This window comes from Microtus pennsylvanicus, chromosome 7, assembly GCF_037038515.1.
Source record: "Microtus pennsylvanicus isolate mMicPen1 chromosome 7, mMicPen1.hap1, whole genome shotgun sequence".
NCBI classification, from domain to species: domain Eukaryota; kingdom Metazoa; phylum Chordata; class Mammalia; order Rodentia; family Cricetidae; genus Microtus; species Microtus pennsylvanicus.
In genome coordinates, this window is record NC_134585.1 from 113,661,048 (window position 1) to 113,804,364 (window position 143,317).

General features: G+C 46.0%; 3 protein-coding genes and 1 long non-coding RNA gene across 6 annotated transcripts in view; 2 read left to right on the forward strand and 2 right to left on the reverse strand.

Annotated features, from left to right (window-relative positions):
• The first annotated feature begins 22,763 nt into the window (after nt 1-22,763).
• Nucleotides 22,764-55,811, forward strand: Ttf2 (transcription termination factor 2). The gene is made up of 23 exons (XM_075981789.1): nt 22,764-22,854; nt 22,939-23,041; nt 25,051-25,137; nt 28,103-28,169; nt 28,825-29,706; nt 30,414-30,528; nt 30,778-30,960; nt 32,856-32,983; nt 33,954-34,035; nt 35,773-35,892; nt 37,116-37,266; nt 39,740-39,845; nt 41,359-41,540; nt 42,154-42,307; nt 42,560-42,651; nt 43,344-43,426; nt 43,984-44,117; nt 44,954-45,124; nt 47,646-47,704; nt 48,828-48,978; nt 50,013-50,095; nt 51,818-51,892; nt 54,495-55,811. The coding sequence occupies exons 1-23, from the start codon at nt 22,827-22,829 to the stop codon at nt 54,637-54,639; spliced, it is 3,381 nt and encodes a 1,126-aa protein (XP_075837904.1). The 5' UTR covers nt 22,764-22,826; the 3' UTR covers nt 54,640-55,811.
• A 7,031-nt stretch (nt 55,812-62,842) lies between these two features.
• Trim45 (tripartite motif containing 45) lies at nt 62,843-72,290 on the reverse strand. 2 transcript variants are annotated; one of them, XM_075981790.1, is made up of 6 exons: nt 71,037-72,290; nt 68,613-69,346; nt 66,930-67,059; nt 66,053-66,167; nt 64,255-64,381; nt 62,843-63,117 (listed from the first exon to the last, which is right to left on the reverse strand). In XM_075981790.1, the coding sequence occupies exons 1-6, from the start codon at nt 71,522-71,524 to the stop codon at nt 62,969-62,971; spliced, it is 1,743 nt and encodes a 580-aa protein (XP_075837905.1). In that variant the 5' UTR covers nt 71,525-72,290; the 3' UTR covers nt 62,843-62,968. The 2 variants fall into 2 exon arrangements, with proteins under 2 accessions (XP_075837905.1, XP_075837906.1); XM_075981791.1 differs by having other exon boundaries at nt 66,053-66,210; nt 71,037-71,662.
• Nucleotides 72,291-72,608: 318 nt separating this feature from the next.
• LOC142853894 (uncharacterized) lies at nt 72,609-85,196 on the forward strand. Of its 2 annotated transcripts, XR_012911280.1 has the most exons (5): nt 72,609-73,058; nt 75,665-75,772; nt 76,570-76,690; nt 84,808-84,908; nt 85,020-85,196. It is a non-coding gene; the product is annotated as an uncharacterized LOC142853894 (long non-coding RNA). The 2 variants fall into 2 exon arrangements; XR_012911279.1 differs by having other exon boundaries at nt 84,808-85,196.
• Nucleotides 85,197-97,249: 12,053 nt separating this feature from the next.
• The window catches only part of Vtcn1 (V-set domain containing T cell activation inhibitor 1), a 66,637-nt gene continuing 20,569 nt past the window's right edge, over nt 97,250-143,317 (reverse strand). Inside the window, exons 2-6 of the mRNA XM_075979047.1 lie at nt 119,649-119,713; nt 111,341-111,688; nt 106,106-106,384; nt 101,161-101,329; nt 97,250-98,879 (exon numbers count right to left, since the gene is read on the reverse strand). Of these exons, the coding sequence (XP_075835162.1) occupies nt 101,211-101,329; nt 106,106-106,384; nt 111,341-111,688; nt 119,649-119,713 (811 nt within the window). The 3' untranslated portion in view covers nt 97,250-98,879; nt 101,161-101,210. The remainder of the gene's footprint in view (nt 98,880-101,160; nt 101,330-106,105; nt 106,385-111,340; nt 111,689-119,648; nt 119,714-143,317) is intronic.

A 143,317-nucleotide genomic window follows, 5' to 3' on the forward strand; every position in this document is an offset into this window, starting at 1 on the left:
CAGAGAGGTTAATTTAGGTTTAGTGAGGTATCCTACTCCAGTGGTTCTCAACCTTCTTAACACTACAGCTCTGTAATACAGTTCCTCACGTTGTGGTGACCCCCCCAGCCATAAAATTATTTTCTTCTTTTTTTCATAAAATTATTTTCATTGCTACTTCATAATTATAATTTTGCTGCTGTTAGGAATCCTAATGTAAATATCTGATGCACAGTATATCTGATACATGACCCCTGTGAAGGGATTGTTTGGCCACTCCCAAGGAGCCGCGACCCATAGGTTGAGAACCACTGTTCTAGACTCTCTTACCGCAAACACTGTACACTATTTTAGGAGGTGAAATTTTGATGATGATAATAATACCCACTTCAGTGATTCAAAGTGGGTGCTTATATAGACACAGGGGGCTTGTTTATTTTCTTTTCCATGAGCAGGTCCTCAGTGGTAGGAACAGCTCCTGTCCAAAATAGTTGAGCTAAGGAAGCAGCTTGTTCACGTCTCAGTGGCCAACTTATAAATAGGTTTTAAACCCCTTCAAATCATAAATGAATGTCACTGTATCTCGATTTTTTTCAGGCCATACCTGTGCTCGTATGAAATGAAATCAATAGTAGTAATTCAGATTTTACAGGCCTTTGTCATGGCTTGCTTACAACAGGGTCTTAGCCATCAATAATGTCCTTCAAATATATCTGAGGCTGCTGCAGGATGCTGAGGATTTACGCACACTCACAAGCGAAGTCTCTCCCCTATGATTTCCTGTTATTCAGTTGGGTACCATGGACTCCCTGAAGCTTGGGATGCTGATGGAGCATGAGAGATGGCCAGGTAGCAGTGACCATCTTTCTGTCTGCATCACATTCAGCTCTAAGGGGACAAATAAAGGTCCTTGTGACTTTATGCTCTCTAGTTATTCTCTTGTGAAAACAGCTCTATTACCGTTTGCCCGATATCTCCTTTGTAACACCTAAACACTGATGAGTCTGGACCATCCTGTTCATCCCTCCACTTCCCGTCCTATGACCTCAAGTACTCTATACTTGACCTCTTGACCATCTCTTTCTCTTTGCTTCCTGCAGGGAGGTCATGCAAGCCTGCTTGAGGGGATACTACACCATCACCAGACAGGCTCCAAGGTGTCTGTCTGTGTTCCCTTTGATGGCAGTCCTGGTATTCATTTTATCCTCAATGCACTAAAGTGCTGTGACCACTTAGAAATGAGAGAAGTACCATAAGGGAAATGCTATCTGACTGAGCATTCAAAGTAACAGCGTATCTTTAAATAAAAAGTTGAACTGAGGAGAGCACTCCAGGCAGAGGAGACTCCCAAGAGGAACACCATGTATATAGTAGCTCTGGGCTGCTTCAAGCATCACACCCACGGAGATGGCTGGGGAGGGGGTCGCAAGTGTGCAGAGATGCTCAGGTGAGCACAGAGGCTTTTATGGTGACCACTGGCCAGCCAGTGAGCACTGCTTAGCAGGGAAGGGACAGTAAGTGCTCAAGGGAGTGAAAATGACCAGGGAAGAGTTTGGCTGAAGTTGAGCTGGGAATGCGGTGGCACCAAAATGAAACAGGGCAGCTGACTGGAAAGCAATCTTCATTTTTCCTACCATGAATAATGGAGATGGCATCTGTTGGACCCTGGAGTCCAATTACCGAGGAGGAGTGGCCCCGAGAAAACACTCTCACACAGCAGTTGATGTAAAAGCATGAGGATTTAATTAATTCTGTCGCGACAGGGTCTTTCAGCATTTGAGAAGCCAGAAAGACCCTGAATACAGCGTACAGGCTACTTTTAAAGTAAAAAGCCACAGAAACAAGAGAGGGGTCTGGGAGTTGTTCTTCAACTTTTAGGATTGGCTGATTCAAAGGGCTACTAGCAATGATTGGTTTGAGCCAGGGCAGGAGAGCGGTTGCCAGATCAGGCAGGGTAAGGGGAAACATCTGTGGGTTACTTTGACCCCTTCCCAGGGACTGAGTCAACACCTAAGGGTTATCTTGTCCCTGTTCCAATAACTGAGTTCTATTTGGAGACCATTCATAAGGACTCAGGGAGATGGAAAGTTCCCAACATTTCAGTACGTGTGTGGGTAATTGTTAGATTCCTGGTTCCCAGGGGAGGGGGGAAAACACTAAGGCCTCAGAGTTATCTTAGAGTTCTACAGCATCAAGTTTGTGAATGTCTTGAGTGTAGAACAAAATAATCAGAAAATTTCAAGTTTTAGGCAAACCTGGGCCACATAGCAAGACTCAGATACTAAAAATAAATAAATAGATATAGATAGGTAGATAGATAGATAGATGATAGATAGATAGATAAAATTAAATAAATAAAGAGGAGGGAAAGAAAAGAAATTTTAAGTGAAGGTCATAAAGTAGCTAATTAATATTTATTTGTTGAATATAATGGCACATCCAGAGATTCTTCTTAGTTTCATGCATATATGTTAACCTAATTTTCTCTTAGTATGTACAGAAATAGCAGACAATTACGTTTGCTATCTCAACTGGTTTTTCCTTCATCTTTTCATTTGAGATAGGATCTTTCTATGTAGGTCAGGCTAGCCCAGCACTATAATCCTCTTGCCGGAGCCTCCTGAATGCTGAGATTATGGGTATCTGCCATCACGCCTGTCTCCATTTATCTTTTTATATTCACGTCTATGAAGTGACATTTCATTTGTGTTTTCATAAATAAAGCTTGCCTGAAGATCAGAAAAGCCCGTGATTCCTAAGCTTATGTGTTGTTATCACCAGTGTGCGGAAGCCCAAGGCCGTTCTTTCTGAGCGCAGAAGATGGAGAGTTTCCACTCGGCTCTTACATCCAGAAACAGGATCCTTAGATAACTCATCTCATTCTGGTCCGTTCTCCGTAACCTGTGTTCCATCAACAACAAATTACTCACCGAGGCCCATCTGTGTTTCTGGTTGCATGCCTTTCACTGTGAAAATCCTTTCCTTTCTTGTCATCCCGACCAATTGACCTTGATATTTTTAAGGCCCACACAACATCTAAGGAGAAAGCTGTGCTCTTTATTCTTTTGTTTGTGTCTTTGTTAGGGTTTCTGTTGCTGAGAAGAGAAACCATGACCACAGCAGTTCTTATAAAGGAAAACATTGAATTGGGATGGCCTGCATTTTCAGAGGTTCAATCTATTATCATCACCGTGCGGCATGGTGGCATGCAGGCAGACGGGTGCTGGAGAAGTAGCTCAGAGTCCTACATCTTTCAGGCAACAGGAAGTGATCAGAGACACTGGGCAGTATCCTGAGCATATATGAGACCTCACAGCCTGCCTCCACAAAGGCACACTTCCTCCAACAAGGCCACACCTCCTAATAGTGCCACTTCCTTTGGGGGGCGTTTTCTTTCAAACTGCCAGTTTGTATGTTCTAGACTGGATGAGAGAGAGAGAGAGAGAGAGAGAGAGAGAGAGAGAGAGAGAGAGAGAGAGAGAGAGAGTTGTATGTGATACAAGACAGAATCTCAAAGAGCTCCCTACTCCCCCTGCAAACTCTTTGGAAGCTGAGACTGTGAATGCCCCAGCTCTTCTTCTGAGTCATCTCTCCACCTGGAACCGTGACCAGGAAACATTTTTATATGTTCTGATATCATGCATAGCACTACATGGAAAGACCCTATAACATGGAACCTGCCCCTTATCACTGGTATGAGTCTGCAGCTGACAACCTTCCCTTTGACCATGAACAGAGTAAGCCATTCTTCAATATGAGGGACTTTCAACACTTTAGTTATTAGTTATAACACTAATCACCGTGAACACGGGGCATTGAGACTCCACTAGTCCCAGCACATGGGAGGTAGAGGCAGGAGGATCAGGGTCTCACGCTGTAGTCCCAGCTATGGAAGGTAGAGGCAGGAGGCACAGTAGTTCCTCAGCTGCAGGAAGAGGTCAAGGACAGTTGGTTTGTACTTCATGAAATTCTACAAACAGAAAATAATCATTGAAAGTCCTGGGCATGCCAGGTGGTAGTGGTGCACAACTTTATTCCCAGCACTTGGGAGGCAGAGGCCTCATTTCTATGAGTTCGAGGCCAGTCCAGTCTACAAAAGAGAATTCCAGGACAGCTAGGACTATTCACAGAGAAACCTTGCCTTGAAAAACAAAACAAGACAAAACAAAAGTCCTGGGCACATAGAACAGATAGATATACTATGACAAGAGCAGTGTGTGTCCTTTGATAGCACGTACACTTGTGTGTGCAATGAGTCCCTAATTGAAACACATACCATTAATAGCTCTTGGTACGATAGTACTATAGACCAAGGATCATCAACTTAGATTTAAGCAGGTAAATTAAAAGAAAAACAATTTGTCTGAGGAGAGTCCTTAGGGAGTAATGCAGACAGAGGAATTTGGAACATGCATTTCTATTTAAAGGCATTCAGAGCCAAGGTAATATATGAGATAATTGTGCAAAGAATTAAAAGGCTTCAGAGGACGGATTCAGCCTTTTGCAGTCTTGCATCGCATCCCGAGGCCATCAGCAGATAGCAAAACTCCACCATCAAAGCAGCGTCTCAAGGTTATGACTATGCTCACTGATCACAGCTACATGCCCAGCTCCTTTGCTTTCTTATCATTCAAAAGTAGGTCTATCACACATCACAGATGAAATTTTGTATAACATGAGGTGGAAAGCTTGGGAGCCATTGTTGGGAATGTAAAACAGCATAGGGCACTGCCTTTCCTTTCCTTACCCTATTTACATTATCCTACTGCAGAAGTTGGCATGGATTTACTATATAATCCAGTAACTTTGCTTCTGAGTGTATACCCAACTTACTGAAAGCAGGGACATGAAGAGATTTTGTGCACCCATGTTCATAGCAGCAGCATCCATGATAGCCTAAAGTCTAAGGCAATCCAATGTCCATGGATATATGAATAAATTAACAGAATGCTATATACATATATAACAGTATATATACACACAGACTGATAGATAGATATATATATCTCAGTTCTATCAGTCTGTGTATTGCCACACGGTTGTGGCCTACTGGTAAAGTTCTGTCCAGCTACATTGCTTCTCTCTGACTCCACCTACTCTCTCCTCCTCTATCTGCTTGGAACTCCCGCCTTGCCCTATTCTGCACTTCAATAGGTCCAAAGCAGATTCTTTATTAACTAATGGTATTCACAGCATACAGCTGTGATACTCCCACCCCATATCAGCCATCCTTTAAAGGAAAGGACATTAGGACATATACTACAACATGAATGAACCTTAGAGATATTGTAAGTGAAGCACCCCAATCATAAATGGATAAATGGTATATGATTCATTCAGTCACAAGAAGCCTGGAATAATCAGATTTATAGACACATAAAGCAGAATAGTGCTTTCCAGGGCTAAGTAATATGGGATGTTTGTTTAATTGATTAGAGGGCTTTGATTTAGGAAGATGAAAGACTCACTGGAGCTGCATGGTGGTGATTGCACTACAATATGCTTGAACTTAAGATCACTAGGATGTGCGCTTACACAGGAAGAATAGCAATCTTTTTTATATATATATATTTTAGTACATTAAAAAGCGTGGTGGGGAGGTTGAAAGATAGCTGAGATGGTAAAGGTTTCACCTTGAAGACATGAGTTCCAGCCTCATAACCCACATAAAGAAACAAAAAAGGCCTGGTCTGGTTTGGTGGCATGTGCTTGTAATCCCAGAACTGGGGAGCAGAAACAGGTGGATCCCTGGCACGCACTGGTCATCCAGGCTAGCTGAATCAGTGAGCCCCAGGCCAATGTGAGATTCAGTCTCAAAAACTAAGGTGGACCACTCCTGATGAAAGACATCTGAGCTTGACCTCCGGCTTCCACCTGTACGTGAACACACGCACGCACGCACACGCACACACACACACACACACACACACACACACACACACACACACACAGACAAGCATGCACGCACACACACACGCTGGAAAGGATAAAACACCAAAGTTGACTCTTTTCCTCGATTATCCTGTTACTCTGGTGTCGTACTCCTGAAGGGTATCTCTTTGCTTGGGCAGTAGCTTCGAGAACAAAAATGACAGGAATGCTATATTTTATGTGCTACCCAGGACCTCATTGCTTAGGCCAGGCGTCAAGGTACATGCTTGCCATTTCAGTCCTTGGGAGACAAAGGAAGGAGGACCATGAGTTCGAGGCCAGTCTCAGCTACATAGGGAGACCCTGTTTCAAGGAAAGAAAGCAAAAAAGGCAAGCATGGTAGCACATGTCTCTAATTCCAGGCTCGGGAGGTGGAGGCGGAAAGATTACAGGTTTGAGGCCAGCTTAGACTCTAAGGAGATCATACTAAGGCCTTGCCTCAAAGACAAAGCAAAGCAGAGCATAAAAAGCACTTTGTCTATGCTCTGTAGACGTCAATGACACATCACATCACAATCAACCACGATCTAATCGCGATTTACCACTGGGCCTGTTTTATTAAGAAATGCAAAACCGGCTTACCATGAAAAATTCAATTTATGTAAATCATTGTGTTAACAGAATTTAGAGAAAATTCTTCATCATCTCAGTAGGTGCAAGGAAAGATTTAGTGGTTTCTAGGGCTCATGTCCAACACATTTCTCAGAACACAGACAATGAGGGGAACATCCTCAAATTAACAAAGGGTGTCACATTCACTTACGGAATCCTGAGTACTTCTTGCCTGTGAGGAGTGAGTTGGGATGCCAACTAGCACTATGTCTCTTGAATACCAGACTGAGAGCTCTTAGAATTCAATACTGTGACGGGCCCCCAGACATTAACACTACTGATGCCCCACAGATAAAACCCGTCATGTAGACCCCAACCCCTGGCAAAATCAGACCTAGTCCATAGTTCCAAGAAAGTCCCCCAGCAAAAAGTCCCTTAATGTACTAGTCTTGCTTTTTGGTTTCCCAAGTTCTGCTTTGTGCTACCTGAAGTGTGCCAACCAGGATGTAGGTTTTGTGCTCAAAAGACAAAGAGCTGTAAGGCCTGGGGCTGCACGATTTGGGCAAGTTACTCACGCAGTTGCGACAGGCAGTAAAGACTTACCTTTCCTCTCAAAGATTTCCATATGGGGGTCTCTGGCGGGCTTACCTCACAACACACCTGGACAGAGAAATCAAAAGCAAACCGATGGAAACAGAAATAAAGCTGCCTTTATGTTCAGGTGACTTGATTACATTTGCAGGAAACTCCAATCAGGGGTCTAGATCGGTACAAAAAAAAATGAACTGTATTTTGATGTCAAGTCATTTGGGAAATCACATTTATAATAGAATAAAGTATCAAATGCCTTGGAACAAATTTAGGGACATATGTAGAAGAATTCTACATTTAAAACTCGAAGTACAACGTTGCTGAGCAGAAAAAGACCTACTAGAGAGTCTATTTTCATGGTTAAAAGGCTCAGCATCATTAACACATCAATTATCTCTGAGTTGATCTGCTCATGTAAAGCAGCTGCTAGCAGTGTAGCAAGGGGGCAGATTTGCTCCCTGGTGAAGATTTGGTGGTACATGGAGACATTTTTGGTGTCACGGCTTGGGGAAGTGCTAGCGAGTAAGAGCCCAGGTATTCTCTGAACACCCTGCAAGGCACAGAGCAGCCCCCCCCCTAATAAATATGTGTCAAGCCCTAAACTGCATTTGTGTCACACTTAATGGAGTCCTGACTCAAATCCCAGGTTATTTTTAGGCATCAAAACGCTCATTCTAGTACTAAATAAAAAAATACACATTATTCGGGGTCAAGAAGATCTTGTTTAAAAACAAGAAGTTGAAGGAACTGCAAAATCAGATTCCAGGAAATTCTGTAAAATACAATAATTAAGACCATCTGAAATGTGTCCATATAAAGAAAGAACCCAAGAGAGCAGAACTGGAGACCAGAAATAAATCTACACATATGCATTTACCTAATTTCTGCTATTGTTGCTGCTGTACTGAGGAGAGGATGCTTCTTCTAGTAAATTACGCTTAGGGAATTAGAAATAATATGTTAAAATAATCATCTCACATTTAATACAATAAAATGACAAAATATCATTAAAATTGAAAATTGAGAATCAAATAGATGGCCAACATTGTAGAATTTTAGTATAAATGAGAAATGATGAGATACGCATATTTACTAAGCATCCTGTGGCCCTGACTGCGTGACAAAGCTTGCACTATGAGCCAAGCATGCAGAAATTGCTAGCAAAGTTCCTTCTCTCAGCAAAGAAGGAAGTGGAGGAAGCATTTACTTCCTAGAAGCTATCATGGCTTAGAAGGATTGACTCTGTGAAACACTGGGAAGAACATGGCATCAGTCAGGGTTCTCCAGAGAAACAGACACAACAGGAGCCAGACAGAGATGGAAGAAGAATTTTATTCCGGGAATTGTTCTACACAGTCATGGGACCAGAGCTCCAGTGAGGCAAATGGTGTGATTTAATCAGAATCCAGGGGCCTGAGAAAAGAGGGGAGCTGATAGCTGATTCCCAACTGAGGCCTCAGGTCTGAGAACTGAAGGGCAAAGACATGTAGTCCTTGCAGCCCCATGGACCAAAAGCCCCATGTTCAAGGACAGAGGATTGATATTCCACATCAAGAAGAGAGGTTTTGCTCTTTCTCAGGCTTCTTGCTCTATCTGTGCTGGTAATAGTTTGTAGCTACCAACCAGAAGACTGATCTTTTTATTTTTTAAAAAAATTTAGGTTATTTTATTTTATTATATGTATATTGAATGTTTTGCCTTCGTGTATTTATGTGCACTTGGGGTGTGCATGGTGATCATGGAGGCCCAAAGAAGGTGTCAGAACTCCTGGAACTGGAGTTACAGATGGTTGTGAGCCACCCTGTGAGTACTGGGAATTGAACCTGGGTCCTCTGCAAGAGCAACAGGTGCTAATCACTGACCCAACTCTCCAGCCCACAGGGCCGATCTTTCTGCGGCTTACCTGCTTTCTTCTTGCGTCACCCTCCCAAGCATGCCCAGGAACGAGAGGAACACTGGCAGAACAGCAATGATCCGTCTCGGGACCCTCTAAGTGCCAGCTAGCTCGGACGAGAGAGATGAATTTCGTCTCGGGGAGCAGGGGAGCCCTTTGTACTCGGGCCTGATTTCCACATTGTTCCCTTCAGTCCATGTTGAGTACATGGCCACTCAGCGGTGCCTTATGAAGCAATTGAAACAGACACCGGAGAGCGAGTTTTGGGATGGTCGCCTGTCACTGAAGGAAGGCACTACAAGTTCTCAAGCCTGTCTTTAGGGAGTCTTCGCGTTGTTTAACGGCCTGTCTGCCGGCAGCCATTCGTCCCACCCCGCTGGCTGCAGAAAATTGAGGATCATTGCTCAAGATACCACCTACTCAATACAAGGAGGCTGATATCGGAACGGCCAGCGTTCCCTTAAGCCTGGTTCAAATGCCTTCTAAGCCCTAAAACTGACAAACAGCAGTTCTGCAAGCAGAGAACAGCTCTGCTGAGGGAAGACGAGTGGAGCTGCAAGCAGCCGAAGCGACGGGGCTCAGCTTCCGATGAGAGCGAGGGTTTCCGGCTCGCCCAGCGTAGGGTCCTGGCGCATAGGTGCTTATACATTTACCTGTGGTGCGTGAGTGAGGAAAGGCATTCAGCAAAGCATGAAATGAGCGCCACTTATTATCATGCTTCCTATGTGTCAACACAGGTCTAGGTGGCATCTGCCCCATTTAGTAGTTTGTCCTTCCTCGCAAAAGACTTGATAAACACAGGAGCCCTCACCAAGAGGCAAGCTTCAGTGAGGCAGGTTGAAGCCACTAACTACTTCTTCTCAGCAACCACTTTGATCTTTTGCCCCTTTAGGATCCAGGGAATGAAGCGAATGTCCCTGACTTGACAGGGCTCGGTGTGAGGCTGAAATGAGCCGGAAGTGAGGGAGTCGCAGTCACGTCTTTAGGCATTGTTGCCATCCCTGAGCAGCTCCTGTTTGAATGCTTTCTGTGCCTGAAGAGGAAACGCTAGCTACCTGTGTTTTAGTTCTCAGCGCACAACGTACTTCCGCAGAGAGCAAGATGTGGGATCTGAACGCACGCGTAGACTCAGGCACAGAACAGGACTGAGCAGGATTGCTGTTCTCAGTCATGGAGGAGAATGGAAGGAAGGATTCATGAAAGAATCTGCCTACCAGGCAAAGGGATGGAGGGACATCGAGATAGTGTGGTTTGGGCACTTTGAGAAGCCAGTGTGATTTAGCCCAGGAGTTCAAAGCAAAGATGTATAAATGTATGGAAAATAATAAGAAATGGAGTCATGGGAGACTCCTATCTTGGGATACTTTATACCTGCCTAATTCAATTTACATGTAGATTTGAGTGCAAACGGCACATTTGGAAAACATCGTACATGGAAATATATGCTGTGGAAGACAGTAAACAATTAGTCTGGAGATTTGTATTGGTGTGCTTGGGCCCAGAGCAAAACACCGGAGGCGTTTTGACTGACACAACAGAATGTATTTCCTCCCAGATCTCAAGCCTGAATCCTAGATCAGGAGCTGAGCCATTGTCAGCTGAGGGCTCTTCCTGACCTGCAGACGAGCTGAGCTACCTTCCTCTTCGGTATGCTCTCTAGACAAACATAACATTCTTTTCTCTCTCTCTCTCTCTCTCTCTCTCTCTCTCTCTCTCTCTCTCTCACACACACACACACACACACACACACACACACACACACACACACAAACACAGGCACACGTGCTCACAGGCACATGTATGCCACATCAGAGAACAGCATCGGGTGTTGGATTCTGCATCATGCTTGAGCAGGGTGTTTTATTTGCTGCATGGGTGCTGGATTCTGCATCTTGCTTGAGCAGGGTGTTCTATTTGCAGCATTGGGTGTTGGATTCCACATCATGCTTGAGCAGGTCACATATGCCAGACCAGCTGGTCCACAAGCTTCCAGGAATTCTCCTGCCTCAGTTTCCCCTTTCACTGGAGGAGTGCTGGTGTTACAGATGCAGTAATACAGTGTGCTACTGCATCTAGTTTTTACCTAGGTTCTGGGCGTTCACCCTTGTGTGATAAATGCTCTACCCACTGGGCCCTCTCCCCAGCCCTATTGCGAGTTCTGGGGAGGGCATCAATAATTACCACAGAGCCTCACCTTTAGAAGCTCATCGAAATCTAACTGCCTCCCTAAAGCCCCATCTCCAAATACCGATATATTGGCTTCAGTGTGTGAACTGCGGGGAACACAATGCCATAGCAGAATTGTCAGGATAATCAATGAGCTGCTTGCCCTGTATTTACCCTAGGTGAATGTTCTTTAAGTCTGGTAACATTTTTCAGTGCAAGTAAATTACTTCAGCGCTATAGGTTTGGTATGTTTTATTGTATAAGTATATACATGCACACACGCACACACACGCATGCACGCATGCACGCACACATGCATAGCATGTACAACCTAAAAGCAAAATCAGTCAAGTGAAGTGAGAAAAATGTCCCCACCTGCCACTTAGCCATGCTCCAGCTCTTCCCTGAGAAATAAGCAATTACTGGAGTGTCAGGAATGGTGCCATCACGAAAAAGTTTAGGGACGCAGAGGGATTGCTTAAGGATGCACGCAAAGCTCTGGGCAGGGACACAGAGAACCAGGACGCCACGGCTCCCACCGCAGCCCTCAGCAAAGCTGCTTTCATCTGCCCTGCACTGAAGGAGAAGTGTTGTGGGTGAGGGAGGGAGGAGAGAAGAAGCAGGAATGGAAGAGGGAACGGAAGAGAAGACGCAAAGGCAGTAGCTCATCGGGGCGAGAAAGCAGAAACAACAGCCAGCAGCCCACAGGGGAAGAACCACACTTCCCGCCCAGCAGCACGGGGAGCTCTGGATGGGCCCAGTGGTGAGAAGCCGACCGCAAGCTTTTATGAAGAAGTCCTGGGGCTGGAGAGATGGCTCAGCGGTTAAGAGCATTGCCTCTCTTCCAAAGGTCCTGAGTTCAATTCCCAGCAACCACATGGTGGCTCACAACCATCTGAAATGAGGTCTGGTGCCCTCTTCTGGCCTTCAGGTATACATGCAGAAAGAATATTGTATACATAATAAACAAATAAGTTAAAAAACAAACAAATAAGTTAAAAAAAAAGAAGTCCTTCAGATCTCCAGAGAGGCAGAGGCAGCAAGTGTTCACAGAGCTCAGGTGGCTTTACTGCCCCCCTCGCGGGGGACAGGAGACGGTGTCTGTTGTGTATGGACGCAAGACTGTTGGCTTCCAGTTAAGATGACATAAGGTCAGTCCAGGAAACAGAGCGAGGAAGTGTTAAAGAGGAACTGACGAGTGAGGCGAGCTGGGCCGTGGGGTTCAGCAGGACTTCTGCACTGTGGTCCATAAGGAGCTCACCTCAGGTCTCACCACAATCAGCTCTTCTCACTGAGAGCCATGTAGCAAACCCCTTACTTAGTTCTCCCTAGCCTTCATCCAATGCCCATGAACCCTGAGAAAAGACCAGAAGGGAGAGGAAGGAGGAGGTCGACGGGTCAGGAGCAGGAACCGAGAGATGTTGTGAGGCAAAGCAACAAAACAGGAGATAATGTGGCCGGACAAACCACCAGCCTAGAAAAAGGCGAGAGCTGTGTCCTGAAGAGCCATATCCTGCCGTGGCCTCGGACCTTTCCCTGTGCTACGCACCACAAAGAAAAGAAAAGAAAAGAAAAGAAAAGAAAAGAAAAGAAAGAGCCAGGCCAGATTTGCCTCACTTCCTTTTCTTCCATGCTATAATTCTGATCAATAAGGGGATAAGAGAGCAGCATCCATGACCAACAGCAATAAAGTGTCCATTCTACACTGGACAACTATAGCGCCATGTTTACCAGGAGGAATGTTCTGCCAGGCTCGGCATTTTTACAGACAACAAGGCTGAAGGCAAAGAGGCTAGGCCTGTCAAGTGCTCAGTCAGGAGGTAGCTCTAATAAGTCAGCCCTGAGAAACAAGATTCAGAGAGATCTGGACAAGCTGGGAAGGACAGATCAAACTAACAAGATAAAATATAGGACCCATGGTTAAGTTCAAGCAAATTAGATGCACTGGGTATCTTGAGTCCGTGTGTGAAAGATGAAAGCCGTGGTCTGGGTTGATTGCATACTTGATATAAATTACTAGCGTGACATATTTGCTATAAAGAAACGGGGGAGGAGGAGCCATCTAATAAACTGGTCAGAGCCAAAATAAAGGCTATAACTATCCCACAGTCGTCTCATCTGAGATGCCTGAAATGAAGCAAATATCACTTGGAAAAGATTGCTGAGGGGGCTTGCAGGGGATAGAATTGTGGCAGCCGGAACGGTCTCTCTGGAGGAAAAAGGTGCGGAAGCTATGGGAAGAGGATAAAAACAGTCACACGAGACTATTTCCAAGTGACACAAGAGAAGACTTGACGGAGTTACCTCGCGTAACTGCAAACGACAAAGACTGCAGACAGGATGTGTCCTTCTCAGCAGGCATTAGAGGTCACCGACACGTGATAATAATGGAGAACTGGTTGTGACCAGTTTCTGTTCCACATCCCTGAGGGATACTGTGGAAGCGACCAGAGGGCACACTAAGTGAGCTTAAGGGTTCTTCCACTCTGCTTTCACCCATGGAACAGTATTGAATTTCTATGACCTGTATTTAGAGTCCTGAACACGACTAGTTTCTGATCTTGGCACTTATGTATAGTCAATGGAAGAGACAGACAGCGAACAGACAGACAGACACCTATGTGCGTAGTGCTATGTGGGAAACAAGTGTACTCTCCCGGATATAACAGCAGCCCAAGGGGTTCTGTGGAGATGTCCACAGGGCGAGTGTGGTGGAGGTCTTGCTTAAGTCAAGGCCTCAGGGGTGAGAGATGGGGGCCTTTAAGGAACTGGGAAAAGCAGTGGGGGCTGATGGTAATGGATGAGCAGAGGCCTAAGGGCAAAGGGAAGCTTGGCGGTAGAGGAAGTGAAGGCGGATGGGGTAAGCATGTGGCAAGCAGATGGCAGGATTGCAATGGGTAGGAGGGAAAAGTGGGCTGGGCCAGAGCCTATGAACCCAGGGGAAGATTTAAATCTTTCTCCAATTTAATAGTGAGCCACTGGGGAGTTTTACTCAGAGAAATAGCAGGATCAACCATGCATTTTAAAAGTTACAGTGTATTGAGGAATACTTTAGTTTTGGAATAGTTTCTTTGCGTTCTTTGAAAGTTTCATACATTTCTATAATGTGTATCGATCACACCCATTCACCACCACCTCCCTCCAATGCCTCCCAGTCCTTCCACATCGCATCATCTGTGAGAAATTGTGATCAATCCCCCACGGGCAACTTGTCCTGCTCATACGCACACAGGTGTGAGGTTATAAACGGGGGCAATGAGCAACCTACCAGTGGCCGAGTCCTCAAAGAACAGTGACTTTCCCTCCAGCAGCTATCAACTGCCTGTCGCTCATCCGACAGCAGTGGAACCTCAGCCTCCTCCCCCAGTCTATGTGAGACTTTTGACTGGCTCAATCTTGTGCAGGAAGCACAGCTGCTGTGCATGAACGCATATACCAGCCAGTCTGCATGTCTCAGTTCTTCTCCCCTTTGTTGCCTCTTCCTTGAAGTTCCCTGAACCTGGGCATATACCCAAAGGACTTACATCTTACTACAGAGAAGACTAGATATTCATGGTCCTTAGAGTTAGCTCCTTAGTCAAGACTGAGGCACTTGAATCGATCAAGACGTCCATCAATTGACAAGTAGGCAAGAAAAATGTGGTACGTATAGACAGTGGAGTATTATTCAGTTGTAAAGAAAAATGAAATCATGATATTTGCAGGTAAATGTACGGAACTGGAAAAATTTTTTGAGGCTTGCCAGGCCCAGAAAGACAAACATTGCATGTCATCTCTCATGTATGGAGTCTAGCTTTAATCTTTTTATTCTTAACCTGGGGTACATGTGGAAGCCAGGAAACTAGAAACAGGCCACTGGAGGGTGGACACTTTAAGAGAGGGGGAATAGCAAGTAAGGGGGGGGCAGGAAAAACGAAAGTAGAGAGAGGGAACAAACAGTTCAGCACGGAGGAGGGTGGGGTGGGGAAATGAGGTGTTGGCAAAAGGACTAACCAACATGAACAGTGCGTGAAAAACTATATGGAAACCTATGATCTTCCAACCCAAGAAAAAAAAATCCATTGCTCTTGGTTGCTCATCATACCTGAGTGGTAAGATCCCATTGCTGAAGATAATACTCGCTTTGGACATAGAGAAATGTCAAAATGTCAGACTAACCAGGAAAGGTTTTCCCTGCTGACTAGCTTACAACAGTGCCAGCAGGTGCTGTGCAGGCTGCTGGGGAAGATATACTTCAATGATCTTGCCCAGCACTGGATCCTACGTGCTACAATACCAACCACCCTGGAACAATGTGCCCACTGGTACAAGTGTAGCATGCTTTCTGGTCGGCTATGAGGCCTGATCCACAGGAAAGACTTCATGTCTGGTACTGTAAACCTGGGCCAAAGTCCACGACTGGGGGGAATCATATGCCCTAGGGGAGAACCTACTGCTGTTGTCTTGCCAAATGGTCATGTTGTCACACCGTACTGCAAATGCTTGTGTCTACCCATAGATCCATGCTGCTCTCAACTTTGGTCCGAGAAGCTTCTCTCTGCAGTGGGCAGCCGTTAATGCAGAGACTCATAACTGGTCCAAGAGCTGAGTATCCATAACGCTAAGTGCTCAGCTGTGGGTGGACCACTTAAGAACATTCTGCTCTGAAATATAGTAGCGCAATGCAGAGGCTGCTCTTTCCAGCGCCTACGTGAACCCAGGAAGGAGGTGCGGGGAGTCATCAACAGATCTGTGGAGGTTGTCTCGGCCACTGAGATCCCAGCGTGCGGAGAGACTTAGAGGTGGTGAATCTTAGAGGTGGGGTAGCATGTTCCTTCCCGACAGGAGAGCCTGTGTCTAAGTGCAGCGTGTCACCACCCAGAGGAAAGGTAACGCAGGGCAACTGAACACAGCCACAGCAGCCTTCTCGTCCTGGTCGTCTCTGTGTAGCATGGTTGGGGCTTTAGGGAAGCAGTGAGGAGTGTTCCTGCTTCTCAGGAATGCTGGAAATTAGGGTTGAGAATATAGTGAATTAAGCAAAATAACCAGTCTGGAGATGAGCAAAAAGGGAGAAAGGACTCGGTTCAAAGGATGAAATTAGATACCGAGAAGAGGGTAGGAGGAAATGAAGAGAATCTGGAAAGAAGGGGTTGATTACAGGATGGGGTTCAATAGCCAGGCTGAGAAGTAAGCAGGCATAAAGGATTATGGGGGAGACACAGAGATCTTATCCCAGGGCCACTCCATGGCAGTGTAATGATGTTACATGGGCATGAAAAACAGGGAGGGCATCTCAAATTCTGCCATCGTACACAATCATAATTGTTATTATTCTGGTACATTCTCTTTGCCATATCTCCCTGTGTGCTTGCTTTTAATGGTGTTATTGGATTTTTTTTAAATCATAAGAGCAATGCATGCTAGTTATAGAGAGTAAAACAGCACAGATTTGCCAAGCCAACTTCCCAGAGGGAGAGAAACAGAGCCATGTAATACGGAGCTTTAAAAGTTTATAGTTTGATGTCTCCAAATATTGGCATGATTTAAGTCAGAGTACACAAACAATTTTGATGTGTAACATTATACAAATCATTATTGTTTCTCTGATGTCCTTGGATTAATACCACTTTTGCTTTGGTTTTGGTTTAACTTCCATATAAACCTTTAATGGAAAAAGCCTTCTCAAGACCATTTGAAACGGGAGATGTGGCCCCCAAAGAACATGATAAAGAATTTAACATCAATTAGTCATTAGGGAAATACAAATAAAAAGGAAAGTGAGATACCATTTTATGCCTGTTAGAATGACAATAATTAAAAAGGACAGCTAATACCAAGGGCCAGTGAGGATGTGGTGAGGGGGGAACCTCAGGAACGGTTGATAGGAAAACAATATGGCGCAGCCAGCTTGGGAAGTGATCTGGCAATTTGTTAAGAAATTAATTCACCATTTGACCAAGCTTCACTCCTAATAATCTACCCAGGAAGAATAAGAACAAAGCCCATGTGGAGACTTGTATGTCAACGTTCATGGCCACATTATTCCCATGACCCCAAAGGGACAGGCATGCACAAGTCTGTCCACTGGCAAATGAGTACAAAGGAATAATATTCATCCATAAAGAGGAGCAGGACGCTGCTACACCAAATGCATGGATGAACCTCCAAGGCATCGTGGAAGAAGAGGGGCGGTTGACAAGCTCCCTGGCTCCATTTCTATAAGATGTTCAGAAGGCAAAAATTTAGAGACAGAGACCACTAGGTTAATGGAATTTTCAGGATGATAAAAAAATGGTCTAAAACTGTGGGGGAGGGACTGTGGAGAGGGCACAGTTGGGTAAAATCCCTGTCCTGTAAGCTTGAGGACCCGAGTTTGGATCCCCAGCACCCTTAGAAGACAGGTGGATCCCTGGAGCTTGTTGTTCAGCCAGTGAGATGCAGGTTCAGTGAGACCCTACCTCAATAAGCCACGTGGAGAACAACTAGATGATATCTGATGTCAATCTCTGGCCTCTGCAGGCACACACGCACACGTACACGCGCGCGCACACACACACACACACACACACACACACACACACGTATATCTGCACATACACATTATAATATACACAAAAAAAATGTTCCAAACCCAGTTGGCAATGCAACTCTATACATAAAAAAAAAAACACACTACAAGGAATTGACTACAAGGAGAAGAAAAATGGCTTTGAGCAACTCTTGGTATCATATTTTAACAACAGTGAAATTTGGAATCTAATACTGCACAATTTCGGTACAACCAAAGCATTTGTCAAACTGATTGACAGTTCCTCTTGACTGTGCCTTTGTCAGAGGACAAGTTAAAAACGCTCATGTATTGGGAAGGCACCAAACAAAATGAAACTGGGTGAGCAGTACACATTTTTAAGCAGAAAAAAAGAAAGAAACACAGGAGGGTTGGCCTTTTGCATGGCTTTCACGTTAATATGTTGCCACCTAGTGATGATTTATAAAATGGCAGGACCTTTGTTTTGTTCTTAGGTTTGTATGCCATAGCAAACACCCAAATGTTTGATGAAATGCGGGTGAAAATATCTGAGTCACCGAATGCCTTTAAAATTTTAAATGTTTAAACTTTAGTTTAGCACACTAATCATGTGAGGGAGACAGACAGACAGACAGACAGACAGACAGACGAGACAAGACCTGTACCATAAAAGGGACAACCAAAGAAAACTACCCTGGCCTTGAAACCAGAACCAAAGAAACACACTTTAGCCCTAGAACCTGAGACAGTGAAAGAAATATGCCTTAGCCCTGAAAATAGAGCCAAAAGGTAAAAAGAAAAGAAACACAGTTTGGCCCTGAAACTAGAGCCAACTTGCTCCTAAACAACTAAACCAACCAATCCCTGAGCAGGAAAATTGACCAATCCCTGAGCAGAAAATTTCCCTGGGAAAACTCCACCCCTAAGAAGCCCCATTTTCTGGCTGTACTTTCCCATGCTGGCAGGGACACCACTCTCCAGGACTCCTCCTTTCCAAACAAATCTCTATCTTTCTTTCTCTCTCTCTCTCTCTCTCTCTCTCTCTCTTTCTTTCTTTCTTTTTTTGGATTTTCGAGACAGGGTTTCTCTGTAGCTTTTGGTTCCTGTCCTGAAACTAGCTCTTGTAGACAAGGCTGGCCTCGAACTCCCAGAGATCCGCCTGCCTCTGCCTCCTGAGTGCTGGGATTAAAGGTGATAAATCTCTTTCTTAAACAAGTTTTGGGTGAAGACCTCCTTTTGCCAGCTGCATGGAGCAGAAGAAAACTTTGCTGAGATGTTCCCTTAGGGGGGGCTGAACAGAAAAACCAGAAAAAAAAGTTATATCTGGTGGAAAACTCCCTTAGGGGTGGAGCAGAAGTAACTTGTTGACAGAGCCTGAGATTGCTACATTTCTGCAGGGATTTCCCCGTTAGTAGCCGGAAGCAGAAGTAAGATCTTAGGCCACAGCTGAGCAGAGCAGCAGCAGAAACAGCTCTGCCAGGACATTCTCTTAGTGGAAGTGGAGTGTCACAGGAGAGAGGCAGGATTGCCACATCCTGTAGGGAGACTATCCCCCTCCACCCCAACTTCAGGTATTGCCTGACTCCCCGGTAAGACAGGATACCTTTCCCTCCAGAGCTGTAGCAAGACCCTAACCACTCATTTTGAGACAAGGTCTTGCTGTATAATTTAGGCTAGCCTGGTATTCTCCTGTCTAGTCCAGGATTGCAAGGCAACCAGCCCTCTTTGTTTATGCTGGGATTAGAGGCGAGCCACCAGATCTGGCTGTCATAGGTCTTTAAATAGGGCAGTAAAGAACACGTGTTGCTAAGGTAGTAGTGAGTACTAAATGTAGTGATTCGGTAAAAGCCCTTCCTTATCTTAGGAAACATTCCTCAGAGAGAGCTGAGATTTGACAACTTCCCTCCTCAGAATGTGCTGCAGGGCAAAGATCTGTTCCCTGGCAGTTAGAATGAGGTACTCAGCTTGTTGCCTACAACAATCCAAATGCCTGAGAGATTCATAAAATCAGGTGTTGGGCAGGGTGGTACTTAGTGATTCAGTACTTATCATGCTCAAGGCCCCCCAGCACTGCTTCCTCAACTCCCACCCCACAAAATAGGAACTGACAGCTGCCTGGAGAATCACATTTGAACACATATGTAATAAACAAGACTCGCAGAACTACGAGAATCTGACAAATGACTTGAATTTTTAAATTGCTGGATATTTTTAAACGATGCTGGCAGGGATGTCAAGGGGTTACTGTTTTGGCTGGTCCTCTAACCTCCAGAATCTAGTGAGGGCCCAATATGTTTCACATACATTAGGCAGCATAGTGCTAGGCAGATTTGTTTTCATCTCCTCCGGAATGAAAATGCATGTACTGCCCTGGATTTTACTTCACAGGTTAGAGAAACAGATCAACACCATCTGAAAGGAAAGGGTTTCCACCACCCAGTTCTTCAACCCCTAGGCTCGTTCCTAAGGATGTGAACATATCTACCATTCGCTTTCCACATGGAAGGTTCTGGCACCACTTACACATGTTTAAAAACATCTTTCTTGGGGCTGGAGAGATGGCTCAGAGGTTAAGAGCACTGGCTGCTCTTCCAGAGGTCCTGAGTTCAATTCTCAGCAACCACATGGTGGCTCACAACCATCTGTGCCCTCTTCTAGTGTGCAGGCATACGTGTAGGCAATATACTATATACATAATAAATAAATAAATATTAAAAAAAATAAATAAAGATTTATTTATTTATTATGTATACAATATTTTGTCTGCGTGTATGCCTGCTGGCCAGTAAAGGGCACCAGACCTCATTACAGATGGTTGTGAGCCACCATGTGGTTGCTGGGAATTGAACTCAGGACCTTTGGAAGAGCAGGCAATGCTCTTAGCCTCTGAGCCATCTCTCCAGCCCTAAATAAATCTTTAAAAGAAAAAAATCTTTCTTGAGGCCTCATTTAGATCTCTTAGAATTCACTTATTTGACGGTTACAATTCTAAGACTCTTATCTCAAAATAAATAAAAAATAGCTTTTTTTTTTTTAGTTTTAGTGTAGTTTTGGCACGGTCCAGTTACAGAATAATTTCAACATAAGCTTGTGAGTTTGAGTCAGCCCCACATTCAAATAATGTATTAGCTTGTTCACCTGTGCATTTAAAACATCTAGATTTAGGGTCTACTCTAAGCATTCATTCTGAGTATGACAAGCTATCAGGAGAACCAAAACTTATACTCTCAACTCAGAAGAGCGATTTCTAAGGCTCATTCTCCAAGGTCTCTCCAGAGGCTTTCAGGCTAAGAATATATATATATCAAACCCGTATCCGCTTAGATGTCTCACTGCCCCACCCCCACCCTTATTAATATGACCTGGGGTCTAAACATTTTGATTTCGCAGATCCTAAATTTACAGAAGACACAGTTTTCCTTTCTGGGAGTTTTCTGTGTCCGTGTCTGCTGAGTTGGACCTTTGTGGAGGGGCAGCGGCAGAGGAAAAGATTTCTCTGGAATGCCATGTCTGAGGCCTCCACTTTGTCTTGTTTCAAAATCAGATTATGCAGAAGAGACTCACCAGGGTCCTCTTCCCGCAAGCCCAGCATTTGCGGCCCCCATCTCCTCAAGCAGTATCTATTTCATATGCACAGACAGATCTTTGAACTGCAGTCTGGGAATAAAGAGAACGCTCACCTACTCGCAAAATTTCACCGGAGAACTATGGGCAGACTGAATGTACTTGGAAATTCATGTCTTCCTCCAGCTCTCCAGAGTTTGCTGTTGACTCCATTCATCTTGACATTTAAATATTATTTTATATTTATTTAAGCACTGGGAATAGGCTGGTTCAGTCTTCTCCATTCAGTAAGCCCCTTGTGGTTAGAACAGTTGTTTTAAATATGTGCATTAAATGAACTTAGTATTTCTCAAACACCTACTCCTCTTGGGGCACCAAAAAAGCTATTTAGTAAGAACTCAGGTCTGTCTCCCCTCCTCTGGACTCCTAAAATTTTACATTCTTCATATAGCCCAGATAATCTTAGACACCGCAGAGTTTCTGTCCTCATTGTGTGTGGCACTCTGCAGGGCTGAGACATAAATATGAAGCCATCTCTATTGAAACCAAACTCCGATAGTCACTCCTGTCATTCTGTTCACCAATAAAATTACTACAATTCCTAAAGATTTATTTTATTTTTAATTCTGTGTCTGTGTCTCTGTGTGTGAACAAGTGTCGGAATCCGTGGAGGCCTGGTTGTGAGCAGCCAGAAGCAGTGCTAGGAACCAAACTCTGGAAGAATGATCGGCAATCTTTCCCAAACCCCACCCCACCCGTCACCCCGGTTTTTCAAGATAGGTTTTTTCTGTAGCTTTGGAGCCTATCCTGGAACTCATTCTGTAAACCAGGCTGGCCAGCAAGCACTCAGCTTCTGAGCCATGTCCCTAGCTTCTTGATTACAATTTCAAATGCAATATTCTTTTAACGTCACTCCCTAGTTTTAAACTACAAATGCAAAGTAAGTTCAAAAGAGTTGACAATACAAAACACACAAAATAAAATTAGCCTGCACGAGAGGCTCGTTTTTCCTCCGGTTCTTCTCTCAGACACCGGGCTTGCACACCAGGTGGCCCTAAGAACCTCACCAACAATCAGAGGCAGCTCTTGAGGTCCAAAGGGCGAAGAGCCTGGAACTGAGATCCCGGCAGCTGTTCTGAGGTCGAGCCCTTAGGCCTCTTCGATCTTGGGGGACTTCGAGGGGACGATGCTACACTTACTTAAACGTTGTCCGGGGCCCCACTGCTCTATTACAGACAATACATTTCCGCAGTTTTAAGGGACTCTCCCGTCTCTAAATCGCCTCAAACTTAAGTGTCTCCGCCCACAGCCGCTGCTTCCCGAGCAAGAGAGCGGCTCAGGCTCCCTAGGCTGCGTCAAGGGCTCACGGGTTACTCGGGAGTCGCCCCGTTTCAGCCTCTCTAGAGCTTGCTTTTTTCCAGGCCCGGGAGCCATCTGGCGTCCTCCATCGACCTCGGCCACGCCCCCTCACTCCAAGTTTGATTTCGGCGTGCGCCAAGCCTGAGGGCGGCTGTAATTGGTGGAAGGTGAGCGGATCTCTCATTTGATTGGTTCTCCGGATTCGGGGCTCGAACGCTGGGCGGAGCGTTCTGAGGGAGTAGTCAAGGGCGGAAACCCGGCGAGTCCGGGGCTGTTGGCGTCATGGAAGTGGTAAAGTGTCCGGAGCACGGTAAGGCTCCGAGTCTTAGGATTTCCCTCACGGGCTTGTGGCACTGCCTTGGAGTGGCCGTTGCTGACCTTCTTATCTCCTCAGGGACCGTCTGCTTCTTAAAGACCGGCGTCCGCGATGGCCCGAATAAGGGAAAGAGCTTCTATGTGTGCCGGACGAACACGTGCGGCTTCGTGCGGGCCACCGAGTAAGTCTGGAGCCCGATTGCACCTGCCTGGTCAGCTTACGTCTTTGGGTCGCGGATTCCTCCTATATTCGGATCCTTCCAGACTCAGCTTCAAGTTTCTAGTCCCCTGTCGGACCTTACTTAGCCTTGCTTAGCTTTACTTAGCCGGTCCCCTCTGTCCCAGCATCCTTTGCGCTCTCTAGAAAGCGCAGACAAACAGTGGACGTGGAAATTAATTCGCTAATTTTGCACCCGTTTTAGGGCTCCCTTTTTAATGTTTGAGGTTAAAAACGATAGGAGTTAGATACCTGCTTTTTTTTTTCCTGCATCGAAGTGGTGTGAGGTTAATAATCCAGTGTCTTTAGGGAGTAGTTCTCCAGAGATATCCCGTTTCTTTAGGGAGCAGCGCTGAAAGAACCATCAAAGATCGGTGCGCAGCTCGGGTTCTATGGATGCGGAGGCTGAGACCTGGAAATGTCAGGCTTCTCCAAAGCGAGGAAAGTTAATACTGCCCTCAAGCGTGACAATCGCATATGCCAGGTGTCTGCGTTCTCTAAGGAATTAAATGCGGCATCTTTTGACATGTCTTCCCGCTCTCTTGTCTGCTGAAGTTGGTAGATCAAAGTGATTTTCTTCAGTATCATAACTTTATAATGGGTATGGGTGCTAGAATGAGTTGTATGATGTCTCCGTTTTGCATGAGAGTTTACTATTTCTAGTTTCTAAATATATTGAGGTTTGTGAGACACAAGCATGCTCTTGTTTATAGAGATTAAGCATCAAGGGTATTTAACATGGTTGGCTCAAAATTAAGGGAAATATTCTTGGGGAGTGGAGAGATGGGTCAGCATTTAAGAGCACTGTCTGCTCTACCAGAGACCCCAAGGTTGGATTTCCAGCACCCACACAGGGACTAACAAATGTCTGTAACTCCAGTTCCAGGGGATCTGATGCCTTCTGGCTTCTGCAGGCACAACGTGTACTTGGTGTATAGACATGCAGACAAAATACTCCTAAACAGAAAGTAAAGAATAAGGCCTCTAAAAACAAAGCTAACATTTTTTTGTTTTGTTTTGTTTTGTTGGAGACAGGGTTTCTCTCTGTAGCCTTGACTATCCTGGAACTTGCTTTGTAGATCAGACTGACCTCAAACTCACAGAAATTCTCCTGTCTCTGCCTCCCAAGTGCTGGGATCAAAGGCATTCCCTGTCGCCCTGTGGGAATTAATATTCATACATGGAGGGGTGCCACTCATGGGTGCATGCAATACAAGCTAGGACAGTACTTTCGCTTGAGCCTTGAGGTGTGTCTGACAGCAGACTGCAGGCTGAAAACAGATTCACAGGTCACAGGAGAATGCTTTAGACCTTCACTAAAACCTGCTTCCTCTGAGTGTGGTTCATGCGTTCTGCTGGAAGCTAGGAGGACACTTAAAAAATTATGCCAGGCAAGAAGCAAATTAGTAGATTATTGTTAGAAGTAGGTAAGTGAGTAGCAATCAGGGACAGTTAATAGGGTATTGATGGGTAAAGGGCAGTGGTAGAACCTAAGGAGAATTCCCAGTGAGTCTACCTTATGGCCAGCCTTAGACTACAAGTCATTCCTGGGAGTATTGCCGTTTAGACGTCATGTAACAGGCAGTTTTAAACTCCTGAGCCATGAAGGAAAACAATTACTGTCATGCTTTGCTTTAGGAAGTAGGGAAAGAGAGACTCTGGATCCTTTCCTTAGGACCTGCAAGGATAATGATGTGTGAGATTTACAAGCCACATGTAAATCCTTAGTGTAAAAATCTGTAGCTGGGTGGCTGTGGTGATACATGTTTGTGAGCCAGGACTCGAGAGGCAGAGGAAGGATTGCTGAAAGTTTGAGGCCAGACTGGTCTCGGTTGTGAGTTCCAGGCCAGCCAGGGCTACACAGTGTGACCTTGTCTCCAAATAAATCAATAAAAATAAGAATTCAAGTTTGGATCTGACTTCAGACGGCTGGCTTCTATTCCTTGTCTCCTAACAATGTTTTTGCCCTTCTAGTATTCCTGTTTCTCATTGTTTATTGCATGAGGACTTCACAGTAGAGCTTCAGGGCTTGTTTCTGTCACAGAACAAGAAAGAATGGAGGTGAGTGTCCATAAGGAGCATCTAGAAGCATTTCCTTTATTCTTTTTAATCTGAAAGAGTTGCAGCTAGATATGTTTTTGATTGTTCTTTAAAATCATTACTGAAAGACAAGCTATTTTTGCACATATTGAGCGTCATTTACCTTGTCACTCCCTAAGACCCTGGCATGGAGGGGGGGGTCAAACGACCCTCTCACAGGGGTCACATATCAGATATTGACATTAGGATTCATAACAGTAGCAAACTTACAGTTATGAAGTAGCAATGAAACTAATTTTCTGGTTGGAGGTCACCACAGCTTGAGGAACTGTATTCAAGGGTCACCGTGTTAGGAAGGTTGAAAACCACTGTGCTAAATGCTGAGCAACTAGTTATTCCGAGAAGTCGATGGTTGATTTCTGGATTACTGGCTGTGTTGTTATTCTTCTTCCATAACTGTCCCCTCTCTAATAACATCAACCCACTAGCCTGTCAACCTTCAATTCTGCTAATAGAAAGAGGGCAGAGATCTACTATGCTGAGTACTCAATAAAGTGCAGTTTCCCTTGGGAAGGGTAGGAAAGTCCATATTAATGAGAGATGCTATTTGCCGTGAGATTTAAAAAGTAAGTAAAAAGTTCCCAGGCATTCCATGTCTTGCACTGGGGTACCAAGGCATGAAGTCACATGACCACTGCAGAGAACTGCAGATGTTCATTTTGGTGGTTCTTTATTCAGCTGGTCGGAATCAAACCTAAGGCATACTCTGCCCCTGCACTATACCCCTGGCCCTCGCTTCAGTGGAGACTTGAAGACAGAAGGTTGGCCGAGAAGGCAAGGGTCATACATAGATGGTAGTTTTTGTGTAATAGCCTGTGTAATTTAGAATTTATGTATTCTAAGTCTCTGTCTCCAACCCAAGTACACTGAAATACTTGGCATCCTTGTTTAAAAAAAAAAATCAATTGACCCTAAGTTTGGGTCAATGTCTAAGGTGGCTAATTTTTGTCCATTGGTTCATTTACATATTCTTGCATGGTTAATTATGTAAACTAGTAGGTCTTCCAACTTCTTCAAGATTGTGCTGGCTTTGTGGGATCCTTGTATTTGCATATCAAATATAGATTCAAATTCTTAAGTTTCTACAGACAACACTGTTGAGGTTGCATAATTTACAGAGATCAGTTTTGAGAGAACAGACATCAATATTGACTTTTCTAGCCTGTGAGCGTGGTGTAGTATGACTTTAAATTTTCCTCTCAGTGTCTTTAGATAATTTCCGTTATAAAGTTCTCATACTTATTTTACTGAATGTGTTCCTCTGGTTATGTTTTTAATCCTGTTGTAAATGGAATGTTGTTGTTTATATGTATGTGGGGGATATGTGTATATGTATGTCTGTATGTATGTGGGTGTGTGTACGTAAACGTGTGTAGAGGCCAGAGGTTGATGTTGAGTGACTCTCTTGGTCACTCTCCACTTTACTTACTGAGGCAGGGTCCTCACTGATCCTGGAGCTCACCGGTTCTGCAAGCCTAGCTAGACAGTTTGTCTTGGGGACCCTCTGTCTCCACCTCCCGAGTGCGGGGTCTATAAGTAAGGTTGCCATACTCACTTGGATCTTATGTGGGTGCTGGGGCTCAGAACTTTAGTTTTCACATTTGCAAGGAAGCATTTCATTCACTGAGCCATCTCCCTAGTTTTCTGTTAGTAGAGTGGGGCTGGTAGATCTTTATTTGGTGCAGTCTTGTCCTCCTGACACTTAAGATCTCCTACCCCTTGGTACAGAAACACCCACCCCTCCAGGTTGTAGAAGGCAATCCATGGATTTCTAATTTGCATTAAAAGAACCTTGGAGATTCTAAACTGAACACAGTGGAGGAAAGAGGCAGCTGAGATAATAGCTACCGCAGAATGGCAGCTGTGTGGCACCTTGTTACCCCTCGTCTTCCGTGCCCACCTGCTGTGATTGATTATAAGTAACAGTTTTACAAGGTAGACGCAAGGCTGCTATGAGAGAGCTTAGGAAGGGAATCTGAGTTCCCACAGTTGTGAAGTGGGATTGCAGCCAGCTCCAGCTACTTCCAAACACCACATTCACTGATGGGAAGCGTGAGCTGAGATGGTGAGGTTGAGTGCAGTTACACTGAGAAAAACTGCCTGAAGAGAGCTGGAGCGGCCAGGCTCTGCTGGTCATGCATCTCAGTGTGTCCCTCCCCGCCTTCTGTCCGGAAGGGTGATGATGATGGTCTTGAGCCCCAGGTTGTGAAGAATCAGCTGTGTGATGCAGTGTCTAGCTTGCTGGTATCTTCTTGTTTGGCAACTTCCTTTTTTAGACAGCTTTGTGACCTCCCTTCTGGCACACACAATATCTGGTTAGTTGCTTGTCTGTCTGTTTGTTTCTAATTATAGCAGCCATTGCTGATTATTTTCTCCATTTCATTTATTCTTCATACAGAATAAAAATAACAAACCTGTTCATACTCTCTGGTTATTGTCTCATTTTTGTTCTTGACCTTCCAGCCCTTAAAAAATGTCTTCTGCAAAGACTGGGGAGGTAGCTCAGTAGGTAAACCGCTGGCTGTGCAAGCATGAAGACCTGAATCCAGATTTCTGGATGTGGTCAACCCGGACTGTGGTGAGACCTTGTCTCTCTCTCTCTCTCTCTCTCTTTTTAAATTATGGGGGTTGGAGAGATGCTCAGTGGTTAAGAGCACTTACCGCTCTTGCAGAAGACATGGATTCCATTCCCGATACTCATAATAGGCAACCCACAACACTTATAGGCCTGTAACTACTTCCAGAGAATTCAGTGCCATCTTCTGGCCTCTACGGGCACTGCATGAATGTGGTACACATATATACACATGCAGGCAAAACACTCATACACATAAAAAGAAAATTAAAACCCCTTTTTAAAAATTAAAAAAAAAAACTCTTAAAGACTTTTTGTAGCCTTAACCATTTGTGTTTTATGCTCCGCTAGGTTGTTCTTCCGGTGCACTAGAAGCAAGGCGGAGGGGCAGCGCTGGTGTGGGGACGTCCCGTGGCAGGTAGGATCACCCCTCTGCTTTGACACAGAGCACCCCCAAGCCCTGAGGAACTGCTGGTGTCTGTCTTACTGCCTCTGAGAAAGCCCTGAAGAGCTGTGTGACTGCTCATTCCGAGAGCCACTGCAGTGGGCAAAGTTTCATCATTCCCCCCCCGCCCCCCGCCCCATTTCACACAAGGGTTTTCCAGTGTCCTAAAAGCAGTCAGAATATTCCTACTTAGGAAAAAGAGGTTAAAGTCCCCATCTTTTTACAGATCAGTATTTACTTGATTTTGACATAACCTAAATGTAACTCTAAGGTTCCTAGACTATGAGAGGAGGGGCAGGAGAGGCCCTGCTCATGTGCAGAGCTGGGGGACTAGACCTGGGAGGTGTGATGTCTGTGAGGGAGGGAGAAGTACACCTGTGGCTGTAAAGGTGCTTGGCTTGGGCCTCGCTTTCCTTTGGGTCCTGGAAAGAAGTGACCCTGTACAGAGAAGGAACAAGGTACCGAGAGAAACAGATTTGTTGTGAATTTGACATCTTTCTTTCTTACCTGCAGAAGTTATACTAGGCATGGATTGTGTTTGCTGTGTCTCCATTTCCTCCAAAAAGGCATTTTAGACAGAAGGGTGGCCTTGTTTTCCTTTACAGTGTACTGTTTTCATTGTCCGTAGGATCCTAATCCTAGAGAACATCATGGAGCCAGCCAGCCTCCGCAGGCATCTGAGTTATTTTCTCGTTCTCCCAGCCAGCCAAGAAACCCATTCAAGGTGCTTAATAATCAAAAAGCAGCTCCCGGGAAACAGCTGGTCACAGGAGAAGGTGAGGGAAAGACAGGTGACAAGAAGCTGACAGAAAACGAAGACCAGCCCCGGGATCAAAAGAAAGAACAGAAACCCAAGTCTAACTGCAGCGTGGGGAAAGTCCCCTCCCCTGACCTGGTGACAGAAAGACAGTCTGGCTGTGTCAGGAAAGAACAAGAGGAGAAAGCAAAGTTTCAGTCCCAAACTAAGAAGACTGAAGGAATGGCTTCCAAGCAAGGCCATGGAGATGCGCTTCAACAAACATGCGTGGTTCCTCAGATGTCAGCGAGTGAGAGTCAAGATGTCCCAGACATGCCAGAACCTCTGAGAGGAAAGGAAACCCAGCCTTTGCCTCAGAAGGTTCCTGGTCAGAACCCAAAAAGCAAGGCCCAGAAAGAAGGATGCTTCAGCAGGGAGCAGCTCAGGAATGGGGAGGCCCAAAGCAGAACAGGGACAGATGCCCCCAGAGCACAGGCCTCCCGGGATGGAGCTCCTGGGCTTTGCTCGGGGAAGGTCCGCTATGCTGTCTCCAGCAGCGATGACAGTGAGGAAGAAGATGGTGTGTCCAGTAGGCCCGAGTCCCCACTTCTCTTTGACTTGCCTGTGGACTCACAGAAGAGGGGGAACCTTTACCTTTCTGATCAGTGTGTGCAAAGACAGATACCTGCTGCCTCAGGTGTCTCCAAGAAGGGCGAGTCTTCTGACCCAGCAGCCCAGCGTGCAAACCTTATAACACAGCTGAGGCAAAAGAAGGTGAGTGTTGGGTCTACAGTTATACTGCTTTTGCAGAAGACCCCGGTGCGGTTCCCAGCACCCACATCAGGTGACTCAAAACTGCCTGTAACCTCAGCTCCAGGGGATCTCATGCCTTTTTCTTGCCTCCTTGGGTACCTGCATCTACCTGTGCATACTCACACACAGACACATACAAATACATATAATTAAAAACAAACAATTAAAAAAAAAAGAAGGCAGGCCAGTCTTGACTTGGGCTTTGTCTCTGAAGCAGTGGTTCTTTGCCCATGAGTCACGGCCCTGGTGGGGATGGAAGGACCCTTTTACAGTGGTTATCTAAGACCATTGGATATTTACATTAGGATTCATGACAGTAGCAAAATTACACTTATGAAGTAGAGATGAAAATAATTTTACGATTGGGGTCACCACAGCATTGGGAAGGTTGAGAAGCACCGCCCTGAGGTTAGGCTGTGTGCAGTGGGGAGACCCTCACAGAACTGAGTAGCTTCCTGAGAGGGCTCTATAGGTGGCCGTTTAATACTTGCCTTTCCTATGTTTAGGTTTAGGCAGCTCGTTGGGGTCTTGTTTAGCTTTTTAATCCTGGTTTTTACATTCATAATTACAAGATATTTTTAGAATTTGAGCATGCTAAGCCATTTGAATCTGAAGTTGTCTTTAATAACTTGAGAGGCCAGTTCCGTTTGATAGGATCTGTTTTTTAGGGCACGCTGGCTGCAGTGAATATCCAGGCTCTCCCTGACAAGGGTGAGAAGTTGCTGAAGCAAATCCAGGCATTGGAGGATGACCTCAGTGCCCTGGCTCTCTACCCAGAGCAAGGTAAGACGGGTTTGCCCCAGAACTCCGTGCTTGTGAACTTGATAGAGACATTTTGATAAAGGTTGTTCTCTTTTTTTCCTGTTTTAGTGTTTGCTTCTGATCTTTCTTCTAATGATCCTACTGTTTATAAAAGCATTCCTACTTCCTGTGGCCTGAGCACAGTTGAAGTGAAGCCTCTCCTGACTGCGTCTGCATTGCCCCTGCTTGTTTCTCTCGCTTTAATCCGCTCTTCCCTTGTCCGTTGAGCAGAAGCTAAGGAGAACTGTAGCTCTCGGGAACCACAGCAGAGTGACCGCACCAAAGCCGTTGCTGACCCTCCGCGCTCCGTGCCTCCCCGGCCCCTTCCCACTCAGGATGGCCAGCTTGCAGGCTCTCTAGGACTAAAGGCAGGCTGCCAGGGCACTCCTGAAGGATCAAGCCAGTACTCAAGAGGTGAGAGTCGAGGATTCAACCCTACTGTGACGAGCTGATGCTGTAGTTATGTGATACCTAGCAGGTGTCTTTGTGCCCACTAGAAGGGGCAGCCATTTTTGAATAGAAAGTTGCACATGTGTTGGAGACCTTGACTTTCTATAGAGCCTGGAACAGCTGTTTTAGCTCTCTGAGGCTAGGGACTGCTTACTCCCGTATACCATGTGCCCATCCACCAACCCAGAGGTCGGCACACAGGATAGTGATGTGTGTGAAAACTAGCTTATTATGAGGAAGGTGGAGCAGCAGCTGTAGTTTTAATCTGTCCCCATATGAGAGGTGGGGCTTGCACTGAAGCAGAACAGAATGGTGTGAGTGGCGGCCAATGATTTACAGACACACAGAAAGCAATAATTCCCTAGTTAGCTAAGTTCCCATTGCGAACTTTGCAGACAACTCTGCAGCTCCCAAGCAGTCTTGGCTTTTTGTTTTTTATTATTTATTTATTTACTTATTTATTATGTATACAATATTCTGTTTTGCTTGTATGCCTGCAGGCCAGAAGAGGGCACCAGACCTCATTGCAGATGGTTGTGACCACCATGTGGTTGCTGGGAATTGAACTCAGAACCTTTGGAAGAGCAGTCAGTGCTCTTAACTGCTGAGCCATCTCTCCAGCCCTGTTTTTTTTTATTTTTTGATACAGGGTCTCACTGTGTATCCCTGACTGGCCTGGGACTTGCTGTGTAGACCAGGTTGGCCTCACGTTCAAGGAGATCCGCCTGCCTCTGCCTCCCGAGTGCTGGGACTAAAGGTGTGCACCTCCACACCCAGCTCCCAGTCTTCACTGTGCTATCTGAAGACTTGGTTTACCAGTCAGGAGCTGGGAGTGGAAGCTGCCTGGCAGAAATTAGAACAGCAAAGGCAGTTCTCTCCCAGTGAGAACCACTAGAGTCCTAAAACCTTGAAGGGCAGCGTTGCTAGGGAGTGTCTAATAGATGGAGTGGTGGTTGAACTTAGGGGCATTGAGAAAGCACATGCTCACATAGCATAACAGTCTTGGCTGCTTGTTATTCCATTCCATGACAGTGACGAAGTCACCTAGAGAAACATTGAATTATTGCAGGTTATTGAGGTAAAAGAGCATGTGATAAGTCTTGGAAAGAATTCTAATAAGACAGTTTTAAGGCATTTTAGAACTTAAAGTTTCCTGTTGTCTAGAAACCTTGTACCAGAATGCTTTCCCCCAGAAGTGCGAACAGCTTGGGTAGCTCATCCTTGTGGGATGAGAGGGCAAACAGTATATTAGGATACATAGTCAGCTGGTGACCTGCACCTCAGGGATCAACTTTCTGTCTGCACAGAGGACTTCATGCATAGCTTTTACTCTCACTGGCTTTTCGTCTTTGAACCCAGAGACCTTTGCTTCCAGCATGACCTTTTTGTCCACTCCTTTTCAGAACTGAAAAACAGATAGTCAAAAGTCCCAGAGACCTGGTTGAAGATGTAACTCAGTGGTAGTGCTTGCCTGTCCTGTCCAAGGCCTCGAGTATGATCTTCAGCTCTAGACAACGATTAGAAATTATTCTATTCGAAATTATAGTTCATGTGGTTAAGCAAACAGAATGGGAGTGGAGAAGCTTGGGAGGTCAGTAGAGCCTTGGGGTAGGAATTTTCATTCAATACAGATCCATCATTTGGCAAATAATTACATTTTTGAGGCTCTATCCAGAATATACTTGACTTGCTTTTTTTTGAGAGTCAGGGTCTCATGTATCTTATATTGTATGGTGCAGCGGATCAAATCCATGTATACAAGGCAGGCATTATACTCTACTATACACACAACTGCACTACATCCTCAGCCCTTGGGTCATGGCACTTGACATCTTTGGGTAACGCTTGGCTGTTCACAGACAATATGAACCAACATCGCCTTTATAATGTATGGAAGATCACAAGTGAAGCCATTGATGAACTGCATCGGTCACTGGAGTCTTGTCCTGGTGAAACAGCAGTGGCGGAAGACCCAGCTGGCTTGAAGGTGAGCCAGGAAGACTAGCAGTGTAGAGTGTCCAGCGTCCTGCAGATAAATGCCTTAGTGGCTTCTCCTGTAGTTGCCGGTTGTTATTTGTCATGATCTGCTGGGGATGGAGGTACACAAAACAAATGTGACCCTAGACAGATAAAGAGCACCCTGCAGTGTGTCATAGGCTACATATATAAAGTCCAAAAGGAACTCGGAATAAGGGAAACATCATCTGGGTCAGTAAGTACTTTTATGCCTTAAAAAAATTGCAGCTATTTAGAGAGCAAAGAGGATAGGAACAAGCCAGGATAGTAAAGTGGTGGTGAGGGAGTGGTATGCACGAATGATGAATGGCTGTCATCCTCCCTGAACTGGGGGAGCAGGTGATGCTCCTGAGTCAGGAAAAGCCCTTGCAGTGGAGCCTGGCGTTGGCAAGTGAACTTAGGTGTGAATGCTCAAGATGCATTCTGCACTTGTGGCCACTTTGTGAAGAAGAGCGGATGCTTTGTGAAGTTCATACTCTTGCAGAGTGCAAGGGAAACGGGAACACAGAAGGACTGAGGGGAAGTCACTAGCTCAAGGGCTACAACAACCTGTGACCAGCGTTCCATACTGGGCTGTTAGGCAGAGAGAAGAGTCAAATATAAGGATCATGAAAAAGACAGAAAGGCTAGTAAAAGCCGAGTGGTCATCAGAGATTTGGTTGCAAAAAAAACAAAAATAAAAACAAAAAACCTGACTTCTAATTGAGAAGACAAACACGGGCTTTTAGTGGGTGTGGAGATATGGACAGGAGCATCCGTCCTACTAGAGGTGCCAATCATTAGCCGTAGCCAAGGTGTCAGTGTAGCAGAAGGGAGAAACAGTGGCTGTGGCAACAGCTAGACTGCAGAGGGCTCCCCTGTATGAAGGAAGAGTGGAATGAAGCCAGGGTCCGCCATAGCCTTCGTAGGAATTCAGTCTGACGTTTGCCTTGTTTTGTCAGGTCCCTTTGCTTCTCCACCAGAAGCAGGCATTAGCATGGTTACTGTGGCGGGAAAGTCAGAAGCCACAAGGAGGAATTCTGGGTAAGTTTGTATTCTGATGAGAGCCAACAGTTGCGGGATTCTTAAGCACTAGGTTAGCCTGGCTGCATTGTCTCATTGAATGTCACAACACTGAGGAAGGTGTGTCCACTGTTTTCAGATGGGAAGCTAAAGTGTAGAAACGTTAAGAACTTGGTTAAAAATACAAAGCCTACCAGAGGAAGTATTGGCAGCCAACGTTAGCTGCCTCTGACCAAGCAGAGGGTTTATTACCTTGCTGGCTCCACAGTCTCTAGAAGCTGTGGAACATGAGACTGGGGGCCTGCGTTCCAGGAACACAGGCCATTGCCACAATATCAAACTGGTCATGACTTTGCTGTGAGTGTTGAAGGAAGCTAAGGCCACCCAGTGTCAGGTCTGTGTGTCCTGGGTTCAGAGATCTGTAGTAGAACCCATGACATCTAGTCCATCCCACGACTATAACTTCCACAAATCAGCGGAAGGCTCACGGGACAAAATCCTGGGAGCAGTCTTTGGGTCACACTTACATCCAAGTAGTGGGTTGGAGAATGTTTCCAGCCATCAAAGCATTCTGGAACCTCAGTGCCCATGGGAGTTTTCTAGGAGCTCGTTATATAGGCTGTTTCATCCCAGTAGACACCAAGGTTCCATCCTTCGGAAGGAAAGGCGGTGTTTGGCACAGAACCACATCGTATACAAATGGTATGGGCAGAGTGAGTCCCTCCTTCATTCTGAGATGTGAGAGTCTTCCTTACATGTTCCCTCCAGAGGCTAAGGGCAGCCTAACCTAACGTTGGGAGCAGGCCTCTCAGGTCGGTAGACAGGCTGCCCGTACTGACTCCTGGGCTGTGGCAGAATCAGAGCTTGAATCCTAGCCCATGTGCTCACGTTTTACTTCTGCTTGAGCACAATGATTATTTTGAATGAACCTAGCAACCTGAGTGAGCCTGTGTGTCACATGTGGTATGAAAAATAAGTTAGGTAGCCGGGCGGTGGTGGCACACGCCTTTAATCCCAGCACTCGGGAGGCAGAGGCAGGTGGATCTGTGAGTTCGAGGCCAGCCTGGGCTACAAGAGCTAGTTCCAGGACAGGAACCAAAAACTACGGAGAAACCCTGTCTCGAAAATTAAAAAAATAAATAAGTAAGTTAGGTAAACTCAGCGACTGGTTCAGGGACAGTGCATGACACAGACAGTGTCAGGGCTAGTGAGTTGGCTCAGCAACCAACACGTGTAAAAGTCTGCTGACCTGAGCTTGATTTTTGGAATTCATGTAAAAAGTGGAATGAGAAAACTGATTCCACACATGTGTCTTGGTATGTGATGCGCTCATGTGCACACATGCACACACACAGTGCATGCATATATGCACACGCACACGCATGTATATAATGTGTTCAGTTCTGGCCTTTGGTAGATAAAAGAAGTGCATGGTGGACTGTTGGAGCCGTAGCAGCATCAGTAGAGTAGGTGATAGGGTATGTTAGCTCGACATTGCTGCTTTTGGAAGTAACAGAAAGACCAAACGACATGGAACTAAGGGTCACTCAATCCACTGTAACAGAGAAACTGGGGTAGAGCAAGATCTAACTATTGCCTTCTGAGTGTCTGACCTAGCTCTCCATATAAAATAGCAGATCATCTTTGCAAAAGCAAAGACCCCACTGGGGCAGGGAGCGGGTAGGGATAGGGAGTGGGTCAGTTTCTGCCAGAGGAGTCTTCTGAAGTTGTGTTGACTCTCTGTGTCTTATTTTCCAGCGGATGATATGGGCTTAGGAAAAACCCTGACAATGATTGCACTCATCCTAACCAAGAAGAATCAGGAGAAAAGCAAGGAAGAGGACAAAAGCGTGACCGTGGCGTGGCTTTCCAAGAATGGTAGATAGAAGCACCTTCTGCCGTTTCCACCCTGATTTGAACCAACAGAGGGAGATTTTCAAGCCATGAAAGAAACATCTAATTAATCTGTTAGAAAACCGCGTTGGCTGCTTTCCTGTGTGTTTTTTTTTTTTTTAATGCTGAATATGCCAGCTAATGACTCCCCCCCACCATTTATTTAAACTTAGAAAAAGTTTTCTGGAGGTAAAAGAGTTAGTTCAAAAACAGTAATTACTGTCCTCTGTTGATGGTGGGAATAAACTCTCAGGTAGATCCAAATTAATGTGCTTTTTAAAGGGTAAATATTCAAAATGCTCAGTATGTTCAACAGTTGAATATATATCATTGAATTGAATATATATCATTCATGAAGATGCTATATATTATCTATTAATGCTGTAAATTACTGTGAACACGAATACAGGTCCTGCTTTGCTGTGTGGGTAGAAGGATGTCTTCTGCTCTCGGGGCCCATGGTAAACACTGTTGCAGCTGGGCCTCCACCCTTGCTGTGCAGCACACAGCACACGTGGAGACGAGGAGCAGTGTGTATCACTAGATGATTCCAAATAGCATTGACTTGACTTGGAAGAGGCTTTTTCTACTTATATATGGGCTCTATTTTACATGTAGTTTTTGGTGTGTGTGTGTATATATGTGTATTTTTATTTTTTGTGGCTTTTTTTTTTTTGAGACAGGGTTTCTCTGTGTAACAGTTCTTTGGCTGTTCTGGAACTTACTTTGTAGACCAGACTGGACTCTAACTCACAGAGATCTACCTGCCTCTGCCTCCCGAGTTCTGGGATTAAAGGTGTATGCCATAACCGCCTGACCTTGTATTTATATTTTAATGTGTAAGTCCATTAAATTAAGATTTTCATGGAAAAAACACCAATAATTCCCTGTAGTTAATCATCTCAGGAGGCCTTAGGAAAGGGCCTGCTTCCACTTCTGGCCACTGTGAAAGAGCATTACATTTTAGACGGCCACACACTGCCCACTTTCCTCCCTGTCTTTACACTCAGAATCTACATTTTTATAGGAGAAAATAAATAATTAAGTGCTTTGGTTTAAATTTGCTTCCATTTCCTATTCCGTTTGCTTTGTGTAGAAATAAAACAGTAGTTAAAAATATTGATTGAAGGGATAAAGTCAGTCAAGAAGAAGTTACTGCTCAAGGCTGTTCAATAAATATAACTAGTTATTGCTCTCTCCCCCTCAAGACTCCTCTGTTTTTACCTCCAACGGAACACTAATTGTCTGCCCCGCTTCCCTGATCCATCACTGGGAGAAAGAAGTAAAGAAACGTGTGCACAGCAACAAACTCAGAATCTGTCTCTACCATGGGCCAAACAGAAGTCGGCAAGCCAGAGTGTAAGTCGGGAGTGCTTGGACGCATCTGCAACCCATCTAAGAGTTGTTTTGCCTTTCTGCTTGCCCGTGTCTTCTCTTTGTCATGATGTGTATGGAAATTTTCAGTCTCCTTGTCAGACAGCCTGCGCTCAGATTCCGTTCAGTGGTTTTACTTTGCTGCCTGCTGGTCACTCCCTGGCCAAAGCTGCAGTGTGAGTGGCTTGCAGTGCCTGAGCTGCCTCCAGGTGGCAGCCACATCCCCTGCTAAACCCTGGGGAATGGAGAACTGAGGTCTGAGTCTAGAACTCATCTTCCATTTCCCTGAGTGTGAAAGGAAGCACCTAGTCTTCCACGCTGTCTCGGTAGCATCTGTCATCCGCCTACTGTAGGCTGTGTGCATGTGTGAGTGTTTATGCTGCATTTTCATACATAAGCGATTCCAAAAGTTTAGACTTAAGAGTTTTAGGAGCAGAATTGTTAGACTTAAGTAAAAATTCTTGAAAGAGGATGGATGGGCAGGAGAAAAGATCACCCCAGATGTTAATCTGTATCTTATGGTTCTGGAGGTGTTGGCTTCAATTTTCTTTCCAATACGGGGGGAGGGAGGGTTGAGTACTTGGAGCATTCTGGGTAAGTACCTACCACTGAACTACATCTAGACCTGCCTGTTAATTGAAAGGAACTGTTTCCTGTTTTTAACTGGGATGTGAAAATCTGAGGCAAATACTTGCTTTTTAACCAGGGATGAGAGCATTGCTGTTCCTCCTCCCATGTGGGCGCTCTCCAGCCTTCACTACTGGATATTTTGTGTCCCAAAAGACTGTACAGTTGTCATCCAGGGTCAGTTACCAGATTGGTGACTTTTATTTTTAAATATTTTTTTAATTTTAAAGGTTTATTTATTTTTTAATTTTTAAAGATGTGTTTATTTAATGTTTATGAGTGTTATATATGTGCACCACATGCATGCATGCAAGTACCTGTAGAGACCAGAAGAGGGCATCAGTCCCTGAAACTGGAGTTACTGATAGTTACGAGCCACACAGTGTGCTGGATAGCAGCAAGTGCTCCTAACCTGAGCCGTCTTGAGAGTCTGACCCTAATCTGACAACACACCTGTTGTCGTGGTCAGTGCACTCCTGGCAGGATGCAGCCTTTGTTGTCACCTACTTCTGCCCTGGAGCCTCAGAAACAATTGGAACTCACTTGATTTGCATTTTGAGCACAACGGGCTTGTACTCAGAGACATCAGTCACTTATATTTTATGCTGAGGATTCATAGATGGTACTGCCATTTGGAATTAGGTGTATCATTTTACACCTAAAGAGTTTATTGCTGTCTCTGAGGTACATGATATTAAATCTATTCAAATACGATTCCTGCCTTTCCTTGGAGCCTTTGTCTGTAAATAATGTAGGAGGTGAGCTGATCGCTTACTAAGTGAAGCTCGGAAACCCAGCCCGAGTTAATGGGTTTTCACAGACCTGTTGTAAAGTGGTAGTGAGAAGGGACCGTTGGCATCGCCCACCTCAGATCATTAGATAGCAGTTTCCAGCCCTGCCCTACTCTCTTCTGACCAGGTCATTGCAGACTTACTGTGACTGCAGCTAGAGATTTTCTTTTCTAACTCACTGGATGGGAAGAGTTCTGGCTACAGTGAACATACTGTAGTAAAAATGGTCACGTTGGTAAGAGGTAGAGAACTCTGGCAGAAAAACCTGCCTCATAGTTCATATGTCCATACACACAGAGGGATGGAGAGAGTGCATAGTTCATATGTTCATACACATAGTTCATATGTCCACACACACAGAGGGACGGAGAGAGTGCATAGTTCATATGTCCACACACACAGAGGGACGGAGAGAGTGCATAGTTCATATGTTCATACACACAGAGGGACGGAGAGAGTGCATAGTTCATATGTCCATACACACAGGGACGGAGAGACTGCATAGTTCATATGTCCATACACACAGAGGGACGGAGAGAGTGCATAGTTCATATGTCTATACACACAGAGGAACAGGGAGAGAGTGCATAGTTCATATGTCCATACACACAGAGGGACGGAGAGAGTGCATAGTTCATATGTCCATACACACAGAGGGATGGAGAGAGTGCATAGTTCATATGTCCATACACACAGAGGGATGGAGAGAGTGCATAGTTCATATGTCTATACACACAGAGGAACAGGGAGAGAGTGCATAGTTCATATGTCCATACACACAGAGGGACGGAGAGAGCATGTGTGTACCAAGGACATGATTACTCGGTGTCAGTTCTGCTTTCGTGTCTTCCTGCCCTACATTTTGTTTCTGCAGTTCTGGGAGTTGAACCCAGAGCCTTGAGCATATTGGGCAAGCACCTTACCACTGAGGTATTCTTTCTCTCCAGTTCTCTGGGCCTTTTTATAAAAGAAGTCAACTCTGCCTGTGGCAGGCTCCAGGAGGAGTTGTTTACTGTTTGCTTTGTATTGTATCCATGCAGGCTCTCTACATACGACATCGTGATTACTACTTACAGCCTTCTGGCCAAGGAGATTCCCACAACGAAGCAAGAGGGAGAGGTCCCAGGTTCAAACCTCAGTGTGAAGGTGAGGCTTGGGGATGCCAGGGAGGAGAGGCTTAGGATGCCAGGGAGGAGAGGCTTAGGATGCCAGCGAGGTGAGGCTTGGGGATGCCCGGGAGGTGAGGCTTGGGGATGCCAGGGAGGAGAGGCTTAGGATGCCAGGGAAGTGGAGGTGGAGGCACACATAGTCTAATGGGAGAGATAGCAAAGGTATTTTCCTGCAAGGAGAAGAATCTTCCAGATATTCCCACTGCTCTTTCTTAACCTGGCCAAGCACCCAGTGATAAATTAGTACTTGGCACAGAGTTCAGCTGTTTTTAGGACTAAAGGAACATGCCCTGTAGTTGTGGTAGTGATAATCACACATGGATGCAGAAGAGTCTCATTCGCTGTTTTCAGCTCTGTGGGGGTATACTTTCGTGTATTTTAGTTTAGTGTATATGAGTGTGTGTTACCCTGTATTGCCTGCCTTTCCTCTGCCTCCAGAAAGGGCCTTGCAAATAATAGGGCTGCAGGTCGGAGACTGAACGATGACCTTGAAAAGTTCTTAGTTCGTAGGCAGATTCAGGGACTCTTGGCTGATGTGCAGGCTTTATTGTATAATTTTGTGAGGATTTCTCTATTTTGGGCGATTTATAGAGTATTTCCCCAGCTCACAACCAACCTCAGTGCCTTTCCATGGCTCTTGAAATAACCCCCAAATTCCATTACATAATGTCAGGTACCTTCCAGTCTTGCCCTCTCTCTGGCCTTCATCTCTCCTCACCTGCTCCCTCCCCGTGGCACTGCACTCTCTGCACACCATCATACCTGCCACCGTCTGGTTCTCTCTAGATAGTGCTTAGCCACCCCCCTTTGTTCGGGTGCATCTTCCCTAAGCGCTTTCAGGAAGCCTTTCAGGAAGCCTTTCTGCACTGTTCGGTTCAGCGTTTGGATGAGTCTCCCTGGCTCCTGGTGCTCACTTGGTTGTGGCTGTTCAGCTTGGGGGATGGGAGCTCTGCCGTGTGGGGAGGAGAGGAATTCCTGGTACAGCAGACTTCCTCCACCCTGAAGTGAGTGACTTCTGTGTAGACTTCATGCTCTGCCTGCATCGTTCCCTGTTGGTGGAGTTTGAGTTCCCTGAGTGTGTGAGCTGGCCTTTATATTTTTGGCTTAGCATCTTACAACTGAAAATAGGCTTGTAGTCAATTTTGTGGATATATTTTAATAAGCGAGTGAATTTTCAGCCTTCTACCTAGTGTGTTCCTGGCCAAACATTGCTAATACTGCTGAATCTGGGTTGAAAGAATAAATGAAAACTCAAACTACAAAGCATTTTACCCTTGGGATTTTAAGTTCAGAGACAGACTCTTAAGTGGCCATTTATTTGAACTTTTTGAGAAGTTCGCCCTTGGTTTCTGAACTTAGTTCAGTGGGAGGGTCTAAGCAAATTAGAGGGTCTGCAAGGATGCTCAGCACTTACTGGTCGTGTCCCTTCATCTCCTTGAGGAACATGCGTGTCCCTATACTGGTGTTGGCTATTACTTTGTCTCTTCCAGGGCATCTCAGCACCTTTGCTTCAAGTAGTCTGGGCTCGAATCATATTGGATGAAGCTCATAATGTGAAGAACCCTCGAGTCCAGACATCCATCGCTGTGTGTAAGCTACAAGCTCAAGCCCGGTGGGCTGTCACGGGAACCCCCATTCAGAACAACTTGTTGGATATGTATTCACTATTGAAGTGAGTGACCTCTTGGGGGTCATTAATGTGAACCCCATCCCTAGCCTGCAACCCTTCATCATTATTTCATGTGTAGTGTGTGTGTCCAGGTTGTCTTGTGTAGCAGGTAGCAAGCTTTAAAGGGAAAGGATGGGTACGCATGAGAAAGTATTGTCAATTCGCAGGCTGATACCAGTATTTTATATTTATGTAAAAGTACAGAGCAGCTTGAGGTACTGTTCTTCAGTCTAGTGACTGTTTTAGGCTACTTTGCTTTAAAATACTTGGAGTAAAGGCAGGATTGCAAACAGAAAAGAATGCCGATTTCAAAATGCTTATCTTTTCAAATGTGCCCATAAAAGGCTTTGGCATTTCTTTGCTAACATTGATGCTTTAGTAATAAATTCTAGCTACGTATGTCCTGTTATGACTGTTTTCATTGTTCATGTCGAATGTACATCTTTACAATGTCATTCTCCTGACTGCCATGTGTCTGTTTGGCCTTAGACATTGCTATGGAATTCATTTTCAGGTGGGATGGGGTGACAGGGGTAGCAGTTCTGGTTTGTTTTCATTGTGTCTTACTTTGAACACTAATTCCATCTTCTCCTTGCTCTTCCTGGCTCTACAAAAGGTTTCTCCGCTGTTCCCCGTTTGATGAGTTCAGTCTTTGGAAGAGTCAGGTTGACAATGGTTCAATGAAAGGAGGAGAACGGTTAAGCATTTTAACCAGGAGCCTTTTGCTAAGGAGAACAAAAGACCAACTGGACTCCACCGGTAAACCTTTGGTAACCAGATTTCTGCCTATCCCCAGTGAGGCCAGGGAAGGAGGGTAACCAGGACCTCAGGTAGACCAGCCTTGTGTCAGGAGCCTGTCCCTTCTAAGGAGACCCTCCTTAGAGCAGTCCCCGATGCTGTGTTGGCACAGTCCTTTCCAGGGAAGGGAGCTGCTGTCCAGAGGTTGGCACGAGAGGGCCAGTGTGCTAGGCGTCTGCTCTGAAGAGTCCGTTGGCTTACAGAGCTTCCTCCTCCCATTGCAGGTGCCGCTGCCCCAGCGTACATTTCAGCTGCACCGTTTAAAGCTTTCTGAGGACGAACGGGATGTTTATGACGTCTTTCTTGCAAGGTCCAGGTGGGTGCCGTGAAGAAGCACCTTCTCTGGCTTCCCTTTCTTGGCTTGGGGAGAAGTCTGGACTTAGGTTTCCTTCAGTTTCACGTATGATCCTAACATGTTCCAGCTTTATATTCTTTTTTTTTTCTTTTTTTCTTTTTTTTCTTACTGCCTTTTCTCCTCCTTCCCTTCTCCTTGATTTTTCTCTGTCTCTCATGTACATTGAAGGCAGATTCTTGACCCGACTTTTAATTGGCTTGTTTACATAGAAATCAAGCTGCAGAATATCCGCTCTTTGGGGGCTGTTTTGGATAATGACTCTCTTTGACCTTTAACCTACCACCCAACATCTCACTGGAGCTCAAATCAAAAACAGCTTTGTAATCTTTGGTGTTGTTTGTTCTCTGCACTTTCTCCAGAACTCTTGTCATTCCCGGAGTCTCCGTTTGCTCCCTTCTGCGTGGTACTTTCCGTTTCCAAGAATGGTTTTTGTTTTCTTATACTTTATACTTACTACCAATTTCAAAAGTTTTGTTTTGGAAATAATGATAATAATTGATTATTGCTTTGTCTGTGGCTCCTGTTTGCTGTGAGCTGAGTGAGCATTGTTTAACCAGTGCATCCTATAACCTGCCCAGACCCTGCTCCAATTTAAATAGCAGTCTGGCTTTAGTGACCGTAATACGTGTATTTCCTTTCTTGTTCTGAGATAGGTCAGCTCTGCAGTCCTATCTAAAGAGACATGAAGGAAGAGGCAGCCACCCTGGAAGAAGCCCTGATAATCCATTCAGTAGAGGTAAGCCAGGGACATTCAAACATGTAGTCACTGAAAGGGGACTACTAGCTGTTAAAATAGCAGAAACAGCTTATGGGCCCCAGGTACCAGAGAGACTACATGTTAGCAAAGCTCGTTAAGCCGGAAGAAAGTACACTGATCTCAAAACGTAAGGACTTCTTCCTCTTTTTTAAATCTGCATTATTTAAAATATAGGCAAGGCGACAGAAAACCCCAGTACTTCATCTGACTCGATAAGTGTATGTCACAGAGCTGTTAAGAAGGCTCAGCTGATGAAGGTGCTGAGCATCAGGCCTGACAACCCGAGTTCAATCCCTGGGGCCCATGTAGTGGAAGGAGGGTGGAGCTGAGTCCTTGGGGTTGTCTTCTAACCTCCACGTGCTTACCATGGCGCACATAGCACCCCAAAAACCTTTTCTTTAAAAAGTATCACAGCTAAATTGCTGAATCTCAGATCAAAAACAGGCTAACCAGCCTCACTCAGTTCCCAATTCTTCCCAGATTTCCCTATTTTAAACCCTGCCCTGTTTCCGGGGTCTTGTCTTCTCTCTTGGAAGTGGCGCAGGAGTTTGAGTCCAGTGTGCCCCCGTGCTCCGCTCCAGCAGACTCCCTGAGACCCAGCACCGTGCACGTCCTGTCCCAGCTTCTGCGACTCCGCCAGTGCTGCTGCCACCTCTCTCTGCTGAAGTCGGTGAGAGAACACACTGGTCCATGGTTTCCAACTCAGGGGCCAAATGACCCTTTCCCAGGAGCTGCCTGGATCATCAGGAAATACAGAGGTTTACATTATGGTTCATAACAGTAGAAAATTACAGTTATGAAGTAGCAATGACAATAATTTTATGATTGGGGTCACCACAACGTGAGGCACTATATTAAAGGTCACAGTATGAGGGCAGTTGAGAACCACTGCTCCAGTCTGCTCTCACCTCTGGAGTCCTCCATAACCGGGCCCAGGCTCTCAAGTGAAGGAAAACGCTGGTCTGCAGGACTTTAATGGGTGGAGAAGAGACTCATTTCTTATACTTTATATAAATGTTTGTTAATTCTCATGATTTTCATGGCAACGGATTTACTTTTTTTTTTTAATCATTTTTTGTTTGTTTGTTTTAGGAACACACTGTTTTAGACCAGGGAGTGACACTGTGTTAAGGAATCCATTTGTGAATGCTTTGGTGTCTCAGAATGTCATAAGCCTATGTGGTGACTGTCGGTCAGTCCCGAGGCTTATGAAAACTCAAGCACAAACCGGAAGGGAGCTTTACTCTAGACAGAGGCGTATCTAGAATCCTCACTACGGCCTTACTCCTTTGACTGTCAGCTGTAGGAACTATGAAAGCAGAATGACTACGTAACCTGGCTGACAGGCTTGAGCTTGGTGAAACCCTTCAGGGTCATGCTTCAGGCAGGGCCTTTTCCATAATATCAGAGATAAAAAAGATATATTGCTCTTGAGTGTTAGAAATCAGCTGGAAAGAAAGCTGCTACCTTCTGTCCCATTCCCACCCCTCTCTCTGTTCTTCTAAGGCCCTGGACCCGACAGAACTAGAGAGTGAAGGCCTCAGCCTGTCCCTGGAAGAGCAGCTCAGCGCTCTGACCCTGTCCCAAGTCGAGGTCTCAGAGCCGTCAGCCACTGTGTGTCTTAATGGCGCATCCTTCAAGGTGGAGCTCTTTGACAACACACGAAGGAGCACCAAGGTACGTTCGTCACCTCTGTGCTTTCCAGAAAGATGGAATTACCTTTCTTGCCTGTGTTGGAGTAGCTCACTTGTGCACGTGGGAAGAGCAGGTGAAAGCCAAGTGAGGCCTCTCGGCTTCTAGAGCCGGCTCTGGGCTTCAGGCCGCACTTGTCAGAGAACTCTAAAGCCTTCCTTCACGGTGGGCTTTCGGAGAGTGATTTGGGACAGCTCTCATCAAGGAAGAGTCTCTGTCACAGAATACTGGGAAGGGCTGCCACTTTTTGCTAGGAGCGGGGGCTGAATGAGCAGTTTGTGTAGGGAAAGCTTGGAAGGCAAACTGCAGAGACATGGCCCTGGAGACCGTAGTGTGCCAGCGACAGTGGCACCGACTTGTTGGATGGCTTCCATCTGGGAGTCTCGTTCTCTCAGAGTGCCGACTTTGTTAGTCATTCAGCTCTAGTTCATAAAAGATTTTTAGGGCTAAAGGGCTTTATTATAGGAAGACAAAGCTGTGCTGCAACCAGAGGCCTGCCTCTCTGTTGGCTGACAGTGTGCTTCATTAGCCCGCTACCCTAAAGTAAGGGTGCTTTCTCCACGTACCCTAAAGTAGGGCTTGCTTCTCTCTGTTCCAACCTTAAGCTCCTTTCCCAACCTCAGCCGCTCTTACCAAAGCTTTTCTAAAGATGTGAACTAGAAAGGAAGTCACTAATGAAACAGAATCATACCAAAAGAGAAATGCTGCCTCTTAACTAAAATCTAAAATGGTTTGTTTGTTTGTTTGCGTGTGTTATTTTTGTGTGCATTCATTGTCAGTTGTAGCGATCAGAGGATAGCCTGTGGGAGCTAGATCTCTCTCTCTCTCTCTCTTTTTTTTAATTAGGTGAGGCCCAGGGATTGAACTCAAGTTGTCAGGCATGGCAGCAAGCACCCTTACCTGCTGAGGCATCTTGCTTTCCCTTAGCTAAAATTTTAGAACATGGACCTAGATATTTACCATAAATAACTGAAGAATAGTAAGAGCTCTCAATGTGACCAGATTGTATATTCTAGCATCATTAGAGTTAGCTGCTATGGCCTTGCCTGTACTCAGCTTCTTAACGCGAGCCCAGTGGTAGATTCTAATCATGTTGAGCTTCGTGTGGGCAGGAAGCAGCACAAAGGCAGCAGAGCTCTTGTGTTTTCTTCTGTGTCTTTTGGCTAGAGCCTTCCCTCTTCCAGCCATGTTCTAGAGGCCAGCAACACAAGAGTGGGCCAGACGTGTGGCGTTCAGCTCCTCAGAGCAGCTGATGAACTGGGGACAAAGGATGATGGCTTAGCAATGACTGTGACATGTGATCAGAACCAGGACAGTAGAGACAAAAGCGGAACATATGTGGTAGACACCTGACCCACACTGAAGTTGGGGAGACTTTCAAAAGGTGACACCCATGATACCCAAACAAGCCCTGAACAATGACAGTACCAAATAGACATACTAATGTGGCAGAGAGAGATCTCACAGGGTCCCTGTCCCAGCACAGAACGATAGGCAGCCAAGGGCAGCTGCTGAGAGATGGAGCAGTCTCTCCCAGCGATGCGACCCCTACTTAGTTATCCAGTCCTGTTGTGAGTCAGCCCTGTCATGAGTACTGCATGAGCTGGGACCTTGGTGGATTAGGACCCCAGGTGGGAGACAAATACACCATGCAGACAGAGCTGTAGGGTATAGTTTACTGAGATAAAGAGAATGGGGGAAGAAAGAGAGAACGGGAGACAGAGATGCAGAGAGAGAGAAGAGAAAGAAAAGAGAGAGAGAGAGAGGGAAAGAAAGCTGCCTCCTTAGAGAAATAAATGGCAGAAAGAGCGGGAATAGATGAAGCTTGTCTCTTAAAGGGACCTTTTGTGCCTGCATATAGACTAGGACCCTGGACTGACCAAGGTACTGCCTGGGTACATCCTGCTAGATGACAGGGCAGGCCAGCGTAATGCCTGAATCCTACCAAGCCCTAAAATCATATACACAAGATCTACTAAATGGACCACATAGGTTATACTGGTATATTTATGTGTGTGTATAACAATAATAAATAAAAAGAGGCCATCAGTTTGAGAGGGAGTTGGGGAATGCATGGGAGAGGTTGAGGGGAGGTGATGTAATTATATTTTAACTAAAATCAGAAAAAAGAAATTTTTTATACAAAAAAAAATGACATTTAGGCTGGCATGGAATATGATATTCTGAAATAGAGGAACCAGGTATGGCCTATTGAGTAAAGAATTGCAGTTTGATTGACATGTCCTTTGAGGAGGGCTTAGTGAAGAATGAGCAGAGGTCAGAGAAGATGGACCCGGCAGGTCAGAGGGGTCTTGGGCTTTATCCTCAGTGGGAAGTCATAGAGAGGAGGGCAGCCTGCTTACATTTAGAAATAGCTTCTGTCCACAGCCGAGTGGTGGACAGCCAGGCCAGAAGCACAGAAGCCTCCCAGGAAAGTGCCTCTAATTCAGGAGAGAAGAGACAGAAGTGAACGGCTTAAACTGCAGTGCTGTGTGACCTTTCCCAGGTGTCTTCTCTGCTGGCAGAACTGGAGGCAATCCGAAAAGGCCCAGGGCTCCAAAAGAGGTGAGCGCCATTTCACTTCGAATACAAGGAAGGCTGAAGTTTGCGATGCTCTCGAGTCTTAGCTTAAGTCATGCCTTGCAGAAAGCACTGAGGTTATGGTATGAATTCCTGTAATTTCTGTCTGAAATATTGTGATGTGCATTGATCAGGGTCCCTGGCTTGCCACACCCCCGAGGATCGGGGTAAGGTAGGAATCTGAAAGAGTAAAGGAACAGAAGCGTGGGAGGGGGAGCAGGGAGCCAGAGCTCAGACATCCAACAGGGAGGAGCATAGTGGGCAGCTACTGAGCTGCGTATGCTGGGCTTACAGTCAAGTGGGCTCATGTGTCGTTTGCTGTGACTTCACATGTATATGTAACACACACAGATGCATCTGTATTACATGACTGCATGTGCATGTATGAAGTAGTTCTCTGAAAATTTAAAGCTCTGGTTAAGACATGCTTGGGGTGAGCAACCTAGCAGCTGTTCTGGTGGCCACAGGACAAGTAGCTTGTGGCCCTTTTCTGCAGGACGACAGGTTTTTGGATGAGCACTAGGGCCCCAAACAGAAGTCAGCTGGAGGCATCTTCACTTTAGCCCAGGCAGTCCTGTTCTGACTAACACCAAGTGAGAGTGGAGCTCAGAAGTAGATGGAAGGATTCTGAACTTACAGCGTGACCTTAAATGTGTGCCCATGTTAGCTCGTGCCACTACCATGAAAGGTCTCACAGGAGACACTTAGAAAGCGGACAGATTGTATGGCTCTGGAAGCTTTAGTTACGAGTAGATGCTCCCATTGGCTTATGCTGTTGGTGACGGAGCAAATGGCATTACCAGGGGCACACGTCAGAACAAATAGTCGCATGTCAATCAGGAAGCAGGGAGGAAGAGGTGAGTTCTGCAGTCCGCTTAGAGGACTGCCTCCCCAGGCTCCACCTCGTAACCATTCCCAGTATCCCAGCACTGCCACCCTGGGAGCAAGCCTTTACACGCAGGTCTTTGGGAAACAAGCCCAGCATGACCTTGCCCATTAACAACAGGGATTCTCCTTGTGTGCCTTTTGGAACTAACCTTGAGACTAGTGGTGTTACAGCCTGTAGAGGAGACTGCATAGTCTTGGTGGCTTTGTTTTCTTCCCCTAGTGTCATTGTCTCTCAGTGGACCAGCATGCTGAAAGTGGTAGCTCTGCACCTCAAGAAGCACAGACTGACTTACGCCACCATTGACGGCTCCGTCAACCCCAAACAGAGAATGGACCTGGTGGAGGCATTCAACCACTCCCGGGAGCCTCAGGTATGAACTAGGCCCCACAGGCCCGTGCAGTTGGTCTCGGTTATAAAGCAGCATAATGTAGCAACTCAACTTCAAAAATATTGTCTTGATCCTTCCAGATGTTTATCATTTATTAGACATTTATTGGGGTCCTCACCAGAGTACTCTAAAAGGAATAACCTACAAGGACTAAACTGAAGAGTCAGCAGGCCTGGTTGTGATCAGGGGAATCTCTGTAGAGGAGGAAGCCTTGGCGGGTCTGTGGGCTTTTGACTGAGATGCAGAACAGGGCTGTGTAACAGGTAAGGATTCAGGAAGTACTAGTTGAGAGGAATGAAGGAAGGGTGACTTAGTGTGTGGGGCATGGTCTTAAGACTAGTCACAGTTTGGTTAATGCAAAGTTGACACCCCCCCCCAAGGAACTGAATTACAGTGTCCATGTTTTTTGGCAGACTGCTTTGTGAGGTCGACTCTCTGTGGGAATGTGAGCATTTTTTTCAAAGATGAATGTAAGAAATAGCATCTTAGCGCACGCCTTTAATCCCAGCACTGGGGAGGCAGAGGCAGGCGAATCCTTGTGAGTTCAAGGACAGCCTGGTCTGCAGGGGCTACTTCCAGGACAGGCTCCAAAGCTACAGAGAAACCCTGTCTCCAAAAACAAGGGGGAAGAAATGGCATCTTAATGTTTGAAAACATTACACAGGGGGAATTGAAAAGAACGTGTTTCTTGTGTTTTGATCTTCTTGAACTAGAGATGGAAAGATGCTGGTTAGCTCTTTCTGTCCCTACAAATACCTGGCATAGAGAGAAGGGACTGCTTTTGGTTTGTGTTTTTGGAGGTTTCAGTAGTGCATGGTTGATCAACCTCCACAGAAAGTTCCCAATGTCCTGAAGATGAGTAGTACCAATCCCATAAAGTTCCACCGCCTCTGGTCTAGCACCATGATGGGGACCAAGCCTTTGCCACCTGGCTTTTGGAGCACTGAAGACCCAGCCTATGGCAGATGATTATAAGACCAAGTGTGCGGAAGTTGATAGAGTGTTTCCTTCTGCAGGTCATGCTAATCTCCCTCTTGGCTGGCGGTGTGGGACTCAATCTGACCGGAGGGAACCACCTCTTCCTTTTGGACATGCACTGGTAACCAGGGTTTTCCTTGAGTTGCTCTTCCTGCTATCCTGTCTGACCTCATAGGTTATGTGCCCTTTTAGGGAGTCGTAGACACATTCTGTATAGCCGTCTAAGTGACCTGTAAGGCCTGCTGGGGCATTTCATAACTACTTCCAAGTAGTTCATGAATTTTATTGTTCACTAACTTCTTATAAAATCTAACATCTTTTTTTCCCATAAAAATGAGGAACACAGGAAAAAATAAGAAACCGGATATGGTGGCACATGCCTTTACTCCCAGAACTCGGGGAGGCAGAGACTGGTGGATCTCTGTGAGTTCAAGGCTATCCTGGTCTACAGAGCAAGTTTCAGTTCCAGGACAGCCAGGGCTACACAGAGAAACCTTGTCTTACAAAACAAAAGAGGAGCACAGGTTTTTCTCATGACTAAGAGCTACATTGCTCAGTTTGATGTTTCTAGAATACTATTTTCCAGACATAGTTGAGGAGCCAAGGAAGTCTCAACCTTTGTTATACCAGAAAGAAGGGTTTTCTAACTGATAGAAATACTTATGTCCAACTTTGGGCTTCACTGTGTGTGGCTCCAGCGCCTTGGTGCGTGCTCTGCTTGGCACAAGACAAACGAGGTCATGTGTTGCTAAGTGGACTCACAGTGCCAGTTTTTGACTTTCTACTTATGCATACCAGGTTGCTGTGGCGGGCTTTGTTTTTGTTCTGTAGTGCTGGGAACTGAGCCTGGGGCCTTGCACATACTGATCTAGTTGTGCAAGCCGGCCTTGAACTTGGTCTGTAGTCCAGGCAGGCCTGGAATTGATGCTCTTCTGCCTCAGTGTAGCTCCGATTTCAGGCCTGCACCTTCATACTTTCTTCCAGATACTGTTTCTGGGGTGATGTGTCTAATTCTCCACTCAGCCTCAACCGATGCTGTTTTTGTGGAGAATGTGTGTAGGTTTACTTGGGCTTTTCACATACACAGAAGTGAGAAAAAACATACTAGGAATGATACCAGTTTTGAGATGGAGAGATAGTACTCAGATTCTAAAGAAGAAGGATGAGGTCCAGTTAGAGTTGATAATGAGAATCTATGAGGAAGAGAACAAGTTCTACCTCTTTAGTTGACGTCACTGAACACTAAAGTTGAAAGAAATATTTGGGAATATTAACCCGCTCTTGTTTCCAAGTAGGTTCTAAAGTGTGGAGGGTGTTGTTAGATCTGTCTGTGGTCATCAGCTGGTAAAGACTGGATAGGAGTCCTGTTCACATCCGTCTCTTACAGGGACTGACCCATGACAGTGCTAAGAACATTGGAAGCCTGTTCCCAGTTCCTCAGCAGAGGGTAACTTTTAGGTCAGTTCCTTCTAGAACAGCGTTGACAGACTTCTGTAAGCATTTCAGCTTCTCAGGGCACAGAGTTTTCTGTTGCGTATTTGTTGTTTTTCGAGACAGGTTTCTCTTTGTAGCCCTGGCTGTCCTGGAACTTGCTCTGTAGAGCAGGCTGGCCCCAGACTCAGAGATCTGCTTGCCTCTGTCTCCTAAGTGCTGCAGTTAAAGGTGTGCACCCCCACCTCTCAGTTCTATTGCATATTCTTATTGTCTTCTTAAGCCCCTTTGAAAACGTAATGACTATTCTTAGCTAAAGAAGCATACAGAAATGGACTGTGATTTGGCCTTGGCGGTAGTTTGTCAGCCCTGTGTGCAATATTGGTGTTTCTGAGTTACACCTCTCTAACAGGAACCCCTCACTTGAAGACCAAGCATGTGACCGAATCTACAGAGTAGGACAGGAGAAAGATGTCGTCATACACAGGTAAGCAGAGGCGCCAGGCCCTTCTCAGCGTCTTCCTTCGTGAAAACCTTCTCTGGAGAGTATTTTCATAGACTAGGAAGTGTGGCGACCCCTGCACTAATGATGTTCTATGGGCACACCTCAGGGTCACTGGTCAGGAATGGAAGAAGTAATCTGAAGCAATCTGAGGTAATCTTGTTGGTCAGGGCCAAAAAGGAAGTGAATATGGTGACAGCTCACCAAAGAGGCAGCTGCAGAGGGATTGCTCCTGCCTGTTGAGGGAGCCGCGGGCCTCTTCCCCAGCCTGGCTCCCACCACTGGCTAGCTTTACCCGAAATAACAACACACAAATTATATTCTTTTAAACACTGCCTGGCCCATTGGCTCTAGCTTCTTACTGGCTAATTCTTACATCTTGATTACCCATTTCTATTAATGTGTGTAGCACCCCAAGGTGTGCTTACCGGGAAGATTCTAGCCTACATCCATCCTGGGTCGGAGCTTCATCGTGTCTGCCCAGGAAAGGGGAGCATGGCGTCTGTCTGAGGCATCTTACCTCACTTCCTCCTCCTCCCAGCGTTCTGTTCTGTTTACTCCACCCCCCTATGTTCTAACGTATGAGGGCCAAGCAGTTTCTTTATTTTTTAACCAATGACCTTCCTCCATCACCTGCCCACCCCTGCCCCTTGTCATTTTTACCTTTCAGTGTGGCATAGTCTCAGTCATACAGAAAGCTCGTGTGTGTGTGTGTGTGTGTGTGTGTGTGTGTGTGTGTGAGAGAGAGAGAGAGAGAGAGAGAGAGAGAGAGAGAGAGAGAGAGAGAGAAGAGAGAGAGAGAGAGAGAGAGAGAGAGAGAGAGAGAGAGAGAGAGAGAGGTGATCAACATTAGAATGTTAATGTCAGTGTAATACTAAAGCCTGATCAATCCATATTCGGTTTCATCTCTCCCAATGCTGTCCTTCCCACATCCTGTGTAGCATTTGGTTATCCTGACTGGCACAGTGCTCCCCTCTCTGATTTTGACATTGCCTTTGAAGGCACACACAGCCTGTTTGCAGAGCGCTCCTCTTCAGGGCCTGTATGGCTTTGGGAACATCAGAGCGTGCCCCTCTGCTGCAGTCCACTCTCATGGCCCTTCTTTTGCTTTCTTTGCATGAGGGGTCTAGTGAAGAGTTCAGAGATCACAGTCAGTGCTGCCTGCCTCCACCCTTCCTCAGTCTTATATGAAGTGCCTTCCACCCATTTCATATGAGTTGTCCCTGTTGAGGGTCACTAGTGACCTCCAAAATTTGCCACATGCAATGAATATTAATTTTCCTGTCTTATGCTCATTCCATACTTTCCTCCACTAAGTCTAAAATCTGTATTTTTAGTTCCACTGTCTTCCAAACTTCCAACCTGGGAATCCAGATCCCTCGAGCCATCTAAACCTAAGCAGGCAGGCACTCATCTGTCTGCATTCATCCTGTGCATTCAGACACCAAAGTGAATGCTACAAGTATAATTACACCCTCCAGGATAAAAATGCCAGTCTGAAATGTTTGCGTTCTGCTGCCTCAGGACAGACATTTGCATTATCTATATGGATGGTGCTTGTTTATCTAGCCGTACAGCCAGAAACTAAACTCCTTCCTGTCCCTCTTCCCATGCCCAGGCCTTCAGTTATATTTTCTAAACTGCTAACCATCCTTTCTTTCCCACCCCCACCACCCGCTCCCTATGCAGCTCAGTGGTTCCTGTCCTCTGCATTGCCAGCAGAGGGCTCTTTTAACTGATGTCTGTTGAGACACGGCACACCTTCAATGGCTCGCTTCCTGTACGTTTACTCTCAGTGTCTTGGTGTGATGGGCATAACTGAGGACCTGGCCTAGAGCTCTTGAACTTTTGCTACCAGCAGACTTGCCTGGAGAGTATGCTCTTTAACTAAACATACCGTGTTCTGAAGCTCAGCTACAGTTTGCCCCTGTTCTCATTCCCTGGGATGCTATGCCTACGCCACCATGTCATCTAGCAAACCCCTGGTCATCCTGCATGCCACACATTAAGAGTTAACTCCGATGGAGCTTTCCTTGACTGACCTACACAGATTGCCTTTTGTACCCTGGACACATTGCCACTGTACTACTTCCTCTGTCTTATTATTTTTATTATTATTATTATTATTGGATGTTCATATCTTTGTTTTCTCCTATAGAGGAAAAAAAACTACACCCTTTTTTGTCACTTCCCATAGGACATGGTGTATGTATATATAGATTCATACTTAGTGGGCACTTGAATGGGGCCTGGTTATGGTATGGATTAGCTAAGAAATTAGACACTGCACTTAAACACACACACACTTGTCAGGATCTTGACCTTTGAGGCCCTTCTGACCTTGTCAAAATAGAGTTTGAGTGGAAGCCGGGCCTCTACATTTTAGATAGAAATGCAGAGACCCTCACTTCAGAAAGAAAGTTAGTCTGAGGCGCATCGCTTTAAATGGACACACTTGAAGGTGCGTGGATTCTCTGCTCTCACCAAGTGCCAGGAAATCATCTTCTTTACAGCTAAAGGAGAGAGAACTCCGAATGTGTGCGTGGGTTTGCCGCTTAGACTCACGTCTGTTATCATCTGTTCTTAGGTTCGTCTGTGAGGACACAGTGGAAGAGAAGATCTTACAGCTCCAAGAAAAAAAGAAAGATTTGGCCAAACAAGTCCTGTCGGGGTCTGGAGCATCCGTCACCAAGCTCACGCTGGCTGACCTCAAGATCCTCTTTGGCATCTAGCTCCCTCTGCTGGTGCTGGTGTGCACTAGGCTCTGGGGTGGTGCTTTTTCATGTTTTTCATGATCCTGGAGCCTTAGATCGCATTTTACCTAAACTGAGGCATATTCCTATGCCAGTGATCGAGGGGAGGCCACCATGGTAAGCTGGTTAGTCCATCATGTTTATCACTCTGCTCGTTTAACGTGTGCTACAGAAACCAGTTGGTTATTTTAGATTTGAGCCTAGCATGTTGGTGTAATCCCAGCCCTTGTGAAGCAAGCGGATGGAGAGTTCCAGGCCAGCCTGAGTTAGAGACTCTCAAAACAAAGCACAGAACTGCTGTGGAAGCCAGTCCTAGTCAATAATATTTCCAGCACTCAAGAGGCTATGGCAGGATTGTGAGTTCGAGGCCAGTCTATGCTACAGGGTAAATTCCAGGCCTACCTGGGCTACAGAGTGAGACCAAGTCTTTAAAAAAACCAAAGCAAGCCAATGAAAGCTTTGGCGTTAGATGGTCTGGGAGAACTGTACAAATGCGTTGGTAAAGCTCAACAAGTCATCACAGGCCTGGTGACAAGTGCTTATAATCCCAGCACTTTGGAGGCAAAGGCAAGCGGCTCTTGGGTCTGAGGTGCTTTGGCAGCCTTAATTACATGGTGAGACCCTGTCTGTCAAACAGCCCCAGAACCCTGTGTTGCCACCTCAGCTGATAGGAGACCTGATCTTAATCACCTTCCCTATGTAGGCTCTGTGCTGTCTTCTTGCTGGCAGGCTGCTCCTCGTAAGCCTCTCTGTGAGCAGGAAAGAGGGAAGAGCCTGCAGCCAGTCATCTCTGGCTGGATGAATCCAGGCAGCTCCTCGGGCTTGGGGTCAGGATATTTTGCACATAAACAGATGCTGAGTATTTATCATGTATCATCTAGCCTCTGTCATTTAGCCTGTGCGTCATTGTTTCATTTAGGAGTCTATCAACATCAGTGTGACTGTCACTCAGGGTCATCGCTGAATCATTTAGTATTTGTTCCCGTTGGTATCAGGATTTCTACCATGTAGTATTTGTATTATTTAATGTTGATATCAACTTTTGTTACTGCTAGCATTTACTATTGTATTATTTGGTTTATACCATTCTACCACATTGTATGATCATGGGTATCATCTAATAAATGTGCTCAACAATGTCACAGAGGTAATGCTGTGTCCCCAAGCCATCTTTTCCTCGGAGCATCCAGAGACTGCCTGCTGCAGGTGGGAGCCACATTACTGAGTAGTAGTGGGGGAGCGTGAAGAGAAGTAATGTAAGGAAATAGGCTAGCCTGTGCAACTTTCTAAATGGCTCCTGTTTCTGCAACCTGCTGGAAATGGGAACTGAAGGGAAGATGCCACTAGATCAGGGTTCTCTTCTTTCCTTAAAAAAAACATTGTTTGAGATCTTCATACCACATCCTCCACCGCCACTCTTCCCTCCCAACATGATGTGCTCTTTCTAAACCCAAGACTACTCAGTGTGACAGTGTGTACACATGGCTGGCCATGCACCGGAGCACTGGCAGTCAGCAGATGGGAGGGAGGGAGGGAGGGAGGAGGGAGGTGAGGAGGGAGGGAGGTGAGGAGGGAGGGAGGGAGGAGAGACCGCATCCTTGATGCAAACTGACACTGTCCCTCCCCTAGCAGCCATCAGTTGCCGAGAGCTCTTAAGCTATGGGATGGGAATTTATAAAGCCCTCCTCCATCCATGCTCAGATTTGCTTGATCTTATGCATAAGCCACAGCTACTGTGAGTTCATGTGTGTGGTGGCCTGTCATGTCCAGAAAGAACAGTTTCTGAACTTAATTTGGGCCATAGATCATTCTGTCAGACTTGGGTGAAGGCCCGAGCCCTATGCTCACCAGTCAGTGTGGCAGGAGATGCGGCCCCTTGTGAAAGTAGGTAGCGACGATGTACGCTGGTGGGAAGAAATCAACTCTGGAACTTCCACTGCACTTGAATTCTGCTCTCACCGTAGCTGGATGCAGAGCTCGTTAATAGGAGGTTTTAAAAATTTATGTTTTGCTCCCTCCTTTGTAAGGTGGACCTTGTTTTCATAACGTAACGGCGACAATGAGATTCCTAATAAATGAAATGAAGGCAGTAAAATTACCCTTTTGAAGTCACAGGATCCAAGTATGATAGAGACGCCTGAGAAGGAGTGGCCCTCAGCAAGCGTGTCCACATCTGATGGTGATTAGCTGACCGATCTCCATGGGTTAGTTCCAAGTCCCTTGGACATACAGCCTTTTGTCTGTATGGTGTATGAATTAGCATAGCCCACATACTACCCTGGGGACACTTGGTTTGCCAAGCAGATCAGTGATGTCCACCTGTGGGGTGGACACTGAATGCCCACTTCAAACACCGCTGAGACAGAGTCCTAGCCTTCAAACTTGCGAGTCTTTATTCGGAGAATACAGAGATTCTAAGCTATATTCAAAGCCTATCGGCAAATGCCTCTAAGTAGACTTTTCCTGGTATCTTAGAGACTTTCCTTCATTTTTCCTGTTCTGATGGCAAGCCAGCAAAGTTTCCGAATTGCCTGAGGTAGGTAAGTGTTCCTACCAAAGTGAGATGCTAGTGATGTCTGTGGGTGCAGGAAATGTGGGACCACCTGATGGAACGGGGTTCGCCAATGGTGTTCTTAAATCCTAGTTAATGCTCTAAGTGGTCTTCTGATGTCCACCTCAGCTTTAGGTTCATTTACTTTGTTGTTCTGTGATCTGGGGGACTGAATCTAGGGGGCCTAACTACTGAGAACTCTGTTGCTAGGCTACTTTCCTAGCCCCTGTTTTACTTCTTTTTAAATGTTTATATTTTGGGCACTGACAGTCAAGTCCAGGCTTCAAGCATACTAGGCAAGCACTGTTATCACTGGGCTGTGCCTCCGTCTGTATGTTCATTTTAGTTCATATGAATCAAGCTATTACTGTTTCTTTCTTTTTTTTTTTTTAGATAAGGTCTCTTTTAACCCAGGCTGATCTTGAACTTGTAACCCTCCTGCCTCAGCCATCTGAGTACTAGATTCTTTAATTAGTCACTGTGAGGGGCTCACTAACCAATTTCTTGGTAAGATGGTGCCTTTGCACCCTAATCAAGGGCATCACCTCACATTGTAGTGACAAGAGGTGCCGTGCTAAGCCCTGCCAGGCTCACCAAGCCTGTGCAGGAACCTCCACTTCCAGTTTTCTTTTCATATGTGCCGGCCCACTTCAGAGCTGGCCGTGAACAGTTGGAGGTAAAAACCCTTTCCACATCCTGAAGTGCCATACAGAACTCACGGCAGCGCTCCGGGACGGTACTAGAAGCACTAACATACAGAACATGGGTGCAGCCACGGAACCTGGGCGGAAAGGACTCAAGACAGTAAGCAGGTCCCATGGTTGTTCCCTCCCGATGGCAGGCATGTTGCATTTCCGTTCCGTCCCTCACAGTTGTGGACTCCGTGCTACATTGTTTCTAATTAGCCCTAATTCCATTTTTACTGATGAGAACACTTGAATATGGATTATATGCCTAAGAATTCAGATTGCCTGTTACTTCTTTGTGCTTGCAGATCGGCTTTCTTTGTCTTCCTGTATCTTTCTAGGGCTTGAAGCTGTGCGCTGCTTAGTTTGCCAGCTTGATAGAAACCAGGGCCAGCTTGAAAACGCTTCCATCAGATTGGCCTGTTGGGGCCTTTTCTTGACTAATGATTTCTGCGGGTGGTGCTGCCTGAGTTTGCGGTCCTGGGTTCTAGAAGAAGCAAGTTCAGCAAACCCTGGAGAGCAAGCGAGGAAGCAGCGCTCGTCCATGGCCTCGGATTCAGTGCCTGCCCTGCCCTTCCTCAGTGGTAGCTGGCCAAACAGCCTCAACAGTTGTCACCAACGCACAGTGTTCTCAAACATCAAATTCCAAGGTGTTTCCTTCATGGAGGTTTATGTTTGACTTTTCTCTTAAATGTCGATCAAAAAGAGCATGCAACACGCCACAGCTGAGTGACATTCTAGGCCCTGTCAAACTCCAAGACTCCTCTTGATATGCAATTGGGAACAGCAATAGGCAAAATGCTACCTTTATGGGGTGTGACCCCTTTCTTTAGCGATCATGTGGGGTAGTATTTTTGTTTTGACTCCTCTTGATATGCAATTGGGAACAGCAATAGGCAGAATGCTACCTTTATGGGGTGTGACCCCTTTCTTTAGCGATCATGTGGGGTAGTATTTTTGTTTTCTTTATTCAGGGTCTTGCTGTACACCCTGCAACCCAGGCTGCCTCTGTTTCCCAAGTGCCAGGAGTATAGGCATATACCACCATCTCTCCCTCCAATGCTTCATTGTGGCCCCTTAGACACAATGGTATTTCCTCCTGAGTATCCGGTACAGAGAAATGGCTCCAAGGTGAAGCCAGATTCTCCTACACCAAGAGGGTAATCATGGGAGTATAGATGGACATGTGTGAGAAAGAAAGGATGCTGAGGCAGTTTGAATGTAATTCCCCGCCCAAGTTCATAATGAGTGGCACTATTGGGAGGTGTGGCCTTATCAAAGGAAGTGTGTCACGGAGGGGACGGGCTTTGAGGTTCTTTGGCTCAAGCTTCGCTCAGTGTAACACGGAGATCACTCTCTGCAGTTTGTAAGCTGTAGGACTCTCAGCTACTTCTCCAGCACCACATCGGCCTGGATGCCACCGTGCCCCACCATGATAATGGGCTGAAGCTCTGAAACGGTAAGCCACCCCAATGAAATGTTTGCTTTATGAGAGTTGCCATGGTCATGGTGTCTCTTCACAGTAATAGAAAGTCCAACTGAGGCAGATGGGAAATGCTTCTGTTGCACAATTACTCGTATATTAATTGAAATATATATCAAGCACCTACTATGTGCAAGGCTTTACTGAGTACTTCATTTGTAAAAGGAAGCCAAGTCAAACAGGAGCCTACTTCCCTGAGGCTAAGCATCCGGTAGGGGAGATGAGGTGTCAAGAAGGTCTTGTCACCTGGTGTCGAGAGCTGTGGTAGAGGACCTTGTAGCTGGAAGGGATCATCAGAGAAACTGACCTGTGAGATTTTGAGGAAGTGACGAATGCCTTCTCAGTATGTAAGAACTGGCACACAGTGGGACTCCTCTTCCTCTCATCTAATTTGACATACTCTTCATCCAGCCACTCCTGACGCAGGGACACATCCCCTGGTGTCATGTTGAACAGTGGCTGCAGGGAGGTTAGAGGATGGTGGGCTGGCGCATATACGGGTGTTTATTTTCCAAGATGACAATGTCCCAGAGGACGGCCTTTGCCCTAAGCTCTAACAGCAGCTGCATCACTGATATCATAGAGCTGCGTCTTGATGTTTCAGCATAGTTCAAAGCTCTGAAGCACACTGTACCATAGAGCAGTCCCTAGAGCCTCCACTTCCTCTCTCCTTGCCAAGGAGTTTGGGCCTTTTCAGACCGCTCTAACTGTCCATGGATCTTTCGGTTGTCTGAGTAGTTGGATTCCATCGAGCTAAGACCCTAGTGTACAAGCCAAGCCAAGGAAGAGCCGCCCTCCTGCCACCCCTGGAGCTTTCAATATTGTTAACAGAATTGTTGCCAGCAATACTGCTGAGTGACCTAGGTATTGGCCAGGGCCTAGACGGGCCCCTGGGATCAAAATTTCCTCTAGTGATGCAGCTTCACCACAGAAGGTAGTCCAGTTGTTGCAGCCTCGCCAAGGGAGGCTCGTGAGCTTTGCTGCAACGTTCTGCGCTGCCTCAGAGATACCTGGGAAAGATGATGTAATCCGAGAGCCTTCATGGCCCAAGACTCCCTAGACGTCTGAGGTAATTGGAAAATTCAAGGCTGGTCCCTTGGGTGCACAGAATTTATCCAGCAAGTTTGATAGAAGGTTAAGACATTTTCCCAAGTGGTATATGGTTAAGTCATGAAAACATACTAAGTAGAGCCAAATGGAAAATTCTACAGGTTTTTGTTGTTATTCATTCAATACACTATTGTCTCTACTTTGAGCCAATATCTGCCCCGCATGGGAATAGTACAGTTACTAAGTCAAGTCCCTGCCCTCAGGGAGCTCAAAGTCTCCAGGAGGTATATTATACATGGCAGACAGTGATGAAGCTGTGCAGGGTGAGGTCTTCTCCTGGGTAGGGTGCTGCTGTTTTATACAGGGCAGGTGGCGAGCTCACTAATAGGATGGAGCTGACGCTAGAGTAGAGCGGAACCTTGGAGAAATCAGAGTGAATCATGAAGGTTTGCATCTTTGAGAAGGGCACGTCAGACAGGACCAGTGACTGTAAGAGCTCCAAGATAAGACTGCCTGAGTCTGAGGAACACCCGCCAGGGTCACCGTGGCTGGACAGGGGACAGCAGGTGCTGACCAGAAAGAGCATGGATCAGACCACGATGGTCATACATGGTAACGGGAATGAAGCGTTGTATGCTGGCTTTGTTCTGAGTAAGATGGGAGGCCACTGGAGGGTACTGAGCAGAATGACGGGACATTTTGAGAGGTTCTCTCCTGGGGGACAAAGTGGAAGGGGGAAAGGCAGAAGCCGGGTCGTTAGAAGACAATGACAAAGCTTTTAGTTGGGAAACCTTGGTATCTCAAACCCGGACAGCAACAGTGGACGTAGAGAGCGGTGGGTGCGTTAAGGGAAAGTTGGTGGCCGTTCCTGTGGCTTGGATGTGGTGTGTGCACACATGCTGTTTCCAGGCCTCCCAACCTAAGGACAAAGTAGTGCATTTGAAGTGCAGGGGAGGACTACAGGAGAAGCAGTTTGGTGATGGCAGGCAGGAGGAAGTGACAACTAGACACTGGGCGCCATTTAAATGTGATGCTTTACTGTACACACAAGGGGAGATGTGATGTGAGCCATTGGACACAGTTATCTAGAGAGCAGACCTGGGGCACCGAGGAGTCACTGTGTATGAATGGTATCTAAGTGACAGAATGAGGTCTTGGGAACAGGAGGGAAATGGACGAACTGCTCTTCAGCTCTCCTGGGGGTACAGAGGACGGAGACGGGAAAGGAAGTCGAGCAGCATGCAGGAGTGAAGTCTCATCAGACATGAAGAGGACACTTCCGGGAGGCGTCCCATGTTCCATTTGCTGTGGAAAGCTGTCCTAGGCACTCAACAGTCTGACCTGTAACCACACTAGATGCTACTAGGCTCTGAATCCCCGAGATTCTGCCAGGCATTCCTCAGGGAGGTAGGAGTGCGGCAAAACCAGTATCTCAAAGTAGTGGTGGTTCTGCTCAAGAGACATAAAGCGTGAAGAACAATCAACAACCTTGAAGGTGATGGGCGGCCATGTTTTCTGGGAAAATCAGATTGGCTTACAGAAAGGGGCTAAAGGAAGAAACTTAGTATCTTCATGTCTGTAACTAGTGTAGCAGCTCCAAGAAGGAAATGTATTGTGTGGTGACCTCACAGCTGTCAACTAAACATGTCACCTCCTTGGCATTACCCAAGTGACCACTCCAATGAGTCACCACTTCCTATGAACTCTTTTGGTAATTATTTTTAATATGTGCTGAGTTTACTGCTGTAAAAGAAGCCAAGGATCCCAGAACACACAAAATGTATGCGTGAAAGACCTTGGCGGGGCTGAGGCCATGCTAAGTCTTTTTCCCAGAATTCTTAGCTGCTAGGGTGGACCTGCAGAGTCAGTGCTTTCTGCTGGATATAGAGACACAGCAGAAACTCTCCACTGTCCGAGCTGTGAGGACGGAGGACTCTCCAGCATCTGGTGTAAGAAGAACTCAACAGATGGGTGAGATCGCTCCACACCATCCCTCCTTATTAATGTATACCTGTGTAGCCTACAGATGAGTCATTACACAGATTAGCACCCAGGCTCTTAGCTAAATAACAAAACGATGTTATAATTGTCACAAACCATGGAAAATCATGGAAAAACCACTGAACAGATACTAACAAGGGACAAAGGGTTTTCACACTCTGCGAGAAGCACTTGAATTCTAGCTCAGGGATAAACCGAAGAGGTTGTAATACAATGGAAGGTAAGGAGAGAACATCCTCCCTGCTCTGTGATCGTTATGTTCCCACCTTGATACCTGTATGAAACAGAAAGGAGCCTCCTGTGGAGCAGATCATCAGCCCGCCTGGAAGAGCAGTGTAGTGGTGGCCCACACTCAGCCACACAGAATAGACGAGAAGCTCACATACTCAAAAAAACGACTTAACTCTTAGGTTAGAGAAAGCACTTTGTCTTTAATTCTGTCAGTCTCTTTGGAACTACTCAAGCTCTTCGGTCCTCCGCACATCTGAGTAATGCTGGCTTCAGGTTTGCCGAGCTAAACTTGTACCCAGTACGCCGTCAGAGGGCCACGGTCCTCAGCAGACTCCTCGATGCGCTCTGCCCACCTGGGTATGTGCACTCAGACTTCTCCAGGAACTTCCCACAGCAAGACCAGTGCGGACGACCTGGGTGTCCTTTGTGTCCATGGCCACAGCCGAGGTACCCACCTGCATGATACCAAGGGAGGGAAACACCTCAAAGTAGACCCAGCTCTTGCTACACAGGTGAAACCTGGCAGTGACGAGTTCTCCGAAGGAACTACCTGGTTCGTCCACTGGAGCCAGAACTATCGAGGCATCGTGGCTGGCCAGGCTCTCGGAACTGTCCAATGTGCAGCATTTGAACTGTTAAATGAGCTATTTGGGTCTTACCTACATGTAGTGAGTGACATGAAGGTAGATCAGTGCAAAAGAAGACAGATCCTGGATTGACTGCCTAGGAGGGCACAGAAGCCCATTTTGTGGGTCACTGTTAAAGATACGGTGTAACTTCTTTATTATTTTATGTATGTGAGTGTTTTGCCTGTGTGAATGTCTGTGTAATGTGTGCCTGGTACCCAGAAGCCAGAAGAAGGCATCAAATCACTTGGATTGGATGTAATAAACAGTTGTGAGCCCCCGTATGAGCACTAGGAATTGACCTTGGGTCTTCTGGAAGAGTAGCCATTACCCACAAGATTGTCTTGTCCCGGCTCCAGGAGAAAATAACTTTTTTTTTTTTTTTTTTTTTTTTTTTAGTTTTTCGAGACAGGGTTTCTCTGTAGCTTTGGAGCCTGTCCTGGAACTAGCTCTAGTAGACCAGGCTGGCCTCGAACTCACAGAGATCCGCCTGCCTCTGCCTCCCAAGTGCTGGGATTAAAGGCGTGCGCCACCACCGCCCGGCTTAGAAAATAACTTTTTAAAAAATATTTGGATCTCTTGCCTGGAGATCCTGACTCCCCGAGAGTCAGAAGCTGCTCAATCATCCCTTCCCCTAACCCTCCCCATTTAAGGTTTCTTCATGATTTGGGGTTGGTCTGCATTCCACAGTGCTCAGACTGCTAGAACAGGTGCAAACTGAATTGGAGAATCCCACAGAGAAGCGAGAGGCCTGTGGATTGGTCACAAGGCTTGTGTACTGTGAATTGTATCCAGAAAGATGGCAGAACTTTGAACCCTGTCATTTCAATTCAGAGCAAGCAGCTTACTGTGCAAGCTCCTTGTCCTGCCACCGCACATGAGGCTGGGCTTCTAGAACACCCTGCCCAGTAGCTGTGAGGCAGAGAAGGGAAGGACCCTTGCAGCTGCACAGGCAAGCAGGCTTACCTGGCATGGTGCCTCCGCAGGCGCAGCGTGCAGTTTTCTGGCCTCCGCTGGAGCAGAAGGTGCAGCAGTGAAACACCCCTGGGTGCGGGCGGTGCTTTCTCCTCACCGTCATGGTGAAGGGTGAGCCCTGGAGGGTGCAGTGAGACTTGACTCGGATGTGTGTCGCCTTCTGCCATGCAGCAGAGTCACGACATTACACCAGGGCACTGACTGCATCTCCTAAGCCTCTGGGCACTGAAGAGAGTTCCATAGCCTCATTTCCAGGGACATCTTAATTAGCTCGGGTCTGGCTCAAGCTGGATGGGTTCTGCCTCCCTCGAGCCCCGAGTGAAGTGGGAGTGGAACCCCCCCACACACACACACAGCCGTCCTGACTCAGGCTTTTGTGTGACGGACTGCAGTCTTGAGACATCTCATGGGTAGTTACTGGGCTGCCACAGCCACAAGCTAGGACATGCGCAGCGCTTTCTGCAGCTTCTCAGCTACGTGTCTCCCAGCGCTAGCCCTTTCCTTCCCACCTCTAGACCCTGGATACCACAAATCTGTCTGTCCAGCCTTGTATTGGTGGACTGTCAGGGTACATGGAAGACAGAAAGGTTTAGGATGTGTGACTAATGAGTCTCAAGTTAGGAACTATCCGCTTTTTCTTCAAGGATATCTTGAATTTTAATTTCTCTCTTATGTTAAACATAAGTGCTTATTAAGTGTTGTAATTTTCCTGTACCCATGTAAGAGCCACATCATCTGTGGAAGCCTGGTATCCTAGGAGACTTCCCAATGTCAAAGTCGCCCTCTTCTGAGGGAAGATCCATAGCCTGAACCTATGAAACTATGAGCCAAAATAAACCTTTCTTTTTGCTAAGTTTATAGCTCTGGTATTTTGTCACAGTAATGGGAGGCTGGAAAACATGATTTCTCTAAAAATGAACCTGGTGGCAAATATACCTGGCACATCCTGTAATCCCTGAAGTGAGAGTGAGAAAGTCAAGAGTTCAAGGCCAGCCTGGCTACACAGTGAGCCGTAGACCAGCCTACAGATTAAACAATATTCTATCCCCCATCTCTACAACAAAACGAAACAAAACAAGCCGGAGTTTAAGGAATAGGCTCAAATGCCCATTTTGGATACAGAACTACTGACTATCGGGGCAAGACTGGTCTGTCTGAGTAGGCTTTGGAGAAAATTGAAGTGAAGTACACAGAAACATCCGGCCCATTCCCGACATGATTAGATCAGCAGTACTGGCACTGGATGTCGTCCCCCTGCACAGGTCACGTGGTTAACGTGGCCACAGTAATGCCGATGGCCATCACCACTGCTTTCTGGCTGAGGGAACAATTGCTCCAATATCAGCAGAGATCTGAAAACTTCCTAAACCACTAAGTGTTATACCTACTTGTGGGGGGATTGGAGTCACGGTACGGCACACATGTTCTGTGTACTGATGGTTAGGCAGATAATGACTGGGCAGACAACAGGAGGAGCCGTAACCCTGCCTACTGTGGCCCACTCACAGTGTGGAAGGGTTGAAAACTATTGAGTGTGTGTGTGTGTGTCTGCTAAGGGATTCCCCTGTGGTCAAGACATCTTCTCTGGAATAAGACTCCCTACAGACTAACCAGGAGAATGAAGTGCTGAGTGCTGCCAGCGGGTGAAACAGCGGGTGGGGGTAGGGCCATGAGCACCCTCGACTACAGAGTCGAGCAAGGGACAGTTTATGTCATCCCCGACGCAGCTGGTCCTGTGAGAGACCTATGAGAGCTCCTGGTCTGACAGCCAGCGTGGGGCCTTCCTCACCTGCACGTGCTGCTCTCTGATGCAGACCCACACGGTATAGACTCCAGGTTCCTTGGGAGTGAAGGAAACATTGTATGATCCATCTTTGTTGTCCTGGACCACCGTTCTGACGGGGCTGAAGGAAATAAGAGTTCAAAGGGCCGCCCCCTCTCAGGAGGCTGCTCCAGATGTCCCCACCTGAAGCTGGACTTCTGTGGCATTACATTTCCTACACAGAATATAAACTGTAAATGTCCCTCAAGGTGCAGGTAAGCAGCGTCAGTTCCACCCTGGCCCGACATCCTGAGAACCTACAGAGTGCTCCTGTCTTGTTTTTGTGGGTCTCTGTTGTACTCCCTGACTTGTGGCCCTTCTTCTTACATCAATTACAGAGGGAAAAATATAAACACAATCCTAGGTCAATTTAATGTGGAAATACTAGGTTTAAGAAAGGGTACAGGGTCTCAGTGGTTAAGAGCACAGGCTGCTCTTCCAGAGGTCCTGAGTTCAATTCCCAGCAACCACATGGTGGCTCACAACCATCTGTAATAAGATTTGGTGCCCTCTTCTGGCCTGCAGGCATATATGCAGAATACTAAGAATACTGTATACATAATAAATAAATCTTTTTTTAAAAAGGTACAATTCTGTTACACATCAAAAAAATTTTTGTCCATTTCAAAGTTTGGAATGAGGACAGTCTGGGGGCAGTGGGCAGCTATGTTGAGAGAGAAAACTGAGCTAAGCCATAAAACCTACAAAGGGGACACATTCGGCTAATCATTTTCTCATGGCATTACGGAATCATATGATGAAGGGGTCCAGTTACATCTACAGTAACTCAAAGGCCCTGCTTTTTTCCTCACTGCCTACTACACATAGTAAGTTTAACACACACCTGTCTTTCTTATCTTTGGGGACGACCGCGACCTGGACGTTGTCTCCTCCCCGGCCCATGCTCTCTCCCGTGGCATCCTTACAAAGCAGGGTAAAAGATGCTGTCTGCTTCTCTCGAACTCTGTGGAGATCTGCAAAAGACAAAGCAGTGCTCACAGCTCAGGCAAATGGAGGCGCCATTGCCCCCAGTCAGACAACAAAGCTTGTGCTTCTTAGTAACTAGCCTGTTCCCTCCGGCCTTCTAGGCCATACTGATGGGCACCCTCCTGGAGGCCTGGGTACGTGCTTTGTGCAGCTGCTCTTGAGTCACACGGGAGTCTTCATCTTAACCCTATCCCTAAGGAAACTGTGAATATCTAGGATTAATCTAGGAATCCAAAGAAAGCCTTTAGACCTGTAGACCGGTATCCTCAAAACTACCTTCTCCAAGCCCCAGGTCCTATTAGAAGAGGAAGAGGATGCTGCAGTCTAGCTTACTGCTTCCCTGCTGTGCAAGCCCCTGCAACTCAGAAACTACTGCCAAGGCATGGGGGGGGGGGGCACCCACTGGCTATGGTCTGAAGGCCAGCGTGCAGAGGAAACCAGGTTTCTCAATCCCAGGTTGTGAATTACCGGGCATTGCGGAGGGGCCAATGGAGGGTCTAGGAAACTCGTGAACTTGTATGTGTGCCCTTCTTAGTGGGTCCTTCTGGGAAAGGCCATTCTCAGAGGGATCTGTGACTTCTAAAGAGCTAGAAATTCCTTGCTAAAGTAAAGGCAACTCTTGAATAAAAATTTCCCATCAGGAATAACACACTTCTCTTAGGAACAGAACACTGGTAGAAAGGAACCATTTCTAGCTGGGCCTAGTGATGCACCCTCTAAATCCAGCACTCAGAGACAGGTAGATTTCTGTGAGACAGCCTGTTAGTCAGAGCTACCCAGTAATACCCTGTCTCAAACAAACAAAACAAAAGGCCTCAACCTATCAAATTCTTTGACATACCAATGATAAAAAGTTTGTGTGATCTAAAATGGTAAGGAAGAAAGGACGGCGTGATTTTGTTTTCCTCGTTGCTCTGTGACCCTCAACATTGCACCCAGGCACCAGGAGCCGCCATGTGTGTCTCTGCCCAGGCAGATTTTGCCTTGGCCTGGTTGGTGCTGCTATCTCCTGTGGGTGTGGTCAGGCTCTACCACCCCAAAGCATGGTCCTTACGGTTCTTGGGAGCTTCTGCTTTTTTGGAATAAAACAGGCTCAAACCTCACCCCAGTACTAACTGCAGCCCACCCAGACCAAGCCAGGGGGAAGACCAAGGCAGGGAACTGCTGCCTTTCAAATGAGTGTGCCTCTCCCCTTGGTCACCGGTCAGAAACAGAGTGGTCCTAGCACAACAAGCCTCATTCTTTTTCCTTTATGACACATAGTTTCGTATAGCCCAGGCAGGCTACAAACTGGCTATGCTTCCAAAGATGTCCTCAGCCTTCTGATGCTCCTGCCTCCACCTGCCGAGAGCTGGGATTAGAGGGACATGTAGTCACAGTTTTATGCGGTGCTGGTGATCAAACCCAGGCTGTGTGCCAGGTAGGCAAGCATTCTGCCAACTGAGCTACACCCCCAGACAACAAGCCACAGTTCACCAGCCTCTAAGGATCATATCCCTGGGCACTGTCCTCTCAAAGTCAGTGGGCAACACGTCCCTACCTTCTCCCTGAAGGACACATTTAGCTGGATCAACTTCTTTGGTATTAATGGCCCCGTAGACTTCATAGCCCCGGCACTGGCCGGCCTTCTCCTGAGGAGAGAAGCAGATCTTATCGTTCACTCCCGGGCGGGCGCTGTACTCAACTTTGTTCAGCTTTCGGAGCCGTTCGACCACCACCCCCTTGGTAATGAGTATTTCTAGGTCCGAGCCGCTGGTCAGCAGGTGCTCGGTGAACTCCACCCCGGTCCGCATATCAGCCAGCAGCTGTTCCAGCTGGGCCTTCTGCAACTGCAAAGAGTTTTCCTTCTGGACCCGTATGTCATCCAGCTGCTTGAGCAGTCTGTCCCGGTGTTCCTCGATGGCTTTGATGTAGCCCTCAGAGAATGTCCGGACGTCGCCTGCCACAGCCTCCACTCGCTCCTGGAGGCCACTGTTCATGCTTTCGATCTGAGCCAGGGCTTCCTCCAGGGCCTCCACATGGGGCTGGGTGCCTCTCAGGAGCTCCCGCACAGAGTCTCCATGCTTGTGAATGACGTTGCTGGTGAAGTCATAGGGGTGCTCCCGGTGCTCCCCAACCACACAGTCCCGACACACCGGCTGGTCACAGAGTTCACAGAACAGCCTCAGCTCCTCCGCAGGGTGAGCAGGACACAGGATGGGCTTTCCAACCCGACTGTAGCCTTTCAGGTCTTTCAGGTCCACCACGGTATGATACATCGTCTTCTTCTGCCGCCTGGGAAGAAGGGGGACATGAGGGAATCACTCTAGAGGGAGACAGTGTGGCAAAGAGGTTCTAGGAGTCATATCCCTTAGAATGTCTAATATCAAACTATAGGATCCTCTTTGCTTCATTCTTTTTTCATCCTGAGCCCCGTGCCTATCTGCGGGCTGTCGTTTAGAACACAAGACATGCATACTTGGACTTAGCTTGGGATAAATATTCAAAAGGTACAATGCTGAGACCACGTTCTGAGAAACTCTCACGAGTTAATTCGGGGGGCTGGAGAGATGGCTCAGTGGTTAAGAACGTTGCCTGCTCTTCCAAAGGTCCTGAGTTCAATTCCCGGCAACCACATGGTGGCTCACAACCATCTATAATGAGGTCTGGTGCCCTCTTCTGGCCTGCAGACATACACACAGACAGAATATTGTATACATAATAAATAAATAATAAATAGATAAATAAATATTTAAAAAAATAATAAGAAAAAAAGTTAATTTGGTGCTAAGTCTGAAGAGCCACAGCCCACTTCCTAAAGCACAGTGGAAGGCTAGCACCGAGTGACCAGGTCAGATGGAACTATGTCGCAACGAAAGTAGGCAGCTGGCTCTGACAAGGCCGTGCCTTATGTTTAAGTAACATTTCAGTAAAGCACTTCCATTGGCCAGCGCCTACATCACATACACTGGCAGGCCGGGCGATCCCTCCAGAGTCATGAGCATTAGGAGAAAGTGAAATCAATGGGCACTAAAATCAAAGCGCTCTTTAATTCCTCTTTTCTATAGCCTCCTAGGGGACACAGGGAAATCCCTAGGACCACGCACTGACTGCTTGTCGAGTTCCTTGGTGACATTCCCGTCAACCTCAAGCGTCCATGCCTATTCTGGTCCGAGTGTGGCTGCAGAGATGTGTCAGCTGCTGAGCTGGCAACGCGACAGTCGTGGGGATGATCGCACAAGTTCAAAATAGGGAGCAAAGACAGCTGTTGTGTTGGTAAGGCCCGAAAGCAAAACTGTGCTAGGTTAATTTGAAAACCCTGTTTAGGGGTTTTTGTTTTGTTTTTCTATTCTGATGCACTAGAGTGGGATGGAGAAAAGGGGACAGAGAGTAAATGATCTAACAAAATTCATTGCGTGTGATAAACGACAAAATACCACAATTAGCATCTACCAGCCTGCTCTCCGGGTACAGAGGTATGAGGTAAGGCACAGCTGGTCAATACCTATGGCGAGAAGGTTTTTTTAGGAAAAAGAGAACAGAAGAGCCAGGTCTGAATTGAGGACTCGGTTCACTTACACTCTTACCAGCTATGGGAATTTGGCAAAGCACAAAATAATGTTGAGTTTCTGTTTTAATAAATAGGGGGTGAAATACGTGGCTGTCTTTCTGTAAAAGATCTTACAATGATCAGATGAGACGGAGGGCAAGGTCCATGCCAGCACGGTAATCCTGCCTCTCCAGCACCCACTGCGTATTCAACAGAGGAGCAGCTGGTGCTGGAACCCCAATGTGCTCTGTAAACTGAAACCTGTGAGGCTGTACTAACTTGCACGCTAGAGCTTGTGATTGCACGGTGTGTCGTTTTTGCCGTTTGACAGTGTCTGAGAAAGCCTTCCTTTTGACCTGCCCACCACGGGATTTGTGCCTTGATACCTTTGCACCCCACTCTTAAACCACAACAGGTGGGGTGTTCCCTCTTTACCTATGAGCCTGGCAGCAGAAGTGGCAGAGATTGGCCTTGCAGGTCTGACACCTCTTCTCTACTTCTCGGTCGCTGCACAGGTCACACACCAGGCCCTGGCCTTCCCCGCGCAGACTCTCCAGCATCACGTCATTCATGGCCAGGTGGTCTATCGTTAAAGCCTTCACTCCACCCAAGGGCAGGTCCACCTGAGCATCACATACCGGACAGAGGATGCCAACCTGCGGCTGCAAGCTGCGTGGCTTGGGTTCCTGGAAGAGGGACCCCTCGGAGCTGGTGTCTGAGTCACCCCCACGGATGTCCACTACAGAGAACGGTTCCAGCTTTTCCAGACACGTGGTGCATACCGTGTGCAAGCAAGGCAAGAGCCTGGGGGCTTTGAAAAGCCCCAGACACGAAGGGCAGTGAGTCTTGCCTGAGTTCCCAGGTGCGTTCGCATCGGGGTGTTTGTGCACGAAACCCAGAAGCGGCTTCCTGTTTTCTGACATCTTTCCCACGTCTGTACCCAGTATCAGAAAAGGCCCTGGGGAGTCCTACAATGCAGGGTAAATTCACCCAGAGACAGAGTTCCCAGAATTTGAACAGAGAGCATGTGGGCTCTCGTGTTGCCAAATAAAAGGGCAACCGTGAAGAGCGTGCCTCTGAGGAACCATCCACAGAGCTACTCAGGATTTGTGGCTGGGCCCTTCCTTTCCACTGCATCCCACACCAGACACGTCCACGCCCTCCTCAATCACCCAAGACGTCCCCCCTCGCAAGCGCTTCTAGATCTAGTCCCCCAGCTAGTCCTGCAACCACCACCCAGACCCCTGCATTTCTTGTCCTCCACGGCCACCCCCCTCCCGCCCCACTGGTCCCACCCCCACCACGCGACAAGCGCCCTCGCCCCGGGCGATGAGGTAGAGGGTCCTCCGGCTCTCCCAGGGTGCGGCGCCGGCGCTGCCGCCTCCCTAGGCTGCCCAGAAGGCCCTAGAGCCGTCGCCCCGCCTCGCACCAATCCCAGCCCATGTAGGCTCCGAAGAGTCCAATCACCGTCCAAGAGGGGCGGGCCTCGCCACTCGGACCCACGCGGCCCTCCAGAGTGACACCGCTGCCATCCAATAAGCTCAGCAGGTTCCACATTCTCGCCTGGCCACTCGTGCGGCGGCACGAGAAGGACCAAGGGACGGCAGCAGGAAGGGCCGGGATGAGGAGCCTGGGAGTGAGCGGCGTAGTGTGGTCGGCGTCACCATGTCACGAAGATGAGTTCTGGCCACCAGAGCGGCCTCAGGACCTTTGAAAAAGCCTCGCTGAGTGCCGCAGAACGGGATCCGCCCCAAACTCAGATAGGGTTCTCCCATTGGTGCACGGTACTGTCAGTCCGCCGAGGTGTAGGCCGAAGCATGCTGGAACTTGTAGGCGGCCTCTCCCTGGCTACAGAGGCTTCCGCGAAGCAGGGGTTACCCTGCTAGGTCTCTTTCGCTATCTTCTGAGCATTTTTTTTTCCTGTCCTGGGATCCCTCAGGTCTAGCCTCCTCTGTACCAGAACCCCCCGAGGCTGGCTAGCTTCTGGCATTTTCCATGGCAAGGGACCTCCGGCTCAGGTCCAAAAAACTAAACGAAACGTTTATAGAACAATTGCCCCTTGGAGCTCAACTGAGTTTCCGGGGTGCTAGCCGCTTTTAATTGACCGGCCCAAGGCGGGAGGGAGCATGTCCTAAGAGTTTAGATACTTCTCAATCAGAATTCCATAGTAACGGAAGAGGGTGTGGGACGATGACAAGCGGAGCAAGTTTGGCAGCTGTTTTTACAATCAAAGGGGCTCCTGACTGGTCACAATGGGACAGTGGAGCGTGTCAGTGAGGGACAAGGCCTTTGTAGGCCCGACAACTTTGTAGTTAACAAGATGGATACACCTGGTACCTGACCGTTATTAGTTCTTTGTCTCCTTGAAGAATCTTGCCTGGAGTTTCAGATTCATTCTTGTGGTAGCTGCTTCCTACGTGTGGGCGTTGCGACCTTGACCTCTGAATTCCAAAAATGGTACGACAGGACTCGTTAGCAGCTACTCTTCTCATTCTTCTTCAGTAGCATAAGCCTCTGTCTGTCCTGGTGCTTTCCTCATTTACAACCTTCCTTTGGTTTCAGGGACCTCTTTATTAGAGATAAATACTGTATTCCTGCCGTTAGAATTTATTCTTTTATGAAGTATGGACTCTAGAAAGGGCCCAAAACTGTGGAAACATGAAATTTAAAAAAAAAGAAGGATCATCTGGCTATTTCTAAAATATGTTGGGTTGAAGCTGTAGCTCACTGATAAGAGTGTTTGATCAATATGTATGAGGCTCTGGATTCTCTCTCTAGCACATGTATGTGAACACAGACACACACACACAGACACACAACCAAAAAATAGTCTGGTTTTGTCTTTATCGTGAGAATCTTGAGATCTGGCTCAAACTTTACAGTAAGTAAAATATATCTGTAAATGACTCAAAAGCCATTTTCTTTCTTTCTTTCTTTTTTTTGCGACAGGGTTTCTCTGAGCGTGTCCTGGAACTAGCTCTTGTAGACCAGTCTGGCCTTGAACTCACAGAGATCAGCACGCCTCTGCCTCCCAAGTGCTGAGATTAAAGGCAGGCACCACCAATGCCTGGCTATCAAAAGCCACTTTTATATAAAAGTCACATGACCCCCCAAAGAAAGATGCCTACGTAGGTCCTAGAAATGAAAATGGCCCTTACCTAGGCTTGCCAGCCTTCTGTCCTCTGCACTACCCTGGCCGAATCTTCTTGCTCCTCTCCAGTATCCTGAAGCAAATGACAAGAACTCTTGTGGACTTGGCTTTGCTGTGTCCTCTTGCTCTGACCTTTGCCCTCCTTGATGCTTGGCTATACTTGGTTCCATCTCTTATTCATGCCATATCACATTTCCCATAGTGGGCATTCTAACTTCTCTTCTTTGATAACTGCTTTATAATTTATATGCGTTGTCTCATTTAATCTTCTAACAGCTTCTGAGAGAACAGCCTGGAAGAGGTCTAATTTAGGTCCCCCTGCGCTAACATCTGGGACGGAGACACATGATGTCATGTCTAAGATTCTGCTGCAGTCACCTCTACCTTCTCAACGTCTTACACATCAAATCCCTCACACGGAGCAACTACCTGCCTGGTTGCTGTTTTGATCCCGCCCTCTTCTGCCTCTCCTTATTTCACTGACACACTCAGGCAGCCCTTTTCATGTTCTTTCTACCGAGGGCCATGATCAAGTCCTGCAGGAAAACTCGTCGTCCCTCGGTCCAGGACCCCTCAGCTAGTTAACTTAGGTGCGTTTCTTCAAGTGCAACCTTGGGTCAGTCTTCTCATTATTAATTTCTTCTTTCTCCTCGTGTGCAGATCATGAGGGACGATATTGTCAGACATTTCTCGGTACTCCCTCATGTTAGTGTTTGCTGTGCTGTGTGGTGGAACTGCTTCCATAGTCTCCGCTGCTAACCCCCACCCCTCCGCTTTGTTCTGTAGCTTTCCCATCCATATCTCCTCTTAAAGAGTTGAGTCCCAGACCTATAATTCCAGTGCTGACCGATCTCTCCCCCAAGTGTTTGTCTTTAGTGTCTATTGGAACTTAAGTGTCTGCTCCAAAGTATGTTCCCATCCCTTAGTCCCCACTTTGAATGTCTCTGGGCTTCTCTACTCTGGGCTTCTCTCTTCATTACATTCTGCCCTCCAAATTGTCACACGCCATTCTCCGACAGGATGCTCATCCTCCCAGCCTGAAATCTTATTGTCCTCTTGGCCTCCTTTCTCATGTTCCAGATCCAGGCTGGCATCAGTTTCTTTCCATTCCCATTGCCAACACCTTACTGCATATCACTCTCACTTCAAGTACCACATTAGTTTCTGGATGATTCTTGACTTCCTCTTTTAGAATAGCTAATTTGATCTTCCAGGTTAATTGTAAAGCCATGCCAAGCTTTGTTGACTGAAGCTTTGTGTACTGAAGTCAGAAAGCCAAGAAGAGAAGATGACCTATCAGGAGATCAGGAAGGCCAGGGAAGGAATGTGACCTATCAGGAAGATGACCTATCAGGAGATCAGGAAGGCCAGGGAAGGAGATGGCCTATTGGGAGAGCAGGAATGCTGGGTCTGACGCTACTTGGTTCATCCAACAGATACCCAGTGAACATGTAGACAGGGAAACAGGTTTTGGCGGACTTGCCTTTCGCCATTACATCTGCCTTCATCAGTCACTATCCCTCTACCTCCTTGATTTCTCCTGAGACCTCCAGTCTGAAGCCCAGCCCCATCCGCTTCTGCCTTCATCCCCTTCTTCCTGGTGGATCTTTCTATGGGCTCATACTCATGCTTCAGTTTCTCCTTCAGGTCTATGCTCCTCAGCCTCCCTTTTCTCTTCTCGCTAGCTAAGAGTCTGGAGAATAGGGTGGCTTGGATAAAGTGTGTCCCATAGGCTCATGACTGAACACTCAGTCATAGTTGGTAGTGTAGTTTGGGGATGTTTGGCAGCTTTGAGTTGGTAGAGCTTCCTTGGAGAAAATGGCCCATGGGGCAGCGTGTGGCAGGGCAGGGTGCTTCGAGGTTTTATAGCTGGCCCACTTCCACCATGCTCTCTGCTTCTTGATTTGCCCAGATGTGAGCAAGCAGCTGGCTGCCGTATTTCCTCACCACGATGGACTACATCTCAAACTGTGAGCCCAAGCAAATGCTTGCTTCCTGTGCGCTTGCCACCGTGAGAAAGGTAACATAAACATGGTCTACGCTTGCTCCTCGAGTTCTTCTCCTTCATCCTTACCCCCAATGCCGTGCAGGCTGGCATTTGCTGTCAACGTTCCTCGGAAACAGCCCTTTTACGAACGGCTCCGGCAACATGCCACGTGCTCCTCTTCAGTTCTTCTTTGCCTGACTTTGCTGTCGGTTAAAACGCAACTTTCCGAATCTTTCCCTCCCCCTCCCTTGCCCTCTGACCATCCTGTCTTCACCCACGGTGCAGTTTCTTCTGCTTAGCCCTTCAATGTTGGTATTTTAGTTGTTAGCCCCACCCCCACCCTATAGCCTCCTCATTCTCCCTTGATTGTTATGGGAGGGGGAAGAGTCTAGAAAAAGCATTAGTCTAGTTCTTTCATGTGGACTGGGTTTTTTTTTTTTTTTTGGTACCACCAACCACTTGTGAATTCAGAGACTGGATGGTGAAGGAGTAATATGGACACGTGACTGAAAGGAGAGTATTTCAGACGAGGGAAGTGTCTGCTTACCGAGAGGCTCATACTTGGTGTGTTTACACAACAGTAGAAGGCTGGGGCCCTAGGGGCAGCACAAAGGAACTAGTGGAGGGCCGGAGTCGGGATTTTATCATAGTGGAGGGCCAGAGTCGGGATTTTATCATGGCCTTACCTGGGCAGCCAACTTCATTCTTGTCCTGCCCCTGCCCTACACAGCATGTACCTGAGCCTCAACCTTTTAAAGTAGCTGTACCGGTCTCCCTGCTCTGGTTAATGTAGCTTGCCCAAGGCTCTGTTTAAACATCTACTTCCCCAGGAACCTTCCATTACGGAGTCCTTGCTGTGCTGGAGAAATTTTTGTCAGCGTGACACAAACTGGGTCATCTGGGAAGAGAGACCCTCAGCTGAGAAAATGCCGCCACCAGACTGGCCTGTGGGTGAGTCTGAAACATTGATAAGGGATTGATTCGGGAGTTCCTAGATCACTGTAGGTGGCGCGTTCCCTGGGCAGGTGGTCTAAGAATGACGTCTGAATGTGAGCCTGGAGAAGAAGCCAGGAAGCCCAGGAAGCAGCGTCGTTCCTCCTCCCTGGCTCTGCCTCTGCCTCTGTCCTGCTCCAGCTCCTGTCCCTACCTCCGGCTGTGTCTTATCACACCGGCAGGAAACCAGACTAGAACAGTGTGCTTTTCTACTTTTTCTTTTCTTTTCCTTTTTTTTTTTTTCTTATCTTGCCCTGGCTGGCCTGGACCTTGCTATGTAGATCAGCCGGCCTTAAACTCTCCGGAATCCGCTTGCCTCGCTGCTGGGTTTAAAGGTGTGCACCGCCACTGCCAGCTGCGTCACGTTTTCTCTTCCCTCCCCTGATGCTGCCTTCTGCCTCCACTGTGCCTCGCTGCCTTTAAAAAAGACTTTATTTTTATTATTTTAAAGTGATGTGTGTGTGTGTGTGTGTGTGTCTGAGTATGTACACATGAGGCATCAGAGCCCCTGGAGTTGGTGTTACCAGTGTAGGGTCCGGGAACTGAACTCAGATCCTCTGGACTGCTAAGCAAACTCCTAACCACATGGGCTCCTGTCTCACTGCTACATTGCAAATACAGGCTACAGTGCCCGAAACACAACATGTCCAATAAGTGGCTGAGACTCGTGGTTCATACCTAGAAACTCACACTATCAGGACAAACACCATCGGGAAGTGTATTGCTGATTTCAGCTAGATGGGTTTCAGCTTTCTGAAGTTGTTAGCGTGGCCTGATTCCTAACATACAGCTCTTTAACGCCATCTAGTGGAAGTAGCTTCTATAAAAGCACCAATAAATTTGGTAATGCCCACGTGGCTCTTTTATTTTATTTTATTTTTTTCCCAGAGGAGGGAGGGGTCGAGTAGGTTCCAGGACACAGTGAGCTCCAGATGATTTGACTTTTACTTAAACATTCACTGTGCTGAGCCGGGTATGGCCTTTGACAACAGTCCCAGCACTCGGAGGTGGGGGCTGGAATACCAGCAGTTCAAGGTCATGAAAGGAAGGAAAGAGGGAAGAGGCGAAGGAAGGACTAGACGCAGAGGTGATGTAATTATGAGAGACGGCGAGTATAAACAGTCCCCCGTTTCAGACACTCGGTGATAAATGGGCAGCGGTTCCGCTTTGAGAAGGTGACGATGAGCTACTTAGAATGATGTCACTTTCCAGGCTCTCCCCAGAGGGGAGGAGAGGATTGGATTAAAGCACACAAGACACCAGCTCCACGTTACATATCTACCTGTCCTTACAGAAAGCGTCTTTACTGTCTTGTCTACGACGCTTCATCCTTTGTTCCTGACTCCATTGACTGACAGGTGTCTGTCATGGCCCCCAGTGGCCTGCAGCTGACATAGTCAGAACGTGTCCATCGTAAGTGATCCTTAGACCATGTGCACTTTATTGTACACTTGTCCACGCCTGTCTCTGAGCTCAGCTTCATGTGTTTATCACGACTGGAGCCCATTATCCACCTTTCTTGGAAATAAATGTTTTTAAAAGGTACCTGGGACATTATGTATTTTCTTTTAACAACATGAGCAAATGCTCTTTTATTATATTAGCTGCACAGACATTTATCTTCCATGCAGTGTATGTATGTGTGTATATATATATATTTGACTAAATCGGGCAGTATAAAGCCGACACTGCATGTTGGAGTCAGGTTTCATGCTGCATGTGGCGATAATGCTGGTCATTAAGATCGGAGAAGCGGTTGTGGAGCGCTCCTGCTGTTATGTTACAACTGGGCACAAAAGCGTGCTTTGTGCTCCTAGTAAAGACAGCATCCTAACTTAACACAGCTTCCCCTTTTAGGATCCCTTCAGCTTTTGACTTTAATAAATATGCCAACTTTTAAGGTTAGTTTTGAAAATGGTGGTTTAAATTGGACCTTTGGTGTGGTACACATTTGCCCTGGTTTGCTTTTTGTTTTTTTTTATTTGATTGATTGATTTAAAGTTTATTTATTTATTTATTTAATGTATGAGTGCTCTGTCTGTATGTACGACTTTATCCCAGAAGAGGGCATCGGATCCCACTATAGATGGCTGTGAGCCACCCTGTGAGTGCTGGGAATTGAACTCAGGGCCCCTGGAAGATCAGCCATTGCTCTTAACCACTAAGCCATCTCTCTAGAAATGACTAGTTTTATGGCTTGCTCCTTGCCATTGTTAGGATCAGAGAGAAGCTATCTTTAGCTTTCAGAAGTCTGGGGCGTGTCTGCTAAGCTAGCAGAGGGACTTTGGGGACTTGCTGAGCCAGCAGAAGGGCTTGTGGGGGTGCTTGCTGATGGTCACCCATAAGTCGTGGTTTTCCTGAGGCCTGCCTGCTCAGCTCTATCCCATTCTAGTGAACTGAAACTAAGGCTTAGATTTCTGTCAGGCTACTAGGAGAGGCTGCTAGGAGAGCTTGGTCTTGTTCCCACCCCCCACTCCCCCAGTCACCAGGATGTCACCAGGATGGCAAGTCAATACGGGCAAAGACGACCTCCTATGCTCACAGGTTGGCAGAATTGATATTGTTAAAATGGCTGCCTTTCCAAAAAGCAATATAGTCAATGTAGTTCTCTTGAAAATTCCAGTGACATTCTTCACCTAAAGAGAATATTTAATCCTAAAACTTATGTGGCAGTACAAGAGATCTCAAACACCTAAGTCAACCCTGATGATACAGCCAAGATGGCAAAAGCAGCCTGGTACTGCTGCAGAGACGCACGACCTAGATAGAAGCCCATGCGCTTGCAGCCAGCTGATTCTCGAGAAAGGTACATGCATCGGAAAAAGGATGGCCTCCTGCAAAAGTGGTCATAATGAAGTCTAGGTATCCAAACCAGATCCCTGTCACTCACCCTGTACACAAATCGACTCAAATAATCCAAGGGTCTTAACGCAAGACTTGAAACTTTGGAAATTATTCCAGATTTAAAGGCAAGCAATGGCTTTCTGAATAGGACTCTCCAGTACTTGAAGAAATAGAGCAAGAGCTGACAAAGGTATAGCAAATTAAAATGCTTCTCTTCAGCAAAAGAACAATCAATGGAGTAAAGAGACAGCCCATAAAATAAGAGAAAAATCTTTGCCAAGTATTTATCTAATGGGAGTCATGGCCATAATATATAAAGAACTAAAAAGAGACAGCAGACCAATTAGTTCAGTCAATAGATGCACAGTTGAACTGAACGGGCGCTTCTTAAATGAAGATATGCACACGGATACACACATGCGCCCGTGTTATATGCAAATGCATGAACACTGTCCAACACCTTCAGCTACCAGGGAAATACAGACCAACTACATTGAGATGGGGGTCTCACCCCCCTCACAATGGCTAATCATTAAGGAAACAAGGGGACTGGAGAAGAGATGAGTACTCTTCCAGAGGACCTGGGTTCATTTCCAGCACCCACATGTGTTGTGGGATATTGTATGTGAGGATGTGTTGCTGTGGTTGGGTAATAAAGCGCCGAATGGTCAATAACAAGGCAGGAGAGGATAGGTGGGATTTCTGGGGAGAGAGAGGAAGAGGAGGAGGAATCTAGGTGCTGGATTTCACCAGTAGACTCAGAGCAACTCAGATGTTCCGTACTGAGGAAAAGGGTAAAAACCACATAGCAGAACATAGATTAAGAGAAGCAGGTTAATCAAGAGCTAGTTGAGAATAAACCTAAACTAAGGCCAATAGAATTAATTGTAAGAAGTCTCCATGTTGTTATTTGGGGGCTGGCAATTCAAAGATGGTCCAACAAAAGAGCTTGCTCCACACACAGCTGCTAAGAACCATCTATAATGGGATCCAGTGCCCTTCTCTGTCACGCAGGCATGCATGCAAGTAGAGCACTCATATGTGTAAAATACATAAATAAATCTTTGACCAGGTGGTGATGGCACACGCCTTTAATCACAGTACTCAGGGCAGAGGCAAGCGGATCTTTGTGAGTTTGAGGCTAGCCTGGTCTACAGAGTGAATTCCAGGCCAGCCAGGACTGTTAAACAGAGAAACCCTGTCTCAACAAACAAACAAATGAACAAACAAAAGGAAACAAAAGGAACTCTGTTCACTGCTAGTGGAAATGTAATTTAGTCCAGCCACTATGGAAATAAGTAAGGAGGCTCCTTGAAAAATTTAATGCAAAAGTTTCATATAATCCAATCGTACCACTTCTGGGAGTATATCTCAAAAGAAAAAACAAACAAATATTATATGCTTTCCCTCATATGTGGAAGACAGAAAAAAACAGACACGACTAGAGAAATATGAAGAAGGAATGAGGGAAGGAGAAGGCAGGATAAAGAGTTGATAAAAGAGATGAATATTAACAAAACATAAATGTATGTAATTGTCATACTGAAAACCTTATGCTCTACAATCAATACAATAATCACTCTGGCTGAAGAGGTGGGTCAGTGGTTAGGAGCTCTTGTTGCTCTTCCAAAGGACCTGGATTTGGTTCCAGCACCCACATGGCAGCTCACAACCATCTGTAAACCCCGTTCCAGGGGATCTGACACCTTCTTCTTGCTTCCAGGCACACACATGGTGAACATAAATATATAAGTAGATAAAACTGGTATAAATAGAAATAAAATAAAATTTAAAAAAAGTATTCAGTCTTACTGTTTCATATTTTCTAAACAATTCAACAACTACTTAGCATTTATGCTGTTTGTGTGATATTATAAATAATTTAGAGAAGTCTGAAACTACTCAGGAGGATGCACATGTGATATGCAAACACTGCATCACTCTATCCAAGGGACTTGAGCGTGTGCAGCTCTTGGTATCTGCAGGATGTCCTGGAACCAGTTTTTCACAATACCAAAGGATAGGCGTATGTGTATGCGTCGTGTGTGCACGTGTGTGTGCATGTGAGCATGTATGTATGTATGTATGTATGTATGTATGTATGTATGTATATGTGTGTGTATAGTATACATTGTTATCGAGAAAATATGTATGTTCGCAAAGCAAGCCAACAATGTAAAGGAATACATATGACTAACATATCTCTTATGCCAAGTCTGAAATCTGAGAAATTAGTTAACTTTTTTCTTTATTAAAAATATGCATATATTAGCCAGGCAGTGATCTCACAAGCCTTTAGTCCCAGGACTCAGGAGGTGGAGGCAGCTGGATCTCTGGGTTTGAGACAAGCCTGCTCTACAGAGTGAGTTCCAGGACGGTCAGGACTACACAGAGAAACCCTGTCTTGATAAAACAAAACAAAATTCACATACTGTAAAAACTTACCATGAGTGATTTCTAAATTTTCATAAGGAAAAGCATAATGAACTCATAAATAAAGTTCCCAGTGCTCAGCTTTACTGGCTAATAAAATTCTGTCCCTCTTGCTTAGTACACATCCCCAACTTTTTATTTTTCTTCTTTGCTAGAAAAAAGGGAAAGCAAATCCAAGATATGTCATTTTATTCAATTATATCAATATTATATTAAGTAATATATACATCAATATTAAATTTGTAAAGGTTAGATGGAAAATATTTTTGAAATTTCCACAAAGACTTCTTCACTTAAACAAACTGTACACCTGATGTTTTGTCTAATTTTTAAAATGTCCTTCATTTGAAAGAGGGCTCAGCTAGTGAGAGCTCACTGACTCTGGACTGATAGCAAGGGAACCTGCATAAGTCCAAACTAGACCCACTGAATGTGAGAGAGAGTTGTGATGCTTAGGCAGTCTGTGAGGCCACTTGCAGTGGGACCAGGATTTATCCCTAGTGTCTGGACTGGCATCTAGGATCACATTCTTTTTAGAGGATGGCCTTGCCTAATTTAGCCTAGATATAGGGAGGAAGGCCTTGGTCTTGCCTTTAAATGTAGTGTCTGACTTTGTTGACTCTCCATGGAAAGCCTTACTCGTTCTGAAGAGTAGATTGGTGGGGAGTGGAGTCAGGGAAGAGTGGGATGGCAGGAGGGAAGGGAGTGGGAACTGGGATAGCTATGTAAAATAAGAAAACAATTTTATTAAAATAAATTCTTAATTTAAATAAATGAAAAACAAATTGGTTAGAAAAAAAAAAAGAAAGAGGGCTCAGGTGAGGGTAAGGCATTCAATAAGGATTCTCTGACTGTAAGTCAAACGTATGTGCAGGCCTACACGCCCACACAAGGGCCACAGCACGCTATTCATGCCACGCTGCTGTCTCTGCAGGATTTGTGAGGCTGCTCTGCTTTTGATTTTACACTTGAACCCCCTTCTGATTCTTCCCCCCCTTCCTTTGGAAGAGTTATTAACATGGTTAGCAAATGCGTGTCTTTCCCCCTCATTTCTCTGAGCGATCAGACCGGAGAATGACTATAACAGGCCAGGCTGTGATGGAATACCGTGTCTCTTCTCATACAAATGACAGCTAACTTTTCCGAGCGCCCGTCGCCCACAGCTCAGGAACAGCATTTACGGCATGAGTAGATTATAATACATCATGGTATAGGGAGACGTTTATACATTAGTTCCAGGGGTGTCGGAGGGAAATATAAATAATGTTCCCAGCTGCAAGAAAATATAAATCCCCTTCACCTGCCGAGGCAAAGCCTGGTTATGTATTCTAGATTGACGGCAGCTGTTTTTTTCTTAAGTACCTATTTAAATCCGCGCCGTGTTTTAATAAAATGGTCATTTATTTGCACAGTATGTAGGACTTGGAAGGACTTTCTGTCTTTTGTACGGAGGCAGCGTCTCTCATTTTCTTCTCTTATTTAACGAGCAGTAATGCCACTTCGCAGAAATTCTGTTGTGACAGAGCCCCTCTCTCCTTCAGGGCTCCGTGGTGCTCTGTTAAAAATCTCCTAAGAAAATGTTTGGCGTAGATTGTGATAGTGCTGACCTGGGGAGAGATACCGGCTGGTACTGCCGCATATCTGAGGGGCTGAGAGGCAGCAGTCTTGGTGGAAAGGGTTACAGGCTGGTTTGGGATCTACTTTTGTTGGGCAAACAGCACTTTCTCTGTTTTGTATGTGACCTGGAGCAATGCTGTTAGAGTCAGAGTTGGGAGGAATAGCTGTGGTTCTTGCAGCATCTCCACACGGCCGTCCTTGCAGCATCTCCACACGGCCGTCCTTGCAGCATCTCCTCCACACAGCCGCATCCCAGTCCCGCGCTTTCGGATGTGGGAACATGTGGGAAGCAGTTGCCTCATGCAGCTGTTAATCACTGAAATATGGTTATTCCAAATTCAGATATACTGTATAAAGTAAGTGCTGACTTTCAGAGATTTGTAATGCAAAAAGAGGATGTAAAGTATGTCATTGATTGCATGTTGAAATGATACATATTTATGTTTATTTTTCATAATTTTCAAGTGTAAACTTGTCTGTGTGTGCACGATCACATGTGTGTGTACGAGCGTTAGGGCGTGCCCATGTTGCCTTCGCTCTCTTTCTATCTTACGTACGGAGGCAATGTCTCCCACTTGAACCCACCACTCACCCATTCAGCCAAGCAGGGTCCTCATCCACCCAGCATTTATGTAGGTGCTGGGGACCCAAACTCTCGGCCTCACATTTACAAGGTAAGCACTTTACCCACTGAGCTGTCTCCTGAGTCATAGTATAACATTTTCAAAGAGCAGTTTGGGGCTTATGGCAAACTGGAGCGGATTCTATATTTCTCCCCACATAAGAACGCTCTCCCCCCCACCCCATCAGCGTCCTGCACCATGGTCGTGCGTTAGCTACAGCCCATCAGCGTCCTGCCCCACGGTGGTGCATTAGCTACTATCTGTGAACTGGAGCCTATCAGAGCCTATCAGCATCCTGCATCACAGTGGTGCATCAGCAGCTGTCTGTGAACTGAAGTCCCTGTGTTGTCACTTGAACTTCACAGTTTGCATTAGGGTTCACATTGGTGCTGTGCCTTCCACAGGTTTTGACAAATGCACCCCGTGTCTCAGCCAGCACAGTGTCTGTCTCCGAAGCCCCCTGTGCTGCACCTCTTCTTTCGACCTCTTTTCAGACTCCTGGCAACCACTGGGCTCTTCAACCACCTGCTCTGCTGATTTGCCTTTTTTTTTTTTCAGAGTTTCATGCAGTGGGAATCAAATAGACAGCCTTCCACACTGATGGCCTCTGCTCCATTGTCCCTCATGTCCTCGGATCCTTCATGCTGTTTCACAGCCTGGTAATCTCATGGCTTGATGACTACGTTCTCCTTCCTTCTCCCTTCTTCTCCCTAACCCCCATCCCCCCTCTTTCCCTCCTCTTTCTTTTCTTTTATTTTTTTTTGAGACAGGATTTTACTTTGCAGACCAGACTGGTCTGAAACTCACTCTGTAGACCAGCCTGGCCTGGAACTCACTCTGTAGATCAGCCTGGCCTGGAACTCACTCTGTAGACCAGCCTGGCCTGGATGAGACCCCTCTTCCTCTGACCCACAAGTGCCGGGATTAAAGAGACACACCTCCATACCTGGCCCTTTCTTTTTTTTGTCTTGTTCCAAAGAATGTTTCTTTGTATGAGTGCATCACAGTTTATTCATCGAAAGTAGTAAGATTTTAATAAAATTCTACTAAATAAAATCAATATTTAAATCATTTCCACTTGTTTTGCTTTGCTTTAAAGGTGGTTACTAAAACAAAACCACAAAAAATTCCAATGAATTTCTCTTTGGGCATTTCTGCCCTGGGCTTTGGCAAAACCACATAATCAGAGTTAGCTTCAAAACAAGCTTCCATTTTAACACCTGCCTGGATTCTGTTGTCCCCTACACAGGGCGTTGTTCTAAGGACTTGCCTTCCTTGCTTTGTTTCCTCTGCTGCCCCTAATCGATGGGTGTGTTTCCCCATCTTCCAGCTCCCACCTCCCCAATGACACTTAAGGCAGTTAAATTGTTGCATTGGGGTTAGGTGGTCATTGACTGATCCCATCTCCTTGCACTGGGTCTTTGGGGACACACAGAAATATGCCCTTGTGACTTGTGTTCAGGGGAACACTCTTAAAGGGAAGAGATGAAACAGTGTTCACAGATAAAGACACGTGCTAGAGCTCTTAGAATAAATCTTACATAGTTTATATTAGAATTGTCTCTAGAAATTGCCTGGAATAGGAGTTCATTCCATTATAATCTGATTTATTCTTCTTTTGCCTTCAATCCGTATTTCTCCTATGCTCTCAGTGGGACAACTTTGTGCCCAAATGAGCAAAAGGTGGTTTTGTTGCAGGTGGTGGAAACAGATCTATTCTCTCACTGTATAAAGCTGTATACATGTATGTATGTATATATATATATATGTATATATATATATATATATGTATATATATATATATATATATATATTTCTGTGCCTTTATACACACCCACAGTACAAACGCAGATACAGCATATCTTAGATACACTGTCCTGTGCTGAGGTCAGTGTTCCTGGGGGTCGATGATGATATGCTGACAGGCACAGCTTCCTGTGCTCCTCAGAGACATTGCTGGGGCATGCAGAGAACAGCTGCGCCCTGTCATTTAAACCAGTGAACACCCCAAAATTCCCAAGGAGAGGAAAGAGTATAAAACAGAAAACATATAGAAACATTTACATTTGTACTGTTCCCTAGTTCTCTGAACTCTGCACCGCAGTTCTGCTCGGGGCTCCTGTTGGAGTCGCCGTGAGGAAGAGGGAGCAATGGTGGGTGGTCAAAGTCTCACCAAACAAAGTTATCACTGCCAGCTCACTTATATTCTCCCTCCTGTAGTAGCCTGGTAAAATGTATGTAGGGTTTTATTGCACTCTTTCCCCAAATGTTTTCTTTGTTTACCTTGAAACAGGGTTTCATTGTGCAATCCAGGCTGGCTTCAAACATGCCATCGTCTGCCTCAGGCTCCAGGGTCCTGGGTGCGCACGACCGTACCCACCCTCAGATGGCCTCTCAGATAAAGTTGTTGTAAAATGCTATGGCATACTTACCTCTCCCCCACCCCTGCCCTGCTCTGTCTGGGGCCCTGTGGGACACAACTTCTCTCACACTCCAGCATCACACCCTTGCTTCTGTGTATATGGAAACTCCCATCTGGCCTTCTTACACCCTTTGCCTGGGTGTTTCCCCGAAATCTTTTATTTTCCCTTTCCTCCAGGAAGTCTTCCATGACTACCCAACCCCACTCATGTCTAGCTTATGCTCCCAAATCTATTTCAGTTATTATAACTACCCCACATCATGACACTGATGTGGGGAGTCCCCTCTGTGTGCTGTGATTACCTAATTAATGAATAAAGAAACTGCTTTGGACCGATAGCAAGGCAGAACTTAGGTAGGCAGGGAAAGCTAGACTGAATGCTGGGAAAAAGAAGGGCGGAGGCAGAGAGAAGCCATCGAGCCACCGCCAGAGTCAGACATGCTGAAACTTTGCCTGTAAGCCACAGCCACATGGCAATATACAGATTAATAGAAATGGGTTCAATTAATATAAGAGTTAACCAGTAAGAAGTTAGAGCTAATAGGCCAAGCAGTGATTTAATTAATACAGCTTCTGTGTGATTATTTTGGGTCTAAGCTTGCCGGGGCAGCCGGGAACCAACAAGTAACCTCCCTTCAACGTCATGCTTACACATCAGTTTGTCTAACTTCACTGCGTTGTGAGCGTCTTCAAGGCAAAGGCTATGGTTTATTCATCTCTGACCTTAGCAGCTCTCCACAGGACTTCATGACTTTATTTTATTTTAAAAAACCACAATAATTTCTCTATGAAATGCACGGTTGTTTTATATAATTCCATTCCAAAGGACAAAATAAGAAAAACCTCTTTTATTTGCTTTGTAAAGCTTTACTGCTGATAACAGTATTTCACATTAGACTTTTATAAAATATTAAAAATAGCTCCTCATTATTATCCTTGTAAAAGTCTCTGTGAAATATGCCTGCCAATGCCTGGAAGACCCAGGGCTCCTGCCCCAGCAAAGCTCTATTCAGGCCTCTCTGTACCACAGCTCTCTGCAGGAGCGCCAGTGGGGAGGAGGGGAAGTGGGGGTGGAGGCTGCAAAGACAGGACGCTGGGTAATTCTCCCTCAGGACTTGGGAGGTCAGTGAAAGAGACATTTACATGAAACCAATAAAGATACAGAACTGTGAGGATATAGAAAGACATATTCACGGTTACTGTAAGGTCGATATTATTAGCCCCACACATTAGATTTCCACCACTCTAGCCGAAGGCCTGAGATAGCCAAGGAGAAATGCTTCTTTGGCTTCTCCCATTCAGAGGTTTCAGTCTGCGGTCCCTGGTTTTGTCTCCTTTGGCCTGTGGTGGCCAACGCTTCCCTTCAGGAGTGTGCGTCAGAGGAAGTCTTTTTACCTGGTGGTAGCTAGGAAGCAGGATCAGGAAGAGGGAGGAGTTAAAGAGCCAGTATTGACCAAGCCTGCAGTTGCCTGGCTTCCTTCTACCAGGCCTCAGTCCAGAGAGGTCTCACAACCTTCCTGTACACAGCGACCAGACCTGTGTCCAAGCCACCATAGCCCGCTAACAGAACAACGTAAAGAAAAACCCGAATGCACTGGTAAAGTAAGAGCCACTCTTTTTCGTCTTCTAGACTTTTAGAGATATCCATCTTATTTAGGGCCCACGAAACTTGAGTGTACAACTTCCCAGATTTCACGCCCTGTGTGTGAAGATAGAGGCAGAACTCGGGCTGCGTTTTCGTTTTTCACCAGCAGGATTCCAGGCTCACTGTTCCTCAGAGGAAATGGGTGAGGTGAGGTGAAGTCCATTGCTTTTCTGATATACCTCAGGTACATCCTATATTTACTCAAGGAAGACTCTAATGGCTACCGTATGAACCATGAGTGCGAATGGCTGAGGAGTCGGGCACACACCAAGTAACTGTGGTTAGGGAGATTAACTGAAGAATTGTATTTTTCTCTATGATATAAATTTTCTCTATGATATAAATTTTTCTCTATGATATAAATTTATGATATAAATTGCCAAAACACACACTCAAGTTTTTTTGCACATTAAGAGAAGCTGAGGTTCACCTGTCTTGAGCCCTGATAGATGTTTTGGCCACCAAGGAGAGTAGCAATTTCTCCCATTTCCTGGTTGCTCTCAGAAACATCTCTCTTCTAGTTTGTTTTTCTGTTGCTTAACAAAGTCATCTGACCAAAGACAACTTAGGGGCAGACGGTCAATAAAGTCTTATACTTCTGGGTCACAATTCATCATGGGTGGGGGGCATGTCAGGGCAGGAACTCAAGCAAAAACTGGGGAGGAATGATACATATTGGCTTGTGTTCAACTAGCTTTCTTACCTAGGCCAGGCCACTCGCCTAGGGGGTGGTGCCTCCCACAGTGGACTGGGACCTCCGATAGTAATAGCCAATAAAGCCAGTCTCTCACAGACATGGCCATAGGTTAATCTGATGGGGACAATTCTTCCTTTGAGGTGCCCTCTTCCCAAGTGACTCTAGCTTGTATCAAGTTGGCAATAAAGACTAATCAGGACAGTCTTCTTCCTGTTTCCTCTTAGGGCCATGCAGAGGGCCTGGCAGAAGATTAAGCACTGTGCCAGGTTGAGAATTTTTCATTCATTTTGAGCCAAGTCTAGCGAATACTTGCTATTCTCTTCTTGAAACAAGTTCCTTATGTTCCCACTGTAACTCAAGAACATGGCCTTGGATCCCAAATCACATGTATGCACAGCTGTGTGCACATGTGAACGCACATACAAACATGTACTGCCACAAACCAAAAACATTTGTTAACAAAAAGTCAAGTAATATTGGAAACCAAAAGATTTTAGTGTGTTCGTACTGGGTGTGATAAAGAGGTCCAATGACCCTTTCAAGTCCATCTTTGGGGTTCCATACAAGTTTTAATTTAAACAGATGGCAGAAAACAGGCATAGGAACAGTCCTGGTCAAGTCCCTTCCACAGCTGTCTTTACTTCACTTTGTCTGACAAGTTGTCACCACGGTGTGGACTTCCAGGGTGACAAACTTCTCCTCTGACGTTAGTCTTCCCCCTTTTCCCAGCATGAGATTCCTGAAGCCACTTTCTTGGGGTTCATTGTTTCCATAGTCTAGTAGCCAAAGGAGAGCATGAGTCTCTTTAGGAGATCTTCATCCGTGCCAGGGTGGTTACACAATCACTTAGCTCAGTCGCCCTCTGCCCAACCCAAGTGCGACAGAGTTGCCCTGGCCCTTCCCATCTAGTTGTGAGTTTTCCCTCCTAGTAGCTTCTCCTTTATTTAAAAACACACTTGTGTGTGTACATGTGTGTGCATGTGTGTGTGTGTGTGTGTGCGTGTGTATGTGAGTTCAGGTGCCACATGTGTGTGGAGGTCAGAGGACAACTCTCAGGAGGTTCTCACTTTCCGCTTACTTCTCACAAGTCTTCCTTGCTGGTCTGTGTTTGACAGACTGAGGGTTCTCCTCTGGGGAGCATTGGGCTGATTCTCCTGTCTGTCTGTCATCTTACCTTCCATCTGCTGAATTCCAGATGCACACCACTGCATCTGGCTTGTACACAGGTTCTGGGGATTGAACTCGGGTTGTTGGGCTTGTGTGGAAAGCTCCTTTGCCTCTGGGCCAGCTTCCTTGCTGCAAGCCCAGCTCTTCGATTATTTCACTGTGCCCGGGACTATGGTCAGTGTGTTTGTGTCTCATTTGTATGACTTTGACCTTGTATGTTCTTCATCTTCAAGGACTTAGTGAGAAAAGAAAAGATAAAAAGATAAAACAAACCTAACAGCAGCAACAAAAGTCAGCTTCCTTTCTGAGAGCCCAAGAAAGAAACATTGTTATCCAAAGACAGCCTTAGTACTGCAATTTGGTTTGCCCACATGGAACCCAACTTCTCCTCCGACACAGCTCTTTTGGCTCTGAAATTGGAGGCACACGGGTTATATTTTCATCTTTTTATGACCAGTGGTTTTTTTGTAGCATTGAAAATAGTAACCGGTGGCTTGGGAAGGCCATTAATCCACTTAGCTCCCTCAGCTGCGTCTGCCTGCTGAGTCATTGTGCTCTCTTCCTCAGATGTTTCCTGACCTTCTGGGAGTTGGTGGCTGGTAGACCAGGCTCTCTGCTGTTGCTGACTGTTCAAACACTAACCATTTATTCTTGGTCTAACAGAGGAAATATAGTAAGGTTGTTCATATGCTCACTGGCATAATTCCTAATACTCATTTATCTTGCTCAGTTCATACACTTTATAACGGCTGATTTTATTAGTACACACACACACACACACACACACACACACACTTGCATAAATGTTACTGACTAAATTGTTTCCCCAAATTTATTTGCTGAATTCTCAGCTCCCAGAATACCTCAGTATGTAACTGTGTTAGATTAAAGCCTTTATATAGCCAATTGAATTAAATGGTGTCATATATGTTGTCCCTAGTCCAGGGTGTCTGACATTCTCGGGAGAAGAGCGAGAGCCAGGGAGGTAGGTAGGCACACACCTGTAATGCCCACAAGTCAGGGGATACCTTGCAATACACAGTCTTAAAGAAAAAGGTCGGAAGAGGTATCGGGGTGCACCCCCAGAGAGAAAAGGCCAACCTGAGGACACAGTAAGAAAGCAGATGACAGCAAGACAGAGAGAGAGACTTCCCATACCCTGATCCTGAGCTCTGAAGCTGGAGAACACAGTAAGAAAGCAGATGACAGCAAGAAAGAGAGAGAGACTTCTCATACCCTGATCCTGAGCTCTGAAGCTATAGAAAAACACATTTCTGTTGTTTAAGCCACCTAGTGCATCATACTCTGCTTGGCAGACTAAGCAAAACGATTCAGTGAGGCTAAGGATCTTTAGGCAGAATCCGACTTGCTGTGTGCATCCTTACTCACTACAGCGAGGGGAATGTGATAGTCAGTCCTAGGGGCAATGGCTCTCAACCTGGGGGTCGTTCCCCCTTTGGACGGTGAATGACCTGTTCACAGGGTCGCCTAAGACCATCAGAAAACATGTTTACAATACAGTTCATAACTGTAGCAAAATTACAGTTATGAAGCAGCAACAAAAATAATTATATGGATGGGGGTCACCACAACGTGAGGAACTGTGTAAAGGGTCAAAGCATCAGGAAGGTTTAGAACCCACTGCCTTAGAGGGAGTCAGGATCATCTTGTAGGTTCATGGAGAACCGTTTTGTGAAGGGGGAGAGCAGTGGGCATGATTTGGGAACCAGCGTAGCCTCCTTCAGGGAGAGAGGCCCTTTTTTCTTTCTCTCAATTAAAAAAAAAATAAAGAACATAGACAGTTTTAGGTTTCATTATGGTGTTTTCCAAAGAGAATCTCTTTTGGGTTCTGAAAAGATGGTTCTCTAGTTAAGAGCACAGGCTGCTCTTGCAGAGGACCAGGATTTGGTTTCTAGCACCCACGTCAGGCTCACAACTGCCTGTAACTCCAGTTCCAGGGAATCCAACAGAATTCCTTCTGGCTTCCATAGGCATTCACAGGTACTCAGGCATACCCACAGCGTTTAAATAAAGAACAGTCGCTCTGAATCTGTTTTTGTGGGTTCTTCTTCCTCCTCATATCCTGCACCCCCACACCTTTACACCCACCCCCAATAGCCTCTTTTTTTACTATTCTGTCATTTTTGCCCTTCCTACCATTCTCAATAGTTTTTTCTCCTCGTGGTCTCCAATCCAGCCTCACAGTCAATATTCACGCTCACATCCCATATCTACATACATACAATCATTAAAAGTTAGGATCCACATATGAACAAGAGCATGCAATGTTTGCCTTTCTGAGTCTGGGTCACTTCACTTAATGTATTTTCTAGATCTATGGGTTTTCCAGCACACTGTGTTTTTCCTCACTTCTGAATAACATTCCATTGTGCATCCATGCTACTTTTTCATCACCCACTCATGGGCTGACGGACATCTGGCTGGATCTATTTCCTGTCATCCACTGTGAGAAACACAGCTCTTCCATGATGTTCTAGATGAGTATTCCTGTGCTAGGATGCAGAGTCCTTTCGACATGCCCTTCACAGACAGCTCCAGATAAAGCCATTCTCTTTATCTTGAGAATAAAACTGAGAACTTCCAACAGCTCCCCACACTTTACAGCAAACAACTGTATGGAAGCCGGTATTTATATAACATCTGAGACTTTACCAGGCCCTCGGTACATTCTTAAACTCGTTCAGAACTAGGTTGTGATGATAGCGGTTTGAATTCTGGCTAGCCTGTTGACTGTGGAATCATGGTGACACTTAAACTCTCGGCTTGTTATCCTGAGTAAAATGGTGGTGGAGATAGTACTAGGACCAAATGGTAAGGATGGGATGGGAGAAATACGATGCTGGTGTAAGCAGGTCGCTGCTTTCCTTTCCTCCTGTAGAGATGGTTATTTGTGTCTGGTTTCCGTAACGACTCCATGTTCATGCAGGAGACCCAGTCCTTTTGAGTGTACCTCACGTTACACAGTGATTCTTAACTCTGTGATGCACAGAAGCACAGTTGAAAGCGTCCCAGCTCTCCCTGCTGAGAATCACAGTTCTCTAACTGCGATGCCCTCGAGCATCCTGGACTAGCTGAAAGCTTTGTGATGTCTACCATTCATTCTCATCACTCGATTCCAATGAAGAGAAACGATGTCTGAGGGAGTGTGGTACACGAAGCTCCCCAAAGAGTGCTCCAACGCCTTCTCCTGTGTAACTGGGAATCAGGGAGCATCTTTTGGGGGTCTGGGTAAGGGGATAATAGAAAGAACAGAGGAGAGACAGAGTAGGCTGGACCTAGAGAGCAGTAGATCGGGAAAATATTTTAAGAGAGAAGGTGGAAGAAGCGGAACACAGTTGTGGTTTCTCATGGAGCCTTATTTAGCAGGACGTGATGGATCCCCTGGGAACACATGCTGCCTCTCACTCGACACTGCTGACTTCTTGCCCCAACCCTGACACATGTTCAATCTCACCTACCCAGGGGTCCTGGCTCTCCCTACTGGAGTCATATATGACAACCTGAAATATCTCACTCATCATATCAGATACCATAAAGTTCTAGAAATTTCTCTGTCAAACATGAAATAGTTCTCCTTGCACTGTGAGTGTGGATGGTTACAAAGGAAGCCGGGTAACTGCCAATATAAAAGACCAGTGAGAAAGGCCGTGGTCCTGGTGTACCTTGAACAGCAACAGACTAGCTTCATTAAGTAGCACTTTTCTCTTGTTCAGAGAAAATTGTAGGGGACCAAAGTGCCCATGAAATGGTCATGTTTAGAGTTCTGAGGAAAGGACACTGTGATTGAAAATAATAAGAATAATGTTTAGACTAGGCAATCGGATTTGAACTGGAATGATCCTAGTGAGGGTCAAAGTCAAGACATAATTTTTATTACATTAATTAATGTGTGTGTGCCAATGTGTGCGTGCCTATGAAGTCTCAACGAGGGTGTCAGATCTTCTTGAATGTGTAGTTACAGGCAGCTGGAACCAAACTCTGGTCTTCTGCAAGAGCGACAAGTACTCTGAACCTCAGGGCTATCTCTGCTGGCCCCCAAAATTATGTGTTTCAGACAGTCAGACAAAGGACTGGTGAGGTGGCTCACGTAGTAAAAGGTTCATGCCTCCAAGTCTCGTGATCCCTGGAACCCGCATAGAGGAAGGAGAAAATTCCTGCCCATGACTTCCGTGGGTTAGTGGCACATACGCTTTCTCCAATCCCAGCAAACAGAAAAATGTAAAAGAAAAAAAAATTGAAGAACCAGTCAGATGACTGACATCATCTGGAGTAGTGATATCTTCTGGTAGGCGGGGTTCCTGGAGTAACAGCTGCAGACCTCCCTTTCCAGGCTCTGACCCAGCTGCTGTGCTCCAGCGTCTGAAAGTTAGCGAGCCTTCCCAGGGACTGTTTGTCTGACCTTGTTTATGTCACAACCCCTCCAAAGGCTGCCTAGGCGCTGTGCTTATTTTATCATCATAGCCAAGGGAGCCTACGTGCCGAAGGATGAAGGGAGCAGATGCTGTTTGTGTGGGACATGACACAGACCAGCTGAAGAAGAGGGTGGGATAACAGCGTGTGTTGCCCTGCTCTGAATCATGAAGAAAGAGTTTTTGCTGCTCCTTGAGGGTAGGTGAAATTTAAAGATGGAAGAAAGAATAGCCTATTTATTCCTACAGATCCCTCCCACATTGAAATTTATCGGAACGATACAGCGAAAGCAGTTCAGGCACAAAATAAGACAGCTTGTTTTAGCGTGTCTAGTGCTCTGATGTGTGGTTGGGGGACTGTAGGAATTACAGGTATCACCATCCACGCAAGCAAAGGTCTTATTATGACCTCATTCTGACCCACACACATTTCTCAATGCACAGATCTGAGTCGTTATGCATGTAACCTGAGTCTTCTTGTAACCCGGGCATGGTGGGCGGCTCACCTAGTTGCTCATCCTTTTGCCCCTGTAACAAATACTTGGCATAAACATTTTAAGATGATGAAGGATTATTTTGACTCATAATTTCAGAGAATTCAGTCCATGGTCATTTAGTTTTAAAATTTAATTAGTTAATGAAATTGTATTATATGGGAGTAGCCATGCATGGTCCAAGGTATGCGCGTGGGGGTAAAAAGACAACTTGCTCCTTGTCCTTCTACCACGTGGGTCCCAGGGATTGAACTCAAATTCTTGGGCTTGCTGGAAGACTCTTTACCACTGAGGCATCTGGGTGGCCCAAGATCAGTGATTTTATTTTTTAAGTATTATTTTTTATGGACATTTTGCCTGCATGTGTGTCTATGCAAGGCATGTAGGCATGGTGCCCACAGAGACCAGAAGACCAGAAGAGGGCATCAGACTCAGGGGGACTGAGTTAACAAAGATTGTAAAGCCTTGTGGGAACTGGGAGTTAAATCCAGGTTCTCTGGAAAAGCAGCCAGTGCTCATAACTGCTGAGTCATCTCTCTAGCTCCAGGCCCTATTGCTTTGAATCTGCGACTGGTCAAACATCACAGCTGACCTCCCAGCAGAATGTGGAGATGGCAAGACAGGAAGGAAGAAGGGGTAAAACATACCCTATAAGGGCAGGCTCCCTGGAATGTGCTTTCTCCAACTAGGTCCTAGTTCCTAATATCCCGTTCAGCACTAGCACATGAAGAGATGAACTCAGCATATAGTTAGCGTCTTCATGGTCTAACCACGACTCAGCAGTGCCACCAGCTGGGGTCCACACCTTCAGCATCTGAGCGTTTGAGGTCACTTGATTTCCAAACTTAACCCTCATGATTCACTTTGAGGGTAGAATGGTTTATTCCTGTAAATGTGTTTTGGCTTTAGCGCATCTAGGTGGTTTCAGGTGGTTGTAGTTTACACCATATTCTGGTTTGTGGTCTACATATCTGTTGTCTACTGCATCTGCAGTAGACCACGGGAGTGTTTACTTTCACACTTTGATTCACCTTTGGTCTCTGATTCTGAAATATAACCACAAGTCCATGTGTTAAAGAAAGATGTAATTTTTCAGCATTTAGAGCCAGTAGAGATAGTGATGCCTAAGGAGGTAGGGCCGAGAGAGGAATTTAGGCCCTTGGAAGTGTGACCTAAAATGGTCACTTGCCTGAGCCTTTCTCTGCTTCACAGTCATTATGATGTGAGTTGTTTTGCTTCATTGTCTGCTCCCTGCAACAAACTCATATCTCCATGGGCCCAAAGCAATGGCTTCAACCAACCATATACCAAGATTCCTAAGATTGAACAAGATGCATCTTTCCTAACTCATCTCAGCTGTTCTGTCAGTAACAGAAAGCCTAGAGTCCTTCTCTATACAAGGTATGTTGGGACAAGGTTGGGATTACAAAAAGGGATAAATATCCATGTCTAGGTTTCCTTTGGAAATTTCCCCTCCATTGATATTGTTTTTCTACCAATTGCCAGTAGCAAATATGTAACTTGAGGTTGGCTGGTGACCTGAACTTTGCCATGGACCCCTGGATCTTTATATGAATAATGAAGGGGCTGGAAAGGATGATTTTGAGGTTCTTCCAGGTTTAAAACTTGGCAGTTTCTCAATAGTAAGCATCGTCTTGCTTGGAATGGTGATGTACACCTTTAATCCCTGCAGTTGAGAGGCAGAGGCAGGCAGATCTCTGAATTTGAGGCCAGTTTGGTCTGTATAGTGAGTTCTAGGAGAGCCAGAGCTACATGGAGAGATCCCCATCTCACAAAAAGGAGCTGTCTTTTGTCTAGTGCAATTGGTATGTATACACACGTGCATGCATGTGTGTGTATATGTGTGTGCCCTGAATTTATCTATTTCAAGTCAAGCGCCACGACTATTTTCCCTGATAGAAACAGGTTAGACTGGTACAAGCCTGTAGAAATTTCCTTAAGTAACTACCCAGAACACTCAGTCCACACAGATTCCCATCCTTTCCTATTTAGCCAATTAACATTTGTGGAAGGCCTGTTATCTGTGGGAGGTGTTGATCATTAGACCATGTCCTGTAGACTTTTCATCCATCTCTCCGTTTTCACCTTCTGTGACAGACCAGGCAGACAGCAGTGTAGGGAATGTGTATTTAATAATTCTCTAGAATGGTCTCAAGCTTTCTGTAACAAAATGTAATACAGACATCATGATCCAAAGTCCAGGGAGATAGTGACCAACACATGAGCATGGGGAGAGAGTTGGCAAAAAGTGTTCTCTATCCATCCAAGCTTCATTTCTTAAGCCTTCATTTCAAAGAACACTGCCCCATTTTCTCTTAGAAGTCTCTGTGTCGGCTAGGGTATAGCTCAGTGATTTGATCTCTAGCATCCTAAAAAAAAACGGAACTCCCAAAGCCCAGAAGTCTCTGTGTGTTTTGAGGAAGATTTATTTCTGTTGCCTTAACTTGTGTTTTGTCCAGACATGATCATGAGATGTAAATCCAGAGACAGAAAACTTGAAATGGAAATCGGGCAGCCTTTGAGCCAAACTTACTGTGTGGCAGAATGAAGGGAGAGGCCACAGCAGTACCGTAACTGAAGTTAATCCCATGGAGAGTCTCTCACATCGCTCGCCAACTGTTCACTGAACGATGTCACACAGCGCAGAGATCGGGCTCTCTGCACAGGAGCCTGAGACAGCAGCCGATGCCCACGGTCAGAAGCAAATGGGCTTGCTTGCACTCACCTTTCCCCCGCATCTTTTCTGTTCTAATTCAGGATTTCCCAATCTTGATGTGATTGGCATTTGAAGTTGGATAATTTTTTTTTCTTAGCAGGACTTGTCCTGTCTATTGCAAGATGTTGAACATAATCTCTGAGCTCTTCCCTCTAGGTACCAGTAACCCTGCTCTCCCTCTTCCCTTAGTTGTGGCAATTAGTCTCCCTCCATTGCCAAATGTCACGTGGAAGATAAGAAGGGGGGAAATCATGCCGCTTCACCCCCGCAGTGCTCTGGAGGCCGGAAGCTGAGGTCACAGCTATCCACGCAGGGTAGAAAGTAGAAACTTCAACCCTCATGATGACATAAGGCCACAGGGCAGGATGAGGAGAGCGCCTCTCCTGGGCCATGAACAAATCCGCATCATCTGAGAGCTGAGTTGCATTTGTTTGCCCGAGAAAGAAGTCATTGAGATTATTTGGAAAAATCAGCATCACTCGACTATTTTGTTTGCCCTGAAATTATGATCACCCTCCCTACATGGTTGACATTTGTCAGGTGGGAGGAGAAGCCAAAGCACTTTTGAAAGCATCCTAATGAGAAGAGCATCGCGGGGCCCGTCACTCAAACGCTGCCACCTCCGAGTTGTGAAGTGGTGGCTGATTAGCTGCTTTTCACAGTGTACACTATGTTTAATGTGCTGAATACAAAACGAGGATATGGCGATCAAACCCATCCAGGAGCTCTGAGAGCAACACTAACAGCCCATCCTCTCGCTCCCCCGGAGCTGGCGGCCAAGGGGAGGTCCCTGAGGCCTGGGAAATCGCCCACCCTGCACACATTGTACTAGCAGTCTTACTACAATCTAGTTTGGTTGAAATAGTTTCTAGGTCCGTCTTGTTCCTATCGGAAGCATCTGTGAGTTGCTTTTGTTTTCTTCTTTGCGTCTTATTCCTGTCGGTTCACTCCAGACTTCTAGACATGAATTCATTTTCTCCCAGAAATACAAAACTAGGTCATATGTCGTGGAGAATATGTCTGTAGATCTCTGGGATTCTGGAAAGAACAGCAGGGAGACATTGTGAGAGGCACTCAGCTAAAGCTCACTGGGAACCCAGAGTCTCCCCCACTTGCCTCTGTGTGAGTATACTTCCTGTTTGGAAACAGGATTGTTTTTTCTTTATTCTGTTGTCCTGCCGTGGTCCACGGTGTATGGGCTGATGAGGGAAGGTGATAGCTTCACTTTTAAACTAAAGGAGGACCATCCAGCTACAGTCTCAGGGGAGCAGCAGGCCCTCAGAACACACAGAAACGGAGAGATAGAGGATGGACAGGATCCTGGAGTGAGGCTGGTAGACACTGTCCTGTCTGCCTCTACTCCTAGCCAGAGAGTGTGTGATGAAAATGCCACGGCCAATAAGAATGTGTGTCTCAGATAATGAGCTGTCCCTTTAGTTTAGAAATCTACCAAGAGAAAAAGAAACAAACAAATCGAAAACCCAAAATCTCCAGAAAAAAGTTTGGTTTAAAGTTACTTTCTGTAGAGAACAAAGTAGTAACTGAGGATGTATGTAACCCTGTGTGCTATGTGTGAACATTGTCTTTCACATGTATGACTTGACTTGTCTAAAAAGCTGAAAATAGCTGGGCAGTGATGGCGCACGCCTTTAATCCCAGCACTTGGGAGGCAGAGGCAGATGGATCTCTGTGAGTTCAAGACCAGCCTGGCCTACAGAGTGAGTTCCAGGATAGGCTCTAAAACTACAGCGAAACCCTATCTCGAACACCCCCACCCCCCAAAAAAAACCCAAACTAAAAACGAACAAACAAAAAAACCCATTTAGAGTGGAAACAGGGATCAAGGGAGAAAGATAGAGTTCCTCTTTCCTCCTGTGATGTCCCTAAGGGACAGTCCCTTGTGGGGAGTCTCCCTCTGTGGAAAACCATGGGGTCAGAAGTGAAGGTAGCTGGCAGGTTTCTTTACAACCAATCCACTTTTTCCACTGCACTGTCTTAAGAGCTTAGAGAACACAAAGGGGAAGAGAAGAAACAAATGAACACATTTCCACCTCCCTCCAGATCATAACTATCTAGGCAGGATGTGCTGTATACATGGCAGGTGAATGTGGGATTCAGGGACCCCCAGGAAAGGGGTCTTAGGCTGAAAAACACTTCCCTGAAATGGATAAAGGAAGTCATGGATATGAACTGGTGTAGAACAAATTTCCCAGAAAAAACAGGGAGGGAGAGAGCAAAGCCAGAAGGGGTGTGTGTGTGTGTGGAAGGCAGAGGGATATTTTGAGAGAAGAAAGTTAGAGGCCTCTGATTGCTCAGCCGAAGATAATATCTCTGATACAGTTCTGCCCAGACTCATTTTGGGTTCCTGAGCAAAAAGACACCATGCTGAAATAGTGTTTGAATATTTTCATTCTGGTACCTAGTTTGTTATTGCCTGTAACAGGGAAAGAATTAGTCTAGGGCTGGAGAGATGGCTCAGTGGTGAAGAGCACTGCTTGCTCTTTCAGAGGATGGAGGTTCGATTCCCAGCACCCACGTGTCAGCTCACAACTGTCTGTAACTCTGATTTCAGAAAATCGCATACACTCGTCCGTCATTCTCTGTGGGCACCAAGCACACACAGGCTGCGTAGAGCTCCATATGGCCAAAGCACCCATGGACATAAAATAATAAAATAAATTAGAATTAACTTGGATATAAGATGATAAAAAAGGGATTGGGATCAGTCTGAGAGACGACTTGGAGGAAAGGCTGTAGGTATAGTTTGTGACAAGGCACTGACCGGAAGAACAGAGAACAGTCAGGAAAACCCTGGGACTGTGAGCCTCAGGCCTCATGGGTACGTAGGAGTGCTGAACTTCACAGCTCAGCGTTGAGCAAATTTTACTTGCGGAAGAATCGTTAGATGGAAATGTCCCATCAATAATTGGAGCCAGAGAACACCTCTCAGCAGGAGGCCAGCTGGTGAGTCACCTGGGCCCAAGGTGGGCAGGCTAGCGACTCAGCAAATGAAAAATAGGTGTTTGGATTTACACAAAGAGTTGAGTTGTGTAGTTTGTTTTCATACCTGTCACTCAGGACTCTGCTCTTGCCTAGTACTAACTCCTCAGAAACCTTAGCCTTTCACAACGCTGGGAAAAGACCCCACCCTAGCATTAAGGCGTATTCCTTCACGTGGCTGATGCTGGCAGCTGCTGGACTCTTGCTTCCTAACGATTAGTCTAGGGCTGGAGCGGCTCAGCCGTCTAGGGCTGGAGCACTGGATCGGCTATTAGAGTGTGGGCTCAGCCGTCCAGCAATGCTCTGTGTTTTAGCTCACCTGCCGGACCAGCCACTTTGCATGCTTTTGTGTGGCCAAGACCCCTCATCTTAGCATCTGGCAGTGGAGAGAGATAGCAGTGCCCAGACAACCAGAAGGACAGAAGAAACACGAGGGGAAGGCCCCGAGTTCAGTAGCTGTAGCTGACTCCGTCTTTTGACCTCCGAATCTGTAAGAGGAGAGAAAAAAGTTCAAAGTCACAGAGAAGAAGCTGAATGTCCCCTTCGCGTGACGAAGAAAGGGCATCTGAAAAACGGAGCAATTTGTGTCTAACAGGGCAATTTTGTCTTCTTCTCTCTGCACTTTTGAAATGAACTCGGAGGTTTCCCTTTTTATGAAGCAAGGTCCACTCTGTGGTCCAAATCAGTGAGGATGCAGCCGAATGAAGCACGACATCAATGATGGTTACTACGAGACAACGCTGCTAAAGGAAGGGCTCAGGCCAGTTCCTTGAGTTTGGACCTACTTCTCCCCAGGCAGGGGCCTTCACAGGTTCTGGGCCATCGGATTCCATCACACCTCCATAAAATAAGGAACTGTCAATTTCCTCTTCTACTCATCCTAGACAATCTGATTTCATGCGGCCATTTCAGTTCTGTCACTCATTAGGTGTGTGACTTCAGTAAGTAACTCAGTACACGTTGGCTCCAGTTTCCTCCTCTACAAAGAAAGCTAAAATAGGATGGCCCACTTCACAGGGCGATTATAAGGATCCCTGGGTGACTTAGCACGGTGCCCGGCGAACGGTCACTCGAGTGTTAGCTGTGAACACAACCAATACAGTAGACCTACCCAGCCGAATAGCTATTCCCTCCATGACCCCCGCTTACAAAGGTATTTCTTCAGTTTAATTCTGTCTTAACTTTCATATCTGGATTTATTGTTGCTACCAAATAGGTCAGTTAAAAAATACAATTATTCAGTAAATTCATGTTTTTGGTTTTTCAGGGTAGTGTTTCTTTGTGTAACAGCCTGGAACTTGCTCTGTAGACCAGGCTGGCCTCAGACTCACAGAGATCCACCTGCCTCTGCCTCCTAAATGCTAGGATTAAAGTCACATGTTGCCGCCACCACCTGTCAGTAAATATTTTTTCGTATCAACTATTGGGTTTTGTCTTTCCTTAGAGATTTATTTGATTTTTCTGTGTGTCTGTCTGCTGTGAGCACGTGCCTGTGTGGGCGCAGCTCCTGGAAGCTCCAGAACTGGGTGTCGGATCCCCTGGAGTTGGAGTTGCAGGTGGTTGTGAGTTGCCCCATGAGGCCGCTGGGACCGAATTTGGGTGCCCTGTGAGAGTAATATATGCTCCTAACCGCTGCGCCACCTCTCCAGCTCCATATTGTCAGGTTTCGGAGGAGTCCAATAAATAAAACCCTTTCCCCAGCTTGGCGCTGAGGACAAAAGCCAGGCAAGCAGAAGACCTAAATAACACTTCTGCTGCTCAAAAATCTAGCGGTGAAGGGTGACGCTTGGTAGGAAGCAGGCGGCCGCAGCCTGGACCCTCGCCCTGTAGAAGACGGCACCAGAGTGTGGAAGGCTCCCATCTTGTAGGACAGATCCTGCTCCTAAAGCACCGTTAGCCTAGAGAGCAGAGCGGACTATGCCTTTCATGGTAGTGACAGCAGAGAGAGAGGGAGCTCAACCATGTATGTTAGCTTCCAATGGCCTCCTTCTCCAGGGAAGGGAGATGGGCACTCACAGGTTAGACACACAGGGATCCTGCTCCCAGAGTCAAACACACGGCATGGGAATGCAGCCCCCCACGCTGCCATGTGATCGCTGGTGTGCCGAGCGCGGCCATCTCTGCCTGCGTCCTCCATGGATATTTGAAGAGCAGCATCTCTAAACCGTTATCTCCTCCCCGCCCATATCGCTGCTATTTCCCTGCTGTGGTGGTTGCATTGCTAGGTTCCTAGACATCCGGGGTGGTGACATCGAACCCATTTTGACTTTTATTGCTCTTGACGTTCACATTTGCTTTATCAAGATCTATAGATTTGTTTCTATTCAAGCAGCTTTTGATTCTTTTTCTCTTTCAAAGGAGAGATATGCTCACAATCCCTCCCTTGGACCACCGCCACAGGCTCCTGATTTCAAGGCGTCTGAGTCCTTATTTTCTCCTTCTTTATAATCTCACTTGAATTCTGCTTACCCACTGCTCCGGTCTAGTCACAAATAACAACTCTCCCTTAGAGGGCCCTTATTAATACTGGGATTAACTTTTTAATGATATTTGTACCATTTGTCTAGGTATCTCATGGCGTTGAAAAGTGCTATGAACATAGTTGACACAGAACACATACTTGTTGAGCAACTGTCCGGGCTGACTAGTATTTCACAGTGTGCATTTACTATAGCGTATCCATTCTGTCCACTTGCTTTCTGTGCCATCAATGGACATTTCAGGCTTTATTTTTTGACTATTATAAATAGTATCACTATGGCTACGAACGTGCAAATATTTATTCAAGACTTTTCTTTGATTTTTTGGGGCTATACCTAAAAGTATGGCTGTCAGATCATATGGCTGGTCTATTTTTAGAGCTTGCCATTTTCCGTTGATTCCACGAGTGTCCGTCCTACAAACAGCGCACAAGTGATTTAGTTCCTCTGTTCCTCACCAACCCTTGTTAATTCTGTGCCTTGATTTTTTTTTCGGTGGCATGTGGTGACCATCTCAATGGGCTTGGGAGCCTAGGGAGATTAGCTTCCTGCTGTTTCACTTAGCTTTCCTCTCAGGATGGATGTCGTGAAGCACGCTTTGATGTGTTTTTTTGGTCATTTGAGTAACAGAATTAGAAAAACGCTCTTTCTCATACACTTATTTTCAAACTCAATGCTCAGGGGGCTGGAGAAATGGATCCGTGGTTAAAGATGCCTGCCATGATAGCAGGGGGACTGGACTTGAGTTCACCAGAAGCTCACATAAACGTGGGGGTGGGCGTGGCAGCATACCCATAATTCCAGTCTCTAAGTGTGGGAACTGGGGATTAATCCCAAGAGCAGGCAGGCCATCGAGATTAACTCCGGGTTTAATTGAGAGACCCTGTACTAATGTGTTTCAGGACATGTGTGAAAATCATGCAAAAATATGCACATAGATACCACATACACATGCACATAGATACAAAAACATGCACATAGATACCACATACACAGCCAAATGAAAAACATGCACATAGATACCACATACACAGCCAAATGAAAAGCACACATCCATGGAAAGTGGAGAAAGGCAACAGTCTTCACTGCCTGGAGATATAATTCCAGGCAGACTGCTTGCCTAGCATGTACAAGATCCTGGGTCTGCACTGAAAAACAAAACCTTTAAATTTAGCTATTTAGCTTTTTTTTTGTTAAGTTATAAGGATTCTTTTGGATATGAATACCTTATTAGATATATGATTTGCAAGTATTTTCTGCTCTCCTACAGATTAACTTTCATAACTAAAATTTGAATACAAATGTAGGCTGCTGTGATTTAGTCAGTTAAACTCAGCCATCCTTTGTCAGGAACTTACAGTGTACAAGATACTCGCTTGAACTTTTCTAGACTTGATACAAACAGGGGCTCTTTTGGCAAACTCCAGCTTCTGAAGACAGGGTTCTGCAAGGCACAAGGAGCCACAGCCTCATAAGTTCCAGCTGACTCTGTATTTTCTTGAAACTGGCTTCCTCCTAGGTTTGGCATGCACTAAATGCACTGATGCACCCCAGGCAGGTGAGGGGGCTTCTCAGACAGGCTGCTGAGAGGTCACTTCCCTCTAAGGTTTTAGGATTTCCCTCAATAGTGGTCACGACTAGTCAGTATTGGTGAGATGGCCATTCAGTACCACGATGGCTGAGGAAGATGGAGTCAGAGGGGTAGACAGGTTTCAGACTCCAGACCTTCCCAAGGAGAGGTTGGGATCTTGTGAATTTGGGGGAATTTACGGTGCAGTGGACCAGTTAACTCGGTCACAGCTGTCACATAGCCATCATGTCTCTCCACTGCGCCAAGTATTCCCACCAATTTAGAAAGACCCTCCGAGCTGGGCGGTGGTGGCGCACGCCTTTAATCCCAGCACTCGGGAGGCAGAGGCAGGCGGATCTCTGTGAGTTCGAGGCCAGCCTGGTCTACAAGAGCTAGTTCCAGGACAGGAACCGAAAAAGCTACGGAGAAACCCTGTCTCGAAAAAAATCCAAAAAAAAAAAAAAAAAAAAAAAAAAGAAAAGAAAGAAAGAAGGACCTCCGAGTGCTAAAGTTCTCCAAGACGACCGAGGAGAAGAAGCCAATCAATGCCTTTTGGAGGCAGGAAATCGAGACAGAGTCTCACTGTGTAGCTCTGCCTAGCCTGGACCTCACTTTGTAGAGCAGGTTAGCTCAACTCACAGAGCCCCACCTGCCTTCCAAGGGCTAGCATTAAAAGTGTGCGTTACCATGCCAGTCTCAGTCACCATTGTCAACCAATATGCTATAAATATTGTGCTGTGTGAGGCTTTCAATTACATAAATCAATTATGGTCAAAGTCTCTAGACCACCGAGGAGCCTCACAGTCTCAACCTTCCTAACACTGTGACCCTTTAGCACAGTTTCTCATGTTGTGGTAACCCCCAACTATAAAATTATTTTCATTGCTACTTCATAACTGTAATCTCGATACTGTTACGAATTGTAATGTAAATATCTGTGTTTTCCAATGATCTAAGGTGACTGCGGTGACCCTCAAAGGGGTTGCAACCCATACTTAACCACTGCTCCAGAGGATCTGGAAGACTAGAGATGTTTGCACCCTGGTACATATCAGATAAATTCAGTTTTAACTGACATATCTTCTCTCTAATAATACATGTGATAAACATGGAGAGGTGTGCAGGTGTGTTTAGGAAGAGAGTGCCTGACTAGAACCCCCAGATCTCGGGCTTCATCCTACAGCATGGGAGACAGGAAGCCCCAGGAAACCCACCTGTCACTTTGATGGCTCCTGTGGCTTTGGCAATGTTGTTCTCTATCATGCAGGAGTATGTGTTGTTGATTGTGACATTGTAGAGCACAGATACAACCTTCATGGTCACATTCTCAGAGTTCAACTCGAAGCTGGTGTTGGAGACTTCTGAGAAGTTGGCTCCTTGGTCAACCTGAGAGGCCCAGGCCACTGTGGGCTGGGGGAACCACCGAGGAGCCTCACAGCGCAAACTCTCTGAGCTGGCATTATAGTCCACGTTTATCTCTGGCACACTGAAGGCTGCAGGGGCAAAAGTCAAAAAGGATAAATGTCAAGGGAAGACAGATTATACAAAAAAGCCTTAAAGTGCTAGGTATTAAAAACACAAACAATCAGCCGGGCGGTGGTGGCGCATGCCTTTCATCCCAGCACTCAGGAGGCAGAAGCAGGTGGATCTCTGTGAGTTAGAGGCCAGTCTGGTCTACAGAATTAGTTCTAGAACAGGCTCCAAAGCTACACAGAGAAACCTTGTCACAAACAAACAAACAAACAACCCAACCACAATCACTTCTGTCACTTAAGTGACTCAGAGCTTTCCCATGGTGATTTTTGTGTGGCCCTTTATGTCATGGGCATAAATAAATAATAATTTGCCCCAAGCATCCCTATAAATTATATCCCTTTGTCCAATACCACAAACTCCAGGGACCTGAGTTTCAAATATATCAGTGTTATGATAGGTAATGTCCTTCATGTACAAGGATTGTAAGGAAGGAAGAAAGGAAGGAAGGAAGGAAAAAAATAAAGAAAAAGAAAGGAAGAAAGAAAACGTCTGTTGCCTTGTGACAATAAGGTCAAGCCTTGGATAGCTTCTGGATTTGATGTTTTAAGACAAAGAGGGAGGAGGAAGGAGAAAGAAGCAAACAACATAACAGCACTCGCTTATCACCACAGAAAGCACTCACAGGCCTTGTCGCCGTGGCGATTTGGACTTTGCTTGTGTGGAAACTAAAGCTCTGATACCTAGGAATAGAATGGCAGCCGTTTGTTTTATTCTAAGAAATGCTGCTCATTAAAGTGACATCTGGGAATTACGAATTCCTTCTTCTGCAACTAGGCAGAGTAACACAATATGTTAAGGTTGTGTAGCTTGGTGTTCTTGTGGGACTTCTAACAGTGGGAGCCAGATTGTCTGTGACTCCGTTGCTTGCTTTTGGGACCTTTTCTTCTTACTGGGTCACCTTGTCCAGCCTTGATGTGGTGGTGTGTGGGGGGATGCCTAGTCTGTTGTAACTTGCTATATTGTGTATAGTTGATATGCCTGAGAGGCCTTCTCTTTTATGAAGAGAAACAGAGGGAGTTTTATCTGGGGGGAAGAAAGGGTGGCAGGGAGAGACTTGGAGGAAAGGAGGGAGAAGAAGCTTTGGTCTTCTGTATTAACATAAAAGAAGAATAACTAACTCACTAAATAAATAAATAAGTGTTAAGGATCTGGGCTTATTATTATGCCAAAATGGCAATCCACAATTAATATTTTTAAAAATTGTTGTGCTGATGGTACTGATGGGCCTGATGGTGCTGGTGATGGCTGTAAGGGTCCATGTGCCACAGCACACCTGTGAAGCTTGGAGGATAGTTTTGCAGAGTGCTTCTCCTCTTCCATCTTTAGATGGTGTGGTTGTTTGGGCAAGGATGGCCGCCATAAACTCATATGTTTGAATACTTGGTCCCGGTTGATGGAACTGTTTGGGAAGGACTAGAAGGTGTGGCCTTGTTGGAGGAGGTATGTCACTGGGCTTTGAGACTGCACATGCTCACACCATCCCAACTCAGAGCGCTCTCTCGCTCTCTCTCTCTCTCTCTCTCTCTCTCTCTCTCTCTCTCTCTCTCTCTCTCTCTCTCTCATGCTTGTGAATCAGATGTCAGCTCTCAGCTACTGCTCCAGTGCCATGCCTGACTGCCTGCTGCCAATCTCCCTACTGTGATGATCATGGACTCACTCTCTGAAACTGTGATCCCCGAATATAACTTCTCCTATAGGTGGCTTGATCATGGTGCCTATTCAGAGCAATTGAAAAGTCGTTAAGACACATGGTTTCAGGGATCAAACCCAGGCTGACAGCTTGAATATTGAGCACCTTCACCTGCTGAACCCTCTCATCAGGCCTCCAGGTAGTGAGTAATTCATTACGCCATTTAGCTGCTTTTTTGCTTAGGGTTAGGCTGGTGCTAAGTGAGAACGAAAGGAAACCTTTCCCTTGCTGTTGTTTGTTTCCGAGTCAGTCTTATATAGCCCATGCTGGCCTTAACCTCACCATGGAGCTGAGGATGACATGGAACTCCTGATCCTCTGGCCTTCGGTGCCATGCGCTGAGGATACAGGCATGTGCCAACACACCCTGCTCTTCACCTTCCTCCCAGCAAGCCTGTTCCATAGCAAGGAAGATGAGATGCACATGCTTGGAGCAGGTAGGGAACGCGTCCCTAGGAGGCAATATGGAAGCTAAGTCATGAGCATATGCTTTGTGCTAGAAGTGTATCTCAGGCATTCCTTTATTTGAGCTTCATATAAGCCTATGGTTATCAGTTACTATACCTATGCTCAAACTTTAAAATTTTGGAATTATTTTATTTTACTAATTTATTCTCTCTCTCTCTCTCTCTCTCTCTCTCTCTCTCTCTCTCTCTCTCTCTCTGTTTTTTTTTTTAAGACAGGGTTTCTCTGTGGAACAGCTCTGGTTGTCCTAGAACTCACTCTGTAGACCAGGCTGGCCTCAAACTTACAGAGATCCACCTGCCTCTGCCTCTGCCTCCTGAGTTCTTGGATTAAAGGCGTACACCACCACTGCCAAGTTCTACTTTCTTTAAAAAATGGATTTATTTTTGTATTATCTATTTGACTGTTTGCCTGCATGTCCATGTGTGCACCATGTGCATACAGTGCCTATAGAGTCCAGAAGGGGGATCATAGTCCTTGGGTTGCCATGTGCAGGCATGTGCATGCTGGGAAGCAAACCCAAGTCCTCTGGAAGGATAGCTAGGACTCTTAACAACTGAGCCACCTTTCCAGTGCTGTCCTAATCTACTAAAAATTTAAAGTTAGCTTACAAATAAATTTAATTATATGAACAACTTTAGATTTACATAAAAGTTTCAAAGACAATATTCAGTAAGAGAATTCCTGTAAGTTTCCCGTTCAGTTTCCTCTAATGGAGCATCTTCAATGGCCTTTGTTCTTCTGTCAAAATCGAGAAACCAGCATCACTGCTAATTAAACCCCAGCCTTTATTTGTATTTTGTCCATTTTCCTGTTAATGTTGGGAATTCTGTTGTTGTCCCAGAATCTCACTAGTATGCCATTATGGTTTAATTATTTCACCTCAGGTTTGTATGAACTCTGGCATTTTCTCAATCTTCCCATTTAAAAAAAAATTTTTTTAAACAGTAGTTTTAGTAGTGGTCAGGTATTGCTTAGGGTGCCTTTGTGTTGGGATTTACGGGATGTTTTTCTCATGGTTAGAGTCAGTTGGGGTTTTGGAGAGGAAGACCGTTGCAGGGTAAAGTTCTCCTCCCATCAGCACGGCACGCTGGAAGGCACGAGCTCTCACACCCGATGATGTGAGGGGCGTGTGTTAGGTGTCTTAGAAACCTGACTTCACGTCTCCGCATACACTGACTGAGCTGAGTGGGAAGACTATCAAATGGTGCCTCCCCCTCCTGGAAAAGGAGAGAGGGAAGCAAATTATTCGGAATTTCTGTCTGAAGAGAATTGTATCATCTTCCTCCTTGTAAGTGTTTTGTGTGCTTTAGACCCCGAGTCATAATTTAGTAGCGTGTTTTCTTGGCTCACTGTTTTAGGCTTTCAGTGGAGTTTGTGCAGTTGGTCTTACTGTTTGATATTGCCCACCAGGCTCCCTCTTCAGATAAAGACGCTGAGGCTCAGAGAGGTTATGCTGTTTGGGTCACTGTCCTTATCCAGGCCTGGATCTAGGGCAGTGCTTTGTGACATAACACATATAAGGAGGAGTTCAAGAAAGGCCCATGAAGCCTAGGTTAGACTCGGGAGCACAGGCTACTTGATACCCATCTTTCAAGGCCCCTTTCAGTTTCTTCCTGGGGGTTTCTTTCTCCTTCCCTCATGTGCATTTGGGTGTGCTCTCTCCCTTCCTTTGAACCCCTCTCTCGTTCTATTTCTTCTCTTTTTCTTTCTTTCCTTCCTTCCTTTCTTTTCTTTTTTTTTTTTCGAGACAGGGTTTCTCTGTGGCTTTGGAGCCTGTCCTGGAACTAGCTTTTGTAGTCCAGGCTGGCCTCGAACTCCCAGAGATCCACCTGCCTCTACCTCCTGAGTGCTGGGATTAAAGGTGTGTGCCACCACTGCCCAGCTATTTCTACTTTCAGAAGGTGTTGTTTGTTATACTCTGTTGTTACCCTGGGCAGTCCTTCAGTTCGCTAAGATCTATACTGGAAGCACTGTGAAAGGAGGGACAGTCACTTCTGTTTATTAATCCTCTTCGTATTCTTCATGGCAGCTATCTGAATCCCAGGAAACATCTGTTAGACTGGGTTGGCAAGGAAGTGTGGGTTTCACTGGGGCGGTAATACTGAGTTCGTATGACAGCGTTGCTTTGGTTTGGTCCTTTTGGACCGCTCCTAAAATTGCTCTCTGACAGAAGTCTCTGGAAAGACTCATCTCAGATGTGGGCTTGGTCCTGATTAGTATAGAAATATCTCAGGACAGATGGTAGGCTTCTCTTAGTAGCAACAACAGGGCCTGCCTTCAAGAGACTGCATTTATTAGCTAGGAGCCTTTAATCCCAGTAGTTGGGAGGCAGAGGCAGGCAGATCTCGTGAGTTCAAGGTTAACCTGATCTACATAGTGAGCTACAGAGTGAGACCCTGGAGACACACATACACACACACACACACACACACACACACAGAGAGAGAGAGAGAGAGAGAGAGAGACAGAGACAGAGAGAGAGACAGAGAGACAGAGACAGAGATTTGGGGATACACCTAGAAATTCAAAGGTGGTGAGAGACTCGAAGAAAATATTTGACGTCCTAATATTATAGCAGGTCACTGTGGAAGTTGGTATGGTCTTGGGCACAACAACCAGATCACTACTAACAGAGATGAGAGAGTTTGGTCCAATATTGGTCATTTATGAACACACTATATTTCATCAGCGACTGGTGACCTTTATTCTCAGATATCTCTGGGTGCCCCTCTGCCCACCCTGCGGAAGTAACTCACCTCCAGTCTTATACTCCAGGTTGGCGTTCCCTTTTCCTTTGGAGGTACGGATGTAGCACGTGTAGGTGCCGGCGTCTATGAGTTGGACATTTTTCAGCCTCAGGGAAGCGTTGCCGACCACCACCTGATCAGCAAACACCGCGGTCCGGCCTCTGAACATCTCGTGCTGCTGCGAGAAATCGTCTTTGCCTTCTTTGAACTCGTGGACCAAACCCAGGGTCCCTTCTTTCAGCCACTGGATTACGATGCCGTTGAGCTTGATGTCAGGTTCAAAAGTGCAGCTCAGAATCCCATCCTCTCCGATGTTTCCAGCCGAGGTGAACGTCCTGACGGTGATGAAGTGTTTGCCTGCGATTCAGGAAGGAACAGTGAAGCCCCGGTACTTTGACAGCCAAGCCCTTCATTAATGCAAGCCAGACAGAGATGTCCAGATCAATTGGAAGTAGAGAAAAGCGTTTTATTTAAAAGACATGACTAGAAAGAGGAGGAATCTACGTTAACACCTACAGCAGATCTGCTGTGCACAATAGCTTTTGTAAGAACAATCTCCCCAAACCCGGAGAGGCGGCAAGAGGAGAACACGTTGGAGTTGAGGGTTTGAACATGAGTATTCAAGTCTGCCATGCAACCTTAAATAAGTCATGTGACTCCTCTGACTCCCAGGAAAGTGGAGGTAACAGCCTCTGAGAGGTCATTATGAGGAACAAATCAAATGGGGGTAAACTTAATCTGCAAACGGCAATTACACAAGTAAGGTGTTATCCCTAGCTAAGCAGGCGGGACGCAAAGCTGTACTTGCTGTTAATTAGTATTAGTAATTCTGAAGAAAGTTAAATCCTAATGAGCTGAAACTTGATCTTCCTTGGAATGATGGAGAAACTCAGGCACCAAGAAGGAAAGTGATGGTTCTGAGGTTACGATGTTATCTACATCATAATGAAGAGTGGAAGTTAATGATGCTTTTTTTTTTTTGGTTTTTTTCAAGACAGGGTTTCTCTGTGGCTTTGGAGCCTGTCCTGGAACTAGCTCTGTAGACCAGGCTGGTCTCGAACTCACAGAGATCCGCCTGCCTCTGCCTCCTTCAGCAAATCCTACTGGCGTGCGCCACCACAACCGGCTTAATGATGCTTTGATCCACGATAGAAGCCTCCTTCCTCACCTCTTTGATCCTACCGTCTGGAGGAGCATTACTATGGTGATATCTCCATTCTATGGCCTTTCCTTCAGTTGTGCAGCCCACAGAACACTCAGGCTGGGGGTTCTTTGTGCCTGCTGTTCTACCCGAGAGCACCCTAGGGTGACAGATTATTTTTAGAGGTTTCTGTAACATGGATGTGAAGCTAAGGCAATGGCCATGGAGTCCAAGAAAATCAAGGAGCAGAAACTAGGAAGTGCAGGAGAGACCATGGGAAGCCTCATCCTAAGAGCCGTGCTGGCTGCTGGGCATAGTCAAGACTGCAGGAGGTGCTGCCCGGCCTCTGTATTGTCATCACACAAACGCCTGGTTTAAGTTCTTAAGGTGTTCCTCACAAGCCTTTCTGACACCCTCAGACGTCACTATGATGGGTCTTGGACGCTGCTCAACTGTTCTTTTCGGATTCCTTATTGGTTTTCCCACTGCGCCTGTCTGCCTCCTTCCCACACATTTTGAACACATTGATCTTGCAAGGAGCTTGCTTAGTGTACAATCCAAATACACCTGCCACCTAGCCCCTGAGTTCCCGGTGGTTACTATGGACTCTGGAATGAGTTGCAGATTTCCCAGCCTGGTCTTCGGTGCCAAGCACTGCCTGGCACACAGTGAATGCCTCTTGTTCCTGCCTGGCAGTTTCCTCTCCCACCGTCCCCCTTCGTCGTCTGCTTTGTCTCTGTCGGATGGTTTGTTGATTTTCCTTCTTCAATTTAAAGATCCATGAACAAATAGTACATGTTCCTTTTCAAACACAGAAGCAAACATTTTAGCCACAAGGGTGTCCTTGGCACTTCCAGCTCATTAAGGCTTGGGATTGTCTAATTGACTCCAAGACCTTTACAAAAGAGATGAGGGCAATGAGTGGGAAACAGAGCCAAAGACGCTAAGCTAGGTAGATTTGCATAAAAAAAGAACAGAGGGGCTAAGGATAGAAGAAGAAGTATAGCTAGAAAAAAGAGGCCGAGGAAACAGGCATGCGCACATAGGCTGGGCTGGAAGATCTTTTTGAGGCTTGACAGCGTGGAAGAAAAGGGATTTGGGAAGCAGCTGCCCTGTGTGGCCTTCTATGCGAGCCATTTGGAAGGCTAACTAGGGAAGAGAGCAAAAGGAGGTTTGACTGTGTGGTACCACTGCACCCCTGTCTCCTGTATTTTCTTGAACACTGCTTTGAAGGTTCAGGATTATTTTCAATCCTCTTTGTTTATATCAAGGCCCAGGCTTGCAGGGGCTGCAGGGTCACACTCTGCCTTCCCAACCCTGCTCGTCTTTCTCCTGTGCAGAGTTCCTGCTCTCCTGTTTCCTGCTTACCCACATTCCACTCATATTTGAGACAGGATGGCGGTCCTTCTGAGAAACTCTTTTCAGCCAGTCAACGTAGAACTGGCAGATACACCCCCGCCCATAACTTGTCTTTCCTCTTTACCATGGTAACTGCCTTCTCCCTTGACTCACATCTGGACTTGGCTCACATCTGTAAGCTTTGTCCAAGGGGCAGATGGTTTTAGTCATAACTACAGGTCTGATCGTGTGTGCTGCTCTGCTCCACGGAAAAAGAATATTCTGTGAGTTCCAGAGTAAATGGGGACAAACACAAAACACTGCTTGTATAACCTACCTATCGCAAGAGCAAAGAACCAAGGCCACCTCGCTTAAATGCGGGAGAAACATTAGCCTTAAAAAGACGACAATAAGAATGCGTACAGATCCTGAATGAAACCACAGAACCGCTGGGACTCAACCAGAGCCAGAGTGAAGGTGACTGCACTTCATAAAGTGTCATTGAAGGTAATCTGGAAAATTACTTTTTTCAGAAAAAAATCGCACTTAATTAGCACAATTATGGAGGAAATGAAATGATAATGATATATTTCAGTTTGGTAATTGTGTTACGGAATTCGGTCTAATGTGCTGGCCTTGAGCCCGTAGGTAGGGGCCCCACTGACACAGCTCCTGGAGAACTTGGTAATTAAAATTAGTCAGCTTCAGCGTGCCTGGGGACCTGCGGCAGCTTCAGGTCACTTGGGTTTCTATTCATGACGTGGCCAATGGGATGAGCGTGACACCAGCTGAATTCTCATCCATAGGAAAGGAAGGGGAGAAATAAAAGACAGTGAGGACTTCAGAAATCACAAGGCAGGAACCTAAAGGCAAGAACTGAAGCAGAGACCACAGAGAAACGCTGCTTACTGGATCGCCTGTTCTGCTTGCTCAGCTACTTTTCTTTTCTTTTCTTTTTCTTTTTCTTTTAAATTTATTTATTTATTATGTATACAATATTCTGTCTGTATGCCTGAAGGCCAAAAGAGGGCGCCAGACCTCTTTACAGATGGTTGTGAGCCACCATGTGGTTGCTGGGAATTGAACTCAGGACCTTTGGAAGAGCAGGCAATGCTCTTAACCACTGAGCCATCTCTCCAGCCCCGCTCAGCTACTTTTCTAATTAAAAAAATATTTATCTATTTTTAATGTATGTGAATGCTTCCTGTGTGTATGTATGTATAGCATATGCATGCCTGGTGCCCCAGGAGGTCAGAAGAAGGCATCAGATTCCTCTGGTGGTTGTGATGCTCTATGTGGGTTCTGGCAACCAAAGCTGAGCCCTCTGCAAGAGAAGCAAGTGCCCTTAAGTGTCCAATCATATCCCCAGCCCCTCAGCTACCTTTATTTATATACCTTTATATATATAGCTCACCTACCCCTGCTCGGCACCACTCACAGTGGGCTGAGCCCTCTTAAATCAAGTAGCAATTAAGGAAAAGCCTCGTAGACACGACCTCATGCCAATCTGACCTGAGCAATTCTTTAGTGGAATCTCCCTTTCTAGGTGACTCTAGGATTATGTCGAGTTGTAACTAAAGCTATGACATAGGGGCAATTCCTACCATAGCTCTGGTCGTTTGAGGAAAGGGGTGGGAGACACCAGAGGTGAGCAGGCTCTCACATCTCAACATCTGTTTTCACATAGGTGAGTAATGTTTAATTGCTTCTTTCCTGAGGGATATTTGGGATTGGGAGTACAGGAAACCTGAGGCAAGCATTTCATAGAGATCGTGATGGGGATGGCACTGGATAAAACTTAGGACAAGAACTGTCCCTTGACACAATGCATCCCAGGCTCTATACATTCCAATAGCATAGAACACACTAGATGCCGTTAGCAGAGGGTCCTGTGGCGTGTGCTGGAGCCCAGCTGTGCAGAGTGCACCATAGCACATGGCTCAGTGATGGAAACACACAGCCTGCTCCAGGCAGGGGTGACACCTATTGGGGACACTCTAGCAGAAGAGGAAAAGTGGGTGTGTGGCAGTGGCTCATGTGAGAAGAATAGGAAAGATAACTAGATCGAGAGAAATAAAGGGGAGATGTAGGGAAGTGGCAGAATGTGGGGGTTTGGGAGCATGATGAAGATGTCACACCGTCCGGATCATAGTTCTGTCACTTTCTGGGTATGTGACACTGGGCAATATTTCCAAGGTCTTTATTAGTGCCTTTATGTGTAGAGTGAGGATGCCTAAAAGGACTAAATGATACAGCGCAAGTAAAGGGCTTAATAGTGTACTTGACTTGTCTTGGGTATTGAAAACATTAACCCCCGACAATTTGGAAAGACAGTGGACCAGGCCTCAGGAGGTAAGAAAGGAACATCACGCTAAAGGCGTTACCCTTAGTGACTCATTTTAAGCCACCAAAGTTAAGAATGAGCATCAGATCCTACTTATGAATGAGCGTAAAGAAGCTCTGATGATAGTGACTCGCTTAGTGCCCTGTGTCTAGCAAGCAGGGGAGCCAGGACCAAACCAGTCCTGCCTGGTGCTCAGCCCAGACTGCTTCTGGCATATTTTGCTGATTGCTAAAGCTAGATTGAGATATTTAAAAGCCAACCCATAATAAAGATATTTATTTTAAGAATAAAAGCCACAGGGCTGGGAATGGAATCCAGTGACAGGGTACGTGCCTGGCCTGTGTGAGACCTGAGGCTTGATTCACCCCAACACCGCAGTACACACAGGTAAAAACTTTAAAATAAAAACACCTAAAGGTCATAAATATAAGACACACAAAGAGCTATTTTTTTTACAAATAACCATATCAGTGTTGGAAATATCAAATATTTTCCAAACAATTTGTACAATGCTTTTGATAGGAGCCCAGAGGCGTATCTCGTGTCCGAAGGTGGAACAGTATTGATGTCTTTTGACTGTCTGTCTTGGCCACCCTAACTTCATTAAAGGTCTTCCTTGGGGTGGCCAGAAGATTGTGTCGTTCCCAAGAGGTGCTAAATGAGTTCACTGACAATAGGAAATGGGTATTAACAGTATTTGTGGTGTCCAGCTGTGTCAGCCACTTATGCACGTGTGAGCAATCTCTAGGTTCTCACATGATCGTGCACATTTTAACAGTGAAAACAGCTGATTCTGGAAAGTTAATTTACCTCCCAAAGGGCATGATGCTGTCAAATTTGGGACCCACCTGTCTCTGATCCTTAAACTCTTGCACTGTGAGGAGCCTGGGACTGACCACAGTGCAGCGCTGGGGGACACTTACTCTGGCCAGGGAGGTACCTTCCCAGATGCCTCCCTTCCTCCTGAGTATCCTTTAACGAGGGGCTGATGAAAGCCTCTCAGCCTCTCTTCCAAAGATTCACCTGAAGTGCAGCTTGTGTTGTATGAGGCCCACACTTAGAAGGTTTATTTATTTATTTGGTTGTTTATTTTTGCGATGCTGGAGTGGAACCCAGGGTTTTGCACACTGGGCAAGCGCTCTGCATCTGAGATCCATCCTCAGCCCTTGGTTTGGTTTTCTCTTTTTTATTTATTAGCATATATTGATTAGTGACACATGATAGTGGGCTTCATACCTTTGGTCATATTCACCCATTATCCCCTTCTTGTCCCTCTGCCACTCCTGTGGATCCCCTTCTTCTAAGACTCTTTTCTACTTTGTCTTTGACCCAATAGGCTTAATTAGGGTCTCTTCTATGAGCATGAGTGAGAGATTATCTCAGGAGCATAGGAGGAATGAGTCTCCCCCTCCCCACCCAGCAACCATTGACTGCCACTAGCTCCTTGGGAGAGGGAGAGCCCATGAGCCTCTCAGCCCTAGCAATTGTTACTGCACATAAATCCTCATGGAGGGAGAGGAGAAGAGGAGGTTACCTAAGATTTAGGAGCAGGAAAAGAGATGAGATAACATAAATCCAAAGTAAGTAAAAAGAAGTAGAGATGCCCCCCCCCACTTACAGTGGTTCAGTTTGCATTTATTAGACTTTATGATGGTGCAAAAATGACACACATTTGGTAAAAAGTGCACTCCAAATTTTGATCTTTTATGTGTTCCTGTGCTGGTGTTACGTGGTGGGATACTCTGGTGATTCTGGAACCAGGGAACCAGGTGTGAGTGTAGCTCCCATTGGCTACATGATCATAGAGCCAATGGCCACACTCTGCAGTGTGCTGTGTGCCAAGCATGGTGTCTGAGAGGTTGGGTGTATTAAATGCCCTGAACTTGCAATGTTTCCAGTATACAATTGATACATTGGAATGTAGCTGTATTATCAAGAACCATCTGTATTAGAATGAAACAGATTAGCAAGTTCAGAAATCTATCAACACACACCTAATGGCTGGTTTATGATGATGGAGGCATTAGAGAGAAGAAAGTGTTTTGAATAAATGATGTTGGGTCTACTGGACAGCCATGCTGAAATACGGAATCTTGACCTGTTTGCTATGAAAGCCACTCTGGATGGGTTGTAAGTATACCTGCATGAGGCAAAACACCGAAGCTTCTAAAAACTTAGACTGTCACAGCCTCAAGGAAGGCAAACATTTTTTAAATGGATTAGATTAAGTTCCACATATGAAGGAAAAGATTGATGAAATTGTCTATGTGAAAATGAAGACCATTTGTTGTTCATTGAAAGGGATGAAGGGAAAGATAAGTGGGTTAATAAGAAAGAGCTAAGGGCACCCTGGGTCTGCACCAAGAGGTGGGTGGAAGGTGGTGCTCCTGCAGCCAGGCTGTGATAAAATAAAGAGTAAATCTGGAGAAACAGGAATTAAAGGGCTGGTAGTTTGCAACCAGAATATATAAAGAACTATAAGTCAAAAAGAAACACAAGGGACTGGAGAGATGGCTCAGAGGTTAAGAGTACATACTGCTCTCTTTCAGAGGACCTGAGTTTGGCTCCCCAAGGACACTGGGTCACAACCACCTGTAACCCAGTTCTATGGGGGGGTCTAATGCCCTCTGCTGGCCTCCTTGGGCACTGCACCCATGTGTACATGCTTGCTCTTAGACACATATCCACATAATTAAAATAAAACTAAAATCTTACAAAAAATACAAACGGAGAAACTCAATTTTAAAGCAAGCAGAGTATGTTTCTGATGATAGGAAAAGTGGTTAATGGTGCTGATGCCTTGCATAAGCAAATACACATATAGTAAGGTTTTTTAGTTCAGGGCTTGTGGCTAGCATTTAATAAGCGACCATATCCTGGAGGAGGGTGACAGAGGAAAGAGGATACTGAAAATAAAAAGACTAAAATCATGAAGTGACAGCTTGGTCACAGACCAAGTTAAAATAAGCATTTTGGGCCTGGCGGTGGTGGCGCACGCCTTTAATCCCAGCATTTGGGAGGCAGAGGCAGAGGTAGGTGGATCTCTGTGAGTTCGAGGCCAGCCTGGTTTACAAAAGCTAGTACAAGGATTCAACTCAAAGAAGACAGCTGCTGTCTTCTTCACCTGTCTTTCATTATAATTAATAGTAATAATTATAATAATAATAGATGTTCTAGAGAAGTGGCCTATCGGAAGAGGGACGAGGGGGCTTCCTGTGACTGACATGCGCTGACTTCAAGAGTGGTTCTTCTGGTATCCGTTTCCGACCTGGTACAGTAGTCATGGCCAGTCATCCTTCTACAAGGCCCCTGTTTAGAAATGGCTAAGGCCTAAGGAGATAAATGTCTCCGGCGAAGAGGACACGGTGCACAGAGCCAATGTTCGACTTTGAAGTTTTCTGGGGAGCCGTCCTGCTCTTCCCACACATCACAGTGATCGAGAAGAGGTTTAACGGAGATGGGCGCAGCATGGGCTGGGATTGGATAGCACTTACCTGAAATGCCAAAGCCAATGATGAGTGCAATTGCTCCAGCCAGGATGATGATGATGTTAATAACACTACGGACAGAGGGGGAGAAACAGGAAGTTACTTCTTCGTTCCAGCTGACACACTGCCTCACAAGCATCCCGTGTAAGATGTGCTACATAAGACATCACAAGCTTTTCACCCACGTGAGCCCTTCCTAGAAATAGGAACCTTAGAAGTCTCAGCGATCCCACTCCCATCCCACTGGAGTCTGGAGACAAGTGAAGAAATGTCCCTTTTATCTGATAGTGTCATCTCAATCTCCAGGTTCTGAAGCATGATTAATAAAAACTCAGAGAAACTAGGGTTCAACCTGAAGATCCATAAAAGCAAAACAGCCAGAGACTGGCTCTTACCTCCATCTCAGTCTGAAATGGTGATCCTGCCTCTAGGAATTTCACAATGAGACTGTGTCTGAGAGCTGTTTCCTCTTGTTTTATAATCCTCTCTTGGGCTGGGTTTAAAGGCGTGCACCATTGGGATTCTACCTGGTTTCTATGGCAAAATAGTGTTGCTACTGGAATTAAAGGTGTGTGTTACCACTACCTGGTCTGTAAGACTGACCAGCGGGGCTGTTTTACTCTCAGATCTTCAGGCAAGCTTTATTTATTAAAATACAATTGAAATGCCACTACATGTTTCAAGACCAGAGAAGGCTGTTAACACTGTCGAAGGAAGACTGATGGAAATAATCTCTCTGCATTGTCCAATGGTACTTGAGGAGATCTTGTGTCCTACCCAACCTTACTCTTAGCCACACTGCCCACCTCTTTGTATCATTTGTTTTCCCTTCTTGATTCTTTCTGTTGATCTTCACCTCCACCTGGTCATATCTTCTCTACTTTGTCTGTATTCATACCTGGTCTACCATGCCTGCAGGTTCTCAGTGACTGTCTTCTGTCCCTGTTTTAAAGAAGTATGATGGGGATATAGCAATAAAGCACATATTTAGAATTGCACATCTAGGTGCACACCCAGGGTCTGCCTAGCCCTTTAATTCCTGTTTCTCCAGATTTACTCTTTATTTTATCACAGCCTGGCTGCAGGAGCACCGCCTTCCACCCACCTCTTGGTGCAGACCCAGGGTGCCCTTAGCTCTTTCTTATTAACCCACTTATCTTTCCCTTCCATCCCACCTCCATTTCTTTATGTTGGATGCTGTCTGCAGAGACATTTTCTACTAGAGAAAACACAATGCTGGGGACTCATCATCCTTCCTGCTCCCCTCTCTAGACTCACCCTGAGCCTTCCTGAAGGAGGCCCGCCCCTCACCCCACCTCCACTCCCTGGGGACTCAGCCTCTTGGTGTACACCCCCTGTCTCCCTACATATTTCCTTCTGCCCCTCTTTGCCTTTCCTCTTAGACTATCTCCATTTCTTTGTGTTATCTTTCGACTGACAGAAGCAATCTCTACCTGGAGCCCTCAGCCACCATATTTTCCTAGGATCTAGAGTGGGAATGAGCAACCAAAGAACAGAACTGCCTACTCAAAAAGACCAGATATCTATGCCAAGATATCCCAAATATTATAACTACAGATACCTACATCCTAGTGAAAAAACAAACATGAACAGTTAAGACACTATGCCTCCTCTGAAAGCTGGTATTTCAATAAAAGCCCCGAGAAATGCAGTTTAGATGAAGTATAAGACAAGGAATACAAAATAGCAATTATGAATATGTTCAAAGACTTTAAAGAGGATATGAACCAATACCCTAATGAAGACTGTGAAAGCAAAAACAGTTAAATGAAATAATGAAAACATTTTAAGACTTCAAGACACAAAAGTAGAAATAGAATCATAAAAGAAAACCCAAGCTAAAATAAAACTAGAAATGAAAATGAAAAACTTAAGAAATCAGACAAAAGCCACAGAGGTAAGATTTCTTAGCATATTCCAAGATGAGGGTGAGAGAGAGAGAGAGAGTTCCAGATCTTGAAGACAAGGTAGAAGAAATGGATGGTTCAGTCAAAGAAAGTGTTAAATCTAAAAATGTCTAGGCACCAAACACCCAGGAAACACAAACAGTGCTCATATATTTGAATACCCAGTCATTAGGGAGTGGCACTACTTGAAAAGGAATAAGAAGTATGGCTTGTTGGAGGAAGTGTGTCACTGGGAGTGGGCTTAGATCTTTCAAAAGCCTAAGCCAGGCTCAGCCATGCACATGCTCTCTCTCTCTCTCTCTCTCTCTCTCTCTCTCTCTCTCTCTCTCTCTCTCTCTCTCTCTCTCTCTCTCTCTCCTGTCTGTGTGTGTGGATCTAGAACTCTCAGCTACTTCTCTAGCACCATGTCTGCCTGCATGTCATCATGCTCCCCACCATGAGGATAATGGACTAAACCTCTGAAACTGTAAGCCAGCCCCTCAATTAAATGCCTTCTCTTGTTACAGTTGCCTTGGTCATGGTGTCTCTTTACAGTAACAGAACAGTGACTAAGACAGACGTTACTACCAGGAGTGGCATATTGTGAGGCCCGACTGTGCTGTTTGTTGGAGGAGTGTGGACTTTGGGACTTTGAATTAGAAAAGCAGTTGAACGCTTTAAGTGAGGCTTAATGGGGCATCCTAGTAGGAGCATGGAAGACAGTGGTGCTGAGGAGGACTTGAACTGTGGGAGCCTGACTCAGGAGGTTTCAGAGGGGAAGAATGTTAGTTGACTGTTCTTGTGATATTTTGGAGAAGAATGTGGCAGCTTTCTGCCTTTGTCCAAAAAATCTGCTCAAGGCTACATTGGAGAGTTTTGGATTAATGACATTGGCAGAAGAAATTTCAAGACAGCCCAGTATTGACTATGTCATATGGCCATAGGTGACAACTCATCCAGATCTGTAATTGAAAAGATCAAGCTGAGCAAGTAAAAATAGAAAGTGTACAGTTTGAGGAGAAAAGGAGCACCAGGAAGTGGAATGGAGCTAAGTCCAGTGCTCAAGGAGATGAAACGCTTGATACTAAGTGGAATAAAGGGAATGGTGACCTCAGGACAAAACCCCACCTAGGTAAGCTTTTGATTTGTGAAAAGGAATTACAGAAAAGCGTAAGCAGTGAAATTCATAAAGAGACGCTACGACAGCTAAAATCACATATTGACCCTACCCAGTGATAGTGTGGACTTCAATACCCCCACTTTTGCCAATAGGGAGATCATCCATACAAAAACTAAACAGAGAAATGTTAGCGTTAACTAATGTCAGGAATCCAATGGACCTAGCAGACAGCAAATTCCATACAAACACTAATGAATTTATTTTCTTCTCAGCAGCTCACGGAACATTCTCCAAAACTGACTACATACTAAGACACAAAGGGAATCTCAACAGAAACAAGAAAATTGAAATAACACACTGCATCCTGCCTGACCACCATGAATTAAAGCTGGATATCAACAACAGAGACAGCAGAAAAAAACTGAACAACCACTAATGAACTAAAAATGGAATAGTGCAGAAATGAAGGTGATTAAAACCCTTTTAGGACTGGATGAAAATGAAAACACAACATACTCAAACCGATGGGACACAATTCAAGTGTCTCTAAAAGGCAAATTCATATCACTGAGTGTCTACATCAGAAAACTGGAGCAGTCTCATGCCAACAGCACAGTGATATACTTGAAAATTCTCAGACAACAGGAAGATATAATGCCCGAAAAGAGTAGAGGGCAAGAACCAAACTCAGGGCTAAAATCAACGAAATAGAAACAAACAGTAGTTTGGTGGTGTTACGTGGCTTTAATCCCGCATTCGAGGTTAAATTTAATCCCAGCACTCAGAAGGCAGAAGCAGGCAGATCTCTGGGAGTTCAAGGCCAATCTCATCTACAGAGCTAGTTTCAAGACAGCCAGGGGAAGGAAAGAAACCCTGTGTCAAAAAAAAAAAAAAGAGAAGAGAAGAGAAACAAACAAAAGCAATACAAAGAATCAATGACACTAAGGGTTAATTAACCTTGCAAAATCAGCAAGGTCAAGAAACCCTTATCCAAATTAAACAAAAGACACCGAGAGAAGATCCAAATTAATAAAAATTAGAGATGAAAAGGGGACAATTCAGAGACTGTTACATCATACACAAGATGGGCACAGGCCCGAGCAGAAGGAGTCCCAGCACTGAGATGGGAAATATGGGCCCCATTCTGACTGAGACTCTATCTGTGATTGATATCTGATGGCAAAGGGGAAATCGATTCTCTCAGTGGAGTCTCCCTGGGTACAGAAATCACACTTCAGGGCTGGCCCCATGCCCAGCAGTAGAAGGCCACGAGGAAACTGACTGGTATTCTCAGTAGACCTTTTGTTTCATTTTTCTGTGTTTTGGCTGTTTTTATTAGTAGTCCTTTGCTTGTTCTGATTTTTGTTTTTGGTGGGGAGAGGTTGCGGGGTTATTTTTTGTGTTTCTTGTTTTTGTTTGTTAAAGAACATAAAGTTGGGTGGGTGGGGAGGATCTGGGAGAAATCAGGAAAGAAGAAACATGAGCAAACTATATTATGAAAAAAGTATTTTTCAATAAAAAAAACCTCATATATTTATCATGCTCAAAGTCCTGGGTTCCACCTCCAACACTAAAAATTTTAAAAGTGATATGCATTTACTAAACAATTAAGTTTAGGAATTTAAATAATTGATCGAAAATAGGACAATAAAATCACCCACAATTCCATCATCCAGACCCAAACGCTGTGCTGTTCAATTTTGACATGTATCCTGACAGCTGTTAGTTAACAGATTAACAAATGACACTTGGGAAAGAAAACAGCTAAATAAGAGAGCGTTGTTAACACTTACTGACTGCTTGAATTGTGGGACAGACATGTTGTCCCTCACACACTGACAGCTTACGTCACCTGCCCATTCAATACTTTATGAGGCAAACAAGCGCATTGCCTTCACTTTATGAGTGACATGAGATTAAGCATCTTCCCTAAAGTCCCTAGCAAGTAGGAGAGTGAAGGATAGCCTGTCCCTTAGATCTGCACTCAGCTACTTTGTCCAGTGCTCCTCAGAGTGGAGGCTGGTGGGCTGGTATGCACCTGTGCGCAGCAGGCTGGGGAGGGGAGCAATGGGGGTGGGGAGCTGGTGTGCGCAGCAGGCTGGGGAGGGGAGCACCATCCATTTTGTGTTTCTTGGCTATGACTTCCCCTAACAAACCAACAAAAACGTTATTTTGAGACCAAACAGTTGATAGTTCATAACCCCCAAAGGGCTCTCCATACATTACTCTTTGTATAATAAATGGTTTTTACCTGTAACTATTTGCTCTAAGCCCTTTCTTTTAAGTTTTGTTGTTTTAGTATTTATTATTACTAAATTGTGTGTGTGCACACACATTCGTGTATGATTGTGTGAGCACAGCCAGTGCTCGAGGAGGTGGGAAGAGGGTGTTGGATTGCCTGCAACCTGAGTTACAGGAAGTTGTGAGCTATTTGGACCTTCTGCAAGCGCAGCGCACACACCTACCTCCCGAGCCATCTCTCCAGTCCCTTAAGCTCAACCTTAAGATTCTATTTTGAGCCGGGTGGTGGTGGCGCACTCCTTTAATCCCACCACTCAGGAGGCAGAGGCAGGCGGATTTCTGTGAGTTCAAGGCCAGCCTGGTCTATAAGAGCTAGTTCCAGGACAGGCACCAAAAAACTACAGAGAAACCCTGTCTCGAAAATTAAAAACAAAAAGATTCTATTTTGTTCATAAAAATTTAGAAGCAACTAGACAGCAGCCAGTGATAGAGGCCTGCAAACTCACTGTCCTAGACAGCGTTAACTCTTAACTACACACAGCCTGGAGTTGTCAGAGAAGGGAGTCTCAACAGAGGAATTCCCCAGAGGAGACCTGTAGACATGTCTGCGAGGGTTGTATTGATTAATTGACGTAGGGGGCATATACTTTGGACTATATAAGTAAGCTAGCTAAGCGTGACCCTGACTGAGCCTGCTGGCAAACAGCGCTCTGCCATGACTCCTGCTCGACTCCTACCCTGCCATCCCTCAGTGGCGGACTCCAGTCAGTCAGATGAAATAAACCCTTTTCTCCCCGAGCTGCTGTTTACCAGAGTCTTTATCTCACAGCGACAGGCTGAAGCTAGAACTCTCATGGCGAGCAGGAGGGCAGTGGAGGTTGTGTATTTCAGGGAAAGGAGCTGAGCCTGTTCCCATCACCCCCAGGCCTACACGTGTCCCTGGACATCACCGCAGGACATGCCAGTGTTCTGTCTAAGGCGCAAGCTGAAGGTTTTTTCTAAACTTGTGTTCTCTCGGGAAATCATTCGGCCTCCAGAGCCTTGGAAAGGGAAGCAGGGGCTGTCAGAGCAGCCAAGTTAAATAATTCCTGTCTGCCGCTTGCTAATTAAAAAAATACATTTCTCCTTAGGTCACCCATTTTGTAATGAATGAAGTCCACTGCCTTATGGTCCACTGATCTATCAGTCACTCTGCAGGTAACTCTGGGTATCCTACAGTACGTATTGACACACAGAGGATTTTTAGAAGAGCCACACGCACGCTCAGCATTCACTCTCTGCTTCATTAAACCAGCGGTGAAAGGTCTTACAGTGTGTCCTGGTGGAGAAAGATGTTAAGTCTAAAGGGAGAGCCCAGCCCCCTCAAAAGGCAGTGATACCCCAGAATGACAGTCTGGGCTCAGCTCAGGCTAGACACGGAAGGATTACTGGCAGATAGATAGAAGCTGCCATGTAGCATTCCTCAGAAACCTGGGACATGGGCTTCTGCCTGCCAGAAAGAGCCACTTCCCTCATGTCCCCGTGCCTCTGGTGAAAGGGGCATCTAGTTCTCTGTTGGTGTGTACCTGGGGTGCGCATTAAGTCCATGCTAACCGGTGGCACATATCAAAGCCCCTGCTAGCCTCCAGTCCTCACTGTCCATTCGAGTTCAGTAGGAGTTTATTAGTGGTTTTACCTGGACTGTCCTGGGGCCTAAAGAAAGTACAAACAAAAAGTTTTACCTTGTTTTCTGGGTTTAACTTTCTCCGAATAATTTCCAGAAACAATACTAAGGAAAGACGCTAACAGAAAGCCGTGTTCTAGGGGCTGGAGAGATTGCTCAGTGGTTAAGAGTACTTGTTAGACTTGCAAAAGTCCCTCATTCTGTTTCCAGCACACACATGCCTGCTCACAACCATCCAGAATTTCAGTTCTGGAAGATCCAATGTCCTCTTCTGGCTTCTGAGGGCAGTGCATGCACATGGTGCACAGATAGACCTGCAGGCAAAGCACTCATGAACATGGTGCACAGACACACCTGCAGGCAAGTACTCACACACATGGAATGTCTTCAGACAAACAAACAAAGCAGCCTTGTAAGCTCTGCTCTGGGATTCACCGTGCATTTTTGTTAAATGCTCTTTTAAAATGGGCCCAAATGAAAACCAATGTTTTGGGGGAAGACTTGCTAATTTATTAAATATTTATCACATATACCTTTTATGTTAAAGAGATGATGTTAGGGCCGGGCAGCAGAGGCAGGCGATCTCTGTGAGTTCGACACCAGCCTGGTCTACAGAGCTAGTTCCAGGACAGGCTCCAAAACCACAGAGAAACCTTTTCTCGAAACTCCCCCCCCCCCCCAAAAAAAAGAGATGATGTTAGGAAATACAGCTGAAACACAGAGCCAGGGCAAATAAAGTCCCTGTGATCAAGATACACCCATGGTTAAACTAAATGTAAAGACAAATGGCCAAAAGGAAAAACTAAAGCTCACTTTATCAACTAGGCCCTCATAGTTTGAAGCCTGACCTTATTGGCAAGTGACCTAGTTACCCATGGAGCCTTGGGTGGCCAGTCTCATGGAAACAACACACAGTAGAAAAACTTACCTCTTATCAAGACAGTGAGAAGCCAGCTTGGCTAGCTACCCAGCAGGAATGCCACATAACATTAAGACCAAATAGCATCCCCTCCCCATTTCTACAGTGATCCCCTCTTCCTGGGAGCTGCTTCTTTGCACTGTTTTTCAATATATTCTCCCTCTGTCTTTTCACATGCTAGGTAAAATGTTTACCTCCTTTCTAAGCTTTTTGCATCATACATACACACATGCACACACACACACATATCACACGCATGCATGGTTTTTTTTTCTAGACAGGGGTTCTCTGTGATTTTGGAGCCTGTCCTGGAACTAGCACTTGTAGACCAGGCTGGTCTCGAACTCACAGAGATCCGCCTGCCTCTGCCTCCCGAGTGCTGGGATTAAAGGCGTGCGCCACCACCGCCCGGCCGCATGCATGTTTTTAATATGATGCAGAATGTGATCAAGACTTCGGTAAAGAAAGAATCAAATTTCCCCAGGAATTCCAGGGAGGTTGGAACTGTTTAAGCCGGGGGGGGGGGGGGGGGGACGAGAACAATCAAAAGGCATTTGCCTGCATATTTCCAGAAAGTGAAAATAAAGATTTCACTCAGAAATATATTTAACTGAGCCACGTTACTACAGAGAGCCCATCTGAGTCAGAAACACAAAGAAACGGAGCTGTTTTGACCACACGGGGTGCGGTCAGGACCTTGGCATCTCATTTCGGGGCCTGGCTTTCAGAGGGGCAGAACGGAAACCTTCAAGCTGAGCAGCCAACTGTGCAGCCGAAGCACATCCCTCCTGCCCCAGGGTGCCATGCTTAGCTGCTTCATGTGTCTTCGATCCTGCTCTTGCTGCATTCCACAGACCTCGGAAGGAATTGGGCATTTTCTAAAACATCGTGCATGAGCTCCTGAAAAATCTCACTTTCAACAATAAAGGTAACGAGACTTATGGAGGAAAAAGTGGGGCAAAGGGGCTGGAGAGATGGCTCAGTGGTTAAGAGTACTGCCTGCTCTTCCAAAGGTCCTGAGTTCAATTCCCAGCAACCACATGGTGGCTCACATCCATCTGTAATGAGGTCTGGTGCCCTCTTCTGGCCTGCAGATATACACACAGACAGAATATTGTATAAATAAATAATTATTTTTTAAAAAAAAGTGGGGCAAAGGACAGACCACTCAAAACCCATGCAACTTTGTAATTGGCCCATCATCAGAAACAGTAGCCCGTACCTTGGTCAGTAAACTGGAAGCCGAGATAGGCAGCCCATTAGGACCAGACAGTGCTCCAGAAAACATTAAACAGACACAGACTAATGGGTCTAACTAGTGGGTGCCCTGGCTTTCGGCCCCATGAGCAGTGGGGCCATTGAGAAGAGCACAGAAGCAAACCCTTGACACGCGGGGCTGAGGTGCCCTGCTCCAGGGAAGCAGTTTCAACTGCAACTATTCATTCAGAATTAAGGAGACAATGAGATGGAAAAGCCACGCAGAGCCTCTCCCACCGAGGTTGTTGTTTTTCCATTTCAGCTTTTCTTGCACTAGGAATAAATCTGTGCGAGGAACACACAGAACACTGTCACAAATCCCCTGCTTTCTAATTACAAAAGAGCTCACTCATGTTCTAGAAACACGTTTCATGGCAGACAATATTGCTACAAATATTAAGATGTAAACTAGGAGAGAGACCCCTATCTCTGAGGGATAAAATGTCATTTTATCAGCGCTCTCGTTCTTAAAATTGGTTTCTAAATTAGCATACAAACAAATGGGCTTCACTATGGAATTGTCATGCGATTACAGTTAAGCTCAAATGTCATCGAGATCTAGAGTCACCTGGGAGGTGGCATCTGGGCCTGTTAGTGGAGGGTTATCTGGATTAGGATAATTAAAGCAGGAAGGACTGCCCACGGTGGGCGGCACCATTCCTTGGGCTGGAATCAGAAGGGAGCTGAGAAACAGTGCTGTTCAGTACCCTTGCTTCCTGAGGGTAAAAGCAATATGCTCAGATGTGTCTGTCTCCAGCTGCTTTTACACCTCCATTGTGATGCGTAGTCCAAAACAAACCTTTCCCTTTCAAGTTGTTCTTGCCAGGGTTATTTTATCACAGCCACAGGAAAAGTAGCTGCAGTATGAAGGGGCATGGTCGATTGATAAATAACCAGACCAGCTCAATATAAAAGATTTAGTTTTTAATAATTGAGGAAAAAGGGAAAACTTACATGACCAAAGATCCCGCGAACACCAGGAGTGCAGGGAACGAAAAGAGAGAGGAGGAGCAAGCGCACGTGGATGTTTTTAACCTGTTTTGTGTGGCCTCAGGGGGACACACCTGAAGCACCATGTGATTGGCTGAAGTTCCCCATCAGCAGTATATCCACTATTATCTCTCACTCCTCCCATTCTCTCCTCCCCACCCCCACTTGCCTCCTTTGGACCAGCACTCTTCCTTCTTGCACAGCCTTCCTTTCATACATGTTCTCTTACCCTCCCCCACACCTTTACACATCCCCCATGGGCCTCTTTTAGTTTCATGACTTACACACACACACACACACACACACACACGAAACTTGAACCCTGGAGAAACATGCAGTAATTGCCTCTGATTCTGGGATGCTGTGTGTAACACAATAATTTTCATCTATTTTCCTTCATACTTCATGGTTCCATTTTCCTCTATGGCTGAACAAAATTTCACTGTGTAGATAAACCACGTTTTCCTCAAACATTTGCTGGTGGACGTCTAAGCTGGTTCCAGGTCTTCGCTATCATGAATAATACTAAATACACGAGCATCTGCATGCATCTCTATGGTAGAACTTGGCGTTGCCTGGGTGCATCCCCTGGAGTGGTACAACTGGGTCATATGAGAGTTCTGCGTTCAGTTTTATATAGAAGTCTTCATGCTGGTTTCCATAGTGACTGCATTAGTTTCCATCCCCACCAGCAGTGAATGGGGACCTCGTTTGGCCCATCTCTGCATTCATTGTTAAAAGGCCATAGCTCCTTGGTGTATTCTGTGTTGCAATGTTCTATGCTCAGTATGTTGTTCAATGCTAGCACTAATCCTATACAGCAAGCAACACTCATGACCTTTCTCATATGAGGAAACTGAGTTTTAGGTTACATGGCAGATCAAATGCACACAGCTCTGACTGTTAGGTTTCAGGCCTGTGGATTCTGGCCCTTGAGCCTGTTCCCTGGGCTATTTGCTGAAGAAACTGAAAATGACCACGGAAGGTGGCCACAGGTTGGAAGGCTCCCCTTGTCCCCACCCCTACATATCTCAGTTAGCTCCTTTTGTGGAAACAAGGGCTTTTTGAAGCTGTATCTATCTTGTGTAGAGAACATAAGTGTTCTTTGTTTTATTCCGGGATGAATGGTTCTTGTGTCCTTCCCAAGCACATGTAGACATGACCACATTCCTAACAGGTCATCAGCTCAGCTCTACCTGCATTTGAACATGTTTAAAACCCTGAAAGCTAGGCTAGGTTGGCAAATGAAATCAATCTGAACAACTCTACTTTAAAGCAGTCTATGAAGGAGACTGTCTAAGTAAACCTGAGGACATTACTTTGATTTTCTCCTCAGCAGGCACTGTTGACTGGGACTTGAGGAGTGTGCATGGGGGATGAGAGACACCTGTCCTTTCCACAATGCCTTGGTGGTGGTGGTTGGCCAGGACCCCTGTCCTGTCCACAGTGCTTTGGTGGTGGTGGCTGACCAGGACACTCTGTTCTGTCCACAGTGCTTTGGTGGCGGTGGCTGGCCAGGACCCCTGTCCTGTCCACAGTGCTTTGGTGGTGGTGGCTGACCAGGACACTCTGTTCTGTCCACAGTGCTTTGGTGGCGGTGGCTGACCAGGACACTCTGTCCTGTCCACAGTGCTTTGGTGGCGGTGGCTGACCAGGACACTCTGTTCTGTCCACAGTGCTTTGGTGGCGGTGGCTGACCAGGACACTCTGTTCTGTCCACAGTGCTTTGGTGGCGGTGGCTGACCAGGACACTCTGTTCTGTCCACAGTGCTTTGGTGGCGGTGGCTGACCAGGACCCCTGTCCTGTCCACAGTGCTTTGGTGGTGGTGGCTGACCAGGACACTCTGTTCTGTCCACAGTGCTTTGGTGGCGGTGGCTGACCAGGACACTCTGTCCTGTCCACAGTGCTTTGGTGGCGGTGGCTGACCAGGACACTCTGTTCTGTCCACAGTGCTTTGGTGGCGGTGGCTGACCAGGACACTCTGTTCTGTCCACAGTGCTTTGGTGGCGGTGGCTGACCAGGACACTCTGTTCTGTCCACAGTGCTTTGGTGGCGGTGGCTGACCAGGACACTCTGTTCTGTCCACAGTGCTTTGGTGGCGGTGGCTGACCAGGACACTCTGTTCTGTCCACAGTGCTTTGGTGGCGGTGGCTGACCAGGACACTCTGTTCTGTCCACAGTGCTTTGGTGGCGGTGGCTGACCAGGACACTCTGTTCTGTCCACAGTGCTTTGGTGGCGGTGGCTGACCAGGACACTCTGTTCTGTCCACAGTGCTTTGGTGGCGGTGGCTGACCAGGACACTCTGTTCTGTCCACAGTGCTTTGGTGGCGGTGGCTGGCCAGGCTTTGTGTGTAGCCAGGCAATTTTAGGGAGCAGCATACATGATGCTTGACCGCTGTTTATATGTTCTCTGTTCTCTCTACCTTCCCCCCAAGAATCACAACAGAGTATCGTGGGATACTGTGGTGCATAGACCCTGTGATTACATCATAATTTGTCTCCCAACATCACCGATCTAAGGAGAGATACATGGCCAGGAAGCATTTCCAATAACTATCTGAATGACAGATAGTGGTAGCTCAGAATATTGTGCTGGAGATCTCGGGGTAGCCTGAGGGCTCCCAGGGAAGGATTCTAGCCATGATAAAAGGGAGCATGCAGCCCCTGTGGTTGTCAGTTGTGGGTCAGCAACAAGATAAGCAGTGTCCTACATGGTTGCAACTAAAAACTGCTAGAATCTTAGGCTAATCTAAAAACGTAGTGCCGGTGTGAAGTCAGTGACCACTGACACTCTTTGGCAACTTTTTGGGCACCTGCTGAAAATTTTGATGGGCACATGTAGTTATAATGGGGTTTCCCAACCTTGACACTATGGATTACTTGGACTGAATGAGGTTTCTGTTGCTGGAGGCAGCAATCTGGTGCATTGTAAAGTATTTGTAGCCAGCTTCTCTGGCTTCTCCCATTCAGTCCTTAACTTTTGTTGTGGGATATTTGTACATTGTGTGAAGATACATTGCTGTGATTGGTTTAATAAAGAGCTGAATGGCCACTAGGTAGGCAGGAGGTATAGGTGGGACTTCTGGGCAGGGAGAGAAGAAGTGGGAGATGAATCTAGGTGCACACAAGACTCCATGGAGACATGGAACAAGTCAGGCACACAGGATGGGAGAGTGGTAAAAGTCACGTGGTAGGACATAGATTAATAAAAATATGAGTTAATTAAAGTTATAGGAGCTAGTTAGGAATAAGCCTAAGCAATAGGCTAAGCTTTCATAATAATAAATCTCCATGTCATTATTTGGGAGCTGGCTAGCAGGACAGAGAAAGGCTCCTTACAAACCTGTACTCTCTTGGTAGCCAGAAGCCTTTCACATCCATGGCCCCAAGTCTTTCGAAGAACCCTTGAAGGAATTGAACTGATTTAATTTAAAGGAGAGTAAACACCAGCTGTGATCATTTTACTGTTTGGAAGAGGCCATAAGGGCTTGCTCTCCATGACTCTGGGTGAAAGTCCTAGGGGGTTAGATTTAGACTCAGAGCTCTCTGGCACTGGTCCCTCAGCACTAGATGAACGTGTAGAGGTGGGGGTAGGGTAAACACCGGGACAGACACAGGTGGCTAAGTGTTTGTGACTTCAGATAAAAGACAGAAGTTTTGAATGTCCTTTAAGAACGTTATCTGATTCTGTGATTTGATAGTCCCTGCAATTTGTTCTGACCTTGTCTTTGCTGTAGTCATGGATACATATGTCCCCATCCCCCAGACCTTTGTTCCTATTATAACAGTGACAACTGGTACTTCACCTGGTCCCCACAACTGCACAGTCCCCTCAGGAAGCAAGCTGAGGCCGAATGTGGAGTAACTCCCCGAGGATTCTTCCTTGGGAAATCAGAGCAAGGATAAACCCTGGTTGGAGATGCTAACCCCATTCGTCTTGACTACTGTAGTGTGTTTTATATAAGAATGTAAAATGTGTTTATGTGTCAGCCTTGTGCTCTGCATGCTTGTAACCCATGGGAGGATGCACGGTTATACCCAGATTGAAACAATGCTCATCTCCCTTGGCAAGTTGTTTTGTGTCTGGGACTGTGAAAGGGAAGCTGAAAAGGGAGTATCAAATGGAAAATTCCAGAACATGAATAAACCGACACCTTTCCTTGGACAATATTTGAGTTGGCAGTGGAGCGTTCTTTTCACTGGCGGGCCAGTTCTATTTCCAACTGCCCCCGATTGCCGTGAAGCACACACGAGCCCACCTGTCATTGTCCTGGTAGTTTCTACTGTGTCACCAGAGCCAGACAAAAGGCAATGCAAGGTTGATTACTAGTCCTTCCTGTATTTCCTGTTCTCAATGCAGAGAAGAAAAACAAATTCCAGAAGATCCTTCAGCGATATAACTGACTCCATTGTGTTCAAAAACAAACATTGCAAACAGATATTTTATGACTCTCCCTTGAAGAAGGACCTGTACTGTTAGGAAGGCCTGGGAGCCCGTAAGCAAGCTACGCCATCTAAACCAAAACAGTCTGCTGATTGTAAGTTCTCCAGACTGGGGGTTTGGAGAGAGGTGCACACATCACGTCCCCAAACAGTTGAGGTTTGCCTGTGAACAAGCACCCCCTTCTCCTGACTGACTGTAGTCCTGGAGGGTCCTCTGTTCACTCACAGACCCTCTGCATGGTGCCTTGCGCTCTTTATCTAATCCCTGTGGTTCAGCCATGGATAGAGGTAGGATCATGGCTTAGTTAGGGATGGAGGCAGGAGCATGGCTCAGTCAGGGATGTCATGGCTAGGATCAAAGAAACAGGGAGAGGGTGCTGCTGGCCTTCTCCTACAGAAACTCTTTAAGAGAAGTTAGTTTTCTTCCTAACCAAGGCTTCCTGAGAGCAGGGACTGAGCCATACTGATGTCATCTGATACCCACATCGGCATCCAACACTCCTTCCGCGGGGTTGCTGGGAGTGGCCAAATACACAGCTTAAGCTTTCTAAAGTTTAAACATTAGCTGTTATCATTACACTGTAAAATTAATATTTATTTTTATCCCTTCTCACTATCTGCAAGTTCAAACTGAGGCCAGAGTTTTAGTCCATCCTAAAATGCCCCCAAGCTAGTTTTCTCAGCTTTCTGTCCCTGGAACTGTGTGTTCTCACCAAACTGGCTTGCTTATTGTGCCCTTTTGTTCTCTGATTAGAGTGCCCATCAACCTCCTTGTGGATTTGCAAAAGCCACCCAAAGCCACTGGCAGACTGTCTCAGCCTCAGGCACCAGTCCTAGTGACCAGCTCACAGCTGTCTTCTCTTCTCGTTCCTTCATGGATTTAGGCTGTGAAGGAGGAGGGAGAGGTGGACCTCAGAAGCCTAGACCCTCTCATGGTGGGACAACAGGGCAGGTCCTAGGGCACCACTAGTGCACAGGGCTGGAGGCAGGAGAGAGAGGGGACGGGCAGGGCGGTTCCATTAGCCCACCCTCTCCATCACTCATGGAGGCGCTAAGTCCCTGTGACCTCATCTCAGGCAAACATGCGGCTTGGCACAGCCAGGGATCTATAACGGAGGTTACCTTTGCCAACACCCTAAAGCCACAGCGGCTCTTTTGACTTCTCATTCCTTTTCTTGCCTCCTGGGAACCCAGACCTGTCACTGAAAAAGACACAGAAGCACTTGGGCAGGTTGCCTCTCCGAGAACCTGCCCTGGGGTCAGTTTGCTAACAAAACTAGCGACAAAGCCCATCTGTCTCCCTTGGAGCTTTTGTCTGCCCAGTCACACCCCTTTTCGGGGGTCTGGCTCCTCTATGCTCTGGAATAAGGCACAGTGTCAGGTTCCGTGCGCTCTGAGGCTTCTGTCATTCATTCCGCCAGGCATACCAGAATGTCTTGCATGAAAACACACACTTATATGCTGGAAGTCAACAGGGCATTACACTATTTAGTCTCCTTAAAGTCCCCCTAGTGCTCACCCTTACCTGCTGGGACCTACATTCTCATATCTGAGAGTTGGGCAGAGAAGGCCTTGTAAAGCTTGTGGGAATCTGGGTGTACACGCAGCCCGCCACACCCATCCCATGAGGGCCTGGCCTACTAGAGCCACAGTCACTATGGGTGACTAGCCGTGTCCTCGGTTTGTCCCCGCTATACCCTGGGACTTCCCTTATGACTTTTGCTTGATCACATCAAGAACTGTTCTGAGACCCAAGACAGGGTGACACTTCCTGTCCTAGGGGCAGCAGTCATCCTTAAGTGTACCCGTTCCGTGGGCCTGGCCATTTATAACAAACATACAGAAGTTTCTCTGAGTCCCCAACATGGGATCTTGTCTCTCCTTCTTTCCTGGGGCCAGGCTAGCCCATAGCCTACCTCATGACTTCAGGTTTTGCCACTTTGCCTTTTCCCTCTTGTCCATGCTAACTCTGGGGCTTAGCCTTCTCCCACAAAGTCTTCCTGGTAGGAATTCTAAGCCCGACACCGTATGCCAGGAGGCCCTCTATCTATAATCCAACCATATCTACCTCCAAGTTCCACTTCTGATTTTTGGGGCCATCCAGATCTACTGCAGCCAACACCCTGGCATAGACCCAGCCATGGGCTACTGAGCTATCATGAAATTAAAATTTCTCTTTTTCCTGTTTAAAATGTCTGTACTTTCAAATATCTTGTTTCTCTCTTGAAAAAAGAATATGATTTAAATATAAAGATATTGATTTGACTATAGAAAGGGGAGACTGTATATAGGTCCTAAATGTTTAAAAAGTTCACACACACACACACACACACACACACACAAAGTTCAAAAGTCTGCATAGATTGTAAATGTTATTCCATTTACCCCCCATTTTGGGCTCCCAACTTTGGGCCCCTTAATATGCCCAGCTGTTTCTTGCCCCTATGCCCTTGTCCATGCTGCTATATAGGTTCATGGAGTACGGCATTTAATTATTTAAATGTGATTTTGTCATGCCTGTTAAATAAAGGTTCTGCCTTGCAGACAGTTTCCTTAGAGTGTCTGACACATGGTTTCTTAAGCACATTGGATTAATATTCATACTGTGCAACTATGGGAAACAAAACCATTCTGAACTTTGGGAGCCATTTATGGCAGAAATTATCACTTGTCTTTCTCTATAAAGGAAAACTGGTTTTGAAGATGGTGATGTGAAATCTTGCTATGAATTATAACACAATGTTCTGGAACGTTGAAATAAGAGAACCCAGGTTGGCTATGATCAAGAATGAAGCCTGGGAAAGGAACTGATAATAGCGGTGGGCGATTACTTGTTCAAACTGAGTCTTCCTGGATATTTCCTCCAGAAATGAGGCCCCGAACAAAGTTCTCCCTCTAAGAGAAAAGTAACATAGTAGGAGATGCCAGCAAAGTTTACACCAGTAAGGAGGATTAAATAGCCTTTAAAAAAAAAAATCAACCATCAGGCTGGAGAGATGGCTCAGAGGTTAAGAGCATTGCCTGTTCTTCCAAAAGTCCTGAGTTCAATTCTCAGCAACCACACGGTGGCTCACAACCATCTGTAATGAGGTCTGGTGCCCTGCAGGCATACACACAGACAGAATATTGTATACATAATAAATAAATAAAATATAAAAAAATCAACCATCTAACTAAAACGTACTCAGAGTGCTGAACTGAAGAACCAACCTAAACCACGTGTGCATAAATCTGAGTTCTTGGTTTTGCTGGAAAGAGAAGGAGACAAAGAGTCTAAGAGCGAAGCAAGAGCGTGAACCCAGACCAGTGAGAGGTGCTGAGCATGGTGGCTGCCCATGCACTCCAGCATGTTTAAAACACACAGAATGCCAAGTCAAAGCTAAAGGCCAAAGTGTACAGGACCCTGACTGGAGACTTTCACAACGGAGAACCCCCTCTCCAAGTCCCTCAGATGCGTTTGAGACACACATCTGCGGTGCCTTCAGTCCCAGAGAATCTTAAACCAACAATCAGCTGTAAAGGGCGCGGCTGGCAATGCTCCAGTTCTCAGTAGTGGCAGAGACAACTCTTCTCTGAGGAAATGCACTTTCGCACAGACCTCGAAGAATTTCAGCTGATAAAATTCTCATAAGTAGAAGTTCACAGTAATTTTTTCTAAGTCAGAAAATATTCCAGGAAAACACTACTATTGGTGGAGCTGATGGAAACCAGGGCCAAATTTTAAATCAAAAGACTTTGGATACCGAAATCATTAGAAAGAGAATATAAAACAAGCCTAGCGCATATTAAAATGAGCAAACAAACAAACACCAATTGCCAGATAGATTTAGGGAAAAATATTAACAGATATATAGTAATAGTAATACCCAAGTAATTAGCTGGATCTCTGTGAGTTAGAGGTCTACAAGTGAGCTCCAGGACAGCCAAGGGCTACACAGAGAAGTCCTGTCTCAGAAAAACCAAACATCACAAAGAAACACCAGCAACATTAGCACGGGCTCGTTTTATGTCAGCTTGACACAGGCTACAGTCATCCGAAGGAGGGAACCTCAACTGAGAAAATGCCTCCTTAAGATCTGGCTATAGGGCACATTTTCTTAATTTGTGATTGAGGTTGATGGGGGAGGGCTATATCTATTGTGGGTGGGGCCACACCTGGGCAGGTTGTCCTAGGTTCTGTAAGAAAGCAGGCTGAACAAGTCATGAGGAACAAGTCAGTAAGCAGCACCCCTCCATGGCCTCTGCATCAGCTCCTGCTTCAAGGTTCCTTTCCTGTTTGATTTCCTGTCCTGACTTCCTTCAGTGAGGAACAGCAATGTGGAAGTGTAAACTGAATAAACCCTTTCCTCCCCTCCTCCCCAAGTTGGTTTGGCCATGGTGTTTCATCACAGCGATGGTAACTCTGACTAAGGCACTTTACTTCTGACACGAGGCTAAGGACCACAGCAAGACCTCGGACGGCTGTGGATCTGAAGTGCACGTACGGCAAGGCCTAAGTGGTGGAGAGGGAGGATTAAAGATCAGAGGAAAGGGTCGCCCAGAGACACTCAGAGGCAGGTCCCGCTAGGGCCTGAGAACCAGGTCTGGAGACATAGCCTCTCCAGATTTCCCTCAGTCTAGAAACCAATCAGCTTTGCCTCTCACAACCTAGAGACAGAATAAAAACAAGTTAGCTCTGGTAGTTTCACATTGGTGATGCTTCTCGGCTTCTTTCCCTCTTCGGGCATCTTACTTGAAACAAGAACAAAATGCTACCTTCATCTTTCAGTACAATGCAATAGTTCTGACAGACGCTGAGCCTGAGACACTCAGGGAAACTCCGTGTCTGGAGCAGACAGAGCAGGGCTTCGGGAGAAAAGAGGCCGGGCTAACTGGGGCTGTTGGTCCTTACCTCTCCAGGCAGTCCTCCAGCTAGCTCATGAAAGTCAATCCCAGCCTTCTGGCAGAAGCTTTCACAGACTTCTATCAAAATCAAAGTCTAGTTGGACTGGGAGTACCCACACCAGGGCCCACAGAGGCATTGCTCGCATGGAATTCAGCTTCCCTGCTCTGGACAGTGGTCCCAAGTTAAAGGCCCTGCCTATCCCCCAAATGGAAAAGAGTAGGGCTTTGAAGTGTTAGTCATCGAGAAAGGCACAGTCTGGACTCATTTCTGTTTTGATTTCTGAGCTATGTCGTTGAAGGGACAAGACGACAAGGTAGCTGAAATGATAATGAGTTTGTTAAATGTGGGGCGCGTAGCCGCCCAGCCTGAGCTCTCGCTATGTAATGTGGATAGTGTCTGTTTGGACAGACGACCAAATCTGCTCTAGGATTCTGGGGTCCAGCAGCAATTTTAACCAATGCCTTTGTAGTAGGTTGTGTTTCCTTCTTCCCTGGTTCATTGTTATTCGGGGAACAAGCATGTTCTTGGGCCTTTTCAGTATTTCCTTTGCTATTTCATAATGTTAAATTTTATGTTGGGGCTGGAGACGGAGGAGGTAAAATGGACTATTTATTAGAAAGCCTGTGTAGGGAGTGGAGATCGGGTAGAAAACAGTGTGGGAAATGAGGAGAGAGATGCTGTGGCCAGGCCTCTCCTTATCACAGACGCTCACCAATGTTTACGAAGTTGAGAGCCGCATCATGGGCTCTCAACTATCTAGACCTAGATGGGCTCTGTTTTAGGAATCCTTAGGGCAGACCAGAGAGGTTTACCATGTTCACATTTGACTGCTAGGGTTTGGGGGGCACTTCTCAAACTCTTACAGAGGAGCTGTAGGAGCGGGAGAGAAGGCTCCATGGTTAAACTATGCGGTGCTGTTGCTCAGGACCCAGGTGTGGTCCCCGTCATCTGTGCTGGGCAGCTCACAGCCTGCTGTAACTCCAGCTCCAGGGCATCTGATGCCCTCCTCTGGATTCCACAGGTACCAGCAGCCACAGTGCACGTAACCACATACAGACACTTGCAGATACTAATGATAAACTAGCTTCTCTCTCTCTCTCTCTCTCTCTCTCTCTCTCTCTCTCTCTCTCTCTCTCTGAGTTATTTTTCTAACCACTTTAACCAGATAAAGAGTACAGCTGCCACTCGGCAATTTGACTATCTTTTTTTTGGGGGGGGCAGGTAAAGTGTTTATTAACCCTTTGCTCCCAGCAGCGCCCTACAATCCAGCCCCCGCCTCCTTTCTCTTTTGCATGATTCCCCCCTCTAGGCGATTTCTGGGAGAAGCCAGTGGTTGCACCTCTGTGTACACACAGAAGTACCCTGTCTACTCCTCTAGATAGACAGGATCCCAGTGTTAAAGTGACTTGTTCCTACATTTGAATCTCCTCTAATCTCAGGGATTTTTCAGGAGCAAGAACTATATCTTTTTACTTTTGTGCAATAAGGTGTCAAATTTAAATTTTGAACAGAGTTCCAGCATACGATAGATGCTGCATGCCAAAGAGGCTCCGGCTCGTTACACAGAGCTTCGAAGGGAGTCTGCGACTCACTTCCATAATTCTCAGCTGCATCCCTCAGACAAAGGATATAAAAGGCTCAGAGTAGGGAGAGGAGATTAGTGAACATGTTTCTTTGGAGAATCTTTCTGTAGTTTTTTTTTCCCCTTCTTTCTCCCAAACATACAGACAAGTAGTTTAAAGAGCTTGCTGTGCGGTTCCCCATGAGGCGAGCTTGGGGGGAACCATGAATGAGGACCTAAATCATACTTTATAAAACAAATGTGATCCGGAACAAATGAGAGGAGAGACAGAGAGCAGAGACAGAGAGCAAAAAAAAGCTGGAGGGAACGGAGATCTCCACCTGTGAAGTCAATGCTGGCTTATGAAGCGAGCCACATAGGTTTTCCTGGCAGGCTGGGCATCTGAGAACTGCACAGCCCACTCACCAGTAGGGCACCTGGGAAAGGCAGCTGAGGAAGTGACTCATGCCGAGGTGGACGTTTGAGGAATCAGGGGCTAAGGTGACAGCAGAGCCCTGAAGAAGACACATTTTCCTAAGTGGTCCGACTCACCCAGCTATCTGAAGATGTGGCGTTGAGCTGACAGCCCACTACTGGGTCAGATGATGTCGGGGGGGGGGGGGGAGAGGGAGAGGGAAGGAGGGAGGGAGGGAGGTATGGAGGGAGGGAGGGGTAAAGAGAGAGAGAGAGCCACATTTATAGTCGGCTTTTGTGCTAAACTACAGCTCAGAGGCAGGCACTGGCCCAGCATATGTGTAGGCCCTGTGTTTCCTCTCTAGTACTTTCCACCCCATAGATGTTTTCTAGATGCACATAGATTATCCTATTGCAGCTACATGCACTCCAGATGTCTTGTGGCCCAGTTGTTGACACTGCATCAGTCGAGTGAGCATGAGGCACCAAGTGTGGCAGCCATGCCTATGACCCCAGGACTTTGAAAACTAAGGTAGAGTTACAAGTTCAAGGCCAGTCTGGGAGGCAGAAAGAGTTTCAGATCAGGCACTTACTTAACAAGACCTCATCTTAAAATCAGAGCATAAAGGATACATATCAACACAGCAGAAAACTTCATGTGAATCTAGTGAATGGCTAGGAAGTTACTAAAAGGCATTTCATGGACGGTGCACAGCAAATCTTCCTTTAAAGAATCCCTCTTTCTCAACCTCTATAACATTTTTCCTCCCTGAAGCCCCTCTCCCCCCAACTCTCTGAGACTCTTTCTGGTCTCCCCCCACCTTAGTATCCCCTCCTATTTTGTGTCCTATCCCTCACAGTCTATCTGGACTTCTTGGTGTGACTTTCTCCCTTGGGCTTGTCACTGTGATCTGGAGCATGGGGAGTCGGCAGGAAGAGGAGGCTGTGGGTTTCTGTTCTCTACTGCCACCCCAGACTTGGCTAAGGATGGCATCAGATGTTAGGAAGCCAATGGTCCCAGGCCCTGCAAGTCTTTTTCCACCTCATAGGAACTTTTATTCTTTGGTTGATAATAAAGAAACGAGAAGAGACAGCTGTCATTGGTTTTGTTCCCAACTGAGATATTTACTATGCTGTTTTATCTTATTAGCCACTGCTACCCAGGTGAATGGAGAATACCTTGCTAAGAGTGTGGTAGCATGATTAACTAGAGAACGGAGACTGAGGAACTGACATCAGCAAAGTGGGGGACTGGGAAGGTCCCCACATTCTCCAGCAGCAACACTAACACTAACTTAGTAGCCACTGTGGACAGTGATGCCTGTTGCGGAATATTTGTTTAACTATGCAGAGATGTGTTACATTTGTTTAATTATGTAAAGATGTGTTGCTGTTTTACCTTGCCTGCCTAAAGCACCTGATTGGTCTAATAAAAAGCTGAACAGCCAATGGAGAAGGAGAAGATAGAAGCAGAACTTCTGGACAGAGAGAGAGTAAGCAGGAGGAAAAATTTGGGCTCCAGGAAGAAAACAAAGGCAGGAAAGAAGGAGATGCAGAATGAAAGAAAGATAATATGCCCCGAGGCAAAACATAGATGAATAGAATCAGGTTAAATTAAGTTAAAAAGAGCTAGTGGGACAAGCCTAAGCTAAGGCCGAGCATTCATAATTAATAATGTGACCCCATGTCTTTGTTTGGGAGGTGGTTGATGGTCTAAAGAAAATGCAGGCTACAAATGCCTCTATAGGAATTTTGACCTAAGCAGGAGAACAAAAGGCTGTAACTCTCAGGGTGAGGCCTGGTACCACGACGATCCAGAAACACCCGCCTCTAACATGTGAAATGAACTTGAAAGAGGTTTACATCTTCATGTAAAACCTGAATGCCTACAATGCCTAGAAAACAACCCAGAGGAAAAATAACCCAGATGTTCTGGTGATGGTTATTAAACTTATGATGTTTAAAGCAAAAACTAAGGAAATGGGCCTACCTTGAACTAAAGAGATTGTCTGTGTCCTAAAGGAAGTGATCAATAAAATAAAGGGAAACCACACAGAAAGGAAGAAGTAATGCCCAAAACACAAAAGGAACTTACATAAGTCAGTAGCAAGCCCCAAATAACCTCCTTTGATTGGCAAAGAAGCCGAATGATAAACCAACAGGTGTATGGAAGGGTGCCCAATCACAAATCCTCAAAGAAGTACCCTACCCTATCTCCCGCCTCATGAGACAAGATCTATCTTTTTTTTTTTTTTGATTTTTCGAGACAGGGT

Coding starts and splice junctions, on each gene's coding strand:
- Trim45 (XM_075981790.1), bottom strand. CDS start 71,524: ATGTCAGAAAACAGGAAGCCGCTTCTGGGTTTCGTGCACAAACACCCC. Junction 69,347..71,036: donor TTCTGCTGCCAGGCTCATAG/GTAAAGAGGGAA, acceptor CCTTCTTCCCAG/GCGGCAGAAGAAGACGATGT. Junction 63,118..64,254: donor CTGCGGAGGCACCATGCCAG/GTAAGCCTGCTT, acceptor GGTATCATGCAG/GTGGGTACCTCGGCTGTGGC.
- Ttf2 (XM_075981789.1), top strand. CDS start 22,827: ATGGAAGTGGTAAAGTGTCCGGAGCACG. Junction 22,855..22,938: donor GGTAAAGTGTCCGGAGCACG/GTAAGGCTCCGA, acceptor TTATCTCCTCAG/GGACCGTCTGCTTCTTAAAG. Junction 29,707..30,413: donor CACAGCTGAGGCAAAAGAAG/GTGAGTGTTGGG, acceptor TCTGTTTTTTAG/GGCACGCTGGCTGCAGTGAA.